Source organism: Corvus hawaiiensis, chromosome 1, assembly GCF_020740725.1.
Source record: "Corvus hawaiiensis isolate bCorHaw1 chromosome 1, bCorHaw1.pri.cur, whole genome shotgun sequence".
Lineage (NCBI taxonomy): Eukaryota > Metazoa > Chordata > Aves > Passeriformes > Corvidae > Corvus > Corvus hawaiiensis.
This window is the reverse complement of record NC_063213.1, coordinates 5,016,129-5,149,139: the sequence shown is the minus strand read 5'-3', so window position 1 is coordinate 5,149,139 and position 133,011 is coordinate 5,016,129. Positions and strand designations below refer to the sequence as shown.

The window sequence follows — 133,011 nt, the reverse complement described above, 5'->3', positions numbered from 1 at the left end:
TTCAGCCCAATATTTGGAAATGGGACAGTAAAACCAATCAAACTGCAACATCAAATGTATGGAAGCTGTCAGCACCAGGAGGATCAAGTATTAAATTAAGTAATGCAGATGGAAATACTGAGATGGAAAGTCCACCCTGGTGGAGCCAGCACAGGAATGAGCATTGTCCTAGAAGGTTTAATTTGTGACCCACAGAGTCAGTACTGACTGACACGGAGGACAAAAATGCTTGATCTGACAAAGATTATATTTTATGCCTTCTTGCCAGAACAAAAGAAAAGTGAGAATAGACTGGAAAAACATTTTGCATTTTTGATGAAGAAATCCAGTCAGGTTTTGGATAGAATCCATCCGCTGAATGCTTCCTGAGTCCAGGCTTTGCAAGAAGCTATCTCTAAAATATTTCCTTTGATTAGGACCTTTGGGAAGACATTCAGTAAAGGGTCAGGGAACTCCTGATTTAGTGCAGCCCCACCTGCACACTGCAATGATCACACCTGGTCAAGGGGTCTCACTGGGGTGGATCACTGCTGAGCAGACACAGAAGAAGATCCCATCAGAGGCACGCAGTCAGGCTTTTTCCATTCAGAAGTCACCACTACCACTTCAAGTGTTCTTCAAAGTTGACTCCATAACAGCAGTGAGAGCTTAATCTTGAAGTTTAAGTCCCCCTGCCTGACAACATGTTCTTCCACCTTTCCTTTCCAGACACTACATGGAACACCCCAGGAAAACACAACCCAAATCAAAAGGCTTTCTTTTATTTTGGAAACAATTTTTTTTGTGTGCTGACTGCCTGTATCTTCCCCTGCCATGCAATGCCTTTTCATTTCTCCCCAGATACAACATGATTTCAGTTGACCTCACATTGCTGAGCTGTAGGAAACCATTGCTGTGAGAGCAACAGCTGGAGGCCAGTGACAAACTAACTGCAGTGAAATTGCTCCATTTTTGCAGCCTGGCTGCCTCTCCCATTAAAGCAGCACATGAAATTATGAATATGAGAAGTAACTCTAGCTCCCAGCACAAATTAACATCATTTCTGGAAGAGAAATAGGACATTCGGGCAAGAATACTCATTATTCTACACTTTTCAAGATAAGGTTAACAGTCTGGAAGCTGTGTGCAATATTACATCAAAAACAAAAACTACATCCGCTCGCAAGATTTCAAGCCTTCATTTGGACAAAGTGGTGTTTGTTTTGTTGATGTTCAGAGTAATTTAGATGTTGTGGTATCAGTAATGGGAGCTGTGAATGATGCATGAAAAGATGCAATTTCTGTGCAATGCACAGAGGGAATACAATAATTACTTTATTTGCCTTTGTGCTAGATCATCCAAACATACCCATCCCTCTACTTCCATAAAAGTTTACCTGATCTCAAAAGTTCACCATTAAAATTCTGTGTTTGTTGCAGATTTCATTGCGGTTTTATCTCTTCCCTTCCATGAAACCACCTTGTAACCTTCTAGAAAAGAAACTTTGCTTCTCACACCATTTTCCCTCAAGACTATTAGAGGGCAGAGGAGATTCTAGGAAAACAAGAGGTTGCTGGCTAAAGCCAAGGATGGGGAATTAGAAGGAAGCATGAGGGCACATAGAGCCTGGAGTCCTTTGCCAGAGCTGGACAGCAGGCAGGGATATCTTTCCTGGTGGTTTTATAAATTGCTTCAAACAATTATGGAAAAATCAAATTTTCAAACATTAGGGGAAGGAAATCAAGGCTTGAGCTTGCTGTCTCACATGTCAGCAGCAAAATTTCCATGAGAACAGCTGCAAGCCATGGAGCAAAAGGCTAAACTACACTTTTCATCCATGGGCCATTCTGGGCCACTCTACCTAATGCTGAAATAAATTATTAGAAGTCGAGTAATCCAGGAAAAAATATTCTTAATTCATTCAAGCATCTTTAAAAATATCCCCAAAATAATTTCTGTTACTCAGAGTCCCAGGGAGGATAGCACACAAAAGACAGTTGAGATGTATTTAGCTTTTATGTGACCAGGTATTGATGAAGCAACTGGACCTAAAGAAGAAAAAAATGTTAATGCAAAACCATTTTTCCCCATTATGAAGAAACAAAGTACCATTTTGGCCTTTTCTTGAGACTTCAAATACCTACAAAACAGTGTGATATTTAATATCTCTTGAAAATTAAGATTTTTCTTTTCCTTGGAATTCCTGAAGATCAGACACTGATAATGAAATCACCATGATCAGAGAATAATGATTTAAATTAAAAATCACAAATAAACAAACAAAAAAGCATTGATGATTTGTTCTATCAGTTCAAACATATTTTCTTTGAATTTTTTCTCAAATACCAAAATGTCTTGCTGGATAGATATCCAAAGTAAGCCTTCTTCCCAATGTGTTTGACTCTTCAGGAATACTCATTGTGAACAGAGCAGGAAACAAGGTTATTGTCAAAGATATTTTCACTCCTTTTATTGCTATAACAATCACCCCAATTCAATCCCAGTTAATGAATAAAATTGTTCTCAATTATTTGCTTTTATGGCTTCATCATCTGTTGTAAAAAGAGGTGAAAAATGTTGACTATTACTGTGTTCAGCATGACCAAAGTAATTAGTATGATCAGAGTGGCCAGGATTACCTTATTTCTTTTTGTTTGTTTGTTTCTTTAGCTCGGGAGGTTGTTACTATGCTACACTTGGGCTGCGTTGCATCTTTCTACACCTGAATTTCCAGAGGAGAAGTCAAATTTTTCTGGAACGAAATAAAAACAGATGTAAGTAATAGCAGATCAAAGTTTCTGTAGAACTGTTCTACTCCTTCCCCAAAAATGTTTCTGTTTTGAGACAGATGATTTAATCAAACCAAACTGACATTTTCTTAATGGCTCTTAAGATACATATTAAAATAGCACTTGTATATTAACATGTGCAACTTTTTAATCAGAGACTAAATTGAGTTGAAAGGGAACTTAGGAAGTTCCTCAAAATGGGTCAGTCATGAAGTCAGGGTTTTATCCAGACAAATCTCCAAGGACAGAGTCAGCACAACCTCTCTGAGCAACCTGTTCCAGTACTTGACTCTCTCAACCCATTTGGCTCCCCCTTGTTTTAATTTATGCCCCTTGCCTCTTGTCTTCCCACTACACAAAACTGTAACAATAAAAAAGAAAGAAAATATTGCATTCATCGAATAATTTAATGGTTTGGGTTGGAAGGGATCCTCAGGATCATCCAGTTCCAATCTCCCTGCTGTGCAGTAGGCAGGGACACCTTCCGCTATCCCAGGTTGCTCCAAGCTCCATCCAGCTCGGCCTTGAACATTCCCAGGCATGGGGCAGCCACAACTTCTCTGTGCATCCTGTGCCAGGGCCTCCCCACCCTCACAGGGAAGGATTTTTTCCTAATATTCAGTTTAAATCTTCCCTCTCTCAGTATAAAGCCATTGTCCAGTCACTCCATGCTCTTGTCCAAAGTCCCTCTCCAGCTGTCCTGGAGCCCCTTTAGGCACTGGAAGGGGCTGTAATGTCTCCCTGAAGCCTTTACTTCTCCAGGCTGAACAACTCCAGCTCTCAGCCTGTTATTAATAGAAAGGTAAAAGGGAACTCCCCAAAACGCCTCTATGTAAGGAGAGCCCTTACTACACCTTCCACAGCCCATTTAGTTACTCCTCTATAGCAGCCTACAAGGAACCTCTCCCAGGTCTGATTAACACCACCCTGTGCAGCTCCACTGAGGTTGCCACGAGAGGCAGACCCTACACCCTCCTGGCAATCAACAAAAGCGTGAATGCAGAGCAGATAATGATGAGTAAACACAGAGATAACATAGACACATGAAGAGTACAAAAAAAAAAAAGCAACAGATTTTTCTCATTAGTGTGAGATAAATCCTCTCTTCAAACTGGGGTTTACAGTTTACAGTTCTCAGTGCTGGGGAGTTAAGGTAGCAAAAAGCGTGGAGATTCACAAAATAATTCACAAAGACCTGATAAAGCCGGTTAGCATTCATCCAGAAAGCCCCTCTGGGTGGGATTCATCTCACCTCAGTTCAGACATCTTGGAGTTATTCAACTACATCTTCATGAGCTCCCAAGCTGCGTGCTGAGACCCCTTTTCACATTTATTTCAGGATGAAATGCCAGTTGACTACAATTTATGACCTGAGATTTGTCAAGTGAGACCAGATAAATTCAACTCTTTGCATCCATTACACCTACTCTACTCGCTGCCCCTACTAATGGACAACTGCTAAACTTCCAAAGATTGGTGATTCTACAGTCAGTGGCAGGACTGGGCAAACATCATTAGTCACCAGCAGACTGTGAACACATCAAAATTCTGTGATTGCCTAATATTGAATAGTCTCATTAATGACTGCTTCCAGCACAAGCCTTCTTAGCAATTAGTGAAGCGTTAAGTCACATTTTCTTTTGCCTGGTAAGGGGGCACTAATTTTCAGCTACTTTGCCATCATAAATAATTTAAATCTGTGCAGAGATCACTTTCTGTAAGTGCTTGAGCAGTCAATTGACAAGTTGTCAAATGGCCAGTTGCAAGCACTGAGGAAGCACAGAAACTCTGTGGCAGCAAAGGAATGGACCTGAGAGGAAACAGTCGAAAAGCTTTTAATGACCATGGATGAGTCCATTGCTGCTGGAGTTAGGATGAGTTAGATGTAATCACCTGGTTATTAACATCAGCCCACGAACTTTAACTGGTAGCTTTGGTGTCCCCAAGGAAACAGCCAAAGCATGGAAACAACCTTTTGGTGATCAAGAAGCCCAAAAGCTTTCAAAAGTGACCAGAACAAGATTGTAAAAGCCAACAGCAAATGTGACAATGTGGTTTGAGCTGAGTAAACATCATCCAAGCATTCCCTGCCCATCCCTGTCCCTAAGGACAGCGGGTGTAGCCCAAAGACAAGGAAAGATTGGTTGGAAACTCCTTGAGCCAACAGCAGGATGCAGAATCATCTCTCCAACCTCTGAGGAGCCCAGGGAGTAGAGAAGACCCCAAGGAACACCCACAGCTCAGGACTAGGCATGGCATGGCTGGAGCTGCCTTACAGGAAAGTCATGTGACTTTAAAAATTGCATGTATTTGTGATTAAAGCGTGATGATACCATTGATCCTCCACACTGTGGTCTTATATGGTGGCAGCTGCACAGAGACCTGAGATAACAATCTCTTTCCTCTGCTGTTACCAAAAAGATGGATCAGATGCTGGTCAGATGACAGGGCAATAAACCTCGGGTGTGGGGTTTTACAAAAAAAAGAGGAGACAGGTCAGGACACAGCCCTCTCCTAACTTGAATGAGAAATGGAATATATCTCAATTTAGAAGTGCCATACCAAGAGATATCAGCTGGTCTGGGGGCAGCTTTAAGAAGCATGGCCAGACAGTGTGAATTGCTCATTTTTCATCACTCTGAATTTGGGAAGAGGAGAAGGAAATGGAGTAGAAAGGGAAATTCATTTGTTTCACCAGCTTGGCAGGCAGGCCAAAGGGACAACAGTGGAAGGAAGCAGCACTGGATGCAGGTTACACTTGGCTGCCAGGAGAGGGACAAGTTGTGATTTTTAACCCTGTATTTTCTATAATTCTGTACTGAACCCTCTGCAGATTCAAGCTCTGAAGCAAACAGGGGGAATCTGAATTGTCTTCACCACTAAGGAATAAGAGCTATGCTCTCACTGCCTCTAATATCCAAGAGCTTAAGGACATCCATGTAGGAATTGCTGCAGTTGTTAACTTGTGGGTTTTTGCATTTGAGATTTAGGGTTTTAAAGGTCAGGCTGACAATACATCATATTTTTTGTCTTTCCAGATGTAAGCAGTGTTTCAAAAGTGGTTAATGTGATTAATGGCTCTATAAAATTTTAACTCATTAACATGACTTGATTACAACAAACAAAAGCTTTAGAAACTCATGGTTTGGATTTTGGACTGTTACCATTAACAGAAAATACTAAATGTACCAAAAGTATCACAGATGTGCCATTTTGTCATTCTGAAGATTCCTTTCATTGTGTACATTTTGAGACAGAAAGGTCTCTCAGCAGCTAAATATATGGAGGACAAAACTTAGGATGAAATGCAAGAGAAATATTTCTCCCAAGACCATAACAAAATTCAGCTGGTCCATTAAATAAAACCTGAAAGAAAACCCCTCACCCGTCAATACAACACAGTGAAAAAACTTCTAACTATAAGTTTTGGAAAAACTTAACTTGAATGCACAGTCTAAATTTTAACTTGGATTCCCAAAGGTTTAGTAGTTCCATAATTTAATGAAATTTTCAAATTACGTGGTCTTTTGTCTGACATAGTTTTCGAAACAAATAAAAATATATCTAACTGGAAGTTAGTTCTGAACAAACCTTTTGCATTAGGTATGTCATTTAATAGTGCCATTTAATAGTGTCACTCAATAAGGACATACATAATGTCATTAGGTTCCTCACTTTTCTTCATTAAACTCACTGTTTGTCCTTTTCAAATTTTGAAAATTGAAATTTCAAAAAACTTTTCTTCATGGATATGGAAAATAATCTCCAATCAAGTCAAATAATTACAAAGAAAACCAAAACGTCGTACAACAAAAAATTAAACCTCTGAGACATGGAAAAGGAGCAGCACTTGTACCATGTGAGGAACCTCCAGAGCATCCGGTTCTCTTAGGTCTCTGTACTGGTTTTCTCCACAGCTTATCACCCTAATAAAACAGCTTTGTATTGGACTTTCACCAGCTTAAACACCAGCCCAATTCCAGTTAAAACCATTTCTTTAGAGTTTATCTGCTGTCTCTGTGGTGAGCTGAACACACCTAAGCTGCTCCCAGCCCACGAAAACTATTGCAGCTGCAAGAGCAAACCTGAAATGTTTAATCTCTTCTGCTTCATCAAAGCAAACCCACCTGTTTCTGTGAGTTGCAAAAAGTCTGTCATCCTTTCTATTGCCAATTCACCACCCAAGAGTAAAATTTATATTCTCTTCATTTGTTAGTTTACTTCCCTGTCTTTGCCCACAGTATATCATGATAAAAGCATTCACCCAGCACAGTACAGCATATTCCACAAATAAAACAGATTTAATTATGCCTTATTCACAAAAAAAATCTTTTTAAGATCCATTCTTAAATCTCAAAAACTAAATGTTAGTCTGTATCAAAACAATATTACTAAGCATAAACCAATGTAAGAGAGAGTAATCTTATAAAACTTATGGCTATTTAATCTTTTCTTTGTTTTGAATTAAACATTATAACTAAAAAAGATGAACTTTTTATATAAAATAGATATATCTGCAATTTTCATGCACAGAAAAAAAAACTTCCTTATATGCCTATTCACTCCTCTAAGATTCCATTTTTGACCACAGCTAATTTATTTCAGCAAAATAACAAGCCAAAAACACTGGGGAAGCTCCTGTGTAAAGGAATAAATAAATACTCACTCCTCCCCACTTCCATTTTTTTTCATGCCACTCAGGAAAAAAAATTTTCTGCTCAGGTTTTTTAATGATTTTTAGGCAAATAAAAGGTCACTGAATCCTATAGAAGAATCTACCACAAACCACCTTTTTTTCTAAGAAGAGCAAGTGCAGTAAACCACAGGACTTACATTATTTTCCATCCCTCTAAGTGAAGGTTCAAGGAGTCACTTCTTTCTGTGCAAGAGAAGCATTATCTCAATCCAGTTGTCTCCCAAGAAAGAGATGGAAAAACGTTCTCACTGCCTTGATCATCTCTGTGTCCCCTTCCAGCAATCCCTCACCACTCTGGAGATGCTGTTCCTCCAGGAACTGTGCTATTTGTACATGGGGGTGTTGAGGGAGGTGTCTGTGTGAGCCATGGAAGGAGCTGATGTGATTACACAGGGTCTCCTGGGAAAGGCAGAAACCTCAGCTGGGGAGGCTCCAAGATGAGCATTTCTCCGTGAGCTTGTTTCATCCCTGGATTTCTGAGCGTCTTTCGCAGACAGTCAGGAGTGAAGCTGAACAAAGTGGATGGGAAACACAGAGGAAAATGTGTCAACCTCACAGTGTGAGATTTCTGCACTATAACAGATTGTTTATAAAAGGTGTTGGCCTTTATATTTTCTTTGATTATCTCAGTTTCAATTATCTGCTTTAATACAGTCCAAAAACACGAGGGTGAATGTGTAAAGTGAACTAGAGAGCTACAACTGAAGCTGAGTGGAAGACTGGAAAACTGGTGGCTGTTACCTCTCTCTATGTGTGTGTGTGTGTAAATGTATGTGTCTGTGTGCAGGTATACACACATATATACAAATAAAATGTCAGTGTATGTGTAGGATTTATATGTATGCGTTGTTCAGGGTATGTATGTGGTTGTTCCAGGGTTGCTCAGCCTGGAGAAGAGAAGACTCCAGGGAGATTTAGAGCCTCTCTAAAGGGGCTCCAAGAGAGCTGGAGAGGGACCTGGGACAAGGGCCTGGAGTGGTGGGACAAGGGCCTGGAGTGATGGGACAAGGGGAAATGGCTTCAAACTGAAAGGGGGAAGGTTTAGGTGAGATACGGGGATGAAATTCTTTACTGTGAGGATGATAAAGAACTGGAACAGATTATCCAGAGAAGCTGTGGCTCCACCATGCCTGGAAGTGTCCAAGGCCAGATTGGATGGGGCTCTGAGGAACCTGGTCTAGTGGGAGGTGTCCCTGCCCATGGCAGGGAGTTGGAACTGGGTGATCTCTAAGGTCCCTTCCAAACCAAACCATTCTATGATTCTGAGATTCATATTAATTTTATACAGATGATGATATAGGCAAGAAGTAGATCAGAAGCCTGGGAGAATTCACTCACTCCTGAGACCCTCAATTCCTCCCTGGTTGAAGCCACTGTGGGTGGGATGGGAGAGATCTTTGTCTTGCAGCTCTGTCTGTACTCCTAGAAAAATAGGACCAGGCTCATTCCCTGGCCCTGAAGCTAAATAGCATAGTAAACTGCTGCCCATAAAAATAAGTTTTCTTACCCTTCAAAAACAGGGAGGGAAAGCCCACCTCCCTAAGGAGGAACTCCTGCAATTTTAGAGTATCCTTCCTCTCCTACAGGGAAACCAGGGTTTCTCTTCTCATTTCTCCATGTGGTTTGCTTAGGGACAGAGAGTGTAATCTTATTATTAGTCTGGTCCAAAGGAGCAGTATTCCTAAATTACCTTGGCTGATAAACTTTGTAAGACAGAAGGAAGATGTCGTCTCTACATTAAGCATTGGCTGCACAGGAAAAGGATTAATTATCAGACACGAAAGAGAGAAGTTAAGAATGATACAATCATTACAGATAATACTTCACTTTCAGGAGGTCTAATACTGCACTAGTTAAAATGAGATAAATCAAAGGAAGAAAAGCCAACTGACCCCTGGGTTGAATATGAGATGGTGCCTCTCCAGCAAGAGAACACATTAAAAATGGGAGCACTGTTTTGACAGAAAAGATCTGGGTGCTGGATCCTTATAGGGACTAAATATTGTCAGGATTGATAAAATAATTTGTTACCCCATCTGCATTTAACCCTTGGGAGCTTTGAGGTACACGTTGAGGTAGATGAGAAACTTTTAAGGGAAGTAGCCCTGCAATATTCTGAGAAAAATTCTGTTTTATTTTCTGTTGCATTAGTGTTTGTTGCCAACCTCCTTCTATTTTTAAAGCATGCTTCTTTCAGAGCATGCAGGGCTGTGAGGAATGAGGGAGAGAAGTCATGGTGGAACACCAGATCTCTTCCTTTGATGTGTTGGTGAAAAATTGCTGTCTTTTGTCCAGAGCTTTGCTTCATTAGGCTCTAAATGTCATGAGTGTTGCTGTAAAAAGTTAAACTCTGTCTTGGATGCTTTGGACAGGGCACTGCACAGAAAGTTTGATTTCACTGGAAGATGCATGTGTGTGATGGTGAGGAAGACTATCCACAAATGAAATTAGGAAATTTCATGGCAGGTTAAAGAGATAAAAGGTTTATTAATCCCTCTGACTTCTGAATTGTCACCACTCCCCCACTTCAACGTAATATCAGGTACAGAACAAATTCAATTCATATTATCTCTTGTTCCCTCCAAGCTATCTGTCTGTCATAGATCCAATACAGCTTTTAAACCATCTGACATTAATTTTATGAAGCTTGAGCTGTTTGAAGCTTAGGTATCAATGAAGGTGGGTAAAATTCACCTCCTCTGTACAAGTATCTGCACCTTCCGTTCATAAGAAAAGAACAGACAAATAATAAGGGTAGATTTTAAAATATGTTTATGCCCCCCTAAGAAATATATAGATGCCAAACTGGATTTTCAGTGAGAATGGCATTGCAATCAATGTGACTTAAGCTCCTAAACACTCTTAAGAATGCCACTATAAAGGGTCTGTAGCAGCAGTTACATAGACAACTTTCCTATCCATCTCCAGTGCTAATTTCAAATTACATTTAACCCAAAGTTAGAGGTTTCACCCAAAGTTACTCACACATCATCCAAAGTTAGAGATGAAAAGCAGACTTGAAGCAGCAGCTGGTGTTGGCCTCCTCCCTATTAGTTATTCTCCTCTACTTAAGGGGGAAATATAACCTGCAGTTTCTAGAGGCAAGAAGGAATTATTGTCATCTATGTGTGAAGAAAGCAGGAAGGCATCTCCTGTTTATCTCTGGCTTCCCCAGGTCCTTGTGCTAACCTTGAGATGGCCCAGACTGAATGAGAGATAAGATTAGCTCTCAGTAATTACAAACATCCCAGGGTGTTTTCAAGGGGAACTTTCTTTTACAGGTTCCTTTCCAGGTATATCCCTGTGCGCACGGGGGCATCCAAGCCTGCTGACTGCTCATGGTGAAGAGGTCACTGAATCCTTTCTGGCAGTCAGCCTGGTTTATCCCAGGAACTGCTTGAAAAAGCAGGTGTTTCATGTTCTCTGCAGGGTTAAGTAGCTTTGGGTCACAGCTCCCTGCAAAAGCCAGCAAATGCATGAAAAACGTGGAATTGCTGAATTGCAGTAGCTGAAAAAATGCATATTTAGGTGCAGGTGAGAGAAGCAGCTCTCTGGGCTCCCCTGGCTGTGCTGATGAAACCTCCTCGGGATATATAGACAGGAATTTAGATGTGTCCCACCTCCTTTAAATGTGTGGGGAGAAAATAGACAATCCCTGCTGGACAGGGAAGGATGAGGAACCTTTGGCATTGACTTTTCCTTCCCTGTCAAAAATTAAATCCTCATTTTTTCCCACTGGACTCAGAGCAAAGCTGTTTGAGTCCCTTCTACCCCATCAGGAGGAAAGCAAAGAACCTCCACCCTCAGCAAATTCAAGTCAATGAGAGCAGCTGGAAGGAGATGAACCTCAAGTTCAAAGAAACTTTAAAAAGTAGAAGAGTAAATGCTGCCATCACAAAATCTAAACCTTGCTAAATGAAGAAGAAAATCCAAAAAGCATTTTCCCTTTCTAAAGAATAAATATGGAAATAGTCTATAAAAAAATTAAGGTGTTTAGAGGGAAAATGTGGAGAGGTATTTAAAGAGCTCAGCGATATCTGCATTCAAAAATGATACAGAAATGGCTTAATGGAAGAAGGCAAATATTTGATATTAATGGATATTTGAACTTAAGAAAAATTAATACTTAAAGACAAGTGAAACTATCATGTAATGTATGCTTGCTATTAGAAAAGAATATTCATTAAATATAAAGCAGTTTAATCTAAAATAAAGCTGGTCAGCTTTAAGTGAGAGTCAAATTGCCCTTCAGTTTTACCCTCCACAGCTTAGAAATGACTTTGAGGTAGGAAATGGTTACTCAAAACCAGTACAAAATAACTTCATTTCTTGGTTCTTTAAAAAATACCTACTACTGACTTATTTCTCTGTGATTCCTGACGATGCTGTAATTGATATGTGTGTACACACCTATCTGTCATGATAAATGGTGCTGTTTTATGGCCATTTAGGAAGTCAGGAATGGAAGGCAGATTGTGAAAATTATATGTGATATGCAGCACTCAGTATCTCTCCAGGTTTCTACATAGATTTCATCAGTATAATAACAGAAACACAATGGTGAATACAATGGCAGCTTTAATTGGGAGAAGGAGGATGAGTTTTACGAGTGCAATCCCTTTCTAATATATTTCCAGGCTCTCACAACATCACCAGATTTGGTAAAGAATTATTTCTGGCTTTTCCTAAGAAGTTAGATATGATTTGGGAATCTCTGCTGTAAATTCCTTTTGCATTTCACAATCACCTTCTTTTAAGGATACAGTGTGGGGTTTTGTTTGGTGACTGATCCTCATTTTTCATGTCATAAGGGTTCACCAATCAGAACCATTTCAACTGCATGATGTGGGGGAAAGGAGATGAAAACCAAATAGGAAGTGTTAATGTCTAATTTATAAAAATAGATCTGAATTTGCCATCTGGAAAAGGAAAAATATCAGCACTGTGATGTCTTTCCTTCACTGTTGACTATTTCATGTTATAATTCTGTGACAGATTTAGGATATGCAATGCAGAATTATGCAGTCATTAACCAAAAGGAACCTGACACATTCTGAACAGCTCACCTCTAACTAAAGAAAGTAAACTACAGCTTTTCAATTGAAACCACTGTAATTTCTAATGCCAACCAGCACAGACTGGAACAAATTATTTTGCAACTTTGGTGCAATTAATATTTCAGTACAAAAATTAAAATAAATTTAGAATTGCTCAACTGACACAGTTTTACACAAGATAAAGAGCATACCACCCATCTTATAATTCTTTTTCCCTCTCTAGGTTGAGGTTTATATAATAAATTTCCCATTTTTTGGAGATGTATTGTTGATTTTATTTGGTTAATGAAATTATGGTATGAAAACTCACCTCCCAAATGCTGCCTGTCAGCTCAGGAGTTATGGTCACCTATTCATGTTGAAGCTTTTCAGTGTTTTGGGATTTTTTATAACACAAGGGAAATTGAGACCTTCTGGCCATGAGGGGAAATCCTCATAAATTGCTGTTTATGGGATGAGTATTAACATATGTGGGATTTGTGGCCCAGTGTGAAACTGAGGGAATGATGCTGCAGAGAGCTTCCAGTGATTTATGAAGGCTGTTTACTGCACACAGATTAGAATAGCTTTCACCATATATCATATTGCTGCTTTGCTTTAAAAGAATAGCTGAAGCCATTTTCTGATCCACATAATAGTGAAGTCTTAAATGGTATAAAGCAGCTAATTGACATTTTTGTCAAAATTAAGACCTAGAATAAAGGAATCTCATCTCCTTTTATCAGAGAATGAAATTATATTTTAAAAAAATGATGATGTAAAATTCAGACTCTTTTGAATGCATAATTGTTATTACACAGTAACAGGAAATTGCTTTCTCTGTAAGTGTGTATTAAAATCATTCTCTTACATACAGTAATCTCCAGCTCACTAAATGGTCCAATGCACATTTCCATCAGGAAAATTTGCTTATCATCTACTCAAATGGAAAAATATGGATTGCTCTTCTGTCTCTCCTCAGTGGCCTATCAGAATAAGACTAAGGGAATTAGAGTAGTGAATGAAATAAAGTTGTAGTATTAAAATTCCTAATATCGCTTCATCAAGGAGCATTAGGTGTATCTAGAAATTTCCCTCATTGTTCCAGACACTGGATATTTACATGTTGTGAGACCTTCTTTTTTTTTTATCCATTGTATCTTTACTTTTATGAAGAAGCAATACACAACAATTTTCTTATCTGAGGTGAACCAGAGGCAGCTTTAGGTAGCTGAAGATATCACGCCCTGGAATTAAGGTCCAGATGGGTCAGAATAAACCACAGCCTTCAGGAGAGGCACATTTTAAGGACCTAAACACAGAGCAGAGTGGATGTGCTATTTAATACATAATAAGATGATTGACTAAAGCATCTGTTTGGCAGAGTGTGGTTATTTAGAGAGTGTATTATTTATCAGATGGGAATAGCTGAAAAAAAACGAGTGTCAGGCACTGTCTAGAAAAGGAGGCCCTCTTTTACAACACAAAATAATTGCAAAGGCAGATCTAAACTGCACAAACCCCAACAGATCTGTGTGCCAGGTGATGCACTGGGAACTGCACCCTTTATTCTTTCCACCTTACCTGAAACAGAGGAGTTTCTCCCTGCCTGCTCTCTTCAACAGTTTTCTGCAGGAATTTTCACTTTTTCCTTGGAAATCTTGATATTGTAATTCTGCACTTATGACATGCTTCTGTGAGGGTTTTTGTCAGCATCTCCACCTCTGTTTTTGTGGTTTCCTGTCTGATGATGACCTTGCTGCCTCTTGTAGTCTGTGGTACAACAGAAGTGAGTATATGTATTTTTAATAGTATTTTTTCCCCAATTTTTGTACATTTTCAGTCGGTCTTTAAACTTCTTGTGTAAGAGGAGTGTGAAAAAAGGCCAAATTCATGGCCAAGGCATCAGTTCATTACCACAAGGCTTTATAATCCAGTGTCTCAAAAGAGCTCAAGAGGCCCAGTTTGAATTCAGCAGGCTCATTCCAGGTGGGATGCATAAATCCTCTAAACGAGGGCCCAGATTCTGGGAAGAGCAGCATAAGTGGTTTGGGAAAGGATCAGAAATTTTGTGTACGAGAAGCCACCTTAATCATAGGATAACTCTGTGGGTATTTGCAAATCAAGAAACTGTTTCGTCCTTTGAGCCAAGAAGAAATTTAATTTATGATATTAAAAAAATAATTAATTACCTTTTTAAATAGATAATAATGTTTTCTTTCTTCTTCTTCTTTTTTTTTTAAGTTATGCTTATGTGGAAATTAAGGCCTTTTAGACATCGGTGATCAAGAACTTTCTTTAAAGAACAGCAGGAAATGACTAATACAAATATACAAAGAAACCATCCAGTCATTTACACAAAAGGAATCTTCCTCCAGCTCTTTAATGGACTAATGCATGCTGGATTGTAATGGGGCTAATTTGCTCAACACCTACTTAAGGAGAAGATGCTGGGGTGCCTGATTTTTCCCCTCTCTTGGGTCTGAAAAAGCAATATATTGCCTACATGAAAGCACCCGTGACACTTTGATAGATGCAATGAGCTGCAGCCAATGCATAATTGGATGATGCTAAGAGAAGTGTCTGAAATTGCCTCTCAGAAGCCAGGCTTTAAAAGTCTATCAAATTCAGCAAACAGAATGGGAAAAAATGTCTAGGATTTGTTTCATCACTCATCTCACCCTCATCTTTTCAAGCCAAAACTGGAGCTTTGAATCTGTGGCGACAGGAACACGTGACTGGAAGGTCAAAAGGATTTTCTCCTGCTGTGAAATGTGTAATGTTCAAAGCACCTGCCACAAGTGTTTTTAGGTCAAAATAATATAAAACCCAGAGGAAGTAATAATCTGAAATGACATCAGTGTCTCATCTATGTAAGTCATCCTAATATTTCTTGCAATGTGTGAGCTCCACTGTCCTACAAAAGAGGAAGTTCACGCAATCTGCCTCTCGTTGTTGGCACCTGGTGTAATATACCATGAACACATGAGCATATTTACACCTATAAATGCCAAAATTGGGAGTTTTCTTCCCAAGTAAATCAAAGGTTGTGTAGCTGGGACCACACTTTTATGTTATAAACATTTTCATTCTTCTATACTTACGAGAATACAAGCATTTGCTGGGTGCCAGACATGAAACACATTCAACAAAAGATTTGTAGGGGCTGGTTTAATTCTCATATCTTATCATGTTTCCATCATGCAATTTTTTGCAACACATAAAATATAAAGAAATTGAAGTTAAAAAAAGGAAAAGATGGAAAAAGGTGGGAGGGAAAGGGAAGGAAATGCTTGTATTTAACCACAAGCTTCACACAACATCCTGCTCAGTTACTGAGCCTACTCAGTTCTGCTGAAATTGGATTCAGTTTCTTTTTCTCTGGGTGGGAGGTTGGGTTTTGACATAAAGAATCCTTTCCTTTGCAAAAAAAAAAAAAAAAAAAAAAAAAAAAAAAAAAAAGAAAATCATCAGTTCACAATACCAGAGCTGGTGCACTGGGCAGGAATTACTTTTAAGGTAGCAAAATCTGGCGTTTTCCACACAGACACACAAAAAAGTGTCTATAGGAATCTTTACAGCCATGTTGGTACATTAAAATCATTTGTTTGTGAGGTGTTTGGTCCATCAACAGTCTTTGGTTTAAAATTCAAGCAGAAGCTAAAGGAACAGTGTTAATAGTTGGGTTTGATTACATCCAAAAATCTCACAACTTTGGGGATTTATGGGAACATGCTCCCACTTTTCACTTACAGCACTGGACAACCTTAGGACTCTCTTTATTCATTTTTTGGGGGACATATACATGGGGTACATGATATATAATCAAGTGATTCCTGAGTGTTTGAGAAGGGCAGACTTTACATGGTTCCTGGGGATTTACTTTGCTGCCTGGAACCTGAGGCCAGTGAAAGCCTTTCCTCTCTACTGAGGTAAAGGACTTGAAAATTCAGCATTGAATTTAGCAGAGTTGGCACCAGGTAAAGGGAACCAGCCTTATAAACCCAGTAAATACCTCTATGCTCTTCCACACCATAGAAAGATGGAACTAGACAAAAGCCTTGCAAGAAGGATGGAATGAAATTTGGTTATGCAGAGAAGCAGGTTTACCAAGTCACCTTCAGAGAGCCAGGAAGTGTTTTGTGAGAAAATGGCTTTTTACTCCCCAGACATTTACAGTGATCCCCTCTTTAACCCATGAGTGATGGGCACTGTGGAGGAAGTGGCCACAAATCCAGGTTTGAAAATGTGGATTTTCCAGTGAGGAATGGCCCTCTGAGCACTGAGCACTGGCATGAGATGAGTGGGGCACTGAGGTAGCACCTGGAAATGAAAGCCTTTGCCACCCCAGCCCATTCTTTCCCCCTTACTACAGCTGAGTGTAGCATTCGAATCCATTAATTCACATCACCAAACCTGGAAATATGGAGACAGATTTCAATTTACTTCTTATATATTATTCATGGCATGCTATGAAACATTATGGAGTTAATTTAATTGCACTGCAATTAAAATACCTGTTTCTGTGTACATAGGGAAACATGCAAAATTTAAAACGTAAAATGAAGATGATTGTTGTCACAGTTTCTGCATCATTGATATGAGCAAATAGGCTCTAAAATAATAATTTTTGCTTTTACCATTGACCCATCTTTAACAAACAGAAAAGCTTTCCTCTAAATGTTTGCTCATTTGTATTCTTGACCCTGGATAATTTCAGAAAGAGGAACAGCCATGCCTGGTTCTCAGAGTCCAATAATCCAAGCAGATTCTTTTAGCAGTTCCAAGCATGGAGCACGAGATGTTTAATGTCAGATTTATTTATTTCAATATATTTGATTTTACATGGGATTTTGATTCAGCAGAATGATACATAATATGCTGAAATCCGTGGTGGTACAATTGTTCCCCTCCCACTCCCTCAGGCTGCACTGACATCTCAGAAATGCTCGTTAGGCCTCAGCCTTGATGAACAGCTCCTGGGCCGAGCTTATCAGGAATGCTGTTGGGCTCCCAGGAACTTGGGCTGTCTAATGAGCTCCTGGTTTTTAACCAACAGCCTTGGAAACTTCTTTTTCTTACCTAAATAACAGCCCAAGTGGAACAACATTTTTGTTATTGAACTTCCAACGGAAGTTACCAACCCAAATTGAGTCCAGGATGGAAAATTATTATGACTAAAGCCAACTCTCTTGCGACCCTATAAGCGGTGGTCCAAAGTGAGACCCTTTGAGCTCTCCTGAAATGCAGAGGGCTGTGACCAGAATCTCCCTCTGAGTGGGGCCTCTGGAGCTCGTGAACTCTCAAGGTTGCTATGCTCGGAGGGTTGCTGCCAAAAGCTGATGATGGGGCCTGGGCTGACACTCCCACTCCCCAGGGCTCAACGTCTCATGTGCTGAGAAGATGCAAACACATCTGCCCTGAGCACTGCACTGAACCAGAGTGGAAATTTTCACCTTGTACAGACTCCTTTAGGTCCTTTAGGTGTGTGAGTGTGAATATTCTATAGCAAATGTACCAGGAATGTTGTTTTCTTGGATTCACTAGAGTCCTGAGTAGGGGTTTTAGTGAGTTACTGTTGTGGTTAGAGTAAATTCCATAGAAACTTTTGTTAAAGTGTTTAAATTTGGCTATCAGTTAAATGCTGTTAAGTTCAAATGTTGTTAAAACCTTTAGGCTTAAACTGCAGGTCAAGTCCAGGGCTAAGTTTGGCAGGATGATCCACTGTGAACCTTGTGACCCAGTGGGAGGATCTCCCTTACTCCTTTTCATCCTTATGCTTTCCCAACCTTACTCTTTTCCATCCCCAGCCTCCAAATAGGTAATTTTATCTTGATTTTAGTTTTAGACTGATTGATTTTAGATTTTAGCCCGATTTTTCTCTGTGTGCTTTAACCATCAAGTAAGTAGCAGAGTGAACCTCATCACACTTTCATATTAAGCCTACTTTTGCCAGTGATTCTTTGAGCAACCTAAAACACTCATTTGTGACAAAATCACAGCACAAACATAAGGTTACACTTAGCAAAATACAGGGACATAAGATTTCAATCACAATACCCGTGTGAGCTCCATTGCCCTCTTGTTGGTGGATTCCCAAATGTATCACAAAGTGCAGCTTGCACTGATTTTACCCATCCTTGTACATTACTACTCTTTCCTATCTGGATTTTTGGCAGGTCTGCAGTCTGTATTATTGGCTATTTGTTAAGGGGTGAGCCCCCCATTCAGGAAAGTAAAGGACATGAACTACTCCCCATCATATTTTATGTTCTGGCAGCCATGAATCTTCTGTCTTGTGCAGAGCTGGCAGACAAAACGATTTATAGGAGGAAGCTGAAAATAAGTGCAATGGACATAATGGACATAAGCACAAGTGTTTTATTGAATGGGATGTCAGAGAGCCTGATAAATGAGTGATGGGCACCATGCATGTTTAGGAAGGAAATGTCATTCTCTAAAGATGCTGTGGTGGAGTCCTGTTGCTGCTGCTTTCATTAAAACTTTTGCTATCTTATTGAAAGGGGGAGAAATTTTCTGTACACTCTGTTCAGGATGGGGTGGGGTTGAAGAAACAGCTGGAAATATTTTAGTGAATTTCTGTGCACAGATGTTGGAGAATCTGTCTTCTCATGCAAACACAGATTTCTGGCTACAATGCACCAAGTGAAGAACACAAGGATGACTTTTTATTTGCCTCATCATGTCTGTGTTATTACTTCAACCACAAGCACAAAAAATAGATAATTGAAGTACTGGTATGAAATCTCTGCTGATAAATTCTGCAGAGACTGCTGAGGCTGGTAGTATTACTGAAATACTGCCTCCAGTTCTACCCTCTTCATTTCAAGAAAGGTATGAATATATAAAAGAAAACTTAGAAAAGAGTGAATTTTTCTGGTGATCACTTTAAATTGTCTCTGGGGACAAGTTCTACCCAGTATTTGGACAGCAAGGTAGGGTGGATGTTGTCTGAAATCTGACTTATGAATATCTGACTTTGGAATGCTCCTGCATAAACCCAACTTCCCTGGAACCTGGAGAGGAAACTTCAATTGCTCTCAGAACTCGAACAGCTCTGCATTAAGGTAATGACGATCATTAAAATCAGCTTCGCCTGTCTTACCTTAACTCCATGGAACCACAAAGCAGACAACTGCAACAGAGTTGCCCAAACAGCTATATTTTCCTGAGGAGTTGCCAAAACATCTCTATTGCTCTTTCAAAAGTCTCTGAAGATCCATAAAACCACTTACTAAGTTGATGCCTTCACGTATTTTCCCTGGAACTGGCAGAGCAAAGAGTCAAAACTTGTGCCACCACATTCAGCTCTGACATTTAGCTCAGTACCTTCATCCAAATATATCTAATGCATGAGGGTGCTGAAGAAACTTGCAGAAAGAAAACTGACATGATGCTGTGGAAGTCATAATTTGGTTCCCAGGGGTGGGCAGGTGAGAAATCTCTTGTTAATTGCTCTAGACTAGGGACTAGAAGTGCATATCCAAAACAGTATCAATTGATAGACTCCCAGGCTGTTGATTAAAGTGTCTGTTTAGCCATAATATTTAAGTTTGAAAAGCATGTGGCTGCTGCCGGGCTTGCTTTTAGCTGGTGGTTGTTAACGAAAGTGTTTAAAGACAGTTCCTGCATCTTTGAAACTTCTACCATAAGTATTGAATAATTTGTTCTACTTGGCTCCAACACAACAGATCTCTTCTCCATCACTTCTAGCCATAATCCTGACCTCTGCCTCAATCTTCTGCAGCTGCTGGGTGTGCTTTTCTTATGGAAACATCACTCTAAATATGAGTTATAAAAGCACATTTTGGGATGTCTTCCTGCACCACTTAAGTTGTGAGGATTTCGCATACTGAGAGAAAATGTTTAGCTGAGTGACACTGAAAGTGACACTGCAGATGACACACTTGTCAAGCACAACAACCTCTGGTAGGTTCAGCGGTAAAACGAAATGATGAGATTCTCTTTCTGTACCTTTCATAGCATCACAGAATGATTTGGGTTGGAAGGGACTTTAAAGATCATCCAGTTCCCACCTCCCTGCCTTGGGCAGGGAACATTCCACTAGAGGTTACTTCTTTTCAAATAACACATGGGGTCTCTTTTAAGTCCTGAGGAAACACTGGACAGTGCAAACATTGCAAGGTGAGCAGTAACCGAGGAACTCCAGAAAGTAAAAGGACAATTTCCACAAAACCTTTGAGGAGCCTGTGCTGAGGAATACAGTGCTACCACAAAAGTAGGAAAAAACTCTTACTTCCCAGAGGTCTGTTTCACTCTATTTCTACGCAGGAACAGTGACATGTGGACATGTAAAACAGAGGTCTGCACCACCACTAAAGAGGCAATGCTGGTTTGTACTCAACTGCTGGCCCTCAGAAATTCTCTGGGAGCTCTACATTCACAGTGTTTCTTGACTGGAGGGATCTGATATTCCTTTGTTTCTGCTGTTCTGTGATTTAAGTATCAAACTTCACAAACAGAAAGGAATATTCATCCACTGTGTTCCAAACATGCCTGAATTTTTCATGGAGTTCACATAAATCCAGGCAGTTTTACCTGGAGAAATTCACAGTTCCAGATGAACAGAATTGTCAAAAGCTCCCCGCTGTTCACTGCTTTACCTCATCAACATTTACAGACTTCTAAAGAACTCTACATCTCCTCAGCAGCTGAATTGGCTTTTGGACAACTACAGCAGGAAGAAGCTGCAACAGCTGGATATCACCATTCTCCTTTCAACCCTGCAACAGCCTGCTAAGGCAATTTTAATGCTTAAGCAATACTAAAAAATTGGTCAGACTTTTAAATTAGCGCCATGGTGAATTCAGGTGATTTTATATTTTGCTGAAGTAATATAATCACTCAGGATGTGAGTGAGCCAGATGTGTGATTTTGTCCAAAATTGCTGCCCCTGCAATGGAAATAAAGTGCTCCTCTTCAAAGTATTTCTAGTTTTGGACAGAGAACCTGATGTTGCATTCAAACAGATGATTTTTAATTGCAAAGATCAGACTGATTAATGTTTTAAATTCTCTTACACGGCTTTTCCAGTCTTTCCTTCTTTTCCAATATGCAAGAACAAATCAGTCTTACCTCTTCTCTAAGAAACATTTCCTTTTACAATGCTATAGAGAAATGCTTGAAAATACCCCTCTGGAAAGTCCAAGCACACAGGAGAACAATTTTATTTCTTTTCACAACCATTAAGGTCTATCAGACACCAGAACAGTAAGAAAACAAGCACTTACTGAGAACTGTGGCTAACTTGAAAGGCCAGAATAGAAAAAAGAGAGTTGTGACACTTTTTTCTAAACAATTCACAGTTAATTTAGTACCTCTACACTGAAGTGTGCAATATTCACCTGTTTCACTGAAGACTGGCCGCATCCTAAACCACAGTAAATGCTGCCATCTAATGGAACATGATCGTTGAACAAAAGCTGTTGGTTCACTCCAGAGCTCATTCCAGCTCACACCAAACAAAATTTATAGTTTTAAGTGACGAGCATCACTGTGCATGAAACTGTCCAAGCTGGACAGGAGACAGGCCCACCCAGCATCTCTGCATCCCACTGCCCAGGGCTGCTGACCCCTGAGTTCTCCTGAGAGCTCTGCAGACCCTCTTCAACAGTGTTTTTATCTAAACAGAAGCTGGTTCTGGAAGTAATCTTAGAATCACTAAGGTTAGAAAAGACCCCCAAGGTCATCAAGTCCACCCTTTGAGCATCACCACTAAGCCCGAGCACCAAGTGCCACATCCACTCATTTTTTGAACACTTCCAGGGTTGGGGACTCCACCACTTCCCTGGGGAGGCTGTTCCAATGTTTAACCATAATAAATCTAATTCAAACTATCCTGTATCCGAGCTCTTTAACTTTTAGCTTTCCTGTGCCTTTATTTGTCCTGAAAATAGCTTAGTTTTGACTATATTGGTCATATTTTAATAGTCATTAACATGGTAAATGACAGTAAAAATTCATTACCCTATTGTTCCTGCTATTCTTGGCCTGAAAATGCTAAATCTTTTCTGACTTCCAGTGAAAAGCAAAATATATTCCGTTTTCTTGTGCTAATAGGTAGCTACTTTGGAAAAATTATATTACTGTTGTTCTACCTCTCTGATAACAGATTACGTCTTGTAATAAAAGAAATTAAAGATACTTCTTACAAAACAGACAAAAACATGTTAAGCATCTGAAGTATTTATTGAAGAATCTAAACTGGTCATATTCCAAACTGCAAAAAAAAAATCAGTAAAATATTAGTACGCATTGTTCATACTTTTTTTTTCAGAATCAATGAAATAAATGCTTTTTCTAACTTTAATAAATGTCATCTCATAAGATTAACTTCATTTCAGATTACTAAGTAGTGCTTTCTAGGGATGAAGTATAATGATGGAATTTTAGGTACAATTATTCTTTTCTGGAAACAATACCTCTTGCATAATGTCCTTTGACTTTGGTAACTATGATTACAACAATTTTCATACACTGAATGATACAAAGAACAAATGATGTACAACTTTCAGGCACAGGCAACTGAGGATGATCTGCTCAATCTCTTTAGGTGTTTGTGTAAAGACACCCCAAAAATTCTTAGGCATAAAGAAATCCATTCAAAGACATTAGGAGGAGGATGGTCCCAAAACCATCAAAATTAGAGGCTGATTATACTGAAGTGCCTTGAGTGAGCTCTTTTACAGAACTGCAGTAATTACTTAATTTTGCTACAATAAAGCCTGTTTGGAAAAATTGGATCTCCCTAAAGAGATAGACATTATTCTATATCCTTCTGTGTTTATAAATACGTGCTTACAACTGATCTTTTACAGATTTCTTCAGTAAAAACATGAACTAATATAAAAATGACAGCTGAAAGAATGAACTCAGCAACTCCGGTAGCTGACGAAAAAAAATTCCATGGTTTGATTTTCCTCTAATATTTATGACATAGTTGTTCAAGTCTTAATTGCTTTAAGGAGCATTTGCAAATCCTAACAATTACAATACTTAAAGGCTGCCATAATTATTCTAAATTTAGGGTATTATGCTCTGAGATCAAAGTATTGTCTCCATCTGAAAATAAGTGACATTGGTTTAATTGGAAATACTGCAGCCTGGGGCAACCTTATGTGTCAAACCTATTGCTGTCTGTCTCAGCAAAGCCATCATAAAATAAAGGGAGGGATATGGAAGAAGCAGGACGTAATTTATCCATCTTACTACCATTATTTTCATTAAGCAGTGATGCAAGAAGACTTTGCTTGTCCTGTAGATCTCATTCAAAGACAGCACTGTTATGTTTACAATGCTTTAAGGATAAATTTTCAAGAGAACGTTGTCTCAAATGTCTCCTGAAGGCCCTTTGAATAATAAGAGCTGACACTTCCTCTTGTTTTCTTCTAAGGGTAGAAGAGATTGGGCTATAACTACTTTTAGGTGGATTGGCAGCTACGAGCTTTTCTTCCATGTTTAATTCAAGATTATCCAGATCTCCAGATTCTCCCAAGACCCTTTTAGTGAGAGCCAGCAAGATATCCAAGCAGTGGATCTTATCTCCACTAACTATAGGGATGTCCATGGATATGAGTTGGATTTTATTGGGCTTTGGGATGCGCAAGGGGTCTGCCAGTGCATCTGCAAAGTCTGAAAGAGCAGAATAATCTATGAACTGCGTTGCCAGAGGATCAAACTTCGCCCATGTCTCATAAAACATATCAAAGTCATCCTCACAAAGAGGATCTGTACTTTCCTCAGTGGCAACACTGAAGTTCTCTAAAATGACAGCTATGTACATATTTACAACAATGAGAAATGATATAATGACATAGCTTACAAAATATAAAATACCAAAGCCTCTATTTACACAATTACTTTTCTCTGTCCCTGTTAAATTTAATTTGGGAGCACACGCATCAGATTGTTTTAGCACAGGGGCCAGAAGACTATCCCAGCCAGCTGATGTTGTAATTTGGAAGAGGCAGAGAATGCTACCACAAAAGGTTTGGAAGTTGAAAATGTTATCAATCCCATCCTCCAAGCGGAGACAGGCAAAGTTTGCCATGCCCACGATGGCATATATGAACATAATCAGGAAGAGCAAAAGGCCAATGTTGACCAGTGCAGGAAGAGACATCAGCAGTGCAAAAAGAAGAGTTCGAATTCCTTTGGCTTGGCGAACTATTCTCAGGATTCGGCCAATTCGCGCCAAACGAAGAGTTCTCAAAACCGTAGGGGAGAAGAAAGTTCGAAAGACTTCAGAAACTCCAAGACCTTTGAAAGGAAAAAGAAAACAAAATGTTGTCAGGTCAAGTTAGTCAAATTAATGTCTGTTTTGTTATATTCTGTGCTTTAGGTGTTGGAAGTAACGCTGATCATATTACACTGCTCTCAATACAAACATCATCAATTCTGAAACTGCTTAGGAAAAAAGCTTAGGTAAAGAAAAAAAAATTGTAATATCTTTCAATATTAAAGAGTTATCAAGATTTTTGCATAGTTTGGAAGCTGCATTCTCCCAAGTTTCTCTAATTTGGGAGGTGAATTTATGCATTCATTGCTCAAGTACCTAAAAAATCCTTTAAAATCCATTCAGGTCCTGTGCTGGAATCTCTGGGGCTGTCTCTGAGCCGCTGTCTGAGTGCTGCTTCTTCTCTAGGCCTAAGCCTAAATGTGAGACTTTGACTAATGCTTAGTACTCAAATGAGATCAGAGAAGAGCAAGAAGAATATAAAGGAAAATGGTCTCTCAGTGTTTATTCCCCATAACAGCTCATTGTATGACCCTACAGAGTAATGACACAGTAGCAATGAAAATGATTACAAACAGATGAATTAAGAAGTCATCATTTTTCTGGGTTGTACAGGATGGCAAAAGGCTACCATGCTTAGGCAAGAAGCAGAGAACTCAGAGCAGTTTTTCTTTCCCATCCTTTATTATATGATATGACCTGAGCCTGAGTAGGAAGAACAGACAAAATGAACTGGATGAGAAACTAGAGCTAGGTATGACTCTTTTCAGAGTAAATTATAAGCATCTAGTCTTATTTAAAGAGCCAAGAAAAGACAAGCCAGTTTTAATAATTTTTTTCAGTCACAAATAGTGACACGAATAGATTGGCATTGAGCAACCAAGTTTTCCTGAGCTTTCTAAATCTGCAATTGGGCTCTGCCTTCTTAAGAGGAAGTCCTGGAAAAATTAAATTAATCCCCATTTTTGCTGCAAATGTATTTGTAACCTAAATTTTCTTTTACTGTGAAAACAACAGCTAACGTGACAACACGTAAATTGAAAGCATAAAAAGTTAGACAACAGTTTAAGTACAATAACTTAGAAAAGATGTTACTGAATTAAATTAATATTCTGTTAATTCCTCAATAAAAATCATACTTTAAAAAATTGGAAAACTCCGTTTACCTTTTAGTACTCTGCAAAAATATAAGGGAAAGCAAAAATACAGCCTTTTAGAAGGAATCACTCAGCAGATAGTTTGAAGAAGTAAAATGGATCTAGAATTTGTTTATCAAACATATGTAGGTGGTAACTTCATACTGGAATTTGGCTTAATATTGGTGTTGGAAAAAGGTCCGTGAACTCCGGCAGGGCGAGGAAGAAATTGCAGTCCAGCCAATATGGTTGATAAAAGCAAGCTCCCTTTATTAGCAATCTAGAGACACCTATATAGTATCCCAGCTTGTTAACTCTTAAGTGGCTTAAAACTATCCAAGCACATTTCTGCTTCTACATAATTAGACTACATTGGCAAGCTTCTACAGTTATGTTATGATTAAAAGAATTCAGAGTTCACCCTCCCCTCTCTGGGTTTTATCTGCACAGCTGCAAATCTTCAAACTCCCTTCTTGTTCCCAGGCCTGTTTCTCACACAGGGATTTTCTCATGGAGACAGTTTCTCACACTAACCTTTGCTTGCAGGCCTATTGCTTGTACAGTTCTTTTATTGATCCCATAATTCTATCAATGATCCATGTCCCTGATCCTCTAACCATTTCCCAACATATTGGTACTACACATTACCTGACCTAATGATTGATACTTACTCACTATTGAAAGGACCACAACACTGAAATCAAACACATTCCAGCCGCTTCCAAAGTAGTACTGCCTTAAGGCCAGTATTTTTATGACACATTCTGCAGTGAATACAGCCACAAAAAAATAGTTGATTTTATTAAGAACATCCTTGGTGCCCTTCTGGTTGTTTTCTGCCATCATAACGATCATATTTAGACAGATGAAAATCACAATGGTGATGTCAAAAGCTTTGTGAGATACAATGTCAAACAACAATCCTAGGAATGCATTCTGTGGGGAGAATGAGAACTGCTTAATGCCACTTCTGAGACCCAGCCTGAATTCAAATAATAATCAGTAATTTGTGCTTAGAAAAGGAATTCAAGATAACATAAATTTAACAATAAACTACTAGAAGCATTTTTAGGGGTTTTCTTTACACCCTCAAAGAAAACTCACAGTACTTTCAGTATTTTCAGGCATTGTGCAAGCACATTGGCTTGGAAAAAAATATATAGCAGGAAAACATTCAGAGTACATTGTGATTGCTCTTTTAATAGAAATACTTATGGATGTAGATATTTTAAGATAAGCAATTCTAATTAAAATGTCATAAGCAGGAAAAACTCTTTGTAGTTACTATGCGAAGCCAAGCCTGGAATTAAATTTAAGAAAACCTAAGAAATAAAGCATAAGATTATTTAAAAGCAAATAGCAGCTGTGGGGCATGTACTACTCTGTATTCATTCTCACCTGCAATAATCCATCTAGTTGCACAAGCAACATCATGCAACTTAAATAACCCAGATCATGTTATGAATATCAAATACTTAATATGACCTGGTTTGAAAAGTTTGTACATTTGAGTAGCTGATAAATAGGTTGTAAATTTCCTTAATTAATACCCTCAAAGATGACTGTGTTAGATGGAATTTTTAAACAAAAGAGAGTAAAATCTAAATACTATATTGAATGAGGAAGATGAGGGGCTCTAATGCAAAATTTATTTCCCAGTGCCTGCCTGCTGAGTTGAAATATCATCATCTTTATATCCTCTGTCATGTTCTACTTAAGGCGGTCTCACCGATGGTCTTGGGATGGGTTTTTGGGGTTTCTTGGATCCAAGTTTTTTTAGGGCATTATAGTACTTTTTCTGTTCCTCAGTCAAAAATAAATCTTTTCCACCTAAGTAAAGAGAAAGAATCATGTTGCTCAGCTGAAATCAACTAAATAAATACGAGCAAATTTACGTAAAAAAGAGTAATTTACAGCTGTCACAAGCAGGACCTAAGAGAGCACAGAGACCAAATGTGTCTTCACCATTTCTCCTTTTGCCCTTGATCTTTGATCTGATCTGGATTTGATCATGAAAGTCAAATCCAGGCAGTGATCCCAATTCAGTTCTGACAAGTGTGAGAGCCTTTCTGAAGTTTTGCAAATCTATTTCCTATTTTCAAAATTATATACGATTCATCAAGAAGTAAAATATTTTATAATTTTGGGAAAGGTAGAAGCAGAAGTCCATTGCTGGACTAGCAAGTAAATGGAGGAGGATGAATAAGCACTTTGGGACCATGTTCTACAGGGGGTTCCTGGCAATGAATTTCTTTTTACCATCCACACCACCTGTATTACTGAGCAATCAGTTGGAACCCAGTATTCAGAAGGCATTAATCATAAAAGCATTAAGTGATCAGCATTTTGTACAACAAAATTGCTACAACGTTCAGCAGGGCATCCACCATGTGCGTCATTTCATCAAGACCTTTAAAAATTCCACTTAACTTCAATATATGGAATATCAGTGGAAATCCCAAAGAAGAAAAGAAATGAAAGAGAAAAATTAAAAAAAAAAAAGTCAGTTACAGCATGTACTAAGAAAAGAAAAAAGTGTTACATCCACATAAACTTCTAGCAAATGTTCAAGCTTATAAACTACTTAACCTTTTATCTGTTGGGATTATTGTAACTGGGACTTTGTCATAAAAGGAAATTCTTACAGTGAAGTTGGACTGCTTTTCCTCAATCCCTACACATCCTTTCTCTGTCCAAATGCAGAGAACAGAAGAATTTCTTGTGGGTTTTATTTCTATCTTTCTCTGCCAAAGGCAGTAATGCTTTGACACTTGGTGTATAAGTCAGCCTATGGAAATACTAAATGGCTCCTGTAGAGATTCTGTCTTCCAAAGGGGAACATTGAAATTGTAAACCTCCTGTTGGGGTCTGCTTTTCTGGTATTTTTTCAAGGAGCAAGATGCTTATTTGTTGTAAGACTTCCAAGTGGATTAATAGACACAATTTCCCTTGATACTCTGGATACTTTAAGCCCTTAAATGAGCCAGGACAGAACTCAATTGATAAATAAGCTTGGTACAAGGAAGGTGAAGTATTCCAGGGAGGCATGATTATTGCTTTTCTTTGCTGCATTTTCCATTCCAAGATTTTGCTTTCCATTTCTTACTGAATAACAAGAACAGGGAATATAACAACTATGAGGAGAAAAGTGGAAGCAGTCAGTGCTTCTTGGGCTTTAAGCAGCCTTTAAATTTCTACACAACCTCCTCCTGAGGCCATGGCTTGGATCCCAATGCAGAATTTTTTCAAAACCCCAGTAAATTGATCTGTAGGTTTATTTTATAGATTAAGAACTTTTTAAAATGTAGCTAGTTTTAGAAGAAGTTCTGATTGACAAGACCTTTTCAAGGTTCTTTACCAGGAAAGCAGAGGTTAGTCCTTCCATGAGTGTCTCTTGATTACCCCGCTCACATTTGTGAGGTGTTTAGTCGCAGCAAAAGGGTTATTCTGTCTCCCAAAGCAAATCTTCAAAGCTGAAGAAAAGAATTCCACTCTCCTGTAGCAAAGTCTAGGTAACTTTTTTGACTTCTCATTTCTAAAGCTACTCTCTCCTTCCTCCTCATTCTCTACTTAGAACAAATTAAGGACTTAGCAGGAAAACAGAATTTACAGGTAAAAGCCTTGAGGAAAAGGGGATTCCTGTTTTCAAAACTTGGTTTGAAATGTTATTATTTTAAATTTATCTAGCTAAATAGTTATTTCAAAATGTTAGACATCTAGATGTTAAACCAGCATTCGCTTAATCAAAGTGGGATTACAAGAGACTCTGAGTTAGCTCATGTAGTACTTATCTTTTTCCTTTGATGGTTAAAATTGCTGATAACCACTCCAATGAAAAGGTTCAGCATGAAGAAAGATCCAAAAATAATGAAAACCACAAAGAACACATACATGGATAAGCGTTCTTCAAACAATGGCTGTTGATCAATCTGTTAAAAAACAAATCAGACCAGAAAAATAATGTTGGTAAAAATGAGATAATCACAGCTTTATAATTTCCAATTTATTATAGGTCTTTTTATTGTAATGAGAGATAAATTATTTCCACACATTTAATCTTTATCTAGATGTACAAGTAGAACTGTATTGTTCTATCTTGTTACGGTTTGTAAAGATAATATATAAACAGAGACAAATCCTGCTCTAGCAAATTTTTTAGTAATAAATAAACAGTTCCAATCAGAAGGGACCCTGTGAATTCCATGATTAGAAAAACAGCTCAGACTGTACCTAATGGTGAACTTCCATCCTTTGGAATGCTATCCCAGGCAAGAAGCAGTTTAAACCAGCCATACAAGGAACAATATTGTTAGTTAGCAGTCTAGAGTCAAGAGTACAGCGATGGAATGAGTGAGAAAAAATGCAAAGTCAACTAAACATAGAAGAGTTAAAACACATTGTACTAGTATGAGAGTGAGAAACAGCACATGCAAATGGGGAAGAAATGGTGAGGATGTCAAATGTAGGCAAGAAAACCTTCTGAAATAACTGCTAAAGCTGCAAGCTGTTTCAATTCTACTGCATATGTTTTAAAAGGAAGAAAATTTGCTTCATAGGCACAGTCATATTCTGTTTCCACATCAGACCTATGCAAAATTTTATATTATCTTGCCTTCTTTTTGTTTGGTGTCACTCTACTGTGATCAGTTTCTTTTATCTAAGTTTCAGATACTTGGTACTCCAAGGATTATTGTTTCACCGTGTAGTTTGATGCACTCATCCACTTGTATTTTTGACCTGATGTTGCAAACAAAGCTGAAAAATTAATTGTACAGATAGAAAAGGGAAGAAGGAAAGAGAAAATAATTAAAATTTCATTTTTGTGACATACCTCACGTGAATCTACTGCTGCATACATAATATCCATCCAACCTTTAAAAGTTGCCTGGAAAAAAATGCAGTTTATAATCACTAAGAAAAAAAAATAGCTGTTGCTGATATAAATGTGTTAATAGTTGTGGAAAAAATGAGCAATGTGCTATAAAAAATATGCATCAATTCTAAACATATTCTTGGAAGTATGATTCACTGGAGTTTAATAAAGAGAAAAAAAAAATCCTGAAAAGAAAACAAAAAAAGGTGATTCACGTCAAATGTGTCTTAAAGCTTACTCTTGTTAAATTGAAATTTTTGTAAAAAAAAATAAGGAACACTAAAAAGTTTCAGCTTAATTAGCAAATATAACCTAAAACCATAAAAACAATTTCTAAGAGAACAGCAGATGGTTCCATTCTGAAATTTTTATTCAACATAGAACGAACACTTTGGAGGATCCAGAGCAAAGACCTTCATCTAGAAAAGATACAGGGATAACAGAGACTTTAAAAAAATGCCTTTCTCTCCTTTGTTGTGGTATTAGGAAGCTTAGTGAATTAGCATCCCAACACTTCAGGATGCTTACAACAAAAGAAAACATAGAATTCTAAATAAATTGGTCCATGAGTTTTCTTTCTTATCTACTCTGAACCAGAGAGAACAAGAACGACTCTGAATACAGTAACACGCAGACTATTTCAGGCTTAGTTTCTTAATCAAAATTAAAACAAAACTGTAATTTAAAACAAAATTGAAAAGCTTTGAAGCAGAGTTCTCGATTTTAACACAAGGCTGCATATGTCCCAGAGTTCTTTAGGAGGAACTGAGCAGCTCGTAGATAAGGAAAATATTCATGGAAGCTAAAAAATCCCACATTTCAGTGAGATAAACAGAAGCATAGCAGTGTCTCTTGGTTGGGCTGCTCAACCCATTCCTTGGAGAAAACAAAACCAAGCATGTTTTTGTAGAACTTACCACTTGGAGAAGAGCCAAGTATCCCATGCCAACATTGTCAAAATTTACAACATTATTTGTCCATGTCCCATTGTAGGAAATACAATCAGTTTTGTTATTAATGAGAGTAATATTTCCTTTTTTGAGTATGCATTTCCAAAATCTGTTTCCGAGCCATTTTACTCCTAGAACGTTAAAGAGGAGCCAAAAGACAACACAGACGAGCAGAACGTTGAAGATTGAGGGGATGGCTCCGAAGAGGGCATTCACAACAACCTGAATGAAATGAATGAAGGTAATTAATTACTTGCATTCAATAGATCACTTTCCCCAGAAAGCCACTGATTTTTTCTGCTTCTGTATCTATTGAGAATTTTCATCCATATAATGACTAATAGATGACAAAGGTACAACCAGCCCTTGGCCCAAACTCATGCTTGTCTTAACAGGTAATTTTTTTGTATTTGCCTTGCCTTTTTTGAGGAAGTAAAACAGAGGGCAACCAGAATTCTCCTTGAGTGAAAGAAATACATAAGATTATGAGTCTGTAGTAGCTAAGGGACCTAAGAATCAGATACAGCAGAATGGGTTGCATGATCTGCATTTACAACAATGTCATAAATAACCCACTCCTTTATTTTGGATGGGTTTTGTATGAGGACAACAATCCTTTCTTTACTCTTCTCTTCTCCAGACAACAAGCTCTCTCAGTTTCTCCTCTTCAGTCCCCTGGTCATCTTGGTGGCCCTTTGCCGGACACTCTCCACTTTGTTAATATCTGCCTTACCCTGGAGACCCCCAAAATAAATACAACACTCTACATTCAGTCTCACAGGTGGCAAAAACATCAGCGAGAGAATTGCCTTAACATGCCCAAGATGTGGCAGATCTTTGTTGTTCTGGTGACAAATGTTTAACCTGCCGTCCACCCCCGGGTCTTCTCTGCAAAGCTGCTCACTGAGAGTCCCACAGTCACCTGTGGTCATTCTGGCTCAGGCGGAAGATTTTGCTTTTGCTGAACTTCCTGAGGTTTCTGCAGACCATATCTCCAGTCTGTCCAGCTTTCATTGCTGAGCAGCCTTGCTCCCAGTCTATTAATTATCTGCTCAGCCCCAACTTCACATCATCTGGGAACTTGCTGGGGCCAATTTCTACCACATTCTCCCGGTTGTTAATTAAGCCATTAAGTAACATTTGTCCCAGAAATTACCTCTGAGCCACCAATAGGCAGCTGCCAGTTGAACTTCATCCTGATGGTCTCTGCACACTGGACCTGGCACTTCAGCAAATTCCTCCCTAGCTCCTAGTTCACCTATCCAAACCAGGAATAACCAGTATCTGAGACCACAGATGGCTCTTCCCTCCCTCATCCATTTCATAATAAAAAATAATCAGGTTTGAAAGGTAAAAAATGCTCTTCCTAACTTCACTCTGGCTGTTTCTAACTGAGTCCTTCTTTCTAACTGAGTCCGGCTTTCAGGAGGTTTTTCTCTATGTCCCTCCCAGTGCCTGAAGTCGGTGTCTCCTCACATTCTGTGATGTAACACAGATCAGATGATTTGCATTATACTATTTTTTAATTCTCCCCACTGACTTTAAAGATTATAGACAGTTCACTCAGAGGAGTTTTTAAAATGGAGTTAAAAGAAGCTCCTCTGCTATTAGTAGTTTTAAAGGTTTATTATCTTTCTGATCCACCTTGGAGAACCCCAAATGTGGCACATGAGCCTGTCTAGCAATGTGTCAGGTGAGTTGACACAAGCATAGCAGTCTGAATAACGGGAATTACAAGAAGATGTTTCATAAGTGAGTAATTTCCACTGAAGCCATGATTTAATTAATCCATTTTCCCAGTTTCCAATTTCTTGCCTCAGAAAATGAAAAAAAATTAAGGACAACGTGGTCATTACATTTGTTATGTCATGAAGACTGATAAGCTACAACTTTCACAGTATAGCTTTCTCTCCCATATTATAGTTTGTTTTCTGCAATAATCTGTACATAGATTCTTATCTATTCACAAGTAATTAAAAATAGTTCCTATTATTTCAAGCACATTTATTTATTTATTCAGAAGAATTTTCCAAATACACTGGATGAAATTTTTCCATGTCTAAAATAAAACAAGAACAGGTTTCAGAAAGCTACAAGTCTATTGGAATTCTTGTTTGGTTTGTTCTGCCCTTTACACTGAAATCAGGAATATGGAAAAATGTTCCATTATTCACATCATTATATGTAATAATGTTCTGGTAGAACATAATCATTTTATTTCTTTAATTTATTCGTATTGATAAATTTCTGTGAAATTCTTAGGTGTTATTTCAAAATAACAACCATAAGATGTAAGTCGGTAATTCTGAAGCATCTTAGTGCCATCAAGTCCCAAAACAGACACTCAAGTTTTAATTTTCACAGAAATTTCAAAAGCAGCTATTATAAAATATTCACCCAGACTCCCAACATCTTTACCTTTATCCCTTCAAATCTTGACAGAGCTCGGAGAGGCCTCAGTGCTCTAAAAGTCCTGAGAGATTTCAGGGTGGTCCCAGAGGAACAAGATGATGAGTCTTCAGAAACAGAATTTCGTCCCCAGGAAACAAAGGACAGCTGTGTTCATTGAATTGGAACTGGGATCATTAAATGGCATACAAAATTTTGTTTTATTTATATTAGTAGACAATCCTAAGATTACAGTATCTTTCACCACTAAGTCAAATTAGGAAAATACACATTCAAAATTATCACAATATAATTTTACTTCATTCTTTTCTAATATATATTAAAAAAATGGAATTAATTCTGATTTTTTTTAAACAGTTCATATAAATTTTTTTAATACTAGTATTACAATCAAATTGGTAACTGTGATACTTTCATACATTACCAGACCAGAACAGTTTTTCCAAATAAAATATTCCCATTTTCTACATAGTTATTCTCAACAGTGCATACAGTAATTTGTTATCATAACTTAGGATGGTGATGTGGAAACAAAAAAATATTTGTAAAAAGACTTCTGGTTCATTTTAAGTTTTTTTAAGAGAGAAAATTAAATGAAAACATTAAGAAGTTGTTTCAATAATAAAGATTTTTTTTTCACTGTTCATGATTTGTCTTGTCCCCTATTTAAATTTGTCATCTCATTGTTCAGCCATTGGATATTTCCATGCTTATCCTCTGTTTTGGACTGTTATTTATATTAGAAAACTGTAACTGCTGAAGTCATGCTGTATGTTCTTTACAAATAGTCATAATATTAGATGTCTGTGTTGAAATTTCCTAATACTTTCAATTCTTTCAATACAACTTTCAATTCTGACTACCCTGAGGCTATCAAAAGCCACTCTGATCCTACAAGTCACCTGTTTAGATTTCCTTATTTAAAAATACTGAACTTCAGAACTGTCCCAGTGTGATGTTGACCAGCAAAAATGTTTCATTTTTATACAGCAAGATTATAATATTTAACATTTTCTACATTCAGAGTAAATGTATATGTATTGAACACTGCACTTATCTCTTGGTGATTCCAGCATTTCTCTTTAGGGCTGTACAAAGTATTTCCCTGTCTTTAACTCACTGGTAAATGATTTTTCCAACCATACTTTTCAACTGTCTTTATCATCTAAATTTCTTCTCCTTCAAGGAAGCAACTCTTTCTTTTTTCTGTTTCTAAATACCAAAATCACAGAATCATATAATGGTTTGGGTTGGAAGGGGCCTTTCAGATCATCTAGGCCAGAACAGTCAGTAGCTTTGCATTCTCTATTGTCTTAATCAATTTATTCTAATTTTATTTCTGATCACTAATTGAACTCTCTCTCTACGATTGAAAAGGTTTTTAGAGCCATCAAGATTCTCAATGATAGTGATACCTAATAAAAGTTTCTTCAGCAACTTCTTGAATATTGCTGAGAATTTCCACTTAAATTTGTCCTAAAGCCTCTTTCAGTTGAAGGTTTTTCAGCTTTTGGAAACTGTCTTTTACACTTGTATTATTCATAATCAGAAATTACATGTAGTTCTCTAGATAGAAAATATCAAAAATCAAAATGTACGTCAAGCTGAGTATAATACTTACACACACAATGACGAAATCAAGCAAACACCAGGAATTTGTGAAATAACTGTGCAAACCAAAAGCTACCCATTTCAGAAGCATCTCCATAAAAAAGGTGTAGGTAAATATCTTATCAGCATAATCTAGGATAATTTTCACTTTTTTCCTCTTCTGCAAGTAAATATCTTCAAATGCCTGGAATTTCAGAGTTCAGTTTTAAAACAAGTCAGTAATTTTACAGAAGATTATTTTTTAATTGTACAAGAATACACAGTATGGCTTATTATAACCATTTCATATTAAATTATGGACAACCATCACTTAGTTTTATACTTAAAAGCAGAAAACTAATTTTTTAAAATAAGTACAATCTCATTTTCACATTGGAAAAATCCCATACTTTCAGGTTTTTATGTTCAACACTTCAAAAAATGTCTGACGAGGGTCAATTGTGGCTAAAAAATTTTGGCTTCTCAAGATAGTTGATAATTTTGAAGGGGCTGGTATAAAATTATTCACAAAAAAAGATTGACTTGAATCCATTGACCAGTGTCTGTCAGACTCTGACCTTCCAAATGAGTCATCTTGAGCCAGCCTGCAGAGTTGTAATACAGGTATGGAAAAATTTGACAAACACCTCATCTGCAACTGCTCAATCCTGGAGTTGCATGTTTTTTCACCTAAACCTTGACCTTAAGGTTTTAGGAAAATGTTTCATTGATTGCTGTTGTTCACATCAGTGCTTGCTTATGTTTAAAGTATTTGCTGCCTTGCTAATTTATTTTAAAGTTTTTATCCTGCCAATCTATTCCAAATTCCTTTTAACACCTCTCATTATTTCCTCACCAACCCTTTCCAAATGTCTGTATTTTATCTTTCATCCGCTTCTCCCCTGCTTTTCTGAGCATTCTTTCTGTGATCACCATCTCATTTAATTTCACTACAAGCCATGGACATGAGTGATGGTCTGGTGCCCCTTCATTTTAGCTGGTTCAGAAAATTTCATATCATTAAAATTGATAAACAAGCAAAAAATGGACAAGTCCCTTTTTGCAAGAGGACAAGTGTATCTTAGAAATGGGAAAGTTCTCAACACTGCAAGACATCTTTGCTGTCAAGAAATTGTTACTGTTTTGTTATTTTGCACCTGCGTACCCAATTAACTTTTTGTTCAACTTAGTTGGATCATACAATACATTAAAAATAACTCAGTTTCCTTCCTTACTTCAGTTTGGTTCCCTATGAACACAGAGGAGCCCTCACTGGAATCCCAGGGAGTTCCCCTGGAGGTTTTGTCAGGGGAATTTTCAAGCAGACAGTTCAAATCTATGGTTCAGAGAACAATCTGAATGTAATGTTCACAGACCTGACTTTATCTGGAAATTCTGACATCTACCACATAGACCACCTTCAGACTATTTGGTTATGTTCCTTCTGCACTATAAAATGTTTTATTTAACAAGTTACTTTCAGTAGACAGTGAATATGCTTTCAAATCAAATAAATCTTCCCTTATTCTTCAGGAGAAATGGATATGATGAGAGTAGTAATGAAACATTACCTCACTACCAGTTCACAGCCACCTTCACTTTTAGCTTCTGATCATAATGTTTGGATGATTTTCAATTTACATTTTTACTGAGCAGCCAGCTTGCTTTACAAATTTAGAAGTGCTCTTATTTTTTTCAAGCTTTCCTAAGTAATTTCAGACTCTGGTTTAGCCTTGTAATTAACACAAAATGTAAAGAACTATGTTCAATGAAGAACTATGATTCCATATATTTAAATCCATGTGTTTAATCCAAGTGGAGGAAAGTATTATGACTTCTAAGGGTTACATTTATTACACTCTTGTCTCTCCCTGGGGAAAGGAATGTCATAGCAGAAGAAATCAATCCAATACTGTTCCTTTACTGACAAAAATTAATTCAAAAGTGGAAAAATTAAATGAAATTTACCAGTGCTGCGCTGCTCAATACTATCATAAAAACCATAAAATATTCAAAACCACTATGGTTAACGATTCTGTAGCAGGTTTTTCTAAAGTTCCACCAAGTTCTGCCTGGAAACTTTGTGACATCCACTACACAACATGGGAAACTCTGAACACAACCTGAAAAGAGAGAGAACAGCATATTGGTTCAATGGAAAATGTTGAGCTATGGATCTAAAAAGTACAAAACATCTAAAAAAGGGCTTCTACAGATTATAGGAAGAATGTGCTCTTTTATCTATGAGGTGTTGCTCTTGTTGAAATGATCTGAAGCCAAAGAAAAGACAAAATCTTTATGCCAAAATAATCTCTTTTAATAAAGCACATACATGGAATAACAGACAACTTCTTGTGCCCTGCTGCAGTGAGGCTTGTGGGCACAAAAGAAGCCTTTTCTTCTTTAAAAATGTGTTATTTCTGCATTTTTTTCTTTTATTTTATTTTGAAAAGAGATAGATACTACCTAACTAGTAGCTAGGTAAATTATTATTTTTACTGATTCACTTTATTGCACTGCAGAGACATTACAACTGGACTCTCTGTTCACTGCTCTGCACCAGAAATACTCTTCATTAATCTGTAAAGGCAGCAGGATTGAACCATGAGAGTCAACAGAGTATAAGGAGATGTTCAGATAATCAAAGGCAGATATCCACACTGGGATGAGCAGGCAAACAGTTCCTGCTAATCTGGACATGTTCCAAATGGATATCTGTGAACACTGGTTCATTTGGCATTAGTGCAACATCAAAAAAAAAGATTCCTACTTTCTGCAAAGCAGTCCTTAGGCAGCTGTGAGTTTTTAGTTTGGGAAAACATTTCCAGAAGAACAACTGGATCCACAGTGCTGGCTTCAGAAAAGCTACGGACACCATGATATTTCTGCACAGGAGAAGGAGAAAGAAAAGAATTTATTTGCTTTTCATTAATCAGGTTACCAAACCTAAAAGAAATGAAAATTATCATCTCCTCTCCCCCACCAAAAGAAATTTGCTGTGTATAAATTATCTTAATGTTGCTGAACTACCAAAATAAGTTACAAAGAATAGGACAGAAAAAGCCAATCCCTACCCTTGCTTCCATTGATTTAATTTAACAAGTTTCTTGGTTCCTTTTAGTCATCTATGCTGGATTTGCAGGAAGGGAAATGTTTAGAAAAGGTTATATTATGCTACAATTTTAGAGAAAACTCTTGATTTCATCAGGCCAATCTATTTTTAGAGATACAAACCATGTCTCAAAAGTCTTGAAAATGGGAAGGCCCAGCATATTCCATAAAATGATAAAAGTTGTAATTACCTTTTGTTGCTCTTTCTTTGGGGGTGTTACTGTGAAAACATTTACATTTTCAGAAGTCCCAGAACTCTGATTGAAGCTGTTTGAATTCTGCCACTGTTCTCTGTGTCTTAATCTGTCTCCCTGCACGAAATAACGTAAATCAGTTGATTTTCCACTTCTTTTTTTTCCTAATAGTCATTCTTAAAAGACAAAATGATTTAATAGAATGTAAGACATCCTTGAAGTTTAGACCCATATAATCACAGAATGACTTGGGTGTTTGGGTTGGAAGGGACCTTAAAGATCATGTAACTTCAACCCCTTTGCCATGGGCAGAGAATCTTTCACTAGCAAGTTTTTATTTTTGTAAAAAATTGAACAGTTTTCCTAAAATCCTTGTAAAAGAATGATGCTTCCAGTTATAGGCAGAAGTTCTAAGTGATCAGAATCAGTTCTCAGTCCTTTTGCCACTACAAATTCCAAGAAATACCAGATTCCACTGCAGCAGGGAATGAATTTCTGTCATCAAATGCTTACAGGCAAGATATTTGAAATAGCCACAGATGATTCTAAGGTCATCAGCAATTTTTTGCCTCTTTGAGAACTTGTCCGAAGATATTCCACTGATGATGCTTCCTAATAGAACCAAAACTATACAAAATGGATCCTAGCAGTCCACCTAGACACTGACCCTGTGCTAATCCATCCAAAAAGAGATCCCTCCAATCCTAACAATTCTGTGATTCTGTGAAAAGAGTTACTATAGCCCCTGGGCCTTATTTGACCATCTCGTGTGGGTGTGACAGACACCTGAAATATCTCCAGTATCCCTAAATGCCTCTGTACAGCTGTCATGGCAGTAAAAACACCTCTCTCACACGCAGAAAGACTTGAGCTTTATCCTGCCCAACACAACAAAATCAAGAGATATAAAGGGGAGTCAAAAGTACCATGGAGGTGAAGAGGTGATTAAAAAAAACAAACAATCCTAAGAATTTATTTTTTTAAGTTGTAGCTTCTGTTTACATTCCCTTTGGATTCCATGCAACTGAGAAGCAACATATAATCAACACAAGAGGCCTGCCTTCCAAAAAATCCAGGTGTAAGGCAGAGACAAAAAGAAAGAATGTCTGTCTTGATCAAACTTCATTTCTCAATTGACACTAGTAAATGGAAACAAAACAGTCAAAAGCAGAATTATGGATATCATTGAGGAGAATGATGAAAAAGTGAATATTCAACATAACATTGAATAACCAAGACTGTTTTGTATCCCTTATACTAGAAGAACAAAGAAAGTAAAACTGCAGAAATGACAGAAAGTATAATATTTACTGTTAAGCCTTTGAGATTGTATTTACAGATGCAAGTCATAATAATTTTTCAAATGTCAATATTCCTTACCTGTTTTCTGTATTCTACAGCTGTGTGTAAAATGTGCCCATTATCACCTTCGTTGGTGTAAGTCTCTGCTGCTGTAATGGGAACACAGGTACTGTGGCTAGTCAAAATTTCTTCATATTTCCTTGCTACTGAGGAACTGTCTTCCACATGGTAACACTCTATGTCAAAGCAGCTGTTGTCTATATATTTTCTGACATCTGTCATGGCATAATTAGTAACCTCTATGCCTTTCCCAGAAACTTCTGCCAAAGTCTTCTTTTTGTCTCTTCTTCTGAGGCTTCCTCTCATTCTTTTGCAGCAGTAATCCCAAATTCTGTCTTTCACAGCCTTCAGGCTCTTGCAAATTTGTGCAATGGCAATCTGATATTTAGTCCCTTCTCCAGGCCCCTCTTGTCCCTCTTGGTCATCAGTGTTGAACGAACTCAGCAGCAAGGCAATGAACAGGTTGAGCACCTTAAAATAGTTAAAGTAAGTTGGAGACACTATTGCTAACAGAAAAGACACTTCAGAGACCCTCAGACTTGCTTTCATTAACCATTACAATGAAATTATTTACTATCATGCTGGAATATTGCTGTAGCTTGAGATGGCTCCTCCTGGAAGGAATGGCAGGAGAAAAAAAAGGAAGGAAGGGAAAGTTTGGGTATATCAAATCTATTTTCACATGCTCTGATGTCCATAGTGTATGAGGAGGCAGACATGTAGAAAAACAGCAGGCAAAGATGAATTTTAATTACAACACCATCAAAAAGGATCTGGTATAAACCAACAAAGCAAGCAGATGAAAAAGATTTTGTCTCCCTGTATATTTACATTCAAATGATCTAGTGTAAACCCAAAAATCTGGGTATTGTAAAATTTTGATAACGTGAGGGCAACTTGTTAAGCATTAAAAGCACTGAACAGTTTGGTTATTTGGTCCCATCAATAAAAAAGAAGAAGACATCTGACACCAAATTATCATAAGCTCTGCACTTCTATACCCTGGCTAGAAGGAATAATTTTATTTTGCTTCTGTGTCTGGTGTGAGAAAGAGAAAGACAGGGGAAAAGGGAAAAAAGGAGACAGAACAAAACCAGATGTCAAGTGACACCCAGAAAAGAGAACCAAGTGAATACTTTTCAAACAGTAAAGTTTGCCTCCAAAAAAACCAAAGTAACTGTATGCATTCAGTAGGGACTGAAAATTGACTTGAAACTCACCACCAGGTTTCCTAGCACCAGGACAAGCAAGAAAATGATGAGACATTTCCTTTCTCCAGCCACTTCCATGCATTCCCACATAGTTTCAATCCATTCTCCACATAATATTCGGAATACAATCAGGATTGAATGACTAAAATCCTTCATATGCCAGCGTAAATTTTTACTGGTGTTTATTTTATAGTATTTTGTGTCATAATCAGTACCCAAAATCTGCATTCCTACTATAGCAAAAATAAATACAGTGATTGCCAAAACCAGAGTGAGGTTACTCAGCGCACCAAATGAGTTAAGAATTATTTTCATAAGAGTACTTAAGGCTGGCCAGGACTTTGCCAATTTGAAGATCCTGAGCTGTAAATAAAACACAAGGAAAAAAAAAAAAAGTTAAAAAGAGCCTAGGTAGCAGAGCACACATGAAAATCAGACCCTGCATTTATCATGTCTTTACTGCAGTAATATCATCATTTTTTCCCTGAAGAAAACCTTTTGATTGTTTTGATGCCATTAAAATCACTCCAGTTAAAAGCTCATGTTGTCTTACTATTTACCAACAAAGAAAACAGATTTAACATACTCATCAGTAACATAATATGAGGGTATTTCACTATACAACACATGTACTTTTAAGAAATAATAAATAATTACCAGCCTGAAAGGTGACAGATTTGTTCCAAAGCTCGCTAGGCCAATCAAAACAACCACGCTATCAAAAACATTCCACTTGTGCTGGAAATAGTAGTAAGGATCTAGAGCAATGATTTTCAAGATCATTTCTACAGTAAAAATCAGGGTGAAGACCTGGAAGGACAAAAATGAGATTCAGAAAAAAAGTCACTGAAAAAGTCTGTGTCCTTATGGGAGTGCCCCAGTATAAATACAGGGTTATAATTCCATTTTCACTCTAACATAGACCTAACTTACCTGGTCACTTAGAGAAATCAGCTGTTGGTAATCTGGTTCCATGCCAGGGTACTCCATAGCCAGGAATAAGGTATTCAAGATAATGCAGACCATGATTAAGAGATCAACAAATGGATTCAAAATTATTAATTTCATCTTCTCTTTGACTGCTCTCCAGAATGGACAACAATTCCAAATTAGATACTTCTGAGGGAAATTTTTCCAAAATGTAGGACAGTTCAGTTTTGACTCTGGCAGACAAAGGAAAGTGACATATGAATAATCCTTTGTAGAATATAACCGACCAAAGAAAAAGACAATCAGTCACTGAAAAGATGGAAAAGTCAATCTCACATGAGCAGAATGGCATAACTGAAAAAAATTGTTTAGCTCATTCTGCACAAACTAATCACAGACTAATAAAGGTCAGGCAAAACTTGCCCTTGGTAATTGTGAGTTACATGAGATATGAGAATATTTATTTTACTGAAATTTACATTTTGCAGCATAATTTCGCCTAGTGGCTTTTAAAATAATGCTGTTTGTGACAGTTTGATCTCTTAGGTCGAGTTACACAATCACCACTGGAAAAAGAGGAAAGAATGACTTACTTGAATTATCAGTAAGAATTGTGGCTGCACTCATTAACCTCTGTCTGCGGACAGGATCATTGAGAGCATCCATTGACACCTCATAGGACAGCAGGATCTGCCTCTTTGGTTAGAAAGACAGCAGAAGATAATACAACACGAGAACATGAAGGTACAATAATTAGAATACAAATCACAATACAAAAATTATATCCAGCATGAGATAAATATGCCTTTTCAAACACACATTACAGTGAAACTTTAACTTGCTGAAAGAACATAAAACAGAAAAAAATTAACACTATCAGGTGTTTGAAGGCAAAGGACATTTCATCAAAACCAGTGCAATTTTCCAAGAAGTTGTTTCCTTCTGAAGATATTTAATTAGCAGTTATAATGCCATTATATAAGAAGGATAGAAACATTAACAGGGGGCAAGGGGAAAGACTCATTCTATCTTTCCAGTGAAGGATAAAAACAACAGACAAAAAGAACACTGACCATCAGTTTGAATAAACTATTGGCTATTTAACTATGAATTATTGTTTATTAATAAATAATCATGTATTAATGTGAAAAATAGGCACACAGTTAATACAAATTATTGGGTTTTTTAGTCCTATTAAGCCTATCAAGATCTAACTAATATTGAAATCCCTAAAACTAGGAATGGGACTACTTTTGTTTTCATTAGAACTACCAGATGACAGGGAACCTGACAGACTGGGAGTGGACAGACTGACCACATCACAATGCACTGTACTTCAGTATTCCCTCTCAGCACAACTGGATTTTCATAATTTTCTTTTTTGGGAAGGATAAATGAATAAAAATATATCATAATGTTACTTCAAACGCTTATGATATTATGATTTTTATGAGCATATTCTGTAAAACTGTTATTCAGGGAATGACACTGATATCCTTGGCTTTAGAGGTTTAATAATAATTATTTCTCTCTGTCACCCTGATATTTTAATGAAAATCTAAGCAAAACTTAGCTGACAGAACTGTCAGAGAACAGACCTATAAAATGAATTTATAATACAGTGCTAAAATGCTCTTTTTCCCCTCTGTTTTTTTTCTGAGTCTAAAAGGCTCAACTAGACTATTCTAATCATGGCCAGTGCAAATCACCCTTTCACTCTTTTCTCTAAGATTTGGTGTCTCAGAAAACAGAAACCTAGAAAAATTAGTGTGCCAGCCTGACTAAAGTTCTCAGTCTTCTTGTTGAAATTCACAGCTGTTAAGGAACCTTCAGAGTTGTGTTTTTGGAAAGGACAAGGACATTCACCAGCACTGAACTGGTTACTGCTGCTCATTGATCTTTAGCTGAAGGAAATAACTGGGGATGAGAAGTCCTCTGATTTAAAATAGGGATGTGCCCTAAAGAAATAGTCGAGTGTTTATAAACTCATTCTGTCCTGCCAAAAAGCTTCTATCCAATGTGCTTTTTTTCTTTGACTTAGCACCTTTAGCCTCTTTTTATGATGAAAGTAGAGAGGACATCGTTTGAGGAGTCCTCAGTTGCAGCAGAGCTTGTACTACCAGTAGTTGCTATAACATGAAATAAACAGCCATGTTTGTTGCAGATTATACTTATTTGGCTAAAGGTAAAAGTCTACATTGGAGCAGCTCACACTGATTGGATCATGCTCTAGGTTTTCCTAGAGGTATCAGAACTTTGTCATTCCCTGGACACAGAGAGGGGAGGGGACCTTGGAAAGGTCTGAAGATGTTATTTCTGAGATATAAAAATCCAGATTACATTTGGCATCCATCTTTGCAGACTTTGTAGCCTTGAAGAAGTAAGGTTTAGCACACAATCCAAATTTATCTCGTGTCTCAGACATCTCCTGCAACAGTGACAGACTTAGAAGAATAAAGTTAAGTAGGGGTAATCAGCCATAAGAAATGAGTTTTATACTTGCAGAAGATATGACACCTGTTATGAAAAGACCTTTTTGTTTTCTGAATAGGTACAATAAGACACTACCATGGACTGTGACACAGCATTTCCTTTACGTGCAGAAGAACCAAACTAGTTCACAAAATTGAAGTATATTCTTAACACAGCAGGGGAAACATTAATGACACTACAATAAACAAATACTTTACTAAAGGAGATGACAGGTGGCAGTTGTTGCCAAGTGGGTGATTTGGACTCCTTCAGCTCAAATATTTAACTTATTATAGCTAGGATTACGGAATTTAGAAGAAATTCTGCCTGTGCTGACTGCCAGAATGACAATTTAATCAATTTTAGCTAGGATTATGTGTCTGAGAAAGGCTCCCCTACAAGGATGCTTTTCAAACATATGTAAATTGGAACATTATTTCTTTTAGCTCTGCTATGGGAAAAATACCATTTTCAGTGAGATGGGTGAAACAATTCTGTTGTTCTCCCAGAAGTAAAAGAGAATCTGTCACGTGATGAAACCAGTATAAGGGCATTAGAAGTTTTCTTTTTAGATATTGTTGAAAATAATTAAGTAATATGGATAATTGCCTGAGAATTATTTTGAAAGATTCAGCTCAAGATTAAAGTATCTAAATAAAGGTATCTAAATGAAGATAGAGAAAGATTAAAGTTGGGACAGTCTTCTAGAAGATACAGTATTTTGTCAGTGGCAAAAGTACTGTGGAAAAAATCTCCAAAATTATGCAAAGGAAGAATACAAGTCTTAACAGAAGTTTCTTAATGGATTTAAAAATGAGTGATCAGCAGAAGAGCCAGAAATCACTGCTGTAAACAAGATGTGAAACAACATGTGAGAGATTCAGCCTAACATTTAGATATCCATGTTTAATTTATCCATGTGTGCAATGCATTTAAAAATCCCATTATATGGGACACGTATGTCTCTGATAAGTTTGATTCACATAAATAAATGTTTCTGAAGCCATTTGAGATGGTCTATTGAGACATTTGGTAGCTGAGACATCCACAGTCTCAGACATGGCACATAACATCTGTGCCCTTCCATAGAGGAAGTGAAAGCCAAGTAAGACACTAGAAAAGCTCTAATGTCCCTAGGTATCAATTTGTGACCTAAAAATTTAAATCTCCTCTTGACTCTGGGAGTTTAGAACCTAAGATACTTGTAGAAACCTACGAAACCTCAAAAAATTCAAACCCTGGACACAATCCAGTTGCCTAAATCTAGGAATTTAGCAACATTTGAGATGCTGTAATGTTTATGAGATACCCACAAAGTGCTGGAAGATATGCCAAAGATATCAAAGATATCTAGAACATCCAACATATGCAAGAGCATCTAAACTGGTGCTAGATGCTTAAAGTCTGGAAGTGAATCATGCCCCTAACATCAGAAGTCTTCATACTGAACTAAACCCTATCCTAAATATTTAGAACAGAGAATTAGCTGTCTGTAGAAAAGAATAATAATTAAAAAATAAAATTAAAAAAAAATAGTTAGGTCTTTAGGGAAACACTAAAACTTAAGAATTCTCTACATTTATTTCTGCAGCACAACCAAGATGCTGACAGATCTTACCACAGCTCTCAGAGCACAGGTCTATGATTTGCCATAAGTGTACTACTGACAGACACTTCCAACTTCCCTTTCAGGTGCAGGTAATGCTGGCTCCCTGTGGTCCCAAAATCTTATCCTTGAATTGTCATATCACATGCAAATCCAATGAATGTATTGTCTATTTCAAATACTTACAAGCTTCTTGTGGCAGCGACCAGGCTGTGAACGAAATATTTGCTCCTCATTTTCTTGGTCATCTAAAATTAGTTTTTGCCTTGAAGTAGGTGTTTCTTTATTATTTTCTTTTCCTTCTGAATTTTTCAAGTCAGCAACTGACATTTCAGATCCAGCATGCAAGGCCTTACTGCTTTCTTCTGCAGCCAGCATCTGCAACAGGAAAAGCAAAAGGTCTGTCTGTTAATTCAAGGCAAATGGACTAGGATCATATACATGTAATTATTATGTTGTCTGAAAGATTTGCACTGACAATTCCTAGGTTTCAAATGTTAAACTGCCATAAAAAGACAGGAGTACCAAATGCTATTCACAATTCTGAAAGACAAAGCAGAGTTATCTGTGAGCTATTGTAATTAAAGTCTGCCCTCGTCACTTTAAATATTGTATTTTGCATCTGATTTACAAAATATTACGGTTTATCCTTTTACTTTCCTTTTCTTGCTTTGAAAAGGACACTGAATCCAAGAGAGCAGAAGACTAAAGGCTCAAGCTAAATCCTAAGATGTTAAATTTTCCTAAATACTAATCCTGTTGAAAGAAAAATAGAAGGAAGAAAAGAGAAAAACAGAAGGAAGAAAAGCCTAAGCAAAGCCTGGCAAGCTGGAATGTCAGGCAGAGAAACATTACAAACCTGTCAACAACTGTTGAGGAGGAACTCGGTAAATTGGTGGTGCATCACACTTTAATGATAAAATTTGATAGTTGCTAGGGAATCTTTGTTTGATCTCTTACAAGTCTGACTTTTCTTACAGCTGGCAATAAATCAGGGCTATCTTTTATTAAAGGTAGAAGATAAAATTTATCCACTCATACTTCCTTCATGCAGTAATATCAAGTAGGGATACCCAGAGAAAGGAATTTTTGGGCACAGCTATAACGGTGCTGTACAAGAACATGGAGTGCAGCACCCATGCAATACCATACAAGTTACTTACTTGCCAAAAAGCATTCTTATACAATGTCAGGTCTGCAAATCCTAAAACTTAGTATGTTTTAACTTGGATTCATGATGTTTTTTGTATCACAGGAATGTTTATGTATTTAAACATATATATACATGCATACATGCATTTGTAAAGATATAAAGAGAAATTTAATACTTTCTCATTTCTCAGAAAGTATTGTAAGAAGCCCATGTTTAACTCAAAACATTTTTTCCCTAATTCACAAACAGAAGAAAACAAAAGGAACTACAGATTATATATGATAATTTACAAACCTGTTCTTTCTCTATAATTTTTCTGGCATCCTGAAGTAGTTTTTCTTTTGCCTCTGTTTCAGCACGAGTAGCTCTATTTTCCTCTTCATATGCCATAGTTACCACAGCCAAGATCAGATTGAAGAGATAAAATGAGCAGAAGAAGATGACCACCATGAAAAAAAAGATGCAGGACACTCCAGATGTACGGATGGTCTGTGAGGAAAAGGCAAAGGTGGTAATAAATTCTTAACAAACTAACATTTACAAAGCGATTTCAAAATAACTTTAAACAATTTATTTTCCTACACAATGCAAAAAGTTAATGTACTGCAGTGTTTTCAATGAACAACAGTAGGATCTGCTTCTGGTCTAAGTTATACATAACAATGTCACGTGCTGCAGAGAAGAATTAACAAAATCCATCCTTAAAATTAACATGAATATCTTCCAGCAAATCAGGCAAATGATCCTCCAAGTTTAAGCTATGAGAAGATAACTTCATCTGTTAAGATATAAAAAGGTGACTGTGGAAGAAATTAATGAAACTCGGTAATCAAGGTGAAAGCTAGGATTATCTATACAAACATGAAAGATGTTTTAATTACAGAATCAGAGGCAATATTTAGACTGATTATCTTATACATTTTTAAAATGGTAGCAGAGGAGATGGTTAAAAATTAGGTTTTGAGACATTAAAAACTAAAAATCACATGACCTTCAAATGGCAAAAGAAGTTGCATCCATTTAAAAAGTCACGGTTAATAAAGGCTGATGGAAAAAAGAGTTAAAATGGACCAATATGAAAGGTACAGAACAAGGCAGAGAGTATTGTTCCCATCTAGCAAAAGCACTGTATAGACATAAGGGATCCAGAGAGTTCTCTACAGGCATTTTTACCTCATTTTTTTAAAAAAACACCAAATTGAAAAGTTACATTCAACTCTCTGAATCAAAACATAAAGGCTCCAATTTTTTTAGTACCATGGGGCCAAAAATGAAAGTATGTTGAGCCAAAAGGTTTGGTGAGGAGTCAGCACTTAAAAGGAAGACAAACAGACGACGTGACAAATCCTCATATTCCCTGCAGTAGCAGGGAGCCCCTTGGCTGGATCTGCTCCATATCCCAATCCTTGGGTGGTTGCATACAAGTATTTAACTCTTATTTAGCTTTTAACCACTAACCCAAGCGTGTTCTCCAACAAAACTATGAGCATTCATGGCAGGACTGCTCCTATCCAACATCACTTGCAGAAGGCATTACTTGTCAGTCACTTGACTCTACTTCCTTAATACTTACATTGATTTTAAAATAAAATTGGTGTCAGTAATGTTAAAACCAGTACAGATTTTTCTAGTGGACATAAAGCTCTGAACTGCCCGTCTGAAGTCATTCCAGCAGGTAAACAAAGTACCCACTTGTCTGTAGAGACGCTCCCAGCTGTCCTGGGTCATCAGACGGAACACAGAGAGGAAGGCCCAGCCAAAATGGTCAAAACTTGTATAACCAAAGTCAGGATTATTCCCAATCTTCTCACAGGTGTAGTTTTCTGGACACTCATGACTAACCACAAAAGAAATGTTAAACAACACTTATGTGGAGATTCAACTGTACCTGAAAGCATCCAATACACAGCAACAAATAAAGATTTGCTCAGTTTGTCTGAAGTTATGCTTCATATTCCCCAAAATATTCCTGCCAGAAGGGCTGATTGATATCTGACCATCTCAGAAATCCATTTGTCTAATAAAAAAACTAGACAGAAACATTTGTTTGGGACTAGACAAAAACTCTCACTGATGTAGGATATGTCCAAACAAATACACAGAGAGGGGAACAATGGAAATACCTTTACTTTTAGATAATTCACCAAGATGAGGAGAGGAGAGTTTATAAATGTCTAAAAAGTCTTTACTGATCTGTGCCCCTTCTCATTTATATCATTCTGCCTTACCATTATACTCCCAGTGGTTAGCAACAGAGTACATATAAAATTGGCTGCATTCTTGTACTTCATTCTTTCTCTGGTATGAAATATCTGGCTTTTAATTTAATAACACACCCACCAACCCATTTCTTCCTCCTGAAAAATCATCACCATTCCTTTACACCAAAAATAAAACCAGAGTACACCTGGAGGAAAAAATTAAGAAAGTACTAAAACTGCTTTGTTCACTTACTTGGGATTTACACTGTACCCACAGAGCAGTATTTCAGGAGAGTCATTCTGTCTGTAGCAGAGTTCTAATAAAAAAAAATAAAATCAAGGAATCATAAAATCAGAAGTTGTCAGTTTCTACTTTCTGACAGTAAACCAAACATTACTTCACATTATAAACACTCTGATGGATCAAAACTCTGTGAAAGATCCATTCCCAATGAAGTGCATATGGGACTGATTCTCAGCTGATCCGTCTGACAATTTAAAATATATAGTAACAATTTGCTGCACAACTAACAATGTAAGATTTTATTTATCTTTGGCCAAAAAAAAGAATCTCTATGAGAAGTGGGCAAAATCCATGAAATACAGAATAAGTGATGGAAAAAATAATTCTCTCTGCAGTACCCCTAAAATTAGGATCCCTGTCCAATGCACAGATAAAAAAGAAAATGCTTATAGAAAACTCAGTCTCTTCTACCCCACAGACTGCTGATCTTTCTCCAAATTCAAGATTCACTAATCTCAAATTCAGTTCTCCCAGAGACTTCATACTACTATTTGTGCAAATGGAAGGACAAACCTTCTTGGCAGGAATACATGCAAACTATATTTTAACATCTCTGTGAAAAATCAAGACATACATAGGAAGATACACAGATTATGTAAAGGGAGAAAAGAAAAACATTTACCTTCATCATTTGGTACATATATCTTGGGATCCTTACATAATGAATCATTGTACAGAGTTTTATTGAGGACACATTTGGATTTTAAATTTCCCATAAAAAGCTGGAGGCCTATTAGTGCAAATATACTCAAGCAAAATACAGTCAGGATCAACACATCCCCGAGTTTCTTAACAGACTCAACAAGTGAATTTACGATGACTTTCAGACCTAGGAAAATAAGATCCAAGAACATGGAAAGTGAGAAAAGGAATGCAATGATGTTCCTGTATGACAAGACACTACAGTTCCAAGTTTGTTAATGACAAAGGAAAAGTATTGATGTGCGGCTTCGATACTAAAATTAAACAACTTCAATGTTTAATTCCTGCTATAATTCCAGAGCAAAATCAAAAATCTATTTGCAATTGCATGGAAATGGTAAAGTTAATATCTATAACAACCATGAGATACATAGTAATTTATAGATTTTTCAAGTGAATTTTTGCAGCTGGACTCTGAAATCATACTTTGGTATCCTAATTAAGGACACGACTTACAAAAATATTGAATATCTGGATGGCGTATGCAACATACTGTTGAAAGTATTACACACAATCCAGACAGTGGCTGTGGTCAGTAAGGAAATGAATGAAAATCTCTCAAATTGTGAAATCAGCTTTCTGGGAAACAAACCAGAGAAGGTTAAGCTAATGAGGTAGAACACGAAACCAGAAATATGGTGGTTCAAATATCAGCATACAGTGGGCTGCTCCAGGGAGACAAATTATAGAGATAAAGGCACTGGGCTAAATAAAAATGAACACCAGTGATAGTATAAAAAAAATGCAGAAAATAAATTTGCCTTTGTCAAAACCATTTCAAGGAAAGATGATTTAAAAAATTGTTAGGATGCTGCTGAGGGTGCAAACCAGTCACACCTTGGGGTTCCTTGGGGTCACAAAAAGTGACCAGAGAACTGGAAGAAAAGAACAGAAGTGGAATTAGAATTTGCATCCTGGTTAAGCAGAGCAAATATCAGTAAGGTGTTGTCGTGGTTTAAGCTGGCCTATCCATCAGCTATGTACCAACCCTGTACAGACGTGTTGTTCCTTACCTGGTATTACTGAAATAGCTTTCAAAGTCCTCAGTACTCTGAAAGTTCGAAGAACTGAAACGTTGCCAACTCTGTGAAATGCAGTAATGTACCTGGAAAATTAACCCACACTGAAATGAATGACAAAGATGGAGCTTTTCAAAGCACTTCCTTATGGAGCAGGCAGTAATGAATACACTGGAGAAAATAAATAGGTCAAATATTTACTAAGATATATACCTAAAATTAGGACTCTAAGTCCATTTCTAGGTATGGATATAAAGTAATGGGGCTTTGGAGCAGTGCCTCTGAAAAGAAATACAGTAAGCTCCTACTTAGTGTGGATTTGGATGCTTTAACTTTGGAAGAGTTTATCCATCAAAATGTCAAATAAATATAAAACCTTAATGTCATAACCACACTCTCACACTGAGGCTTCTCTCATGAAAGTATATGTTGCAGCTATCTCAAAACTAAACACACACTTCAGGAGAAGGAAGCTGAGCAACAGCAGATTTATAACACGTCTATTCTGTACCACATAGGTCTTTCTAACATTTAACAATCAGCGACAACTTGAGTATTGCACCTGGTTTCACTTTTAGCATTTCAACAATTAGAAAATTTCAGAAAATCAGTATTTTAAAGCATCGCACTTTAACAGGTTACCCCATATTTTCTAAGATTTCTCTCATGTCAGAAAGGACATGAATTGTGCCCCATCTCATGACAAGGTTGTAACTGGTAACAGAATTCCATAAAATAAATAGTCTCAATAACAAAATTCAAGACAATGGTTGGAAAGGCAACCTCCCCCTCAGAGCATGACTTTGTCAGCAGCAGATCAGAGCACATTGGCTTTGCCTGGTTTGTAAGATTGAATAATTCTCAAGCACCTCAGTTACAACTCAGTAATAACTAAATAATTACACTTGAGTTAGCAGTCGAGCTCATTTCCAAATAGTTTTCTTTGTTGTACTGTAAGACATGGAAACAAACAGGTGGAGGTACTATATCGTTAAGTTGAACACAAATTAATTAGAGGTGCAGCTAGGGAAGAAGGACCCCAAATGAAATTTTTCATGCACTTGTTGAATTGTCTTGTGATAGTTGTAACTATCAGTAACTATGTAGTGATAGTTGCTGATGATCAACAATATTCAAGCTCCTAAGCAGTTCATCATTACCTATAAGAATAATTGTTCATCTACACATAGGTGTGTGTGCTGACACCTGTGTACATAACCTATTATTTACAAATGAGGAAAAACCTACATGTAGTGTTACAAACTACTCCCTTTTTTTATTCTGCCACCTGACAACTTCATTTGGTGCCTTTAGCTCTCATTGTAGGAAAAATATATTATTTATTCTCTTTTTGGCTTTGTGCCATACACTTCAGCTGTGTTCCTGCTCGGCAATTGTTCTTTCATGCAAGTTTTACTCTATTTAGTTTTTTGTTATGTGGAATTACAGATATACATCTTCACTGCATCTGTTTTAATTCTGACGTTTTGACATGTGAGGAGCAAAACTACACAAAATCCTGAATTAAAATACAGGCCACACAGTGAAATAATGTGTGTTCTTCTTCTTTACTTCTTACCCACGATGTCTATTTTCTACCTCCTTCTCTGACCATGACTGCATGCTGGAGTGGTGCTTTTACAAAACTGTTTAAACTCCAACATCATCTTCCCAACAAGTGAAAGCTATTCCAGAGCCCATTAATTTGCATGTAAAGAAAGGTCTGTTCTTCCTTGAGCAACACTTGACACTGGGATTTCATCTGTTATTTATCACCAAGTCATTCAACACCTTTTGACCCATTTTGGGTCCTTCTTGAATGAGTTTCATCTGACCCAGAGTACAACTAAGACAACATAAAGAGGCAGGCTTGGTTTGGGCTGTCTATGCAATTGCCTCTTGACAAAATTTAAATATGGACTAAACTGAGAACAATCACACAGTTCTAACACGAGCTTTTCATTTAGGCCTTACTTTAAAGTCTGTTTTTCTCATTGCAGACATGCAATTGTGATTCAAGCACAGTTTAGCAGGGAGGATGCCGACAACTGCAAGGAATTTCAGCAACACCAAACAGTATTTCCTCTGTGTTTTTGTCCCCTGAGTGTAAAAGAACAACTGAGTTTTACTTACATCACAATAGTAATAGAAAAATCCAAGCAGTTCCATGGGTCTCGAAGAAAGGTAAATTCATTCCAAACAAATCCTCTCGCTACTATTTTTATCAATATTTCAGTAGTATATATGGCATTGAAAACATATCTGAGGAGGAAAGTGTATATTAAAGGTACAGAAATAAAAATATTATTGAGACTGATACACATTCAGGCACATTTCTATCTTTTTTCTGATTTAGTCCCTGCATGGAGATAAAGGTAGAAAATGTGATGCAAAATAGGACAGGTTGCATTACTTTCAGAAGCATCATGGGGACAAGATGTCTTCCTGAAGTTTAGTAAATTTTCCACGTAAATCTACAAACACAAACATTCACATGAGCATATGATGCTATTTCTGGACGAAGGATAGCTCACATTTCCTTAGGAAACATTTTTAAGACTGTGTTTATGTTCTAAAGCAGGCTGGAAAATTTCAAAGCCTCATCATTCTGGCAGAAAGATAATAGCAAAGATTTATTTCAGCCTGTAAAGTTTGCACATTTTATATACTTATTCTGACAAATACAGTGCAACTGAAAGAAATCCTACAGAAAATTAAGTTATCACCATGCTTACCCCAAAATAAAAGGAATTTAAATTACAGAACTTCTGAGGCTCCAGGCACATTTTCCAGATTTAATTCTGGAACATTAACTCAAGTTACACTGGATACAGCGCACAAGTACAAAAGGAAGCAAGACATTACAAATAAATGGTTTCCTCGTGGGAACAACTGACTTAGGAGAGTTACCAGGAAACAGGAGGAAAGAACAGAATGAATATTAATTCCTTTATAGCTTTTGCATGAAGCAGCTATAATAGAAATTCAGGTTATTGCTGTAGAATGAGAGATATTAAGTTAAAAGCCTGCTGCACAGTCTCTCTAAGAGATTTAATCCTCAAAAGGAAAAATGGGCCAACCTCCTATGTTACACCAGATGGCAAAATTAGGCAACACAGAAAAAAGGGCATATGGTGAGAGCCTCTAAGAAAAGGCACTGAGGCTCCACAAAAGACTCTGTGATATAATAACAATCCTCAGTCTTCCTCAGAGGTCTATCTGAGAATTTTCAAGCCCCAGAATCAGATCACCACATTATTTAAAGTTTTCAGGCCTGCATGTTAGTATCGTTGGAAAAATAGTGAACAAATGGCCCCTGAGGTACTCACTCAGTCCAGTAGGCTTGTTCAAGAAGCTTAGGGACAGTCATAGCCATACAATTGAGTAACACAGTACATGTAATAATGCCAACAAAAAATGTGAATAGTAAGTTAAGGAAAATCTGCTACATTATAAAAAATGAAGTTCATAAAAGTTGCTGATTTCCACACACAAAAACCACACAAGCATTCAAATAATTACTTTTCATTTGAATATGCTCTGAACTTTTCATGTGTTTTCCAAAGAAACTTATAGCAGAATTACAAAATATCCTGAGTTGGAAGGGACCAAGAAGGATCACTGAAATCCAATTCCCATCCCTGCACAGGACCATCCTAAGAATCCCAGCAAGATCAAACCTTCCTAGCTGGGTAAAATTCATATTTTAAATATAAAAATGAATTATCTGCATGTGGAGACAGTTTTGGAAGTTAGGACACTAGTGGGACATAATATGTTTAACATGTTCAGGCACATGTTCACCTAAAAAGACCTATTTCCACTAATTAATAATTCCAAATAAAATCAGAAAAAGCAGAAACAGAGGAACAGAATGACAGAAAATGGCACAGAATATTTTAAGATTCAAATCAGGGAAACCAGTGAAAGGATATGAATGGACCAGAATTTTAATTGCTGCTTTTCTGACTGGATTAAAAGGATCAAATATAAACAAGGCAGGTGTGGCAGTAAACCGGAAAATTGTCCTCCTTTCATTTATCACCATAAAAGTCTATAAAAAAAAGGATTCAGAGTATATGAAACATTTAAATGAATTACAAATTTCTGCAAAAAGTTAATGTTCAGTTTTTCAAGTCTGCATCTAGAGCTATATCTAACTACAGTTAGGAGTACAGCTTTCCTTTATTCTTACTTGGAGCTGTGATTATACACATTTTGAAGGAAAGACAGCAGCTCTGTAGAAGTTCTTTATTGCCTGAGAGGAAGAAGCCATAATGGGAATGAATATGAAGAGCAAGTAATCATATTCACTTAGTCAAATTAATTAAATTACTACTCTGGCACTGTAAAAATGGTCTTAATACCTTACTCTTGGACAGTCTTACAGGCTACAAGAGATTATTTACAAAATACACATTGTGTAGCCCTGCCAAAATCCTGGACAGTTAAAGCAAAAATTTTAATTTTGAAATATCTCTACATTGTCAAGTAACACTGTATATTGCCTCTAAGCTACCTTAAGGTCCATGCAGCTCAGCACTTTTTCCATACAGGAAAAATGAAATCTCTTGAAGGAAAATCACTAATTCACTATTCCTAACACTAAACACTATTCCTAACTTCAATATAAATTTCTTCAACTCAATCAACCTTAGTTTCTCTACATCTTCAAAGTATCACTTTGATTACTTTGAGAAAAGAATATCTGGAAAATCAAAGTCTAAAGCATGTTTTCTGATAAAATTACTATACTCCAACACCTTGTGGTATACATTAAAACAGGAACTGGGACTGGATGGAACCTTCTGCTCTTCAGAGCAAGTCCTCCTTGACAGTAGCAATCATTAAATTTAAGTATTTACTTACTTTATACACTGCTATAGTCAGCATCACCAACCACTTTGGAATAGCATGGAGTATGTGCAATATAAATATGGCACAATAAAAAAAGCCAGTGAGACATAAAGTTACAGAAAATTAAGACAATGAAAATACATGGATTTGCTACACAGAGTACTGGAAATATCTCAAATGTGCCTCCCTTAATTTGTATAATATTTGTAATTCAGTGAAAGCATCTGCCATTCCAGCATGATCTACTGTTGAACAGGCACTGTTTATACAACAGGGAGTTCAGCCCCATAGGCATCAGAGAAACTGCTCTGGAAAACAAAGCATCACTTATCCCAGAATATATTTACTATTAAAGTGCACCAATCACATATCATGTTTTCATAACTAATTTTGATTCTTGACTGGAACTTAAAATACGTCTTCATTCTATAATACAGAGCATACCTTAGCACTCCCCCCAAAAGCTGTCAGTAAAGTTCAAAGGTCTATCTACAGAATCATTAAATGCCAGCATCTCCTAAATAGAGCTTTTACTATCCCTTAAGAGTTCAGCAGGCAAAAATAAAAAATTTGGGAAGCTTTAACCTTGTGATCACTGTAGTATGGATCAAAATCCTCCAGGGGTTCCCCAACAAGATCTGCAGGAATGTCCCCATACAGAGAAGGCAGCTTTTTGCAGATTTTCAGATCAAGTTGAGGAGTAAGTTTATCTTCTTCAACTCCTTGGTCCTTATCCTTTCCTTTAACTTTGACTTGCTCTTTTTTTTTGTTGGCAATCCTTTCCTCAATTGCTGCCAAGGACTCGGGGGTGAAACGTCGGAAGCTGTTAGTTTCTGATGGCCAAAACAAGGGATCCATTTTTCCTTCTGTTTGTTTCCAGTGCTAGAGGTAACTTAAGAAAGAAAGCTCTTGACAATTAGAAAATACCAGAAATAACACCCAGCTTTAATATCTATTAACGATTTTTTACTTCTCCGAAACTCCGTATCAAAATAGACTAAAATAGAGTAGAATAAGAATAGACTATTTCAATTGAAAAGAATCTACAGTGACCATCCAGCCCAGCTGCCTGACCAGGGTTGGCCATTTTAAGGCCTTGGGCACTGCCCAAATGCCTCTTAAACACTGACAAGCCTGGGGCATCAACCATCCCTCCAGGAAGCCTGTTCCACTGTTTGAGCACCCTTTTGGCAAAGAAACGCTTCCTCATGTTCCATGTACACCCCCTGCAGTGTGGCTTTGGACCATTCCCACATGTCCTGCCACTGGATTCCAGGGAAAAGAGCTCAGCACCTTATTCTCCTCAGGAAGCTGTAGAGAGCAATGAGGTCGCCCCTCAGCCTCCTTTTCCCCAAAACAGACAAGCCCAAAGCCCTCAACAGCTCCTCTCAGGGCATTCCTTGCAGCCCTTTCACCAGCTTTGTTGCCCTCCTCTGGATACACTCAAGGACCTTCTCATCCTTCCTAAATTGCAGGACCCAAAACTGCCCACAGTGCTCCAGGTGAGGCCACACCAACACTGAACACAGCAGGACAATCATCTCTTCTGACCAGCTGGTCCTGCTATGTTTGAGGCACCCAGGATATAAAGTAAAACCATCTAGAAGCACATTGATTTAGAAAAAGAGTAATGGAAAACAAACACAATAAAGATCAACTACTGAATCTGGATCTACCCTCTGCAATTCAGGTTACAGAAAAGATACTTTTTTCCTTTGCCTTTCCAGCTTGGAAGCGTCAAAATCACATCTCTGTCAGAACCCTGACAATCATCTAATTGTTTCTCACTGAAGATTAAAGTATCAGCAGCCTTGCACCTCAGTTACTGTTCCTCTGTACTTCCTGAAAACAGAATTTAGTTCCACATGTCCCATCTCTAAGGCTCATCAGCTCCATCCCCTCCACTGTGCAAGGCCAACACTGAATTCAGCTCAAGGCTGTGTCCAGTTGCATTTTCATTTATTCTACTTGAGGCTTAAAACCCTGACAAAGGGGAAGGGTGGCAATGAGATGCACTGAGGTGACTGAAGGCAAATCCCTGTAAGCATTCAGTTACTAATGCCTGAATTTACCACACTGCTGTAGATGACAGCAATTTACAGGACATCAGTTTTCATCCACAGAAGATGAAGAAAACTTTGACGCATTACAGGAGGATTTGTCCTTTGTGCCTCATTTCAAAACTGATTACTCCCATTTAATAAACACTTTTGGTCACAGCCAAGTCTTTAAGACAGTCTGCATTTTTGATTGCTGAGGTCCAGGCTGTGCTACTTCTTTTTCTGAGCTCACATGTGGACTATGTTAGAGAATCAATACTCTCTTGTAATTACAGCTCTCTTCTTTAGATGCAGATATATTTATTTAAAAAGAATATGCAAGCAAGAATGATTATGCAATGATTTTGTTGGGGTTTATCGAACTCAGGAGGGTTTCTTTTTCCTCCTCTGGGACTTCCCAAGCATGTTCAGATCGGATCAGGAACCGCAACTCAGAGATCAGAATTTACCATGGTAACAAAATGGAAGTATATAACCAAAGAACTGTTACTTAGCCAAACCACACAGACCCATTTCCAATTGAAAGCTCAAAAGATAAATTGAAAATCAAGATGTTATTTTTTTTCCATTTTTAATAATTCTAAGAAGGTCAATTTTATCTTCAAAGCAGTTTTAAGGACAACAGAGAAACTCAGCATTTAGGGAACTACGACGACTGAAATGAAGCAGAAGAAATGGTTTTAGCAAATACAAACACCATTTTAGTACTAAGGGTTTCAGAGCTGAATTTAAAAAAAAAAGAATCTGACAAAAGCAGTGATCAAGAGCAAAAAGATGCAACACATTCCCTTCAGCAACTGTGACCAGAAGTCATAATAAGACAAATATTCATGGACATTCATGAGAAGATTTCTTCAGCAGACCCCTACCAGAAACATACCTGTGCTCACATGGAACACCAGACTTCTTCCCCTTTGATAAACTGCCAAGTATTTATAGATTGTGACTCAGGTTAGGAAAAAGGAAGCTAAGAAGATTTGACTGAAAAATTCTTCTGATACAAAGGACTAAAATTATATTAAAAAGACAGAGTGACTACTTGGAATTCCTGAAGCTCAGCTAAACTCAACCACCACATCATATACTGCTGAATTAGCTGAATGTTCAAGGCAAGACACTGAGGTAAAGTGTTACCCTTAGAAATAATTTCAATTTTTGATGGGACACAGAAGTTTCCCCAGTAACCAATTTGGGAGGGAAGATACAGAACAAGTTTTCTTAGAAGTAGCCTAAGCACGAGACTTTTTCTAGAACCTGACAGAACAAACTTGGGTGTGTAACTACAAGTTAGTGCAAAGAAATTGTATGTCAATACGTACTATGTCAATATGCTGCTGAGACAGATGCAAGGCTACAGTTCAGATCTGTTAATTTCCAGTGCAGCACATGAAAGAAATTTGCATTTAAACTCAATTAAGAGTTGAACAGGTTTTCATATCTCTGGTCCTGTAGTAGAGACCAGTCCATCAATATCAGATACAAATGCCCTGGTACCTTCAGTTACTAAAGTACCGCTTTCTACAGGATCAAGGATACATAAACACATCTTAAAATTCAACTTTTTATTTTATATTAAAGTGGGAATGACTTCATTTTCTCATCTTGAGAGAACTGCATTCAGTGTACAAAGCTAGGCATTGTTTGAGGTTAGTCTTGCTGGCTTAAGGGTACTGCGAAAATGGCACAAAATATTTTTATGTCAAAACCCAAGGAATTCCAGATATACTGATGAAATTTACTGAACAAATGATGTGTAAAGTACTAGAAAGGGATGAACGACGATTCTTTAAGTAAAATAGGCACTGGGAACTGCTAAAGTACAATTTGCTACTAAAATTTCTTAAGACAAAGGGTTTTCAGACAATTTTCTAGAACTGCCAAAAATGAGTGTATTAATGCAATGTTTCAGAGACATGGATTACAAAATGCTTGCTGGGGTAGTGACTAATCACTAGAGAGGATAACTAACAAATTTAGACTTTTAGAGAGAAATGGATTACAAAATGCTTGCTGGGGTAGTGACTAATCACTAGAGAGGATAACTAACAAATTTAGACTTTTAGATTGAAAAACAAAATACCAATTCAAGCCTTATACACAACTCATTGATTTGTCTCCCTTTGTGTGAATTTCAGAACTCTTTTCAGAACCCTAAAAGCACAGAGGTCCTTTAAAATGCAGCGACATAATAGCCATCAAACTATTGACCGTAACTTACCCAACAATCCACAAAAGTAGAATTGAAACTGATAAAACTGCTCGGTAAAATACTATCAAAGTCAGTAAGGGGCAGTTATGAGAAGTTTCTCAAAATAGGAAGACTAGTAGGAACATAAATATAAAAACGTCCTTATTTGTGTTTCAATCTAGTTTTAGCATGGATTATAACCAATTCTGAGTCCCAAATTACTTCTATCAACACCTTTGTCAAGGGCCACCCACTGATATTTCCTGTGACCACCTGGATCTCGAAAAAATAAATGGTAAACTAACTGTTAGTTTTGTTTTAGTGTGCATTTAGTATATTCTTTCACATGGGAATAAAGAATAAAGATGTGTTCACCTCTTCACCTGAAATAAGAAAAAAAAAAGAGAAAGCAGCTCACAGCAACACGTTATGAAACAGGACAGGAATTCTCTCTTTTCTGTTCTGTACCTTGCCAAAAGCTTCTGCTATCACCTATTCAGTTTCAATAAGCAGAAAAAAATTTCTGTTTCTGATCACCATTTTCTTCTATTTAACTGCCAGTGATGGTGAACAGATCTAACAGATTTAAGTCCTTAGTAAAATCCAACTTGGACATTTTAGAGGACTACTGCTGTTTCTTAAATACAAGGCCAGCACTTTGTCCCCCACTCTCCACTTCTCACTCATCACCCCATTCCAAGGAAAAGTTTTGTGTTTGGATGGGTTGGATAAATATCTAGCAGTGCAGTTTTTCAGGTTGGGGTTTTTTTGGTTTTTCTGTTTTGGTGGTTTTTTGGGGATTTTTTTTGGTGCTGTTTGGTTTGATTTTTTAACACATGCAATAGACAAAGTTATTCACAACATCAATATCATATCATATCATATGCTCATTACTTCCAAAAGCAGAAATATATGCAATGGGCTAGACTGTGCATTACTGAAGCATCCTGGAAAAAAAAATCACTCACCAGCTTTGTTGTGAGAAAAACATTCCAGATTTGTGTTGCTAAAGAAATTTCAGTATGCCAAGTTCAGTGTAACTAAGATTAGGCAGTACTACAGCCAATTTGATGAATACTATGCATAAGGTGATATAACAAAACAGAGCAGTCAGTAATTAATATGATAATAATTAATATGGCAATAATTAATAGTAAATAACATGACAAATATATCAATGTGCAGTAAAATGTTTTACTGACACATGTAAATCATAGGAAGAGCTACATGTTTACATCAATATAGTGGTTCTACATTAATGACAGATTTTCTTAAGTAGATGCTCCCTGTACCTAAAATAAACCCACATCTAATACTTAAATACATGTGGGCACATATTTTATATATATAGACATACACATATATACATTCCCAAATATTTTGATCAAATAGACATAGAATTAAATGAAAATAATCAGCAATTGAATTTTCTCATAGTGTACAAATATTTAGCAAAACCAAAATACTTACAATATCCCCTTCAAAATAAAAAAGCCTTCACACAGATTTCTGAAGGTAATGTTGGCAGGCTTTTATCTCCAAGGGTACAGAAAGTCTTGATTTTCTCACCTTTACCTTTCCATTCCCAACAACATCATTTCTCCCTAGCCAGCTCCCATGCAGAAAGTTTTCTCTTGTACTGGGATGCCTGGGGGAGGGATGGAGGGAGGAGCTTGGTTGCTTTTCTGAAAACAGTAAATGAAATTTTGTGCTCTCATTAACAACACTGGAAGAAAGGGAAAAGTGCTTGGGCAATACTTTTGAAGAATAATCACCTAAAAATCAATCAATTATTTTCTTTCTGCTGAAATCATAGCTACATTTATTAAAAGCAAAGATGGATTTTTGTTCATTTGGAAATATATGTGTGACATGGTAAGAAAGCAAAAGGTCTCCTGTTTCACATTTCATTCCAAGCTCTAAACCATGCAGGCATGCATTAAACATTGGCACAAAATTTGCCTTTCATTAAAAGCTTTTGGTTAGAAATTTGGGTATATATTACTATTTTTCATTCCTAATTTCTACATTTAATATTCCCAGGCTCTGATGTATGTTCATTAGATCTCATACAGACAAAATCTGAAATTCAAATATACTATCTTTTATAGACAAGATCAGAACCCAAAATACATTCAGTAGCACACTATGCCGTAACTTCCATTAACACTTACAAACCTTGTTTGAGCAAAATGAAAATCACAGCATTTATCCTCATATCTGAAATTACTTATATTTATTTTTTTTAAAAGTGATGCATACAGCCTTCTAGTAACAGATATTGGACAGTAACACACACACAATCATGGTAAGCCCTAATGCTAAGTACAGTTCTTCCTCTTAATTACATCAACAGAACCCATTACTGTCTAAAATAATTTTTTTCTTTATTAAGTAGAACACAAATCTTTCCTATCATCTTTCCTGATGATAAGAGAGTTACTCTGGGTTTTGCTGGCAGAATTCTACCGAAGCAACTATGCTGTTCTTAAAAGCCAGGCAGCACTAATGCACACAAAGAAACAAACAGTGATTAAACATTTTTCTGGATAGGTACATCTCAAGATGTTTTTAAAAGAAATAAAACTCTAAGTGTTCTGTGGTGCAAGCAGCAACAAGTCATTTTAAGTTCAGTGTAAGTTATTTTGCTAGAAAGCAAGATTATGTTCTCAAGACAAGTTCAATTAAGAGAGCAGAATTTTAAAGATCACTCAACCATCACTCTGTAATGGCATTGCTACATTTACAATCCTGTACCAGCTAATACCACTAAATGCAATAAAGACCCCTACCTGCATGTATTTATTCTGCTGTATCTTCTCCATCCATTTGTCCCTGTGAAAAATGCGGCACAGGGGATAAACACAGACCGCAACACAGCGAAAAGAATTGCACTCCTTCCGTACACTGTAATATTTAATATCCAAAAAGCAAGAGCTCAGAGAACAAGATTTTTTATCTCCAGCAGTTTAGGACTTGCAGCTAACCACAAAACACTTAGACAAGTTATTTTTCTCGTGCTACAGTGGAAAATTTCCTTTCTCCCATTAGGAAGGCAGTTTCTTACAGCGGGGAGAGGGCAGAAAACCAGCCTCAGAGTAATGACACAGTTTTCCTCCCATTTTCATTCATTATTCCTGTGGAAATAGGAGGAGGAAAATGGAGGAAATAAAAAAGCTGAAGTTTAACAACAAAAAGATAATGTTCATTATATAAATTACTAGAATTAAATTCATTATAGAAATTACTGTTTATTTATTCACCATGCTCTTGACATGGCTCTGTTTCCTCCACTAACTGAAAAGTACAGCACTTTTATTTTTCCTTTTTATTGCCAGAGCACAAGACAAACATTTCTTGTTGGTAGCATTAGCACACCACCATTAGTTTAATGACTAAGAGGGTACAGATGTCAAGAGCTGAAAAAACCAGATTTTTGCATAATTAAATGTACCTTGTAACTGTGCCATAACTCTAAACATTAGTTACTGCTTTAAATTACGGATCAGAAATGCAGTCATTAAAGATATCAAGGCACCTGACAATTCATGCACACTGCATGACCCTCTTATCCTCAGATTCTATCCAGCCACCTCTTCCACTAGCTTCCACCTACTGAGAAATGCTCTGTGGTACAATCCCAGAAATCTCCTGTTCAGTGGGATAACGGACACACCACCCATGCCTCTGTCTCAGAGGGAGGAGGGTTCATGCAAGGTCTCTCTTCCTATTTTTCCATTTATAGGAATGAGACAGCTATTTCACATATATATAACAAATTCAGCATGATTTACCTCCTTTTCCTGTCTGAGACTTCCCCTCAATAATTCGTTGACCATGGAACCCCTGCTGTGAGACATCTGAAATTAAGATCATCAAAAATCTCCTTTTCACTACATTCCCCTTCAAGATGCATCTGTATTATTAAGATACTATGTCTCAAACTGGCTAAAATTACAAGCAGGACACAAGATCCCAGATGGACACAAGAGGGAATGGAACAAGAATTTCAAACAAATAAGTCATTGTCATCAGTTGATGTATCTGTAAATCTAATCCTGCAATTTGCACAATGACCTCTTCAATAGTCTCTTCATGTATGATTCATACAAGCACAGAAAGTTTTGAGTAAAGAAGTGTTTTACAGAGACAAAATAAATACATTTATCAGAAATTTAATGGGAAAAAATCAACATCACTTTACTCAGAGGCTACAAACATCCAGTAACTTTGACCATAACAGTTGGAAAGAAAATTAGTTGAGCCTGAGAAAGATATTTCATATTTTCAAGAAATGGATCCTACAAAATAAGATCATACAATCCATAACTAGATCGTGTCATCCACTGACAAAGAATGCTGTTGCATTTGATATAAAGTATCTTTTTGAGTGTTTTAATTTAGGTCAAGATTCTCACAGAGACAAATCACAACTGTTAATTACAGAGTTTATGGTTATCGTTCACCGTCCATTAGCCAGCACCAACCACAAGTGAGTCTGAGACAAACATGGCGAGGCCAATGATCCTCCATTAGAACCAGCAAATGCAAACCACAGTTCACACTGAAAATCCCACAAAACACAGGAAATTCAGCTGTGCACATAACAGCAAAGAGGTATGAACACAGACACCAAAATACTCTCCTAAAAGCAAAGTCTCAGACCCTGGAGAGCAAGGAATGGAAATCATGTCAGAGGGAGCACAGAGAGATTTTGAGTTTTGTTAAAGATAGCTGCACCACAGAAACAGAGGTCATCTCTTTTGGGCATAATAAAAATAAAAACAAATCATAATCATAGCAAAAAGCTGTTATGAACAGAAATCAGCTGTTATTTTTGCTTCCTTACAACATGCAATGAAAAAAGTTTTCCAAGCAACTTTAAAATCAGAAAGTTCCATTAATGAGGAGGAGCTGTTTAGATGTTGTAAACCTGCACAAGTGATTGCATGACAGACAGAATTTCTCAACAGAAAATCATAAAGACTTGCAGATGAATGAGACCTTTAATACTGGATGGTTCTTCAAGCTGAAGTTAAAACTAGCCAAATGTAGACCAATAAAATGGCACAAGTATTTAACAGGATGGATAATTTTGTACCGAAAAAACTTGCAAACACCTGTGGCCTTCTCAAATACTCAAAATAATTGCTGTCTGATCACAGTTGACCTTTGATTTTGCATCCCCACCTTGCTTTATGTACAGATGTGCACAAGGAATTCAGAGCAGATTTTCAGAGGGCAATGATTTATTATAACAGATCTGGAGCTGTGCAGCAGTTGCTAACTCTGATGCTAACAGCTCATAAATGATGTTTCTTACAAATTTATGTTAAAAAGGTACTTCACTGCTCAGCAATAAAATTTCATACTCCTTGGTAATTCAAGGATTTGTATTGGAGACAATTGAAATGAAAACTATTTGCAGAGATTTCTGTTTACTGAGGCTGCAACTTCAGAGAATTTGCAATTGTCCTTCCTGTCTGTAACCTAAACTGGCATACAGGGAGTGCAGAGCCCACAATTTGGGAAGCACTATAACCTCTGGAATATCACATTAAGAGTGATCTCTAAGTAATGCACACACATTTATTACAGTGCAAACTCAAATGCATCCTTCGTGGGCTGAACTAATGAAGCTGCTGGCCAGAAGCTTCAAGATTCCCCTTAATTTTGAGGGTGACTAATATCAACTCCTAGATGAGATTCCAGGAATGCCTTATAAAATATCATAACCCTGGAACGAGAACAAAAACAATAAGGGACATCAGGCAAAAAAAAAAAAAAAGGTAAGAAAATACAGAAATACATCTGCTTTGTTACACTTGGAACACAGATTAACTAAATATTACATATACAGTAAAACCAGAAGCAGCACACAGAGAAAGTAATATAAAAAATCTCCAAAGGCATGATTCCAGAAAAAATAAGGGGCTTTGGCAAATTAACCATGAGATAAACAAAAGGAGCAACTCAATCTCTCTTAGAAAATAATCTAACAGTGTAAAGTACATGCTGTATTTATCAAGACAATAATGTGCATGATTGCCATTTCCCTTTTTTCATGCTGCACAATGAAGTAAGAAATCGACAGACATGAAATTTGGTATTTGGTAAATAGCTAATTGACTTTACAGAACGACAGGAAATAGCTTTTATGGTAAGTTCACATTAAACACATTGTTACACAAAGTAGCTTTCTGCCTAATGACCTAATGCACACTGAAGAAGCCTGAAAATTATCTCAGTGTCTTAAGTTCAAGTTATTCCATCTGTTTCTTCTTAGTGTTCTGAAAAACAGTATTACTATTTTTTGAAGCATTTTACATTTCTCCAGAGTAAGATGCTAAGAGCAAAATACTGCTGTTACAATCTCTGAAAGATTTCCAGCACTTCTGATGCAGTCTCGTTAACACAGTTTATGAAGTCTCACCTCTTATTGCATGGCCCCAAACACAACCATGAAAGGAAAATGCAAGAGCCCTAGCAAAGGTTGATGTATTTGGTTTCACACCTATTTCTTACTTTACCTCCCTGAAAGATTAAAGTCTAAACTTCAACATGTCAAGAATGCGACTCATAAAAATCTATGTAAAAGCAAACAGCTTAACAAATTAAAAACAAAGAAGCCATAGAATTATAGAACAGTTTGGGTTGGAAGGCACCTTAGAAATCATCTAGTTTCAGTGCCCTCCTATGGGCAGGTCATCCAGGGCCCCATCTAACCTGGCCTTGAACACTTCCAGGGATGAGGCTTCCACAGCTCCTCTGAGCAACCTGTGTGAGTGTTTCACCACCTTCACAAGGAAGAATTTATTCCTAGTACCTAATCTAAATTTGCTCTCTTTCAGTCTGAAGCCATTCCCCCTTGTCATCCCTTTTCCTGTCACTACATGTGACAGGAATTTCTGTACTTGTAATTACTCTCTCCATCTTTCTTGTAGGCTCCCCGCTGGTGGGGGAGTGAACGAGTGGCTCTGAGGGGCTTGGCTGTTGGCTGGGGTGAAATCACAACAATTACTCATTTACCAAACAATCCACTCACTGAATCCATCACTCTCCTGTTCAGAGAGAAGGATGCTGTGGGAGACCACGTTAAGGGCTTTACAGAAATGACATCCAGAGCCCTTCCCTTGTCCACTAATGTGGTCACTCCATCACAGAAAGCCACTGGGATGGTCAGGCAGGACTTGTCCTTGGTGAAGCCGTGCTGACTTTCCTGCATCACCTCTCTGCTGTCCGTGTGCCTCAGCACAGCTTCTCGGAGGATCTGTTCTGTGATCTTCCCAGGCACAGCGGGACGGCTGACAGGGTGGGAGCTTCCAGGGGCCTCCTTTGTACCCTCTTTAAAGATGGGCACAAAATGTTTCCTTTTTCCCAGTTAGCTGGGACTTCACCTGCCTGCTAGGACATTTCAAATACCATGGAGAGAGGCCTGGCAACTACATCAGACAAATCTCTCAGGGCTTTGGGGTGCATCTCATCAGGTCCCATAGACTTATGTACATTCAGGTGTCGTGAAACTGATTGTTACTTACACTGGGAAGCATTCGTTACAGCAGTGGGAAGTGTGTGATTTAAGACAAATGTGAAATGTGTTTAATGTTTTGGTTTTTTTTCAAATATAAGATGAAAGCTTGTTTTGTTCAGTTTAGTCATGTGCTGGCTTCAGGCTAATGGTAATTGTTGAAGTGTTTCAGATGCTGTCATGCACAAAGTATGGAGTTTTATTGGATTCTGCGTTGGAGAAGAATGAGGCAGTGAGAAGTTCTCTCTGTAAATACTGAGCAAAGTGCCTGACTACATTTCAGTATGCATTAGTCCATTAAGAAGTTGATGACTTCTCCTAACACAGTCATTTTCATGCATACACTTAAGTGATTTATTGTCTTGTCTTAGAGGTATTGAAATTCTGGTATTAGTTTTGTGTTAGTCTTTGATAAAATGAAATAATTTCATTCTTAAACCCCAGCCATCATATCATTATCCATAATCAGCAATGGATTATTCATTTAATAAAGACAATATTGTCTTTAAGAGCAGTCAGCATCTTTTGCACATTTGATTTGAAATTGACTTTGCTTATAAACAAAGAACCTTTGCTTTTTACATTTCTATGCCATTTAAAAACGTGGTTTCCTCTTTTTTTTTATGTTATGCATCAAAGAACTTTTAGTGGATTGTGGCTGCTATTAATGTATATAATGCAGTGTTTGTTCAACCTGTCAGATCAACAGGTCATTAATTTAAGGTGAAAAAAAAGTACAGTGATCCCTTTGTATCACAGAACCATTGTGGTCAGAAGAGATCTCTGGAGATTGCCTGGTCCAACAAAGATCACATTTACTGAGGGCTGCTGAAAACATGAGTATCATAACAGGGATCATTTTCTGGTTTCTGTGTGTATGTTTATCAAGCCTGAACTAAAGGCAGTATTAGAGAAAAGAAACATGGTAGGTAAGGTTTTCTTTGTTATGCAGGAAACGTTCCAGCCTTTCATCATGTTTGTGTCATTTCCTAGTAGGAAAGTGGTAAGATGAGCTAGTCTATAATATTAGCTGTTTGCTTTAGGTTTTGGAAGAGAAAGAATATAATGTTTATATGAGTCAAGGGATTATTTTTCAATTTCCACGAAGATCTGATCTTAGGCTAGATCGTGAATTTCTGAGAACACTGCAGTGAGCAAACTGCTGCTGAGCCAAAAAGGAAGTGGTGGAGAACCAAATAAGTCTCAGGAGTGAAGCCAGGATGTTGAGATAAGGAGAGAAGGAAGAATGGAAATGCCCAGAATGTAAGCATTGAGCGAATGAACATCACAATAAGTAAGACCATAAAGATTATATTTTCTTAATAATAGTAACTTCTAGATTGCTGAGGGGTTTCCCAGCTTCCTCTGTGTGCTGCTGCATTCTCTCTCGTGAGGCTTAGCAGTCGCAGAATTAAAATAAAATGTTAAAAGCTATTAGAAATACACTGTAAGAATGATTTGGAGCCTGAGAAGTATGATTTTATCCAGTGGAGAGAAGATGGAAGGAAACACAACAGCACAACAAATAGTTAAGAAGAAATGTGGAACAAACTCATCTTCATGTCCACGGGGAGTGAAACAAGAAGTAACAGGCTGAGACTGCAGCTCAGAAAATTCAGATGAAGCACAAGAGAAACCTTTTTTGGCAGTGAGAACAGTGAAGCAGTAGAATATGTTGGAGATGAAGGTTTTGGAATCACCATCTGTTGCAGTTAGGGACAAAACAGATATCTCCAGGAATTACATCAGTAGAGTTCATGCTGTTTTGGGATAAATTAACTAATTGGTTTTAGGACATCACTTCCAACCCCATTTTTAAAAGACATAATTATACAACTACAAGAAGAAAATGTTTTGCATAAAGAAAGGCCTCTCTAATCCTCCAGGAAAAGCAGTAATAGGTTCTCTACTTGGGATAAGAGCTACATAAATTCAAGAAACAGACATGCATTTTAAGATCACATAATCACTGAAAAAATTCCCAAAGGACATGGTAGATTCTACATAGCTTGAAAACAAAAGCATTGTAGGCTGTATATAATTTATGGGCATGACTCAGATGCAACTGTTTGAAATTACTGTATTTAGGCTGTGCTTTATGGGATGTGAAACTTGGTGATCTAAAAGCCAATTTAAATGTTTTGTGTGACTAAAATCTCCTGAGATATCATATTCTACGTCTGCATAAGCAAGGTATTCACGTAATACAACCCAGTGTTTTAGACTCCATCATGTCCAAAATCTGCTGTAAAAGCCACAAAAATACATTCATAAAACAATGTACAATGAGCCCAGTCCTTGCAGTGGTTCTGTGGAAGTGGTGTGTGTCTGTAACTGCAACTCTTGCTTCTGGGTTAAAGGAGAGAAATTATTATTGCAGCTTAATTTTGTCTTAAATTTTCTTAATCTAACCAGTAAATCCTGGATGACAGTTCAGATATTAGTAAGCAATTCTTCACTGTGAGGGTGGTGAGGCACTGGCAGTTGCCCAGAGAAGCTGTGGCTGCCCCATCCTTAGAAGTGCCAAGGCCAGGTTGGACAGGGCTTGGAGCAACCTGGGACAGTGGAAGGTGTCCCTGCCCATGGCAGGAGACTGAAACTGAATGAGCTTCAAGGTCTTTTCCAACCCAAACCATTCGATGATTCTGTGAAACACTGCAGTTGAGGAAGGACTTTGGCCAAGGCAGGTCTCATTTCACAACCATACCCTCCATTTGCAATTGCAATGAGGGCACTCTGCATTCTGCACTGCTAGAAAAAGTGATCTGTATCAAAAGAAGCAAAGTTTAAATCAGCAGAATTAATAAATATCCTTATCTTCTACTTAGCCTTGCAGCCAGCATTGAACAATAGGAATATCTGAATGCATTGTTTCATCCTTAACCCTTTACATGTTATCTCTCACAGTATTCTTTTTTCACTAATTAACTACTAGCACCTTTACTGTTCTGCCACAAGGAAGTAACCAGTGTAACAAAAACGTGTGCTAACAACAAGAGTTCTGCACACAACTTCATACAGCTCTTCACCCAGAAGATACAGGAGATACAAAAAATCCTGAATTAGAAGGGATCCTCAAGGATGATTAAGTCCAACTTTTAAGAAAATGCCCCATACGGGGATCAAACCCACAACCTTAGAGTAACCAGCACGACACTCTAACCAACATCCCTACTTCTTATTTGACAGGAGAGCCACACTGTCCGTCCCACACAGAGGAAGTTCTGGCTACTATTAATGAAGCACAAAACTACTGATAAAAGACCGTCTGATTATTACTGACAGCTGAAACCGCTGATTTTGTTTATTCGAGTGGGCCCTTTCTATTTCAACGTAAGCTTTTTGCTGCCACTCGGAACGAAGCTAAGCGGGACGAACACACTGCAGGAGCATCGGGAGCTGGACGGGGACAACGCAGGAGCAGCAGGGCCTGGGAGGGGACAGACCCGACCCGCCCTGAGGCACGGCTCAGGCGAGGCCTCATGAGGCGGCAACATGGCGGGCGCCGCGTCTGGGCGGGAACGCGGGGCACGCCCCCCTTGGCCACGCCCCCCGGCCACGCCCCCTCCTGCTGCTCGCGTATAAAAGCCTCGCGCGGGCCGGGTGAGGGGGCTGGTACTTCCGGTCGGACATGACGCCACAGTGTCAACATGCAAGATGGCGGCGCATCACCGGCAGAACACGGCGGGGCGGCGGAAAGTGCAGGTGAGGGCACGGCGGGGCCAGGACGGCTCAAGGGGAGCCCGGAGGTTCGCGGGCCACGCCAGCGGCTGCGGGGTGTCAGGTCTTGGGGGTTTCTACGGCAGCGCAGTCGCCCACTCTCCCACAACAGCGTTGCGGTGAGGGGAGGCACCGCCGCACGCCCCCAGGGTCTCTCCCCCGCCTCCGCTGGCCGCTGTGGCGGGGGCGAGCGGCCGCCTGAGGCACCGAGGGGGATGAGCTGCTGCTCGCTGCCGAACGGGGTCGAGTTCTGCAGCCCGCAGAAGGCAGAGATGAAGCAGCTCAGATCAAAAGCGGCAGAGCACGGGGGGAGGTAAATTGAGACCGAAAGAGCGGTGCCCCCGGACCTGCTTTGGTGTAACGTGAATTCCCAGCAGCGGCAGGGCTGCAGGGTCCTGCCGCCGCTGTCTCGGCTGTGTCCGGTGCCAGAGTAGGTTTAGATGAGATTTTAAGAAGACATTCTTTACTGCGAGCGTGGTGAGACGCTGGAGTAGTTTGTCCAGTGAAGCTGTAGATGCCCCTTCCGTGGAATTTTTCTAGGCCGGGTTGGACGGGGCTCTGAGCAACCTGGTCCAGTGGAAGGTGTCCCTGCCCGTGGCAGGGGGTTGGAACTGGGTGACCTTCAAGGTCCCTTCCAACCCAAACCATTCCATGACTTTGTGATCTGCTTCACATCCTATTTCTGCTTAGTCTGTGTAAAACACTCTGGCCCTTTGCACACACGAGCAAGGACCAGGGTTTTATCTTCTCAAATTTCTGAAGTATTCCTTCCCTGCTCCAGGCAGCATTTGTTGAAGGAAACCCATGGCACAGGCAGTCAGAATGTCTACAGGGTGTAGACATTCTCAGCACACTTGAGGAAGAATTAAATCCTGTGGTTCAGGCTCACGTATAGCTACAAGTAGATTGTTGTAGCCGTGGCGGACACTGGAATTATTGAAGTGTGTATAAAAAGTCAAGACTCTTTAACAGTAAAAGTCATGAAAATGGTTTTATTTTATGGTCCCCAACACTTTTGTTCTTGTTTGTGATACTGCCAGCCCTTTAAATGTTTTTACAGCTTTCACGATGGAAGAGACTTAATGCTTTATCAATGTGCAAAGCTGCCTAGTGGCAAGTGCAAGTTTGAGCTGTACATATCTAGTGTGATCAAATGACATATTGATTAGGCTTGAAATAGCATTAGGAGCTTTCAAAACAGAGGTGGGTTTGGCTTTTGGACACATCATTTATCACACAGAGGAAATGTACATCTCTTCAGAGCATTTAGTGTTCTCTGTGGTTAAGGGAAGCACTCTCAATTCTATATAAAGAATTCCCTTACCTTGCCAGAAAAAAAACTGGATATGCTTTAAAATACAAAGAATCTAGAGTATAATATCCCTTTGTTGACTTAATTGCCTGTGCTATAGACGAGTTTTTGCAGGTTACACCCCTAAGGAGGGGGATTTTATTATATCTTGATATTTGTTTGATGTACTCCTATTTATGAAGTAGTATTTCCCTGACAGCAGCGTGCATCAAAGAGCTCATTGTTATCTTTTCTTACTACTACATTTGTTCTCCAGGCATTGCTTAGCTCAAAAGCTTGTTTTTACAGGTGGTTTTGTGCTGGTTTACGATGTTTTGTCTGCTCTTATTGTTCTGTGTGGTATTTTTTCACTTCACGTACTAATGACAGTGGATGTACGTGACACTGATCTGCGTCTCAGCAGTGCATTGTAACTTTAGATCTAGATTGGTTGTGTTTCCCAGAGAAGCTTCCCATCCCTGGAAGTGGTCAAGACCAATTTGGACAGGGCTAGGAGCAACCTGGGATAGTGGAAGGTGTCCCTGCCCATGGCAGGGGGTGGAATGAGATGATCTGTAAGGTGCCTTCCAACCCAAACAATTCCATGATGAACATTTATAAAGCTTGGCTAGAAGCTGGATTCTTTTCTTGATTCTTACTATTTCACCTGCTTGGCTAGTGTCAGGAAATGAATTTTAAGTGGCTGTTTTATCCATCAGCTGCTAATGGAATGATAAAACCACTTGTGATTTATTTTACTCCCCAATGGCTGAGCATTAGGGTGCTTCTACATAAAGTTTTTGTGATAGAGTTGGAGAAATTTGTTCCCAACCTATGAGGCTGGAAGAAGAGGCTTTTACAAAAGACGCCTCTCAAGCATGGAGGAACTTGGTTCCTTACGTGGTAGGAGAGCTGGTTGAAGTTTATGGAAATCAGAACTATTATTAGCTTGGATGCACCTGTTTTACTGGTAAGCAAAGCCATCCAAAATAGTCAGTTTAGGGTGCTTCTGCATATAATTGTAGTTTCTAAGGGTTTAATCAGAGTGGATGTTTTAGGCCTCAAAGTAAATTCCATGCATAGAAAAAGGAAAGAAGTTTAACTCTTTAAATGGGAGTCAGGCATTTGTTAAGCTTAGCCCTGCCTTTCTGAAGGATGCAGGAGCAAAGCTGTGTGGTTTGGGAAGGGAAGGAGGATGCAGAGATGTGTCAGACACTGCTGTTGTCTGTGTGCTGTAGCTTTCAGATGTTGTCCTGGGAATTAAGTCAAGGGGAAGCCACTTTTCAGCAGGTGCCTTGAAGTAGTTGCCCTGGAGGGGTAGCATTGTAACTGCTCTCCCAAACTTGCTTCGACCAGAATAAATTTACCCCTGCACCCAAAACCTGTTGACAACACATGTGAATTTTGCCATATAAGGATCAGCACCCTTATGATTGCATGAATTTTAAGGACTTTTTGTCTTTAAGTCTTGTACAGAATAAGAAAATCTTATTCTCCATCCCTGGAAGTGTTCAAGGACAGGCTGGATGGAGGCTTGAGCAACCTGGTCTAGTGGAAGGTGTCCCTGCCTGTGGCAGGGGTTGAAATGACATGGTCTTTAAGGTCCTTTCCAACCCAATCCACTATGATCTTTTTGAACTGAATTTTTCATATTTGTGCACTAATACTGCAGCTTACTAGATTTTATCTGTTATTTTCATTTTTTTACTTAATAAATGTAAAAATTATAGTTACAAATATATTTATTTAATATATAATGCTTAAGCAAACAAATAGCCAGTATGTTGATTCCATCATAAAAGGATAAAAATGAGCTTCTTAATGCCTTCCATTACTTTTATTCTAGAGCCTGGAGACCTGGATAAAAATTCAAATAGTCACCTTAATTAAAAGCCATATTTTTAGGGATGCATATGCTCCACCAAGATAGTAAAGCAATTTGTTTTGTTTTACTAGGTGCTTTACCTCTGCTTATCTCATTCTTGATGCAATTCAGATCTCATGGAACCCTTCCATGATTTTGAGAAATACCTTTTTTTTTTAATTGCTCACTTAGAAACAAGGAATAAGTGTCCTTGGAGCTCAGCTGGTTCCTATTTCCTCCACATGGTTTGGTGGAATGTTTTAAAAGCAGATTTTACCCACTATGAAGATAAAATCTGTTATAAGGCATGTAATGTAGCAAGGGTAACATGATCCCACATCATCTGATACACTCATCCATGCAGGAAACACACTGTAAGTCCTGCAAGAAATTCACTTGGCTTTCTCTGCCAAAATGTATTTGTTGGCAGTAGCTTTATCTCTGGAGCTCTTAGGTAGTCATTAAAATGGTTAATCCTGATCCACTTAGTGTACTGAATCCCATAAACTCTTTATAATGAGTGGATGTTTGGGATGTTTGTGCACGGATGCTGTGGAAGATTCTTACTCATTATGGGGGTTTCTAAAAGCTGCAGCAGTGTCGATGTGAAAGCCTTTGGTTGGTAGTAAAATCTTACATATCCCACAAACCCTGCCCCTCCCAGACCATGGTGGCAATAAAGCCATGGTGATCTATATCCCAGCCATTATCGTGTCTGTGGTTTGCCCCTGGCTCTGTGTGCTCTGATGGAAAGGGCACAGCAGGGATGTGCTCCAGCCTGTCCTGTGTGGAGCAAATGCCACTGAGAACTCAGAGCTCTCACTTCCTGGGGGATCACCATTTCCAGACAGAATCTGGTACTTTATCTGCAGTGAGAAAATCTGTGTGCTTCAAGAGCAGAGGTGAATTTTATCACAGCAGCTTCTCCTCAACCAAAACTTTACTGCATTTGTATTATTTAGATAAGTTTGTGTACACACATGCTTGAATATGTGCTTTGTTTTTGTATTTGTTTCATATACATACTAAATCTACTAATATTTCTTAATTCTATGCTAAGTGACACTCAAAAACCCAACCAACCAAAAAAGCACTTTCTCACCATTTTTCCCCCCAAATAAGAACATAATGGAGAACCACATATGGATTATCAGCAATCTTCTGTTCTTATTAGTGAATGTTTTGATTTTGTGGGCTTGGCTGCGTGTCCACCATTGTTATACAAGTGTCAGCTCTTTTAGTCAAGTTGCTCTTATTGATGTATTTTAAGTACCCCATGCATTTCAACAGCCTTTCAACAGATTTTGTGGAGCCCTTAATTTTCCCCTCTATGCTAATATTGAATTAATGCATTTAAGTACAAGCCTGGATGCTTCTCATGTTATACCTCCCATTCCAAAGGGTTCCATGTGGTGTGCATCAAATGTCTCATGGGGTTATTTTTAGTTCAGCCATGTGTGCTGTGTGTTTTGTTCTTGTTTTGTTAATATACAAGACATTTATTTCAGCCTCAATGACTGGTTAGCAGGAGTGGACCATTTAACACTTTATTTTGGATGAGAAAATACATTTATTAAGTGTTTTAAGGGTAAGCAACTGGCAGTTACTTGGATATCCATAGGTTTCCAAAATGAGCTGGAGAGCACATTTTTTGTTGTAATCCTTTTCAGCTCATACTGTTTTCAGGACAAATGGTTTGCCTTGTCCTTAGCCAACTGCTCAAATTGCAGTGTTCATTTGAAATGTTGGTGTGGTGTCCCATCAACTTGCTGACCACAGAATAATTTTCTCTCATTTTAATTTTCTCTTTGTCCTCATAGTATTAGAAATTTAAAAAATAAAAAATTAGAGACCATGCTTAATTTGGATTAGAATTACTTTTCTGATTGAAAAATATCTGTCATTGTTTCTTGCCATGGAAGAAGTTATCATTACCTAATGAAATAGATATTTATTTTTCTTCTTACCAATACTCCTTCAGTTTTTAAGACAGTTTGTCCGTACGAGTATACTATTCCTTCTGTGGACAGTAAATAATACTTTGTAAAATTATAAGTCTGAGGAGAGACTAAAGTAACTGGTTGAATTCTGTGACCAGTAGCAGTCACTACTGGGGAATTTTGTGTCAAGCTCTTTTTGTTGTTTTGCCATATTTTTTTTTCCATCAAATATCTCTTGTATTTACTCCCAAGATTTTAATCTTGTTTAATTCAGTTGTTACAGCAAAGTTATTTTCTCAAGTTTCTCACAGGGAGAAAGAAGAATGATGTTGGGTTTCCTGCTCAACTGCTGCTGAGATCCAGCTCAGATCTACCATGGAACAATAACCCTGAAACAATATAACCTCTCTCTTTGTCCCAGTTCTTTTAAAATAAAAACAATACTTGCCAAGAGATGTTTGACTAAATTAATATGTGGAAGTCATTAAAGTGAATAAAGGGCAAATTAACTTTGAATATTTCAATACTGGTGGTAGTGAGAACTGGTTGTCAGTCTCTCTTATGTTTTTGTGTGAGGGAAAAACAGCATTTGGTTGAGTTGACTTTAATTCCATCAAGATTAATGTAGAAATATAACTCAGTTTCCAAAGTCCTGTGAAAGTTTTAATCATATATGAAAAGTACCTTATTTACTAAAGTAAGCCATCATTTGGGGGTTTTTTTTTGCATTTTTAAATATTTATGGCTGTGTTTTTCTTGAGCTCTGTTAAATTAGAAAGAGTAACATTGTTGTGTGCAAAAAGCATAAGTGTTACCGTGCTTAGGTGACTAACATAGTTTGACAATCTAACTTAGGAGTGGAATGAGGAGCTCTTAAATTATACCTGAAAATATAACAAATATGGGAGGTGACTGGCAGAGGAGGAACAAATCCAAAAATTGCAGATTTCTCAAAGAATATTCTGCTAGCAGTTGGGAAAACAAGAGGTGAAGGGCCGTGCTGATCTTGAGCCTGATACTGTGTCAGGAGAATATTGTTCTCTATAATAAGTAACATCACATTTGATCTACTGACCTCTGTGTTTGTCTTAGCTGCTCACATTTAGTTTTTTTAACTGAGTGTTTTCATTGGCTTTATTCAAAGAGTTTGACAGCAGCATGAATTTGATGGCCATCCCTTTGCCTTGTGTTTGTATCATGTTAAACTGTGACTTTGACTCTAACATTATTTCGTGCATATATTCTGTGCGGGTCTTTCAGCAATATAGACATGATATGATTAAGCCCAGGTAAGGAGTGGTACATAACATCTTGCTCCCTACATCTCACAAAAAAATAATACCTCAAGTACTTGAAGTGTTTTAACATAACATTTCTGCGTGGTTGATGGTGCCTTCTTTCAGCAGTGTCTCTGGAGCTGTGTGTAGGTGGAAACTTGAGCATGGATAGCAAGAACGTTATGGATGAGTCTGGAATGGGTGAGAGAAGCTGAAAGTATCAGCAATGAGGGCATGATCTAAAACTGTGAGGATGAGCTGTGATAATAAAAGGGCTGAGAGTGGCTGAGAGGGTCTTTTAAGAGCATTGGGACATAACATTAATGTAGTGAAGGACTTGTGGAATGGTAAATGGAGAGTGTTGAGGCAGAAGGATTCAGGAAGCTCTTAATTTTCATCATCCAGTGTTGGTCTGTAGAGCTGCTCCAGCTCTTTCTCAAACAAAGAATAGCACTGGACACGTGTTTTCTGGAAGCATTAGTTCTCTGGCTGTGCTGCCAGGGGATGGGATAATTCAGTGGAGGTGTTGCCCACATTCACCACATGGACCTGGCAGTTCTCATGGTATGGAATCTGAGCTGCTGTAAAATATTTCTTCAGTGATAAGGACCACTCAACATCTTCCTTTGTTGGTTTTATTTTGTGTCACTGAGATCTGATCTGGAAAACGTTTTCTTTATACTACTTTAACACAGTTACTGAAGTGACAAACTGCTTTCAGATCTCTAGCCCAGGAATACTCCTTACAAGCATTCTCAAAACACTGGCACTTGTGTATCCAAATTATTCCTGCTTTGAGCAGATTTGATTATACCAAGCATGAAATTTTACCTTGTTCTGATTATATTTTACAGTATCTGGGAAGATGCATAACTGGCATCTTCCCCTCCTTTTCCTTCAGTGTGAGGGCTTTCCTCAGAGTAGTGTGTAAGCCCTGTGTAAATGCAGGGATCAGGAAAATGAGTGCAGTAGCTCTGAAGAAACTGTAGTGTCTTAGAATTGTATTTACTGAATACTAATAATGGAGACTGCTGTGGCCTTTCAGGATCTCTTGAAATTTCCTTTTAGTTTTTCTGAACAAATCCATGAAATAACCTTTACACACAGTACTGTCAAACATGGAGGGAAGAAACTAATGGAATAATTTACCTGAAAGAGCAGTAAGAGTTTGAGTTTCTTATTATTTTGGCAGGTAGGTAGTTCTTTAAAAATTGGTTTAAAAATAATAGTGACACCTGAAATAGCTTGAATTTGTATCTGCAGTCTTTCAGTGCTTCGTGAGCCATGGTGACCATATCCTCTCCTTTGTGAGGCTGGGAAATACTGGCATCCCAGGTAAAGAAACTGTGGAACCCACTTGGGAAGTGAGACACAGACTCAGTGTGTTGTCTGAGATCACCCAGAATATACACACACAGCAGGGAACTGAGCTGAGGATTCTCTGGGTCTAACTTAGCTTAAGTTGTAACGATTAAAACACTCTTTTGGGCTCCAGTTCTATCACTGCTGAGTCTTCTCTGTGACTCTTCCCCATTTTTGGGGCCAAATGACTTTGGTGCTGGTAACTCTCAAACTGACAGACAATGCTTGTAAAACTCTTCATATTTTTTTACTCAAGAACCTCACAAAGATGAAATTAGATGTTCAGGTTTTATGACCAGGTCAGTATCTTAATACCATAATTGGATTTGTGCAAATGTGTTTTAGGTCTCCTATGTGATTAGAGATGAAGTGGAGAAGTACAACCGCAACGGGGTAAATGCGCTTCAGCTGGACCCAGCATTAAACAGACTCTTCACGGCAGGCCGGGACTCCATCATAAGGATATGGAGTGTCAATCAGCACAAGGTCAGTCAGGAGGGGGTTCCTGTGTCTAAACCTACTTTTTCCAAATTATCCTGCTGGTAAGCTGCCTCCAGGGCTGTATGTGATGGTTTTTAACAGCTGCCAATTACTGTGATCACAAAATCCTTTTGATAATTGTTCATACTGTGGTATCTTACGTAACTGTATAGTTCTATCACAAAAAGGTTCTGAAATAGTGATTTCAAATAATTAGGGAACTTTGGATCCATATGCAGATTGAAGATAATATCATGACAGGGTCTGATAGTCACAATCTTCTCCATTGGTGATGAGCTTATTTTTTTCTTAATTTGCAGCAAGACCCTTATATAGCATCTATGGAACATCACACAGATTGGGTAAATGACATTGTGCTCTGCTGCAATGGCAAAACATGTAAGTACTTAAAAGTTTCAGAACTACAGTATTCAGAAACTGTATACAAGTAAATTATCTGCTGCTTTAATTATTTTCCATCTTTTCTTAGCATGTAAAATTAATTTGTGATGTATATTGTAAATTTTTTTTAATTGTGAGCAGCTGTTTTAATGAAAATTGAAATGTGTATATAAATGATTGTTTTAATCTTTCTGAAAAACAAATTAGAGTAGTTACGAATATGCCCTAAAGTAATATATAAGCCATTAAAATTTAGTCTTTATTCTTTCCAATTTAGTGATATCTGCTTCTTCAGATACTACTGTTAAAGTGTGGAATGCACATAAGGGATTTTGCATGTCAACACTAAGGACGCATAAGGTGAAAAATATTATCTGTAAATACTGTGTGTGATCACTGCCATTCTTACAATTATTGAGATGTAGACTTCAAAAGGATAACATTGTTGATTCATATTGTTACTTTCATTTTATTGTAGGACTATGTGAAAGCCTTAGCATATGCAAAAGATAAGGAGCTGGTAGCATCTGCTGGGCTGGACAGACAGATATTCCTCTGGGATGTAAATACTCTCACAGCACTGACTGCCTCAAATAACACTGTCACAAGTAGGTACCTGGGCTGGGGAGGCAAATGCAATGCATTTTATTGAGTAGGGCGATCTGTGAGATGAATTTAAAACTGTGGGTGCTGTTTCTATCTGTACATAAAAAATGGGCAAGAAATTTGAAGGTGGGTTTTGTATGCAATCAGTCCATTTGTTGTGTTATGTAATAGCTGGAAATCTAGAGCAGCCAACAGTCATGGCATTTAGAATGGAGGACAAGTCTCTTTGAACTGTTTCTCCTGAACTGTGACATGCTGGTTTCTCTGCAACTTGATAGAGCTTTAACTTGAGAAGCTTTTAGCTTCTCAACCAACCTTTTATATGAATGTTCCTTAGCTTATTTGCTCCTATATTTTTCTATGTATTATAATTTGGGATTTCTTTTTGCTTGTATAGATGCTGAAAAAACAGGCAGTACAGCTCCTTGATACATTTATCCAATCTGTCAGAAGAATAGTTTCTATATAAACTGGACTAAAAACCATACAGAGTAACACAAAGCACTGACTAGATACAAGGATGACATACTGGTGAGATTTAACTCACTGGAGATTAAAAGGCAAGGGCAAACTGTAGATTCTCCTCATCAGGGTTAATTCTCAATGTCACCATCATCTTTTAGAAAGTCACCTCTCCTCCTTCTCTCTCCCAGAACGGCATTACATAAATTGTGAGATCTTTCTTTATACAGCAATTCCAACACTGCCTTTTTCAGAATGGTCAGGGTAGAGCTGGTTAAGTTTCTCTTCTGGGAAGTGTCACTAGCCGTGAGGTTCAGTTGGATTTGAGTGAATAGCATAGATCTGGGTCATGGCATCCTGGTTTGTGTTTGCTATTTTACAGTATTTTTTTTTTGAAAAAGAGGGTCTAGTGTGACCACAGTGTACTTTGCTGCTTGGTTAGGTAGGTTGGAAAAATTGTGTTTACAGTGACAGACCTCTTTCATTTTACACTTTGGTAGGTGTTTAAACAATAGCAGATTCTCATACGCATTGGGAAAGAGCAGAACTATCTTGCACACTACCACATCTTAATTTTTTAAATAAGACTAGTTGCTTCATCAGTCATAGGTTAGGAATGACTCAAGGAAAATCTGCAAAACTAAAATTTGGAATTGGCACAACATATTCCTAAGACATTTCAAGAATATGTGATTCTATAAATAAGAGGCAGGCATGTAGTTGTGTTGGTGTGGCTTTTTTTATTTACTGTGTTGGGCTGATTTTGAAAGGTGTGATTAATTTTAAAGATTTGGTAGCTTCTAAAACCAAAGGTGCATCTGCTGGGCAGAACTGTCAGTTTTGCATTTGTTGTCTGAAGAACTTTTTAATTCAAGTATAGCCTTGTGCTGACATGTCTGAGTAGCTGTTGGAAGAGAGATGGCTTTAGTGAGCTGTGTTGCACTGCAGAATGGTATTGGGATGGCACATGACTAAAGTGATTTACCTTATCTTTCCCAGAAGTATAAAATCCTTCTATTTCTTTCTTATTTTCACTGAAAGTAGAATTATTTTATAGCCAAACTTTGCTGATAACTGTCAGCTTTGCTGTCTTCTACTTGAACAAAGAGTTTTTGAAGGAAGAACTTATTTGTGAGCTCACAGGAAAACTCAGTAGTGGGATAATAAAAAAACATAAAAACATTTATTGTACGCTGTAACAGTGATACAGAGCCTAAATTATTCAAGTGAATCAGAAATGGGAGATGGGGAGTACTGAGGAGCTGATGCTTGTTTTGAACCCAAGATCAAATGGGAGTGGAGACGTTACCTCTAAGGTGATGGGGAGAAATTTGCATTTCTAGGGTAGGAACACAAATATTTCATAAGGGGCAGGAAGAGGGAGCAGAGGAGTTTTTTCTTTCATTTTAGTGCTCCCCAGTAATAGTGTTTCTGTTGGAAAGAACACGGTATATGTCCTCACAGAACCTGTTTTCCTGAGTCCTTTCAAGCAGTATGGATTTTTTCAGATTACAAATGAAAATTGTTCTTGTGCATTAGTTTCCTATCTGATTACCTGGAAGCAGTGTACACAAGCCAGCATTAAGAGGGAAGCCCATTTTTAAAGAGTGTCTCAGTCAGCCGAGCTATAATTCAAATTAAGTGGAGAGATTTAGCTTTTGAGAGGTAGTCCCTTCCAGAAGAGGATGAAGTTGAGCTTTGCTTTTGTTCTGGCATAAATTTTGCTTCTGTACATTTGAGATTTTCCTATTCCTGCTATCCAGCTTTTGATAACTCTGTATATTATCCTTTCCTAATTTATTATGATTGTTGAACAGTGTGCTAACCTTCAAGAGTTTTCAGTTCTGTGTTTTGCTTTTAGCTGTTCTCTGGGGACAGTGGAAGACTCACTTTATTTTAGCTCCAAATAATAGATTTCATTTGACAGTTTGCATTTGGATGCTATAACCAGTGGCTAAGAGGACCCTGAAGTATAGCTGCATCATTCTTCATAGTCATAGAATATCCTGAATTGTAAGGGACCCTCAAGGATCATTGAGTTCAATTCCTGACCCTGCATGGGACAATCCCAAAAATCCCACCCTATGCCTGTGAGCGTTGTCCAAACGCTCCTGGGGCACTGGCAGCCTTGGGGCAGTGACTGTTCCCTGGGGAGCCTTTTCAGTACCCAACCACCCTCTGGGGAAAAAAACTTCTTCATAATATCCAGCCTAAACCTCCCCTGACACAGGTTCTTCTGCTGTGACAAAATGTGATACTACATTATGATATTAGGTTACAAAGCCCGTGTTGGAAACTCAGCTCCATCATATAAATAAATCATTGTGTGAAGTTTCACGTTTTTGCTGGCCATGCAGTTTGTTGCTATTCTTAGCCTTCTTGGCATACTGATGGTATGGATTTGAGGCTTGATGAAATGCCTGATTGTGCTCTCTAAATAGATGATTTTCATTTGCTGTGTCTGTGCTTTTCCCAGTTGAGGGACTGGTACTTCAATCTCCAAAAGTGGGTTAGGCTGGATGGTGTAGAATTCTTCAGCTCTGATGGTAGGTGTGATGCTAAGGAGCTGCCATATGGCTTTCATAAATGCAGAGGTAGCATCCATACTCACCACATTTCAGTGCTGCAGTGTAACTTCTCTGCATCTCTGCTGAACTAGGAGAGGAGCCTTTAATACAAAATGTAGAATTTTACTGATACTTGGCTTGGAAAAAAATCTCTGCCTTTAAATCCAAATGCTGTGTATTACAAGCTCACAAAGTGTCATACTCCAATAAAATAGTTGACCAAGAGTAGCTTGATGGCCCTGGCACAGAACTGTGGTGCCAAAAGGGTGCCAAGATAGTAATGACCATAAATCTGAGGGGTTATTTTGTTTTTATGCAGTAGTAGATGAAGAATTGGAATGGGGTTTTTCTAGCATTAGTCTGACATTGTCTTTCTTAAAGCAGCTCTATATACAGGGCAGAGAAGCACTATTTTCATGGGTCAAAGGGTATTAAAATACCCATTTTGAGTGAATAAGTATGTTTTTCAAATGACAGCGTTAAAATTGAAAATGTGAATTTTATTTTGAAATAGCTTCTTCCCTGAGTGGGAACAAAGACTCAATCTACAGCCTTGCAATGAATCAAATGGGAACAGTTATTGTATCAGGGTCCACTGAAAAGGTAAGCAAAATTCGGTAAGGTTCATTTCACTTCAGTTTGATTTCAGTACAAAGAGACAATTTGATTCATTTTCAATGTCATGTCTGTAGCAGCTTTTGTGTTTTCAGTACTGAGAGCAGACGCTTCTCTTAAGTGGGAGTGCCAAGTGTAGGATACAAATCCTGCCTCAGGCTGAAGATGTGATGTATCCATAGAGCTTTAATACATAGGGGAGACAATCAGATCATCTTGTGTAACCCTCTTTGTCAGAGATTGTTACATTTCCCCACAAGAGCTCTGATTTTTGAGGGCACATGACTCAGATGATTATCAAGACTGAAGCAGTTGCTGCAGGTAGGAGAGAAGGTGCCAGCAATTTGTGAGATCCCTGCAGGAAGTGGGAAATGAAGTGAGCTAATGAAGCTCAAGTGTTCCCAAAAGACAGCCCTTGCTCCTTGTTGTAAAGGAAGGTGAAACAGGCTTAAGTCTCTGTGTTGTTTTCTTTTACCTAATCTAACCTTGAGAGAATTTTATTTCCAAGACAATATAAAAATGAAAATAGGATACACCAGTGAAGCATATTAGAGGATTCTCAGAATTGCTTTTTTTTGCCTGCATCTGGAAACACTGTCCTGTTTCCAGTCACTTCCACTCTTTAATTTCTTTTAGACAGAAGAAACCAGAACAAATTAAATTAAAATCAAGAGAATCTGATTATTAGAGCTGCATAAGATATAGTTGTCTGTCTTGTTCTGACATATATTTTCTGTGCTGGATGTCCATGTGTTCAAAATAAGGGTTGATTCATTTGCAAAGGCTTAATTACTGCAGGGGTAACACATTGGTGGGAAGAATGGTGTTAATGCCAGTTATCCAATGTCTATTTCCATAGGTTCTAAGAGTGTGGGATCCAAGGACTTGTGCAAAACTGATGAAACTCAAAGGGCACACGGACAATGTCAAAGCTTTGTTGTTGAACAGAGATGGCACCCAGGTATGTGCTTTAACCTGAGACTAAGGCATTTTACAGAGAGCAGAAACATCATTAGTCCATATCAATGTAATTTAATGTCATAGGTTACAGAAGGTAGCTTAACAAGTATTACAGATATTTAGTGGTTAAGGCAGTGAGGCTGGATGGGTGAAAGTTGTTTTTATTACAGATTCATCTAGGTATGGAGTAGGTTGTTTACATAAAATACTGGAAATTGTGACTAGAGTTGTTACCTGTTTAGCACCATCTTAATGGAAAAATAACCATATGAATTATAAAAGCTTTTTATGGGGAAAAAGTATTTTCAAAGACTTAAATACCTGCTTAATTGAAGTGTGCTCGTTGTTGCTCAGTGTCTTTCAGGCAGCTCTGACGGGACTATTCGCCTGTGGTCCCTTGGGCAGCAGAGATGCATAGCCACATACCGAGTCCATGATGAAGGTGTTTGGGCTCTGCAGGTCAATGAAGCCTTCACTCATGTTTATTCAGGAGGAAGAGACAGGAAGATTTATTGTACAGATCTACGAAATCCTGATATCCGTGTGCTGATCTGTGAAGAAAAGGCACCAGTTCTTAAGGTAATTGAGTTTAATTCAGAGAATTGCAGAGTGTTTGGGGTTAGAAGTGATGTCTGAAGCTCATCTGGTCCACTCCCTCTCCCCTGCTCAAGAGCCAGTTGCCTGGAACCACATCAAGATGGCTTTTGAGTATCTCCAAGAATGGAGAATTCACAATGTTGCTGGGCATCCTGTGCCAATGTTCTGTCATCCTCACAGTATAAAAGGGTATTTGTATGTTGTCTCATGAAACAGTGGCTTGAGGTATAAATTGATTAAAGAATTCACATTGGCTAACAAGTGTTTATTATACCACATCTTCAGCAGATTGGCTTCGTCTCCTAAATTACACCTAAAGTTGAATTGTCTGAAGAAGATGGATGCCTGGCAGCTACTTAAAATATGCAAATTCAAATATTACTGAAATTAAATATGCTTCAGACATGAGAAGTTGGGTTTACCAGGCTTTAGTATAGTTTTAAGAAGCCTGAGCTGGCATTGCCATGGTTTTGTACAAAAATTGGTTTTTCTTAGCAGCAGCATGCATATGTGCACAGGACTGTGTTAGGATCTGTTACATACTCATGGGAACCAGGAGTAAAGTTGATTATAGGTTTTTTGAATGCCTAAACATGATGTTTGCCTGCACAAGTCTGAATCTTTCAAAGAGACTGTTTTTTGAATTTTTTTGCTGTCTGTAACTTTAGTGACATGACCTTTGGAACCTGCAGGTTTATAAGGAGTGTTCAATTGAAACCAATACCAATAGATATAAACAGCCTGGCTTCCTTGTGAGTGAACTCTAGCTTAGTGTGTTAAGAAAAAATCCTGTATATGTTAATTTAGTTCTGGAAAAGTCAGAATATGAGAAATTTCAGTTCAAAATGGAAAATGAAAGCACTGGTCAGCTGTACAGAGGTCAGAAGGGGCCTCTAATCTTGGCTACAGTGATTCATTAATCTGAGAAATGTAATGGCAGACCCAAGTATATAAAGCTCTGCTATTTTTTCTATTAGTACAGAACTTCTTACATTCTCATTTTAACCATATGAATTGTCTGAATACAAAGTAACTGAGAAAACACTGTACTTACCAAACTGTCCATTAGACAAGATTGCATCATGCTGGAAACAACTTTAACTACTGTGTGTTAATACACATTGCATCTACTATTACCCATGTCTACAATTCATTTGTTGAATATTTGTAATAATTCCTCTAGATTTTCAGAAGTTTCATCTTTTAAACTTTGTATTTCTGCAGTAAACTGAAAGTAGTGCTGTTCCTAAGACAGTTTCAATTATGGGAGCAGATCTTTGCAAGACAATTATCAAAGGGAAAATAAGTCAAGCATGACTAAAAGTTTGTTTCATTATTTAGATGGAACTTGATAGATCAGCTGATCCTCCTCCAGCACTTTGGGTTGCAACAACTAAATCCTCTGTGAATAAATGGGTAAGTGATATATTTCAGTTTGTGAGTTCAGTTGAGTATGGAACTTGCAGTCTTGGTTTGGGAACTGTTGGGCTGTTGCTTTCAATTTGACTGGGATGTGCTGTGATCTGTAAGCTTTCTTTAAATCGTAAAATACTAATATTGAAATTGATCAAAAGGTATTAAGCTTTGAATTACTTTCATTGCTCTCTATTTATGGTACTTTTAGGAATAAATTATCTTTCTTGAAACTGGATTGTTAACATCTGAATAGCAGCATGAACTGGCAGTTGTTACTCACAGATAAAAGCAGAGTTTATAGCTGATTATGAATGTTACTATTTTCCTTCTTTCTTTAGACTTTGAAAGGAATCCATAATTTTAGAGCATCAGGAGATTATGATAATGATTGTACCAATCCCATACCACCCCTGTGTACACAGCCTGACCAAGTTATAAAAGGTAAACAACTGTTTTTCAGAAGACCTTGTAAAATCTGTTATCATTAGGACAAGTGATAGAGCTTTAAGATTGACTCCGGTTTTTAACAACTTGATGCTATGATTTCAAGCAGAACAATGTGGTTATTGTCTATCCAGTGTTGGTTACAGTTAACATTGTGTTTAAACCTTGGTGACATCCAAGCCTTACACAAAAAAACTGAAACCAAAGAACGGCGTATGTCATGCTATGCAATTTAATCTAATGTGATATTAGGAAAAAATAATGGCAGTACTAACCTTAATTCTTGGTTTTTTGCCAGGGGGTGCTAGTATTATTCAGTGCCACATTCTTAATGACAAGAGACACATATTAACCAAAGATACAAATAATAATGTGGCATACTGGGATGTCTTGAAGGTAAGGATGTAATTTCAGATTTTCTACTGTTGGATGATTAATTATTTTGTGCCACTTTTTTAATGTATGTATTTTTAGTGTTGGAGATTTCTTTGGTAGAAAGTCAATCATCTTTCTGTCTCAGGACATCATGGAAAGTTTGCCTTTTGAAAAAGGAGGGGGCATTTCTGAGCTTTTTTGTAGCTGTCCCTGATGTGAGGCTGATACCTGCATTCACCTGAATCCGATCCAGTATTGACATGTTTCTGTTTTGATGGGGGTTTGTTTCAAAGAGGGCTTGTGTCAGCTGGTAAGGCAGGAATGGCAGGAAGGTGAACAGAAGGAAGCCTGGCTCCTGCCTTGTGTTGCCTAGGGAGACTTGGTGTGACATTTTAAGGTGCTTTACCTAATGATTGGTTAGAGGAGAGGGGAAAGAGTGCAGAAAGGAAGGACTCAAATCCCACACCAGTGGGATTTAGTCTCTGGCAAAAGCCTGTTTAAATTCTAAATATTTTCTTCATCTCGAACTGTGCAGTGCACCAGCCAAGATCAATAAGGAGGTAAAGCATGCTCAGGCAACTTACTGAGTTGTTGACTGAAGCAGAAAAGAAATTAGGTTGGAGGATATAGATTTATACTAAATATTATCTAGATTATTTTTTTTTAAAAGTTAATAGCTTTTCTTTATTTCAGTGTGTATGTAAGTGTGCAGTGTTAGATCTCAGGACCAAAGTCAAATGCTGATGTTAATTTTTACTTTCATTCAGGTTTTTTTTTTCTTAGTAAGGCTGTGAGAAAGGTCACTTAATGTGTTTAAATACATAATCACTGTAGAGATGGGATTATTGGCCAGTTCAGAGTGTTGCCTTCCATGTAGGATCCTTGCACTCAGAAGCTGAGACTCTCTATTGAGGATGCTGGAAGAAAAGAGGGAGATTTTCCTACCTGTAGCTGCACCCTTCAGTCTTTGCTTCCTGTAACTTTTCCTGGATTTTGAGGGAATAAATTCCAAGGTTGCAATCCTTAGTGTTTGCTTAAAACAAGTGTTTCAGGATGACTTGGCAAGTGGATTATAATAATTTGGATTTTAACAGAATTACTTTAGGAGCACTTAAAATAAAATATGAACATTTTATTAAAAATTTTACTGACATTTTTATATGAAATAAAACAGAAATTAAGCATCTGCACAGAAATTCACTCACAGCTGTTCCCATTGCAGTAGTTGAGCTGAATTTGTTGCTTGATGTGCAGCAAATACTGGTGTTTGATGGAGAGTACTGAAATATTGCTGCTGATGGGGAGAGGAATGACAGAGGGTATTAGAAGACAGCAGTCTACTCAGTGATAGGGAAAATATTTTCTAGTAATCTGAAGTAATATTTCCAAACCTCTCTGCTGGCTTGATGCCACTACTTCAGAGATTTAAAAAAAAAAAAAAATTGCTTACCATATAAACTATAGTTCAATTTTTTGAGAAAGATTTAACCTTTGACTTGTATGGTTTTGGACTGCAGTGCTCAGGGAGGGATCATAAGTCACAATCATTCCAAGTGTATATGAAAATCAAGTAAAAGACTTGAGGTGTTGATATGACTCAGTACTTGTACATTTCTTCTGGTGTACAGGCATGTAAAGTTGAAGACCTTGGGAAAGTAGATTTTGAAGAAGAAATTAAGAAGAGATTTAAAATGGTCTATGTGCCAAACTGGTTCTCAGTGGACTTGAAAACCGGGGTGAGATACCACTCCTAAATCTGTTGTTTTAATGTCATATTTCATATTTTTTCATATATTGTTTGTTCAAAAAGGTTTTAGTTTGTTAACTTTAGAAGAACACCCATTGCTTGTCTGATGGGTTAAATTTGTTTTTAAGTAAAACAGCAAATTTTACCTCTGTTTGTAATAATCTGAATAACAGATTTTTTTAATTAATTTTTTGCTTGTGGTATAGTCCACCAATTCCAATTATGAATTAATACAGTTTGGTAAACAAAATGTGCTGTCATGCATTTAGAAATTCTTTGGTTTGTATTCCCAGCTAAGTATGGAAAAAATTAGAAATTTATAGATTTGTTTAATCCAAAACAACTATTAATTCCTCGTGGTCTTTTGCCAACAGATGTTGACAATTACTTTGGATGAAAGTGACTGCTTTGCAGCCTGGGTTTCAGCAAAGGATGCTGGATTTAGCAGTCCAGATGGTTCTGATCCAAAATGTAAGTTTTAACTAATATCAGTGTTTTATTTTAACAAAAAAAGCAGAATAAATTCCAGTATATATGTTTTGAAGCATTCCAGTGCCACATATGTCAGTATCTGGTTGGATTTTGGGGCTTATTTTCTTAATACTAAATTCTGTAGCAAATTCTCCAAAGACAATATTCCCTTTTATTCTGAAACACTCATGTTCAGGTTTTACATTTAATTTTGTTTTAAACCTTCAAGGAGCAAAAGGGAAAAAGTAATTATAACTTATTGTAAAGAATGTTAAAGCACGTGAGTGATCCAACAGCAGGGATTCTAAAATCAGCTTTTCCTGAAAGACTGTAACATGCAGCTCTCAGCTTGTGACAAGCAGATTTCTGTGCCCATAAATAGTTTGCTTTGGGAACAGAACTGCTCAGACTCTTGGGGAATTTTCAGCTGTGGATCAAATGGAGATTATTTTGTTGCCCATGTTTTTTGTGTAACTGAAGTTCTGCCTCACTATGTCTTGACAGTAAACCTTGGAGGGCTTCTGCTGCAAGCACTTCTGGAGTATTGGCCTAGAACACACATCAATCCAGTGGATGAAGAAGAAAATGAGATAAACCATGGTTAATACTTTAATATTTTCCTTTTTTAGTATTTGTCCACACATTGTTTGTTTATATATCTGTTTCTTAAATAGATAACATGATTTGCTGTCTTACACCTATCTGTCTATGCATTATAGACATAACATTTTTTAGCACTTCTAAATTTGCTTTACACCAGAAAGTGTGTTGTACTTCTGAAAATATCAGCAAAAATCTTAAGTCTGTCGGTAAAAAAAGTGGGTGAATAAATGATTCTGAAGTTACAAAAACTTGATGAAAAACAGTTACTGGCAAACTGAAGCTTGAGTTGGAAAAGAAACTCTAGATAATGACAGTAAAGAACAATAATTCAATTATCTAACATTAGGAAGTATTCTCTTGACATAATTCCAGTTTTCTTCTAGGTATTGTGAACAAAATAAAACAAAAGCTTTATTGTAAAAAATACATTCTATGTAACAATACATTGAGTAGCTCTGTAGAAAACACCTTAGAATGCCTTTTTTAGGTAAGAATGCTGAGTCTGATCAGGCATTGGATGAAAACCACAGCCATGTGAAATGTAGGAAAGTGGCTGAATCTGGCAAAATAAGAGACTGTAACTCCTGAGCTGGAAATCCATTCAACCCAGGTCAGAGTTGACTGAAAAGTCTCATATTTGGTGATTAAGAAATTACTTTCTATAGACAGATGATGCAATTAAGAAAACTGTACGTTCAGCATATCTTGCTGACTTGTGATGAGACTGTGCCAAGAATTAGATGCTTGCTTCTTTCAAAACTGGTCCCCATGGAGGGTTAGAGCACTTGGCAGACTCTTCTGGATTCAGCTGCTGATTCTCAGACTAAGTTTGCAGCTTAGAGCCAGACAAGGTATGAGAAGTGTCACCCACAGGCTTTTGTGGTGTTGGATTATTGATGCTGCACTGCTTATTCCTGTGTAGAGTTGTGGATCAGTGGAATGTTTGGAGTACTCACAGCAGAAACAGTTTTAATTGCCCTTCCAAAAGAAAAAAAATTTAGGGAACTGGCACTGAGCAGTGACTTAGGAAGCTGAAGTGTACATGTTGGACACTGGTGTTTTTGTAGAGGTACAAATTTAAGTAAACACGAAATATGTGCACTGTTGTTCCTCTCAATTGTTCAGAGAACTGTTATGAAGAAATCTTTCAAACAATAGGATTTTTCACTTGCTGTAACTTCAGTATCATGTTTACCCGTTCCAATATAGATTTTTGGTTTTGGTTTCTTTGCTTATTACAATTTCTGACCTTTCTTTGACTGCATGTGTTTCTGGTTAGAAAGCTGAGGAACCATTCATCTCATGAGTCTGTGCCATTTAAATTTCTTAATGTTGCTTGAATTCAACATCTCTTCAAATACAGTAATGAGATGCTACAGTGTAATGAAGATGATTTTTCCCAAGTGCAAGTCAGGCATCCAAATTCTTCTGCATTGTTTCAAGCTACCTACTGATTAGAAGCTGCACTGTTCAAGAGGTGCATAAATAATGCTGATTTTTCTTAATCTTGTCCTATCAACCTGATATGGAATCAGGTTCTTCAGTGTTTGAAGGCCATGCTGCTGTAGCTAGCTATAATAAATATAACCCAGGAGCTTCAAGGCACTGAGTCTGAGCATTCCTGGTACACTGTTTTGACATCTGGCAAATCCAGGTAGAAGAGCAGTGCAAACACCCTTCAGAGTTCTGTACTGTCACTGTAGAGGGAAGAACAGTCTTGTCTCAGCAGAGTCTCCTTAGTTGATTTCTAATATTAGTATTGTTCAGTTTGACAAAAGAAATGGAAAAAACCTCATCATCGGGTTTTGGGCTCCTGAGCTCTATTCTCCTCAAAGGCTTTTGAAATAGGCCTTTCACAAACCTTTATTGGTCTTGTTACTCTCTAGTGTTTCTTTTTATATGCTTGCTCTGTCTTGGAAATAGGGCTTTTCTTGTTTTTTATGAAGCTTATGATCTTAATTTACTGGATACATTTGCTCTAGGTGGAATGTGTGCCCAATTTTAAGGCCTAGTGCAGTCTCACTGCTGTTTTATGTGGGTTTTTTTCCTACAGTTAATGGGGAGCAGGAGAACAGAGTCCAGAAAGGAAATGGATATTTCCAAGTGCCACCACATACACCAGTTATTTTTGGTGAGGCTGGAGGACGCACTTTGTTCAGGTATAAAAACTGACAAACATAAATCCAGTGGCTGAGCAATCCCTTTCTTAGTGCAAGCAGGAATGCTATAAAAATGTTATTTGGATCTGTTCTGTACATTCAAGACATGCCCTCAACAGGCAAAATAAGCAGGTGTTGATAATTTGGCATTATCCAACTGAGCCTATGAGTATGAACATCAACAAGGTGTGAGGTTTTAAAGCAGTAGGAGCTGTGTGTATAGTCCTTAATTGTGTGTGATATTTTTGGGTGCCTTCTTTCTGCAAATTGATAAACTAGGATGTGCTTTAGAATGAAGTTTTACTGCTTTGGATTCTTATGGAACTTTTCCTGTGAGTGTATTATGCTGATCTTTGAGTATTAGTTACTCAGGAGCTGTTACTCACTGGAGAGCTGGCTTCTGCTCCCAAAATTATAGTTGATGATCCAGTAGAATGCTCCTTCCTGCCAGAGATTAGGACTCGGGTTCTGCATTGCAATGGGTGTGTACTGATGACACTTCTTTTCATTCTACATTGAAAAACCTAGCTATGGTATGTGATACATCAGAGACACTTTAATAGTGCTGCAGAACAAGTGCTGAGCTTGCAAACCCTGTGAATTGTTTGATATTTACTGAGATAGTGGATTTTAAATTTATGGGGTGGGGAATGTTTGATTTGTTGGTTTTGTTTCCCAGGCTGAACAGGTCCCAGAATGATGTAACTTTCAGTCCATAAACCGGTCAGTAAAACAGGGAAACCATTTTCAGCTTGGAAAACTGACTTTTTTACCTGCAGTATCAATGTATTGCATTGTACCTGGGCCTTAGTATCTGCCTCCATTCTGTACTGGATCTTACCTGCTACACAGCTGCTCCTCAAGAGAACACTGAAAAGACCCCATTGAAAGGAGCAAGCCATGCCTATGGGACCTAAAAGGTGGATTGCAGGACTCTGACAAAATACCTTACTGCAATTTGTAAAATTAAATGTGGCTTTTTTGCATCATGGCGTGTGCCCATTTCCTAAAATTGGTTTTATTCTTTCCTTTTAGTGAGAGCTTAGCAGATGCTTTACATGCAGAGCTTGTTTTTCCCAAGGAGAAGAGAATGGCTTTATGCCAGGTGCCTTTCCCCTTCTCCTGACAGTTCTGTACTTCAACACACAAACATAACACAATCCAGAGCAAAGTACTTTCCCAAATTTTCTGTGTCATAGCCATAGTCTCCTAAGATCCTACTCCCTGTTTCTGCTCTGGGATCTGTCTTCCTACAGCTCCTTCTGGTCTTTACAGAAAGTAAGTGATCTCTTCCCTAGTAAGTTCATGGTGCTAACACAGTTCAAGCTGCCTGCCCATTAAAAGGGCAGGACCTCTCCTGAAAGCTTTTTAATGCAAATGACAATAATTGTTGTTACAATAAAGGTAATTTCTGTGTGTCTCAGGTTGTTGTGTCGGGATTCAGGAGGTGAAACCGAATCCATGCTTCTCAATGAAACGGTGCCACAATGGGTAATTGACATCACTGTGGATGTAAGTTTTGGGTGCCTAAGTTTGGCCTTTTTTTAGTTTTTTAGGATGTACTACAATTAACTTTGCAGTATCTGAAATGACACTTTAAATTTTTGCACTGTTTGTATTTAAAATAAGTGGTCTCAAGGTCTGTAATCAAGACCCTTCAAGATGCACCGTTTTTTGATGTGTCCAGTTAAGGTATTTTTGCTCCATTTCTTTTGACACACTGTCTTAGATAAAGAATTCAAAGTCCTGTGCGTAATTGGTATCCTTTTCAAGTGAGGAACAGAGAATACACTTCATATTGCTGCTGTCTTTTGATACTAATTGCCTTTGAAATAAATGATAATTTATATTCAAAAGCTAGATGATCTGTGCATCATCTAAATTGAAGTGTCTCAGGAGTATGAGTAATTTGGCTGTGGTGGGGATGTTGATTAAGAATCTCTCATGGGTTTTGATAATTAGGAGCTGAATATACTTCACATAGCAGCTGCTGCAAATAGGAGCTGATAACAGTTCATCCTAAATTAACATTTCTGAAACTTGTTTCCTTCTAGAAAAATATGCCCAAGTTCAATAAGATTCCCTTCTACCTCCAACCTCATTCATCGTCAGGGGCAAAAACTCTAAAAAAGTAAGTAATGTAAATACGACTATCAATATTGAATATCAAAATTGTAGAAAAAAAACCTGCAAGCTCAGGGAAAAAAACCACCAAACCAATTCACTGATTTCCCAGAGAATTGTTTTGTGCTTGAATTTCTAGAAGTTCTTAGTCATTTAACAGCATTGCTCTAAAGCACTAAGTTATATCAGAATATTTGAGAGAACTGTAGATTTGTTTCGGGTTCAACAGACAGTTGTTCAAGTTTATGCTAAGAAATGTCTTAAGAACTAACTACTGAAATGAGTATGTGTTTTGTGGTATTTAATCAGAAAACAGATGAATTTACAGATGGTTACTCTGTTCAGAACCACAGCTTTGTTTCCTGTTGCTAACAGATGAATAACTGCTTTTTGAAAGGAAAAGGGACAAAAGCTGACAGTAGGAAATGCTAACTAGTACTACCAGTCACATGAGCTGGAACTGGGAGCTGTGTAGGTTAGAAATCAATGCAGATTTTTATCTGGTCTTTTGCATATCTTAACCACTTTTCTGAGTTTTTTGCTGTATGACTCTGGATAAATTGCTGTTATGATCATGGTATTCTGGATGATCTTGATAATTACTATTAGACAATATAAAGATGATGTGTGTAGTTGCATAGCTTGCTACACTAAGGTATTATGAAGGTAAGAAATAGAGTTTCTCAAGTTTTTTCCTGACAAACTTCTCTAACTCCTATAGAGACCGACTGTCAGCCAGTGACATGCTTCAGGTGAGAAAAGTGATGGAACACGTGTATGAGAAAATCATCAACTTGGATAATGAGTCTCAGACAACGAGCTCCTCCAACAATGAGAAAGCAGGAGAACAAGAAAAGGAGGAGGACATTGCTGTGCTAGCAGAGGAGAAGATTGAACTTCTGTGCCAGGACCAGGTGAGTTCCCTGTGATCAAAACCATGGGGTGGCAGTGAATTGGTTGTGAATTTTTGAATACTGAATTTAAAAAATGCTATAGAATTACTTAGTTTTAAAGGTAACAGATAATGTTTTGACATCATGTTAACTTAGTGCTGACACGAGTTTCAGACAGTTGCATATAGGCAGGTGAAAGATTTTCCATAGTAAACCTGTTTAATTTGGTCTGACTTGTGACTTTTACAGGATTACTTACTCATACTCACAAATGAACTTATTACAATTGCACGGAGTCGTATTTTTAGTGTTTCTGGAATGGTTTGAATTCTGCATTTTTAGCAGTTTTTAAAATTGGTCCAAAACCACTAATTGCCTAATAAGTGCATGAAGATGAAGTACTGAGGAGGTGGTTGTAGTCTGAAGTTACATGTTACACTGCTAAAATCTCTCAGTAATGCATCGGGTTCAGTTGCTAATTGAAGAATCTGAGCCTTTGCATGGTTCATCTTGGTATCAGTTCACCCCTAGGACTGTGAAAACTGGAGTGTTTGGTTTGGGTGTTTTTAGAATTTCTGCAAGTGTAGCAGACCTGTGGAGTAAAAGATGACTGTTTGCTGTGCAGGTTTTGGACCCCAACATGGACCTTCGAACTGTAAAGCACTTCATCTGGAAGAGTGGTGGGGACCTGACACTTCACTACCGCCAGAAATCAACGTGAGGGCAGCGCAGACCCAGAGGGGTCATTATTTACTTGACCATACTGTGCTGGTTCCAAGAGTAGTTCTAGAGAAACCCACTGAACCCCTAAGGTAGATGAGACTTCTAATGCCTCAGTATGGACGGGAAGTAAACATTTAATTGAAGTGACTAATAGACCTGTAATATAGAGGAAAAAAAATCTATATGACTTAAACTAAAGTCTGTCCTAGTCTCAGTCAATGAGATGGGAGGTCCCTGAGTGGTTCGTGTTGTGTGAGGTGTACAGAGAGTGGATGATAACCCAGTGCAGACTTTTGCTTCTTCCTTTTTGTTTTTGGTTTTTTTCCAGAACATAATCCCCTCATCTTGCTCATGCTCGGTATCAAACTGATTTGTCCATATTAGTCACTGTTCACAATGTAATTAAGAACTGCACACAAGGTATTTTTAAAACATTCCATTCATAAAGTTCCAGCAATGATTCCTCATGGGTTACTTAAGCATTTCTACCACTAAAAGAAATTTGGGAAAGAAAACACCAGAAAATAGGTATTGCATACTTGAATGAATGGGCCCATTTAATTGCAAGCCAAGGGTTAACATGAGAGTTGTTTTAATTGCTTTAGAGAGCTGTTGACATGCAAATAAGAACACTAGAAAAATATCAGAGCAGGGTGAGTCCAGTGATGCTGTGCATCATAATAGAGTGAACGTGCTTTGCAGCAACTTAGATATTTTTTTCTAAATATATATAACTACTGCCTGCACTGTCCTAGGTGTTCTAAAGACACACTAGTCTAATTTTTAGTAACTGTGCTCCAAAAGTATGTGACATTTTGTTAAAACTTCAAACCATTCTGAATATAACTTCAGATGTTTAATGTTAAACTTTAGAAACTTCTCAGCAGATTTCATATTCATGAGATAAAAATACTGATTCTTCTTTTCCAAGGTTTTATATGCAGTTGTTCTTTTGTTAGAGACTTAGGCAGATCTTGTTTTCACTGCTGTTTCTAAAAATCTGTGACTGTCATAGGCTCATGGTAATCTTTTATAGAAGTTTAACTTATTGGGGGGAGGGAGGGTAAGGGCCTTTCAGCTTTTTGTGAGAAAATGTGGGGATATCCCAGAAAACCATTTGTAGCCAGAGCAAATTACAAATCCTCTTAGAGAAATGGTGTAGAAATGACTCTTGTCTGAAGCAGAAGCACAAGTGCCTTCAAGGGGCAGTATATTATTGGAGTTTCTTCAGGAGACACATGCTCTTGCCCTTCCTGTATCTTGTGATCAAGATTTAGGTTGAGGCCTAAGGGATGTCCCAATAAATTATATTACTGGGATTGTATTGGTCAGACAAAAAGTAAAATATTTTTCATCATGTTTTATTTGAAAAAATAGTCAAAATATAGTCAAATAGTCAAAGTAGTCATTCCCTTCTGCACTTTTAACCCAGCAAAACAAGCTCATTGCTTAGACAAAACCATGGTTCAGAATTAAGCTAGCATGTCTTTTCCCCTGTCTTTTGAGAGTCAGTTTCAGTTCTTTATCCCCATTTCTGTGTATGCTTAGTTTGACACACTTGTGCTTTAACTGCACATTTTTAGTGCTATTTGTGAATTAAATGGTTAAACAGAACTGTAACTTTTATTGGTAAATTGTCCTGACTTGTATTTATTAATAGCAAGGGTCTTTGTCTGTTCCAGTAGGCACTGTTTGGGTTATGTTTTGTTTCCTGGTTGTCTTCCTGTCCTATTGTATACATTGGAGTTGCTCACAGTAATTTTTTGTTTGAAATCAGCCAAGGTTGTAATTTTCCTTCTGCTTTTTCTTTCTAACCATCCCAAAACACAGTAACAGGAAAGTTTTTAATGGAAGAGTCTGCAATGCCAGAAGGGTAAATGATGTTTCACAGTTGTATAGAATAAAAGGCTTTAGTTAAAATGTTTTCAAGTTGTTTTGTGTACTAGATCAATTGTGCAATTTTGGAGCTTGGATGGTTGCTGTTGAATGTAACAAAGGGCTTCAAGTGTTTTGAAGCCTCAAGTAATGCAATAGCTGAAGAAATGGCAGTGCCTTAGCAGAATCCTGTGAAGATAATCTTGTAATGGGGTTGGATATAAGAATTTCTGAGGTGAGCAGACTTTCAGGTGTGAGCTCTGAGTCCTGTTGAGGGGAGACTATCACACAGGCATTGCTGCTTTTGTACATTTGAAGGTATTTTGTGCTAACCAGTGACTTGTGTCAGTTGCTGCTGAGCTGTCTGGCTGTGAAAAGGTCGTAAGAGGTACATGGGAAACCAGGCTGGGTTTCCTGATGCTGAAAATGCCAGAGCAGAATGCTCAGAGCTTTTTCTGTGGGAATTGTCAACTGAGCTGCTCTCTGAGGACACAATTTAGTGCCCAAATGTGCTCCTAGAGATTCCCAGCTCTGACTTAGATGGAGTATAAAGTGAGAGAAGGGTTTTCTTGCTACTACCTTTTAAATTCTGTCACCTTTTCTGGGGTTGTACTGTCTGTAAGAGTCCTGAAGACAGGTGGAGGGCATTGAATTAATGAGGGGCACAGCTCCTGGGACAGTTTCAGTTTGCCAGAATCATAGGAAAGGCTGAGGATTTGTAGAAGTTATTTAATTTCCAAGTTGATAATGGGAAGGAGTTGTGAATCTAGTGTTTAGTAATGCAGCCTGTCTCCCAGAAAAGCATTTAAATTGTGTATGACAGGTGATTTTTTTTATTCTCTTTGCATGGGGTGGGGCTGAGAACAGGAGAGCTCGGCTCAGTACTTGTAGCTGAACTGCAAGTATCATTTTAGGATGAGAAGAACTGCTTGAAGGATTTAGCAGTAACTTTAAGAAACACTGACAAAATATTCAAAATAAGCCCTAGGCAGAGATGTTGTGGACTCCCCATCCCTGGAAGTGTTCAAGGCCAGGCTGGATGGGGCTCTGAGCAACCTGCTCCAGTGGAAAGTGTCCCTGCCCATGGCAGGGGGTTGGGACTGGATGAGCTTTATTGTAGAATCATAAATGGTTTGGGTTGGAAGGGACCTTAATGTAGGTCTACCTCTTGGTCTTGGGATTTATTAGTTGGATTGTCCAAGTATTCCCCAGGAGAGGGGCAGCCAGGGACTGGCAGGGCATTTACTGGTATAGAGACATTACACCAAGGTATTATTTTTCCTTTTACAGAGGTCCTGTTTGTTTCTAACTTTAACTTTATCCCTAGAAATGTATTTAACTGGACATTCAGAATCAATCTTTAAGCACATGATCTTACACTGTGGATATGCTGCTGACTCCTGAACAGAGCCAGGTAGAGTCACCTCCCAGCTGGCTAACAGAGCTGTTGGGAGCACACACACACTTAAATATCAAGAAAGTGGTTGACTGAAATAGCTTCCTGTACTATGGTGGAGGTTTTCCTGTACAGAGCTGTGCAAACCCCATGCAGAGCAGAGGTGCTGATTAGAGACTGGGTGGGACATGCCTGATCTCACTCAAAGATACCATGACACACTATTCTAACCATCTTTTTCAGGGCATTCTGAATGCTTAGTTACATACTGCAGCTTAGAAATACAACTTAAAGCAGTTGAAATTCTGTTACAGCAGAAGCAATGCCAATTAGTGTTTGCTTAAGGCAAAAGCCAAGAAGGAGGTTGTGTGGGCAGCAGTGGCAGTGCCCAGGAAATGGAACATATTTACACAGTCAAATCAATGCAGTGAGTAACCTGTAGCTGCTTTCTTTAAAGAGCCTATTCTTGTGTAACTGCTTGGAGGTGAAAATGCTTGCCCAGTTTTGGGGGAAGATGGAGAGTGCATGTGGAAGTACACAAGCCCACCAGTATGTGAGTGGTGTGATCTCTGCTCAGCATTGCAGAGATCCATTTTGCTGCAGCATTTCTGAGTTACAGCTCAGAGAAGTTCAGCCAAGAGTGACAGCATGGATGAGCAGCCTCTGCACAGAGCGTAGAGCAGTACAGCAGGAGGGTTCAGTAGATTGTCAAGCCTGCTGTGAAAGTTTAAGAGGGAAAATTAAGTCATCACTGCCTGAATTTGGTGTTTTAATAGTTCTTACCAGTAGGTGTTCAACTTAAAGACAATAAATACATCCTTTTACTCATTTAAGTTCAGCCAGAATTATTTCAGCATCCAAATTGCTGTTAATAATGAGATTTGCATGTTTATCTCTAGGCTGGTTATTTCCTCATCACAATCTTGGGGGTTTACAATCATTCCTAGTACAGGGTTATGCTGTATGCAAAGTTCCCATGGATCAAGTTAGCCTCACTTGGGGCAGGGCTTGGCCAGGTTTCTGTGGCCCTTGTTGAGCAGAGGTTTGATTACCCGGGTGGGAGGAGGTTCCGTGGCTCCAAAGGCCCCTCCTGGCTCAGCCCCATCAGCCCTGGGTGCTGTGGCACTGGCAGGAGTACAGCTCAGCAGAGATGGGCTTTGCTTAATCCTCACTCTAATACTTGAGCTGCTGGGAGCCTCTGTGGGTTTAACGTCTGCCAGACCCGTGTCCTCAGGCTCAGCTGTTAATTTGAAGGAGCAGCTCAGGTCTGGAAGCTCATCCTGTTGTGTCTGGCCATACAAAGCACCCTGGTGCTATAATGTCCAAGGTGACCTCCCCCTCCCTTTGTTTTACCCTTCTGCTGGTGTCCAGATAATCCTCCTTATCTCTGTGGGAGAGCTGCTGCTGTCGGGTTTAGGGATGCCCTCAAAGTTTAGAGAGTGAGAAAGGTCACATCCAGCTCCTGTTTACCTGGAAACAGATGTTTGGGACAGCACTGGGCTGAGTGGCTGTTTGGTTTTGGCTCTGAATCCAGCCACCCTCAGGTGCTTCTCCTCCTTCTTTTAGGTTTTGAAACTACAATTCCCATCACTCACAAGAGTGGGCTTTCTGGGCTGCAGCTGTGAGGGAGTATCCAAATTGGCAAGAGAAAAGAAATTTGACCAGGAGGTCTAACTCTTCACCTCATTTAGCATTTGAATGATCAGGTTCAGGTTTGGAGAACGAAACATCCTCCTGCTCAAGGTTTAACTCCTTGGTTTTCCAAACCCCTTCCCAGAGCCAGTTAACACACAGAGGCTGTGCACAGACTGAAGTAAGTTTAAGCCATTTATTATGGTGACATTTGAAATCTAGCATGAGTTTTGACATTCCCTGCTCTTAGATTTCTAACAGCTGTTTGGAGTACAGAGTCACTTAAATGAGCTATTACCCTCTCATAGCCATTTTTGAGAAAGGTGTAAGACTAGAAACAGTCCTAAATAAACAACATGAATAAAAAACCACCTAGGTGTCTTCAGGCATCAGGCTCCAAGATCAAACAAACCTAGGATTAGTTTAAATTACATTTAATTTTAGTGTTTAGCTGTTCACCCTTGTAACAGTCAGCTGGGGGAACAAAAGAGGAAATTTATTTTAGCAATACAGGAAATAAAATTGGGTCACAATTAACAGACCCTTTAGCAGACTAGAATCCACTGTCAATTCTACTGCCTTTAGTTAGAGCTTAATACATTCTCTGAAGCAACAGGTACTTCGACAATCCTGTTCAGAACTACTGTACTTGCAGTATTTCAGACTAACAACAGATCAAGGACACATTTTTTGTCAGGGTGGACTGATCTGAGGCCCTCGTGTGCTGTAACTTTGCCCGCACCCTTTGGCTGAAGCTGAGCTGTCACAGGCAAATCTGGGGGATCTGGAGTCCCATCCCTGCATCGGTACCAGATTTCAGGCCAGGCAGCTGTCACTGATCTGCACAGTGCAGAAACACAGCAGGAGCCACGGCAGGGAAAAGGCAATCAGGCAATATTGTGCTAAACGCCCCCCAGCCTTGTACCCCCATCTCTTAATTTACTACAGATTTTCACCACAGTAGCTGAATTACTCCCTATCATCAGCTTTGAAGTTCCATGCTAAATCACTGCCCTGAAGGTTATAAAACCACCCATGTCTTCCATTGTTCATGTTTGCCGTTACATTCAGAAGCGATTTGGAGACAAGTGCAAACAAAAAAAGCTGCAACAGCCAATTTCTGATGCTGCACAACAGTCCCATGTCTTAAACTTAGAGTGATTTGTATAAAAATAGTCATGAGTAAATAGAAAAGCACAAGCAAAGGAAAGCTATTTCTCAGTCACTACAACAGCCAAGACGTTCAATCTTCACCAAGAAGGTTCATCACCCCTACGTTAAAATCATCTTCAATTTGTTTCAAGTAACCATCATCATTCCCTCCCCCCTCATTGTTTATTTAACTGCAAGGCCACCACCCTGGTCCACTTCAAGAGCAGTGAATGACAGGACCCACCACCATGGCTTTGTCCCATTTGGGGCTGCAACTTCCAACCCCTGCTGGAATAGGTGTGGAGGAGGTACACGAGTAACTGTTACACAGAAGGGACTTAAACCAAGACAGTCTGCAGAGTAGCAAATAGGAATAAAAGTATCTTAGTGTTAAGAAATGCCTTGCAAGTCACAAGAACAGTCTAACCAAGGTGTACCATTAGAAAAGCTTTCTAACAAATCCAAACTATAATTTTTTTTTTAATGCCATCAAACACACTGATAAAAATCATCACTAAGTGTCACTGTTTAGGCACAGTGCCTTCGTAAATACATTCAGGAGCACTTGTAGGCAAATGTGAATTCCAGAACTTGATGTTCTGCCAGCGTCCACCTTGTTTCTGCATCAATTTTTTCCTTGAGCTGGTAACTTTGGACAGCATTCAAAATTCTGAACATAGATCCATTAAACAGTGATTGGAAAAGACAACAGGATATGTACTTCATGTGATTTCTTTTCTAGTATTGTCTACACTAACAAAATAGACTAACTGTAATTCTTTCAAGATCAGAAAAATATTCCAAGCTGTAGCAGTGCAGCATTCAGCAGTCTGTAAACAGCAGCAGGGTCCATTTCACGCGGGATCTTGCGCAGCTGCTTCTGCTTTCTGCTCACTTGCTGCTTCATCCTCTGGTGTCTCTGGAGCAGTGGTTAATGAGCTCTCAGTGCTGTTCACAAGCAGCTTGGATTCCTGGTTATCAGCATCAGTTCCTAGTGTTGCTTTTGAAGAAATGTCATGAGGAAGATCAAGAGAAGGTAAAGATGGAATTGAAGGCAGGAGGTCATCCAGTGTGGGCTGCTTCCCTGATCCTTCAGGATATGGGGTTACACCTTCAATGTCCAATGTTGATGCATTTTCTGAGAAATGGAGATAAGTTTGTAAAAAAAAGTTATCAGGCTAACAGACAGTGCCTCTGGTTACCCTACATCTAGAAAAATCAGCATGATTGAGACTCCTCCTACAGGACATGAACAGATTCACAACTGTCAAACGCCTGGGCTGTTCACTCAGCTCTCCCCAAATCCAGAAAATCTGATGCTGCACAGAGGTTTTAAAAGAACACAAACCATTTGCTCTGCTGTGTTCTTGCCCCTTTTGTTATTTTGTGTTGCAACTTTACAGTCATCCCACCTTTTAGAAGGGAAATGTGTACATCACGTGAAAGTATTTTTTACTTTTTTTAAATAGAAGAATGTATTGGGTTTGCAGGGCCAGGCTTTGGTAGTGGGGGGCTCCAGGGGTGGCTCCAGTGAGGAGCTGCCAGAAGCTTCCCGTGGAGCCAAGGCCAGAGAGCTTCATGGCTGAACCCATCAGTGTCTGTGGCAGCACCTCTGGGATAATGTAGTTAAGAAGGGGGGGAAATGGGACTGCAAAACAGCAGCCAGAGGGAGGAATGAGAATATGCAAGAGGAAAAACTCTGCATAGCCCACAGTCAGTGCAGAAGGAGGGGCAGGAAGCACCCCAGGCATCAGAGCAGATTCCCCTACAGCCCAGGGAGAGGCAGCTGTGCCCCTGCAGCCCAGGGGGGAGCCCATGCTGGAGCAGGGGATGCCCAAAGGAGGCTGTGACCTCATGGGAAGCCTGTTCTGGAGCAGGCTCCTGGCAGGACCTGTGGCCTCATGTGGGACCCAGTCTGTTCCTGAAGGACTGAGCTGGTGGAAGGCACCCGTGCTGGAGCAGGGGGAGAGTGTGAGGAGTGCCCGTCCTTAGGAGGAGGGAACAGCAGAGATGTGGGATGAGCTGACTGCAGCCCCCATTCCCAATACCCCTGCGCCTCTGCCAGGAGGAGATGGAAAACTTTGAGTAAAGCGGAGCCTGGGAAGAAGGGAAGGGTGGGGCAGAAGGTGTTTTTAAGATTTCAGACTATTTCTCATTATCCTGCTCTAGTTTGAATGGTAAGAAATTAAATTTCCCCAAGTTGAGTTTGTTCTGCCTGTGACAATAACTGGTGAGGGATCTCTTCCTGCCCTTATCTTGACCCATGAGCCTTTGCTGGATTTTCTCTTCCCTGCCCAGCTGAGGAGGGGAGTGACAGATTGACTTGCAGAGCATCTGGTGTCCAGCCAGGGTCAGCCCACTATAAAAAGGCACTATTGAGATGACTGCAATTTTGTTTTCCTTTTACAACTGTGAATTTACACTGATTTTAGAAATACCTGCTTTTAGGGTCAGTTTAACCTGGATCAATCAGCATTTTCATTTAAAGAGTCCCACATTCTATAAACTTAAGGAAAAGCGCATTAGATTTTTCCACTTCTAAACCTGATTTCTGCTACTTTTTCCATCTCACTTTTGCCATTCTTTCTGATTTTTATTAAAATTTGCCTATTTCCAAGAAGTGGGATGATGTTAAGCAAGCATGAGTTGGTGCCATTCCAGAAATAAGATCTAAAGGAAATCTTGAGTGCACTTACCAAAATAAGCAGAGGCTTCACTATTTGACATTAATGTTTCAGGGCCTACAGAAGCAGCTGCTGCTGGCACATTGAAGGAGGCAGATGGTGACAGGCTGGACACTTCTGTTAAGCTTGTGAGCTCAGAAACTGAAATTCCAGACATATCTAGAAATCCTGGAAGAGAAAGCAAATGTCAGTTAGATACAACCCAAAATTCTAGATTCAAAAGGACATGTTATATCCAGACTGAAGTCAGTGAAGTCCCCTTCCCACTAAATGCAAATAAATTTAATTTATGTGGTACCCAAATTCTCCAGCTCTGAAATCCAGGAAAGTCAAAAACTTCAAGGAAAACTACCACTAAGTGCTCACAGTTCTGAATTTAAATCTCCAGCTCGTTTAAGACCGTATTAGTTTCTTTAGATGTCCTCTAAAGAATTTGTGAAAAAAGCACCTAAGAAAACATACCTGGATCCATAACTCTCTGGAGAGGGGGAGGAGGAGAAAGGGAGCTTTCTGGTGAATAACCACTTATTTCTTGATCTGTGGCATGATCCAAGTTCATAACTGTTTCAGAGCTGTCATTCTGAGAGGTAGCTGCCAATAATGGAGTCTGGAATAAGATAGTAAGAAGGAAAAACATCTTTTTACATCAGAAGTTTCACCTGAAGCCAACCTTCCCAAGAAAGCATCCTGCCTGTCTCCATATAAACCAGTTCAGATAGAAGCTGTGATGTTGAAAGTCAAACACCAATTAGGACATGTTCCAGTTCAGCCCTTTAAAGCCAGTCTGTTCTCAGAACTTGGTTCTTGGAGGTGTGTCTTTCTCCTAGAGAGGTAGGTGTTCCAACATGATCCTCATTGACTGGCACAGCTGTAGGATGCAAGACTTGAAAATAGGGAGAGAATATCTGGCAAAAGCTTTCATCAGCCACCACTGGTGATCTGGTACCTGCTCAGCAGCATCAGCTCTCATTTTCCCTTTACCCAACTCCATTTCATTCAAGCAAAATTGAATGCTGTATTAAAATACACTCTTACCAATGTCCCAAAAAGCAGAAAATTTTGAAACTCTAGAGAACATGGCAGAGATAGGAATTTACTTCTTTCCTACCTCTGTGTAACCATTAGTGGATGGCACAGGAGTTCCAGCTTCTGGCGAGGGTGAAGGTGATTTGCTTTCTGGCTTTTTCTTTGATGTTATGGACTGTGTTGGAATTCTGTGCAAATAGCCATATCCAATACCACATCCTAAACTGTACAAGAGAAGTAAAATGACATAAAAAAGGTGCTCTTAACAAAGCTAATATTTTTAATTTTGACTCTTTTAAAGAAGAAGAGTTTGAGTCTTTTATCTATAGCAGGAAATACCTACCTGCAAGAATTTCCACTTAGAGCACTGAAGGAACACTCTGCCATCAACTTTTAGACACGCACAGCTTAGCTTTCAGTGAATTATTTTATATCTTTACAAAATATTTAACCTGACCTGATGTGGGTTTTGTTCTTGCTTTAGCTGAATATTTTGACTATGAGAATGCAGATAATGAATCTGCTAATGGGGAACTCAACATAGGGGTTTTGCCATTTGATTCAACTCGAAAAGGATTAGATCCAGAATGTGCCCAATTCCTAGTTCTAAGCTAATTTTTTTTATGGAAAGATTAACAGTTTTATGTGACAAGTGTGAGGAAACAAGGCTTAAATCAGAAACACCAATAATTGATAGCAGTAATACTCTTAACAGGAGCTTATTTACAGCAAGTGTGTAACCTGTCATCGACAGAGATCAGTACCTTCCTTCTCCACCCCAAGCTCCATTGGGAGTCACAACTACCTCTCGGATGGAATCTGCTTCAGTGTTATAAACCATCAGCTTCAGCGGCTTCCCCTCATGGGATTCAATCAGGGAAAAGAAATCCTCTGACTATGAAAAAAATAAAAGAAAGTAGTAGTTAATAAACCCAAATGTGCAAGTCAACATTTTACATAGTTATTTACTCAATGTGAGATATTAAACACCCAGAGACAGAAAAATCACCAATGTAGTTTGATCTTTAGTGGCAACTTCTTTTTATTGTCACACTAAAAAGAAAGATAATGTTTACCTTAACAATAAAGCTTCTGTCATAAAATCAACCTTCCAAAATCCCCCAACACCATCCCCATACATTTGATTAGATTTATAAAAAAACAAATCCTACAACATACACTTGGCAGGCACAAAGATAATCACTCCCCACTGGAAGGAACATGCACCCTACCTCCTGGAGAATCTGATCAGATCCAACAACGTAGTCAGTGTATGGCTGGAGACCAGCCAGAGCTGCAGGAGATGAAGGCTCAACGTCCTGTGAAAGAATGACACGAGTCATCTGCACCCACAGCAGGATAAACTACCAATATCCAAAAGAAAAGCTAACTTCCAGAGCAAAGAAGGAAAGAACATTTTGTTAATGGGATAAAAAAGTTCTTGAATAGTCTACATCTGTGTGTGATATCCTGTAAAACATGCTGAGTAAGAAAGATGAGGATGCTACCAATTTAAAATAACATCCTCTGAAGATGTTGAGAAATTGCATCTACTTAAACAACCAGAAACATAAACATTCTTTCTTATTCAGTTCTACTCTGTCAGCTATTTTGTGATGCTTTTTGTAACATTAGTATTAATTTAATGAAGTTTAGCTAATACAGAGACACCAATCAGGCCGGAATCTTCTTGCTTTTGCCATTGATTCTTCCACATAAAAAAACCCTTCCCACCTACACTGTTTGGTCCAGTTGGGATGGAGTTATTTTTGTCACTGTCACTGGCAACACTAACACCACCCACTCCTACTCAAATAGCTCAGACAAACCTTCAGGACTGTGTTCCCTTCCTGTGTGTGACTGCAGCACTGTACTTTACATAACAGCTACTGCTAAACATCACAGTGTAAAACAAGGTTACATGAACAATAACGAGCCACCCAAGAACTCCTCCTCACCAGAACATGCCAGACGTGTTCATTGGCTCCCTGGAAGCTGCAGAACCTCACACTGGCTCCAAGGAGGCCTTGTCCTCCCCACATGTTACTGGGGATCACCTCCACCTCTCGTATTTTCATTGTTTTGATGTTATACACCTCCAGCTTCACTGCTTTCTCAGCATTTGCCTTCAGCAGGTCTTTCAACATATTGTTTTCCTTGTTCTGTAGAGCAGAGATATAGGACTAGCATTATTTCCAATTGCACCTGTAACATGTCACATCTGTGGCAGAATTTGAATACAAAGAACCAAAACCATCAGTGTTTAGGCTCTGTGGTTCACAAACACAGTTCCATTTTCTTTTACTAGAAAGCAGTTAGTTCTGTCAACACACGTCCCTTTCCATAAATACTTCCTATTATTCCATTTCATCACTGGCATTCCTGTCCTTCACAACTACTATTAAATAATACCAGCAGTATCAGATGCCAACTGTGTAGTCTAACCATGAGCAGCAACGTTTCACTTCATGTCTCTGAGCCCCATCCCTCTTCAACAGCCCTTCAAAGTCACTGCAAACTGACTGTGAAATAATATCTTTATTTCTGTCATGTTAGAAGATTAAATGATCTTCCCCCAAATCTGCCCTTATAATGACCACTTCCAAAAAAGATATCTCCACTCATAAAACCAAGACAAACTTAATGAATTCAGCTGGTATGTGGTTAGGGTGGAGCATACCAGGCAAAGCTTTGAGCCTTTTGAATAAAGAAACAAAACCCCAGCCAAAACCAAAAAAAACCCCATCAAACCAAAACTCAACTCTCCTCTCCTAACCCAACACACAGGAACTGTGTTCTTGGTCTCAAAAGTATGATTCTTTTTCATGTTTTATCAAATGTTGAAACAAGCTTGTTTAAACAAATGTTGAGCTCTGATTATTGACTCACCAGTTCAGAATTCACCTTGTGGTAGAAAATATCTATGAATAAGCAATAAAAAACACTGTGCTGACCTGTTAAGAAGTTAAGGTGAGTAAAGGCATAAACAAAACCTTTTCCTCAAATTTGGATCTAGCCAAAGAGACTTTGAACACCTGCAAGTTTTACTCTACTTTTAACGTCCAATGTGAAAAGTTTCTCTACTTGTGACAGTTTTGGGTTTTACCTTTCATCGCTACCACGCCCACATTTCATGTAGGGTGGAAAAAAACAACACTGAAATCATTTGAGACTTACAAGCCTCGTGTGTCCTATGGCAATGATGAAATCAAAGAAAGGTTCCAGTCCTCCTTGTTGGGCTGGGGAGTTTTCTTGAACCTGCAGAACATACATTTTATCGTTATTCTACATTGATCTCCAGTTACGTAAGTGAAAGTGTTAACCTTTCCACTTGATTCAATATTAACTTTTGAGCTGAGCCAGAGATAAGGCACCAAATGACTGCCCTCAAGAAGCAGTCCATAATTAGGACCTCACTTTTATAAAGCTATGAACAACAGATGTCCAAATCAAGCTGTAAAAAGCAGGTTTTGAACCCCATATCAGACACAAATGTTGTGATTCAGAGTTCACAGCCTGGAATTATTAAATACTGAATGCTTTGGAGAAAGGCTTGGTTTTCAATGTGCTGCTTCAGGATTTTCTTCCTTGATTCTAACAACCTGAGCACAGTGAGAGTCCCCACTTGCATCAGAGCCATTTTTCCATGAACACAACTGACAGATGGGTTCCCACCTTTCGAGTCCATTGGAACAGGAACACTTACACAAGAGCACTACAAACACACGCCTGCTCACAAGTTCAGGTCAAGAAAACTGCCACCACTTACAAAAGATTCCTAAGAAATCAGAGTTGGGACATCTCAATTTCATTATAACCAAAGTTGTCGTAGGAGAGATGTCATAAATATAGACAATACTCATTAAAACACATTCATACCAGGAAAACCCCCACCAAAAGTTCGCAGATTACATGAGAGTCCACCCACTTCAAGGTAAACCAACAAAGCAAAATGGTATTAGGGAATCACTGCAAACCTACTGACAGTTTGTTCTTAACTTCACTTTTTGTTAACTCAGCAGCCCTTAACCTTGGATATATTTGACTCCTGAGGGCTACCTCAGAATTTAAGCACAAAATTACAACCCATGCATCACCTAAAGGAAGTTCATTGATACATCTTATATTTGGTCTGGTGTTACCAAAATGCTAGATATGCAATTTTACTTTTTTTTAATAGATAAAGTTGTATTGGTGCTTTTGCTGGCAGAATTGTCTATAAAAGTTATATATTTAATAGCATAGCTACTTCAGCAAAACCTTCTAAAGCAAAAATAAGAATAAAAATCATGCTTTATTATTAAACAGTCAAGACTGAGCACTGTAACCACAGCTGGAGTAGAAGTATTAACTTTTATCACAACCCTGAACTGCATCAAAAGCAAACAGGCAGCTTTGTACTGATGCTGAGAAACACAAAATGCAGATGAAGTGGAAAGCAGCACGTGGCAGTAAAGCTCCCATTCTTATTCCAGGGAGGGAAAATAGCCACGAAAGAAACGATAACTCATGCAACAGCTGTTATCAGCAACAGCTCTGCCTATCCTTAAACTTCCAGATATGCATTTACACCACTGTACCTGCAGGGAATCTGCTAAAGAGAGCAGTTACAACAAACTTGCATCTACATCTGGGAGAGGCAGCCACGGAGGAAAACACCGCTGGAGCGGGAATTAACCCCCTAACAAGATGCTGTGAAGATCAACAGAGAAGCGCGTAGGGAAAGGAAGGGAGCAGGGAGGGAAGAAAGGGAATAGGTAGAGGGAAGAACAGGGAGAGAAGGAGAAGAGCAGAAAGAGAGAACAGGGAGAGATGGAGGGGAGCAGAAAGAGAAGGGGCACCGGGAGGAGAGCAGGGAGAAAAGGAGGGGAGCAGGGAGGGAAGAAGGGCTGTTCTACTCTTAAACTACTTCCAGTTCCCCGAGAGCAGCCCTACAGGCTCCCCCGGGCTGTTCGGCACTCAAGTCCCGGCCTCGAGCCCGCTGCAGCCGCTGGGATGGGCACCCGCTGGTACCGGGAGCGGCGCGGCCGCCCCGCCCCTGCCGGCGTGGCAGCTCCGGGAAGGAGCCAACAGGTGGGAGCCAGGGCGGCCCAGCCAGCGCGGGCGGGATGCGGGAGCGAAACCCCGCCGGACCCGCCTCAGCGCCCGCCACCCCTCGCCGCCCTCCCGCCTCCCTCTCTCCCTCTCCCCGCGGGCCCGGTGCCGGCCGCCTCACCCCGTGCACGTGGAAGCCCTCGGCGCCGCCGCCGGGGCCCTCGGAGCTGGATCCCAGCCCCATGGCGGCCGCCCCGCCACCGCCCCGCCGGGACCCGAGCGGACCCGGCCCTCAGGCGGCGCCGGCCCCGAGCATCGCCCTCACGCCGCTCCCGCAGGCCCGAGCAGCGGAGCGCCGAGCGCAGCGCCGGGACACAGAGGAACGATGTGGGAGCGCGGCTCGGCTCCGCGTCCTGGCGCGTGACCGGCGGGGAACGCCCCCTAGCGACGGGGGCGGGGCGGGAGAAGCGAGGCGTTGCTGCGGGGGGCGGGGAGGGGGCGGGGTCAGCACTGAGGGGGCGGGGTCAGCGCTGAGGGGGCGGGGTCAGCGCTGAGGGGGCGGGGTCAGCGCTGAGGGGGCGGGGTCAGGAGCGAGGGGCGGGGCCAGCGCTGAATCCCCGAAATTCGCTGAACCGCGGGATTGTTCCGGGTGGAAAAGAGCTCTGGGATCACTGCATCCAACCTCTCAACGAGCCCCACCGTGGCGACAGACCATGGCACTGAGTGCCTGTCGCTGTTGGGGCGGTCACGACACACACGGACAGTGCCTCTTTCAAGGGCCAAAAAGCCCTTTATTAAACAAAGCAGCCTCTTTTATACGCCTTTTGTATGTTACCATTCGTGTTACAGATTCGCTGGCTGCTACACTACTACAATAGACTCATTGGCTGTTATTAACTACAGCATATTACCATTGGCTACCTGTGGCATAAGCGTTCAAGCATTCAGAAAAATAACGGGTGCAGATATGTTGCTGTTTTCTCCTTCTATTGTTTAAATGTCATGCTTCTGTTAGTACTACATTCTCACGGGTAAAAACTAATTGTTTTTCTTCTCATGGACTTTTCTTACAGTCCTTCTCTAGCCGAAGTAACAGGCCTGAGCCATAGTTTTACAAAGACAGCAAGGCCTTCATTTTATAAGGTTTTACTTAAATGCCACATGTGCCACATCCAGTCTTCCCTCAGACACCTCCAGGGATGGTGGCTCCACCACCTCCCTGGGCAGCCCATTACAATATCTAATCACCCTTTCAGTGAAGAAATTCCTCCTTATGTCTAACCTAAAACTCCCTGGGTACAGCTTAAGACTGGAAAAAAACCCAAAACCTGTCCACTACTGTTCTCATTTTAACAGCCTTTAACAATTATTCCCCTGATAGTATAATCCAGAAAGAGATTATTGCTATATTTTTTACCAATATTGTGTTTCTGTTCCTCTCTGTAGGCAGAGAATTGTGCTCAAGAGCAGTATTTCTACCAGCTGAGACAATTTTTAGCATTAATAGCTGAAGAAGCAAATCAATAGTCCAATGTTGCTGTTTTCCAAGGTGTAGGTGATCACTACGAAGATGTGGTATTTCATGTCTGCCCCATTGTGTTCTACTTAAGATGGATCTTTCTGATTCTGCCTTAACTCATGAAGGGAAAAGTTCTGAAAGTTTTTAAAGTAGCAGAATTAATTTGAAATGTTACTATATTAATATCGTTAAAATGCTAGTTATATTTTCTGCATGAGCATTTTCATTTCCATATAGAAGTATTGGTTTCATTAAAACTCCGTGGCAGTACTGCTCTCACCTCCAAGATCTCATTTTTCCAAAGGATCCATCCACATAATCTCTCTGGTTCAAGTCCGATGTGTAAAAAGAGAAGAGAAAAAAAAAGCTGCTTTTTTCATCCTCTGCCTTTGCTTCCAAGTGAAATTCTTGCATTCCCTGTCACTTCAGCAGCTATTTATGCTTGAAAATCCACAGACATTGGTTCATATTTATCCAAAGAAAGCATGGGATAGTCTCAGAAGCATTTTTAAGTAACTTTTCCCTGGAGTTGTCTCTAAGCTGTGACTGCAGATCCGTGCATCACGTTCATTGAGCAGATGGGAAGTAAAAGTATTCAGAAAAAAAAATAAAATTATGCCTAGCATTCATCTGTGGGGTTTTTTGCTGTGTATATTTGGGAACCTCATCTCATAGTTGTGTTTTTTATGAAACTGCTTTTCTTCAGAATGTTTTTTGTAACAGGTGAGCCAATGAGGAGCTGCAGTGCTGGCCGTGTAATTGTATTTCTACAAACAATAGAAATGAGAAACCTTTCTTCAGACGTACCAAAAGTAGATGCCAGAGAAGAGAGTCTGATGCCAGTACTAAATTAGGAAATACAAGACCATAACAACAAAAAAAAGGAAAATCTAGAGGAATTCTTCGCATTTGTGTTTATCACAGAAGGCAGTGAAGAGGTTTCCATTCCCAAACCTTTCTTTGCATTCTCTTATGTTAAGGTGGAGGTGAAAGAGCCCATGAACAGAGAAAACAAAGAGTCAATTTGCAGGAATAGGTGGTACTTGCCCCATCTTTCTGGAGGAGCAGGGGAAGGAGCTGGCACACCACAAGCACATGTTTTGTACCGTTTGCTCAAAGCACTTTGGCTGCAGGGGACTGGGAAGTGCCAAACACAATTTTTAAAAAGGAATTCTAGCAGAGATCTGAAGGGGAGGTCTGTAAGCCTTAATAAAGTAATAGAAACTACAGTAAATAACAGTTTTAGTGGGTACCTGAGTATTACATCCCTGGGAAGAGCCAACATGGCTCTGACAAAGGGCTGTCCTGTGGAAATACACAGAAAAGAGTAATCTGCTTGCTTGGATTTCACAACTCCCTCATCAAAGCATTATCAAGGTTTTTCTAAGGAAACTAAGCAGCAATGCTTTGAGTTATATTTATTTCAATGAGTGGCTAAAATAGAAGAAATAGATAATGGGAGTGAATGATCACTGAAAGATCATCCAAAGAGCTATCAAAAAAAAACAAACGTTGGTTTGCCTCATAATCTAAAAGCCTGGAAAGAGAGATATGCAGTGAGATGACAAAAGGTGTAAAAATATAGATAAGGTGGTCTTTTTTTTAACTTATGCTTTCACATTTTGCTTGTCACAAGTTTCAGCAGTCTGAAACTTGGTGATCCCTTAGTCCAGTGTTTCATCCATTCTGCAGGTTAAATTAGGAGTTGTAGAATAAAAGAAATCTAGGAGAGATTTGGTAAATGTAGGCATGTTTTAATTACTATTTTATCTAATTTACTAAAGAAACCGGTACCAAAAGTAGTGCTGCTGTCAATAAATTACTGAAAAAAATCTAGTCCGCCCTGGGCCACTTTTTTGCAGCAGTTTTGTTTGGAAAAATACTTTAGCTCATATTTATTCAACACTTGAGCAGCACTCCCATATTAAATTTGTCAGCTTACCCAGAGCCCAGAGACTCCAATAAATTATTAAAGAGCAGCATTGCGTAGCAGGATTTGTAGTGACACATTGTGTCTTCTCACAGAGAGAAATCAAGCTTTATTTTCATGTAGCTCCCTTGAGGATGATTCTGTGCTGCACAGAGATTTGCTTTAAATGGTTGCATGGGTGCTTCAGGAGCATCAGCACAAAACTGTTTCAGACACTAAAAAAGAAAGTTATTTATTCGATTAGGAAAACAAAGGTCTGTCAGTGGAGAATTATATATATAGTGTGTGTATGAATATATATGTTATATAGTCAATGCGACATTTTGCAAAAATATTTAATTTTTTTAAAATATACTTTCTAAAAGAGAAAACTTACTGCTCTGCTTTCCAATCTGGCAAATGTTGAGTAATTTTGGTTTCAGCACCACAGTCCGAGGAGCCCTGCATGTCTGTTTCAAGCATTGGAAGGGTTTCACTTCGTTTGAATGTTGTTGCTGTTACATCACTTTTCAAAATTTTACACATTTAGCACATTTTTGGTTTAGTCTTTAGAATCTGAATATTTTAGTTTTTGGATTGTGATGCTGGTTTAGAGCTGGAAAATCAAAGAAACCAGAAGAATACATGGATAATTAATTATATTATGCAAGAATGTTTTTATAGCTAATGGATAAAAATTATGAAGGACTCAACAGAAGGCTGGAAACATCTCCTGGATCTTAGAGGGAGTGTATCAATGGTAGTTCATCCATAGCAAGGCAGAAGGCCTCGCTATTTAAAAAGTAAAATGAGATCATTAGACTTTTAGCCAAATATGAATAAGTATAAATATGTAAAAACTAATGCATACTGTACCTAAGTTTATAATTATCTAGATTACATTTCTTGTTTACTATAAAATCTGGAATAATTCATTGTTTTGTTTGTTTTTTTTTAGTGAATACTTCTATATTATTCAAAAACTTTTTCACATGAGGAAGAACGTTTATTTGTTTCTACGGAGGGAAAATAAAATAATCTTTGGGGTTAACACTGTTTTATTGTGTCTACTTTGATTTGGTTGTAACTTTGGAATTGCTTTGATGTAATTATATGCCAGAGGCAAGGAGGCTGGAATCAAAGAGCTTTCTGAACAGGTCTTACTGACTGTTCCATTAAGAGGCAAATCCCAACCTAGTGACAAAAAGATACAAGGACTTTAGGAAGATTTTCCAGCCTCTTCTCCCTGTGGTTTTTTTTTTTTTTTCTGTGATTATTCTTTCCTCATTAGTCGTGTTGTACAGGAAACAGTCTGCATTTAAAAGTTTAAGTTTCTGCATTTAAAAGAGTTTCTGGAAACGGGCAAAGGAGATTTTTTGGTCCCATGTGGCACTAAACAAAGGTGGCATCTTCATGTCATCAAAACTGGTAAATCCATAAATGGTGGATGAAAACTGTTGTCAAATTTCTGAGCAAACTCTTATTGAAATTTTACTTTTTAAAATTTTATTATGTTAATTGTGTATTAGACAGTGGAAATAGGATTGAATTAGTGTTAATAAATAGCTAGGATTAATATTTTAGGTATTCTCCAAAACCATTTGTCAACAGAGGGTTTTCCTGTTATAGTAAAGTCAGTCCATGATAAAAACCAGCAAACTGGTAATGCAAGGTTAAAACCATAACAACTGGTAGGTCATCAGAAATTTATTGTGGTTGTTACAGGGCTTTAAGCCACTACAAATACTGCAGCGTTATGACATTTCCACACAATGATATCTGCATCAGGTCTTTGCTTTTGCAGATACCGAATTTTGAAGGAAATGTCATTTATCATTCATGGCAATGGAACTAAAACAATGTAATCCAGAACTGGCAGATCCTGCAGAGAACTGAACACTTTAAATGCTTATTTTTCAAAGCTCTTTGTGTGCTTAGCAATTTCAGCTTGACTGTACCATTATTTTCTCAAATATCAGTCTTTTCTAAACGTTCCTCTGTAAATGTAAGATGTGTGCTGACTGCTCTACATTTAGATATGTAGATACAGTATAAAAAGCTGCAGCTGAGTTAGTTGTAGGTTTCTTTTTTCAGTCGGTGGAGAAAGTTTCAGGCAATTCTTGGCTGTAGCTGTTTTTAAAGACTTCTCAAAGCTGTTGTACAAGTAATTTTTCAGTATAGCAGAAGGACTGTGTAGCATGAATAAAGATCTTTGGCCTCTTTCAGAACTGTTTTACTGTAGAACTCACCAGAAATTAAGGAATAAAGGTATAACCATTCAAAATCTCAAAGGATTAATGTTTTCAAAATTGACTGTCTAAAATCAGCAAGCTTCAGAAGTAAGCTTGCAATACAGAGGAAATTCTGTGAATGAATTTAATTAGTTAAGAATGATGAAAAATATTAACAGAATATTAGTTCTTCCCTCATTATCAATGCAAAATATTTGTGTAGTAATAGGCCTATAATAAATTTCAAGATTATCAAAGAAGCTGACCCTAAACAATGTTTTGGTCAAAATAATTGGGAGTAGGAACTAAACATTACTGAAGACAATAATGTTTACAGAAAGTGGTTATTCAAAATCAAAAGGAAGAGCATCTCGTAGATCAAACCAGTTTAAATTACATTTTCTTAGGGAAATTCATTTCATCTTCCACTTGTGCAGATGATGTGCAGGACCTTTATCATGTGAACAATTGAATTTAATCCTGAACAATTATGTATCCAACAGGATTATCCACTTCACTGGCAAATATTAATAAATCTGTCACGATCTTCAGTCATATTTATTTATACCTCTTGGAAGGCAGGCACAGGATGCTCATGAATGGGAATTCTAACAGTGATTAGACAACATTTTCATATTTGCATCATACATAAACAATTTAAATGATCATCATATTGTTAACAGTATCACCCTTCAGAAGTTGTAAAGCATTGAATCTTTTAACCTTGGAGAAGCATAAAGAAAGATAATTCTACATTTAAGAGTTGCCAGGCAGGGGCAAAGATTCAGCTGTATCCAGTTTTGTTGATTTTGTTGTACTAGTGTGTTTCAAGCCTCCCTCTTGTACTCACAAAAGAGAATTTCTATTTCTTATAAATAAGATATTGATGGTAAAGGAAGTTGGTGCTTCCAAATCTATGGAGTGCAGCTACATTCAGTACAGCTGTATGGAGCATAATATGAGTTTTAACAGCCTGATTTTATTTATTACTAAGCTTTGCAGAAACTACACAGCTCATTCTTTTGTCTCCTCTACTGTACCACTGTTCCAGTGCTATCAGACCTGCTCGGGTTGGTAGGCAAAGGTATTTCCTGTGCAAACGGAGCTCTTGGAAATGTTCCAGCATTTAAGCAGCACTGCTGGATGCAGGAACAGCTCAGCTGGGTTAGTAGCAGTCAGTAATGCAGCCATCAGCACACTGGAATAACTGGGATTTTGGGATAAGTCACCTCAGAGCTTTGGGAGTGAAGGGGTCTCCCATGGAATGGTTGAAGTTGGAAGAGACCTCGGAGGTCACCTGGTCCAAGCTGCCTGGAGCCAACTCTCCAGGGCAGAGTCAGCCTGCCAGCCCAGTGAGGATGTGTCAGGCACTCTTCCCTAGAAAGGCACTTCAAAGGCTTCGTGAGACAGTGCTCAAGTGGCTGAGTCACTCCCAGGGGACTTTTAAAGAGTCTGAGCTGATTAACTCTTCAGGCTCCAGCCCCTTTATGATGATTGTAGCTTTGCTGGACTTGTTCCAGTAGATGAGTATTTTTCCTTGCACTGGGGAGCCCAGAACTGGGCGCAGTTCTGCAGGAATTCTGTCCAACAGCTGCTGAACACAGAGTGGGAATTTCTTCCCCTGACCTGCTGGCTATGCTCCAGCTGATCCAGCCCAACACATGGTTGGTTTTATTTGCTGCGGGGGCTCATTGACTCATGTCCAATTAGTTGTTCACCAGGACTCCCAGATCCTCTTCTGCAGAGCTGCTTTCCAGCCAGTCATTGACTTCAGTCCTCTGGTTTGGACCAGAAAAAGTGATCACAAGGTTCCCTTCCAAAGGACACACAGACACACATGAAACTGCTCTGAAAAACTTTCAGAAATTGTTGTGATGGTTACTTCATTTTCTTGCACTCTTCATCATTGCTGCAGGTTTCTGAAACACAGCAGAGGACACAAAACCCTGATCCTTTGAAGGAGCCAAGACCAATTTCTTCCCGGCAGAATTTGGCAGCAGTGATTAATGTCCAGCACCATCAGCACCAGGACCATGTACGAGCTGCTGAAAGCTATAAAGATGCATTAACCTCCTCTCCAACAGATCATAAAGAAAGTATTTTTTAAAATCTCAGTCGGCATCTCCCTATACAAGGTGAGAGAAATTGTTCTTTTGGTGTCACATCCTCAAAAATATAGAAAAGGAAATATTGCTTAATTTTTCAAAACCATGGAATTATCATGGTGGAATTTTAAAATAGTATTTCTGACATTGAAATGGAATAAAAACCAAAAAGGAACATGAACATAAAAAGGAAATCCAGCCACGTTAGCAATTTTTGTACTTATTTATCCATTAAATAAACTGCATCAAATTGAAAAATATTTTAAAATTCCTATGTAGTACAGTAAATCATCAGAAGAGAGCATCATATTACAAATATAAAAATAAGGTCAAACTCAACAAAAAGGAAAATTGCTCAGGTATAGTTTTCTACTCACAGTAAAAGTCACTTCTTAAAGCCCATGAAGTATTGGTTTGGAAAAACTCTCATTTACGTTTGTGAATGTTTGATTCTCAGGGCCATTAACTGGCAGAAAATTGCATTGAATTAAGTATGAATTCCATCTACTCTTTTCCTGAGAATTAATGATATGCAACATATCACAAGCTTTAATGTCTTGCAGCTTCATTTAAATAGAACAGCCATTAACATTTGCAGGATTGCTCTGATTTTCAAAGAGAGGCCATCTCCTTGTTATTTGTACTTGACTTCCTCCGTGTTTCCTCTACTTGTTTATTCATGATAGAAATTATGTTAGGCCTGTCACTTCAGATAATTAATGATGCACAGGAAAAATCAGTAAAGAATACCCTTGGCTGATTATTCATAATTACTCAGATACTGCAATAGTTGCGCTAATGGGGAAATCTATCTTTGATTTAATTATAAAACTAGATTGAAATTGTTTTGGGAAAAAAATTGATCTGCTCTGTTTCTTTTATGATAGAACTCAGTAGAAGGAAAATAAGAGGCTCTTGATACTTACTACAATTGTTATCTAAATACTTCATTTTTAATTACTTGTTATTTTCTCAGACAATAATGAAGTTGGCTTATTTTAATTTGGGTGATTGATTGTCAAGATGCAATAACTGTTTCTCCAGTCTACACACCAGCACACTGTTTTTACATAAAAGCAGTAAGCAGGAAATTGCTCCATGAGTTAGGTTGGCATCACTAAATTTTTTTCCAGAGACAGTCAGAGAAAAGGAGTAAAGGAATGAAATTATGAAAATGAGAGATCGGTAATCCCCTAAATACTGTCTCTGTTGGACAGAAAAAATACTTATTCAATACGCACACCTGAAAATAGAAGAAATGTTTGGGTTTTGTGGGTAATTGTCACCAAAGTGGTGACACTGATCCATCCATCCTTTCTTGTGTGACATCTAATGATAGGTTTGGAACTCTTCCTAAACAGGGGAAATGTTCTACATGCTTTTGGGGATGGTAATACTAGTTCTTTTGTTATCTATTCTGATAGTATTTAAAGTAAGCAAATTTGGAATATTGTTTAATGCCAGTTCATGTGTAGGGCTTTTTATTTGTGCATCTCCTTTTATTTTCACAAGTTTTTGTCTTCTAGATGAGGAGCGATCTCATGTTCAGGAGACAAAAATATGAACAGGCAATAAACCTGTTGGGGTTTTGGGAGGTCCCCCTCTGTTTTCTCTTTTCTCTCGAGGAATTTTTCCCATATATGTTGCTGAGGTGACAAATTGCTGGGTGCTTGGGAGAAACAAAAAACCTGGCCATAGATGGAGGGGTCCAACGGGCTGCTCTCTTTCACCTGGGCTTGTGGGGTGTTGTTCTCGGCGTTCTGACGGAGAGAGAGGCTGCCATCGTGGTGGAGGGAATTCGTCAGCACTGCAGGCGTCTGCTTTCGGCTGCCTTCCTTCTACCGTGAGTGGAGCCTGCTCACTGGAGCAGCTGTTGCACCAGGACCCTAACACCCCATCTCACTAAAAGAGGCACCTTTTCACCATCTGCTGGGGTGCCTCAGGCAGAAACCCCGGGATTCCCAAGCCCGCCTTTCCCTGCCCCGCTGGGAGCTGGGCTGCAGCCACCCTGCCTCTGCTGTTGCTTGGAGCCTTCGCTGCTCTGTAGCCCCGCTCACCCTGCCTGCCCAGACCTCTGGGGGTTCCCACTGCAGCTCTGGAGTTCGATACATCTCGTCTGCCACCTGGGATTTGTGCTCGTCCCTGCCGTTCCAGCCTGCCGTTCCAGCCTGCTGTTCCCGAGGGTCCGGCCGGACACCGGGATCAGCTGCCCAGGGGTTTGTGAAGCCTTTGTTCCATCCCTTCCCGGGATCCCAGGGCACCAGAGCCGCGTGCTCCCCGAGCTCGCTCCGGAGCGCCCCCTGCAGCCGCGGGGGAACCATCGCACCTGCCCTGCTCACCGGGAGCCGCCAGCGCCCCTGCCGGCTGCGAGCGGAACTGCACCCGAGGGGAAAGGGCCTGACAGCCGGGAAGGCTGGGACTGGGTTTGTGATTGCTGTTACTGCCATAGTCATTGTTGTTTGTTTGACTGGTTATACACATATAGATATATAATAGTAAAGAACTGTTATTCCTATTTTCCACATCTTTGCCTTAAAGCCCCTTGATTTCAAAATTACAATAATTCAGAGGGAAGGGGGTTGCATTTTTCATTTCAAGGGAGGCTCCTGCCTTCCTTGGCAGACACCTGTCTTTCAAACCAAGACAAAACCTTTACCAGAATGTTGTAGAAAAATCATAGGTATATAATGTTAAATAAGCTTAAAATTTTTGATTTCATTCAGATTTCCATCCCAAGTTTTAAAAAAACAACTCGTGAAAATATGAAAACTCTGTTTTCTTAATTTCACCTACAAAATTTTCCCCTTCTGGGTAAAATCCAGGATTTCACAGGAGTGTCTGTAGTGTGACATGGAGAATTAATAGATCCGACAGGTTTGGAAGAGCTTTCTGCTTCTGGAACATGGAGACGTCAGCAGCATCTGAATTCCTCTTGGCTCTGTGACTTTGCCATTATTTCTTTTAAAAATCTGACCCTTTTCCCAAGAGATAAACAGCATTGCTGTATCTGATTAATTACAGGCACAAACCAAAACAAAATTAAGTGTGCATGATTTAAGTCAATATTTAAATTTTTCCAGATCTGATATCATCTGAGTTATTGTAAGGTAGAGATAAAATGTACTTTAATGCTTTATCATTTTTAGGTAACTTTTCAGCACTGGAAATATTAAAATTGCTGGTAAGTAGTAACCTTAATAAAACCAGAAAAAAAATATTTAAAATTTTAAAATAAATTCTTTGGAATGTTGAAGAAAAGATAAATTTTGTAATCTGGCTATAACTACTTCAAGGGACTCTACTGCTGGTCAGGCATACAAGGGAATATTTGTGGATTTGGGATTTTCAGAGCAACACCTCTGTGCAGTTTATGTGACTGCTCTAAGGCTCAGTTTGTAACCCAGATTGTTTGTAGCTGGAGTCTCTTCCCATCTTTAGTGATTCTAGGGATGTTTGCTCAGGGTGGGTTCCTACAGGCCTGGGATGTATGAGAGTGGATGGCACAGATCTTCCATCCTGCGCGGGACTGTGCCTGCAGCACTGGATGAAAAGCACAGTAAAATGGTCATTATTTAGATGTGCAATTTTTTTACTTCTGAGCATTGGTGTCCAGCTACAAATCCAGCTACCCCTCAAGAACTTGCTGTACTGAGATGGAAGAGTCCTGCTCCTCCTCCAGTCTTAATTCTTGCCTCAGGGTCTCACCTGCCTCTTTAATTCTGCGCCTGATTCAGCTGTCTGAAACAACAGGAAAACGACCAGCAAAAATAGGAATACATTTTCCCTGGCTTAGTGAATCAAACCATTTCACCCCATGAGAGGAAAGGTTCCAGAGCTCAAGGCAAGTGAGGGATCTGTTGCCAGGAATAGAATGATAACAAGTCACTTCTTTTTGCAGCAACAAGCTGTTAGAGCAGTTCAGCCGTGCCTGTAACATTACCCCTGGCACAGCTGATCATCGCTTCTGAGCTGTGTGAGTGCCTGTAGCTGGAGAGCCACGAGTCAGTGCCCTAATGCTCCGCGCTCCTCTGCTAGATAAATTATCCTCCCCAGCTGCTCGAAGGGATTGTTCCTTCCGGAGTACGGTTGTTGAAGGAAATGCTGCTCTTTATCAACACTGCTCTTGATTTTATTTGTCATCATCACCCTAGTGCAGGTGTCTCTTTGTGAATGGTGTAAAGCAGCTCAGTTAACACCTGGCGCGACTCATCGATTCTCTTGCTCAACAAAGGGAGCTTTGTGCCTTTAGCAGAACTCAGGGGTTTGCCGCGATTTCAGGGTGAGTGGGAGCATCAGCTTGGAGATTTAACGGAGAAGTTTAGAGAAATGCAGTCATTTATGTCCCAGGGAGAGATTTGAACTGGCAGCTTTCCAGCAACGCATGCCTTTGACAGAGTTTAAATTTATTTAGTGCCTGGCAGAAGTACTTCATTAATTGCAGCAGCACTCCTTGTCTAAGCATATAATCAGAAACAAGGCACTTAAACTGTCATGATTCAATGCAAGAGTCGCGGTACTTGGGGAAAAGTAAACAAACTCATTTTCCTCCGAGGCTGACTTCTTCCTTGGCAGAGTTTATGTGCTTGGTGCCTGATTTGTCTCTTTTTAAAGTGGTTGATTTTGCATTAATCTGTGCATCAGAACTGGCAAACACATGATCTGTAAAACTGCAAGAACTGTGAAGCTATAAATGGCATATGAAGGATGGCATATGTATGAAAAAACCTGTACATTCATCAGTATATTATAAAAAGTTAGACATCTATCTGAAAGAAAACCATCCACTTATTGTTTATAAAATTATATGCAGATATATGCTTACTGCAAATATTTCAGAATTCTCTTTTTTGTAAAACAACTTTTCTATTTCATGGTGCTTTATATAGGTAAATATGGAAACTTCACATTGAGAAGATTGGTCAGCCTCTGCTTTTTCCAAATAGGCACATGGACAATTTAGTCAAGCTCTGGGATAATTTGGGAAAACTGGAAAGAACAGAAAACTATGAAGAGTATGATTCAGATTCATCCAGATCCTCTGGGGCTTTGGCTCTTCATGTGGCACAGGACCACAGCTTCGCTGACAGATCGTTTGTAACTTCTGGAAGTGATTTTTCTGCTCTGGTGAACTCAACCACCCCTTCCATTGTTTGGGATAAGACCACATTCCCAAGCTTTGTCTCTATCAAATCCAAGACTTGTACATGCAGGGCTGTCTATAAGGAACGTTGGCTGCTATCCTCAGGTTTTCCTGTGCATTTTCATTTAACTGTGAAGTACAGAACTCATTTGTGCGGTCCTTTTTCAGTGCTTGAGCCAAGTTCTGACCCTTTGAAAAGGACTAATTTGTTTCACCGCTTCCAAGAAGTTATCCTGTTAATCTCCAGGGAGAACACAATGTGCCACCACGTCCTCAACTCCTTTAAAGCTCACAATGTTCTCTTTGCTTCAGTCACCGTGAGCCGTTCAAGAACAGCATGAACCTTTTAGAAGCTGGCAGTACTGGCAGTACCCTGTGCTTTGTCCTTGAGTACCTTGCCATGGCCTTTAGCACCAGAACAGGCATTTTGAGTTCTTGTTCCAGGTGTCAAAGCAATCTTTTCTTTCTTTTCCATTCCCACCTTTCTGCATCAGCACGTGTTCAGTGCAAAGCTGTCAGCTCTGTCAGTCCAGACCCATAAGTGTTCAGAATCCTACCCTGGAGCTGCACAATTCAGTTCTCCTGCAGTCCTTTGCCTTGGATTTATCAGGGCAGGAAGGAGATTCCAATCAGGACTTGCCACAGCTGCAGGTGAACATCTTACCCTAAAATATCAAAATCCCTCTAAAAATAAGTGCAGAATTCCTAACAGCTTTTTGCTACTATTAAAGAATAAAGGAGGCTGGGAGACCACTGAGGATTTGAGGAACTTGGACACTGATTCAAAAACTGCTGTTAAAGTTTGCCATTGGAAATCCCCACTAGGATATTGGTTTACTGCTTTCTGATCTCAGTCAGGTTGAATTATGTTGTTTACCATGGATCAGAACCATGACCATGAGTAGAGAGCTCTGTTGCTCAGCTGCTTTGCAGCATCCAGACTTTTTTAAAAGGTGATATTGCTCATCATACACTTTGAGGGTCAAAAGATTAACTGCAACACTGCATCAGCATCAGCCTTACAAAGGAGGAATCTGAACAGGGTTTCAGCTGATGAAAAAAATAATTCTGACTCTATTAGTAACCAAATGGGCGCCACATATTATTTATTCCTGAGTCCAGCTGGCAAGACACATCTCACATCCATGTGGTTAAACTCTTTTTTCTCTAAACATGAGTGTGTGCAACCCAGTTGCCCACTGGAATCATTCCTGGCCCATATTATGCACTAAAATTAGACCAAGTATTGTCTGGGATTGTGGTGGCTGACATGGGGCAAAACCACACCAGGAATTGTGCAAATAGTTTCACAACATAGGCAGCAAAAAGAAATGCCAAGCCCTTGTGTAGGTTTCGGGGGTTCTGAGGTTCTGGTCGGGACGGTCGGACGTAGACGGAGACGAGAGATCTCTATAGGCAGGTCTCGGGACACAGGCGGTTTATTGTAAAGGGCGTGGGTATTGGGGCACTGCTCAGAGCTGGTAGACTCAGCTCTGAGCAGGCCCAAGAGAGCAAGAGAGTGAACGGGTGAGAGAGAGAGAGTGTAAGAGCAAGAGTAAGAGCAAGAATAGAAGTGGAAGAGAGAATGAGAATGTCTGAAGTCCTGGTTACAATACAATAAATCATCTTCTGCACTGAATATTCTAATTGTCACTAACCAATCTAATACAAGATACAAATCCTATAGCATTTACATACAGCCTATAAGAGTTCTTATATTACCATAGAGTGTTACATCTTAACTTCTAAAAACTACTCTTTGGACCCCTTCTGCTGAGCTAGTAGGGTCTGCTCTGACCCTTGGACCTGTTTGCAAGCAGAGGGTATTGTTCCATCAAGAGGGGATTACTTCAGTGGCCATACCATTGTTTTCTAGTTGTTCAGTAACTAAGACCTGGTATTTCAAAAGTGGCTTTCATTTCGATGTTGCCTGTAGTTTTCATATTCCCAAAATCTTTTGTCAGGCAATCATATTTCCAAGGCTTTCCTGTTTCATCTTCCCCAACACCCTTGGCTCTGGTAAAGTTTAGTTCTTGGCGTAGAAAGAGATCTGGGTCTGAAGATATGTGTGGAAAAGTTCCCTTTGAGCCAACTAAACCTCTGGATTAAACCTTTGGTTTGGGATTGATGTTGAAGATGCAGAGCATGGAGTTGGTCAGTGTAGCAGCTCTCCTGAGCACTTCATCAGTTTATCAGCTTGAATATCCCTCTTTGTACAAAGTCCTGGGGTTTTATTTCTCCATGGCAAATGTGGAGAAAGGGTGTATCAGAATGCCTTTCATCTTATCTTTGCTCCTTGAGTTAACAGTCATGTTTGCCTCTTTGTCTGGTTGGAAGGTTCATCTCAGTGATCTGAAAGCTCAAAGTTTGTCATGTTTGGGAATATCACAAGGGCCTACATGGAGAAAATCCATCAACCCTACACAATAACAGGTAATCCCACTGCTGTGACATCAACAGATAAGGTACTGCAAAGGTTCCCATCTTCTTTGCCAGCAAGCACTTACCATCAAGTTAAACAGCAAGGAGCTCATTTTCCAAGAGTTCCAAGTGAAAAGTGCTGATTTAAAGTGCTGGCCATGAAATGGGGAGTGGGGGAAGAAGGGATGGCAAGCTGCATCCTAAACAACATAGCTCAAGCAGGACCAAGTGCAAGGACCTGAGCAGCTGTCCCAGGGTACAGACCCAGATGAGGCTTCTCAGGTGCTTTTCCTCCTCATTTAGCATTTCCTCCAATGGAGCAGTTTCCAGAGACAGCTGAGCACCGAGGGCTGGGAAGGCAGGGCTGCAGCACCTGCTGGTGCACTCACAACCCTTGCCAAATGGGGTTTGCCAGCAGGGATTAATCTGGTCCTAGCCTGGCTGAGGACCTACTGGTTTGGGGGTACCCAGTGAGTCCAAGAGGCCTGGCCTTCCTTCCAGCCCTTGTACTTGTTTCAGGCCAGGCTTGCCAGCCCTGGCCCTGCCATCCCTGTTCAATGCGCTGGTGTTGGTTTTTCTGCTGGATTAGACCACACCTGCAATTTCCTAGCAAGGGAAATCCTGATCCTCAGCCAAAAATAACTTCAGCAGGTATCCAGGTACAGGTGTTCCTCTGCTGCTGTCTTCTCGGGGGCTCTTGTTGGTTTGGCTGGAACGTGTGGCACTGCAAACACAGTTAAACTGCAGCTAAACTACACCAACCAGAGGAAACTGAGCCACATCCACACGTGGAGGCACTCAGTCTTTTTCTGCTCTTTATGCTGAACTTCCTGAAACTGGCTGAAATTTTGTTCTTTCAGATATGTTTTTGTGTGTATGTTCCTACATCCATGCTTTGAGGCCATGAGTTGGGTTTTATATTCCAGAAATTCTGATGTTGAGAAAAACAGGTATGGCAGGGTGTGTGCCTTTCTTTTTACACCAGCATGAGCGATGTCAGAAAGAAGAGAGGAGGGAAGATAAGAGAAAGGTTCCTTGATGTTATTCCCTAAGCATACAACTGAGATAAAAATTTGTCAGTCTTGAGTGCATGAATATACATGGAGGAAAAGCACAAATATACATACTGACAACCCACTTAGATACAGAATATTAATTTCTTTCTTTTTTTTAACATCTTTTCACTTTAAAAAATACAGGAAAACGCAACACTTCTAAAAACCTCCATGCTGCAAGAGCAGGATGGCACCATCTACAGAGCAGGTGTGCAGGTTGTAGCAGTTTAAGGTGATGAATTTCCAGTCTGGGGCACAGTGTGATTTATGAGATAATTAGAAAACCAAATGCGTAACCACCCTGTTTACACGTGTGGCAGTCAGGATTTATAGACAAAAGCTGCATTTTGCTTTATATTAGTCACTATTTGAGAAACTGGGAAATGCCATTGAGAATTTAACACTGCAGTAATTGAGATAAATAGAATGAAGAGGGGCAACAGGCTGTAAGATCAGCAGAAAAGTTATTAAAGGAGTTTTGTTCTTGTTTGCAAGAGGGCCCAAATCATCTAAAGACATTACAGGAATATTATGTAATGGCTACTACAGACAGAAAAGATGTAGAAAAAGCTCTCAGTCTACTTGTAGAAATTGAAAAAAACATTACTTAAAATAGTCTTTAGATCTTTTCATGCACATTCCTTTCTGTTACAAATTACACATAAGCTCCTGATTTGCTTTTCCACTTTTTTCTTCACAGTGAATAGCATTTTCTTTTTCACTTTAAATGGAAAGCACTGAAATTAAATTAATAAGCATATTAAAATACTATATATGAATGTTTTTACTATTTTTTCCATGTTGAGTAAGGACTTGGAGGCAGAATGTAAGCTGTTTATCTTGTACTTTTTCCTCTTTACTTAAAGTCAAAGTGAACCTTTCCAGTAAGCACAGTGGGCAAGATTCTGATGTCATTAATACTAAAGTTTTCCTTTCATTTCAGTGGAGTTAGGAGTGTTTATAATGTTCCACAGAGTACTTTTTCTAAAGCATGCAATTTATTTTCTTATAGAAAAACCACACACATAACTCTTAAGAGTTATGGGACTGAAATCTATGGATTTCAGTAAACTGCTTTCTAGTGCAATGGTTACTTAAATACTGAAACAGGAGGTTGAGTTATGGACTGAAGGTTCTGCAGAATTTGGAGCACGGTCAAGTTACTCTGCTGTTAGAAGTAAATAAATAAGACATTATTTCTCAAGACTTTTCTTTCAGTTCTGTGTGCTGCTTAAACAATATGAATTACTGATGTTTTGCTTCTCTCTTTAGATTTTTCAATGTAATCAAATCAATATTGGGAAATAACAGTGCGAAATTGCAGCTAACTGAGCACTTTGGTCTGACCCAACAAAACATTTCATTACGAGCTGCAAATGAACACTTAGTGATTTTAATGGGGCTTTATGAATGCTCAAAATTAATCATCAATCATTAAACATATTAAAGCAGGTAGCAAGTTTTGCTGCTTAAAGGAGCCCTTTGACCTTGGTTTGATGAGCAGTGTTTTGGATAATTAAGAGTCTAACCATCCAAATTCTTCATACTGCACTGAGTAAACATTGTCACACTGACAGCACCCAACTGTAAAATGTTATTCCTGAAAATTTTATCACTGCCTGTACCAGGGGAGATGGTTTTCTTTTTGTATCCTCTGTGCTCAGACAAGCTGAAAAGCTTCTACAGGGAGTTTAATGACAAGAACTTTTGATTCATCTATTCCATCTAGTTTGTCAATAATATGTTGCCCTAATATAAAGTTTTAATATAGAGATTTAATATTTAATACATAAATTCATTTATATTATGAGATTCTGTCTGTAGGAATTCAGGTGCAAGCTGTGCCACTGCCTCACTACCCTCACAGGGAAGAATTTCTTCCTAAATATCTAATCCAAACCTGCCCTCTGTCAGTTTGAAGCCATTTCCCCTTGTCCCACCACTCCATGTCCTTGTCAGAAGTCCCTCTCCAGCTCTCCTGTAGCTCCTTTAGGTGCTGGAAGGTGCTCTAGGCTGCTATTTCCTTGGAAGGAAAGCATTCAAATTATTTTGACAGTGACCCAAGTCCGCGTGATACTTAAAACAGAATGCCAAGACCAGAATTCAAGTCAAACCATTAGCAAAAGTAAACTGGGTGTTGTCAGATGCTGCTGCTGATAAAAAAGTGGGGTGTTGGTTGTTGTTACTCATCTCCCCATTCAATGAGCCTTATGCACTGGTTTACTCTCTGAGTAGAACATGTGCCAAAGATGGTCCTGAATCCATCACCTCCCCAGATGGTGCAGAAAGGTTTTAAATAAAACCAGTAACTCTGTCATGTTGGGGAAGATGAAACAGGAAAGCCTTATAAATATGATTGCCTGACAAAAGATTTTGGGAATATGAAAACTATAAGCAACATTGAAATGAAAGCCACCTTTTGAGATACCAAGTCTTAGTTACTGAACAACTGGAAAACAATGGTATGGCCGACTGAAGGTAACCCCCTCTTGATTGAACAATACCCTCTGCTTGCAGGCAGGTCCAAGGGTCAGAGCAGACCCTACTAGCTCAGCAGAAGGGGTCCAAAGAGTAGTTTTTAGAAGTTAAGATGTAACACTCTGTGGTAATATAAGAACTCTTATAGGCTGTATGTAAATGCTATAGGATTTGTATCTTGTATTAGATTGGTTAGTGACAATTAGAATATTCAGTACAGAAGATGATTTATTGTATTGTAACCAGGACTTCAGACACTCTTACTACACTCTCTCTCACTTCTTCACTCTCATTCCTCTCGCTCTCTCTCTCTTACCCGCTTACTCTCTTGCTCTCCTGGGCCTGCTCCGAGCTGAGTCTGGCAGCTCTAAGCAGTGCCCCTATACCCACGCCCTTTGCAATAAACCGCATGTTCCAAGATCTGACTTCAGAGATCTCTCGTCTCCGTCCGTGCCGACCGTCCAACCACTGACACACCAAAGCTCCCACACTGTCACATGCAGTAGTCTATGTTGGGAACATTATACAAGGCCTGACATCTCCAGCAACCCCCAGGACCTGGGATTTCTCCTGCCCAGCTGCTGGAACCCAGCCTGGCATGCCCTCAGCCTGTGGGATCTCTTACTTACCTCCTAGTCAGAGAATCATGGAATCATTAAGGTTGGAAAAGACCTTTAAGATCATCAAGTCCACCCACTTGTCTTGCATATCCCCCTTGAAGACCTCAAATCCTCAAGTTCACCTTTTTTTCCCCTTCTTATCAGTAGCACCTTCCCAATTAGCTCCCTCCAAAGCTCAGTTCTGGTCTGGAGATTTTGTTCTTCATCCCCACCCTGTTTATCCCTTGTGTCCCTGTGTTTTGTTTATCCCTTTCCCTTTTACTTGTTATCCCCTGGGTACTAAAAAAGCCCTTGATCTTGTAACTTTAGCGAGTCATGTTCTCGTGTTCCATGTGCCTCTGACAGTCTGTATATCAAACTTGTTTTAAAAATTGCTCTCAGACTAGAGTTTCTGTGTGCATTAGAACTTCCCTGCACCTCAGCTGCCCTATAAATTTATCAGGCAGCATTTCTCATGAATGTGTACGTCCCAGTGTGTGCTAAACTGGGATGCTGTTCAGCCCATTGCCCTTTCCATCAGACATCACCATGTGAAACATCAGTAAATGTGGATTAAGTGTCTGTATTTCCTGAGACCAACTTTAAGTCTGATAAACATTTTTACCATTAAAGTGAGTATATATACATATGTATGTCTGGAATTCAGCTTGTGCTTTAAGGGCTCCCTGAAAGACAACTTTTTTTCTGTGCTCAGTAACTCTCACTGGATCACATCAAGTCCACCCAAATATCCTTATTTGCTTGTACAGTCGCAGAATCTTTTCCCATCATCCATCCTATCCCACATGCTACCACCCCTTATGCTTCCCATCACTCCTGAAATATTCTACTCATCCAGAAAATTTTTCTGTCATCAAAATATTTAATTCTGATCCTGTGTGAACAAGGACAAAAGGCTGTATGCTAATTAAAGAGTGCTAGATCACTAATTAATGAAACAATGCCAGAAGTCCAATTAACTGAACAGTGCTAGAGCACCAACTCAGATGTTCTGCTTTTTTT

General features: G+C 38.8%; 3 protein-coding genes and 1 long non-coding RNA gene across 4 annotated transcripts; 2 read left to right on the top strand and 2 right to left on the bottom strand.

Annotated features, from left to right (window-relative positions):
- Nucleotides 1–22,802: 22,802 nt before the first annotated feature.
- On the bottom strand, nucleotides 22,803–57,744 carry LOC125333276 (sodium channel protein type 5 subunit alpha-like). Its single transcript, XM_048319146.1, is given in 26 exon segments — nucleotides 22,803–24,801; nucleotides 26,586–26,850; nucleotides 27,644–27,744; nucleotides 29,702–29,843; nucleotides 30,746–30,799; nucleotides 31,705–31,959; nucleotides 34,156–34,293; nucleotides 35,768–35,941; nucleotides 37,705–37,859; nucleotides 38,507–38,621; nucleotides 39,039–39,158; nucleotides 40,422–40,874; nucleotides 41,624–41,977; nucleotides 42,272–42,424; nucleotides 42,548–42,777; nucleotides 43,138–43,240; nucleotides 46,809–47,000; nucleotides 48,070–48,264; nucleotides 49,468–49,612; nucleotides 50,230–50,293; nucleotides 50,903–51,109; nucleotides 51,996–52,087; nucleotides 54,135–54,263; nucleotides 55,331–55,420; nucleotides 55,937–56,055; nucleotides 57,444–57,744. Coding segments are annotated over 26 exon segments (5,463 nt in total). The 5' UTR covers nucleotides 57,717–57,744; the 3' UTR covers nucleotides 22,803–23,656.
- Nucleotides 57,745–72,234: 14,490 nt separating this feature from the next.
- On the top strand, nucleotides 72,235–99,656 carry WDR48 (WD repeat domain 48). Its single transcript, XM_048319024.1, has 19 exons — nucleotides 72,235–72,339; nucleotides 80,434–80,574; nucleotides 80,889–80,967; nucleotides 81,248–81,330; nucleotides 81,449–81,578; nucleotides 85,120–85,208; nucleotides 86,080–86,181; nucleotides 86,535–86,759; nucleotides 88,119–88,193; nucleotides 88,532–88,634; nucleotides 88,936–89,033; nucleotides 90,641–90,748; nucleotides 91,134–91,230; nucleotides 91,735–91,830; nucleotides 93,887–93,992; nucleotides 95,417–95,504; nucleotides 96,047–96,123; nucleotides 96,838–97,030; nucleotides 97,635–99,656. Exons 1-19 carry the CDS (start codon nucleotides 72,292–72,294, stop codon nucleotides 97,728–97,730), a joined length of 2,034 nt encoding a protein of 677 aa, XP_048174981.1. The 5' UTR covers nucleotides 72,235–72,291; the 3' UTR covers nucleotides 97,731–99,656.
- Nucleotides 99,657–102,817: 3,161 nt separating this feature from the next.
- GORASP1 (golgi reassembly stacking protein 1) lies at nucleotides 102,818–112,916 on the bottom strand. The gene is made up of 9 exons (XM_048318809.1): nucleotides 112,713–112,916; nucleotides 110,675–110,755; nucleotides 109,456–109,659; nucleotides 108,730–108,816; nucleotides 108,262–108,392; nucleotides 107,580–107,721; nucleotides 106,934–107,078; nucleotides 106,484–106,639; nucleotides 102,818–104,925 (listed from the first exon to the last, which is right to left on the bottom strand). The coding sequence occupies exons 1-9, from the start codon at nucleotides 112,773–112,775 to the stop codon at nucleotides 104,642–104,644; spliced, it is 1,293 nt and encodes a 430-aa protein (XP_048174766.1). The 5' UTR covers nucleotides 112,776–112,916; the 3' UTR covers nucleotides 102,818–104,641.
- On the top strand, nucleotides 107,072–108,434 carry LOC125333173. Its single transcript, XR_007206795.1, has 2 exons — nucleotides 107,072–107,302; nucleotides 108,213–108,434. It is a non-coding gene; the product is annotated as an uncharacterized LOC125333173 (long non-coding RNA).
- Nucleotides 112,917–133,011: the final 20,095 nt, after the last annotated feature.

Coding starts and splice junctions, on each gene's coding strand:
- WDR48 (XM_048319024.1), top strand. CDS start 72,292: ATGGCGGCGCATCACCGGCAGAACACGGCGGGGCGGCGGAAAGTGCAG. Junction 91,231..91,734: donor AGATGGTTCTGATCCAAAAT/GTAAGTTTTAAC, acceptor ATGTCTTGACAG/TAAACCTTGGAGGGCTTCTG. Junction 96,124..96,837: donor GGGGCAAAAACTCTAAAAAA/GTAAGTAATGTA, acceptor TAACTCCTATAG/AGACCGACTGTCAGCCAGTG.
- GORASP1 (XM_048318809.1), bottom strand. CDS start 112,775: ATGGGGCTGGGATCCAGCTCCGAGGGCCCCGGCGGCGGCGCCGAGGGC. Junction 107,079..107,579: donor CCACTAATGGTTACACAGAG/GTAGGAAAGAAG, acceptor ATCTTATTCCAG/ACTCCATTATTGGCAGCTAC. Junction 104,926..106,483: donor TGAAGCCTCTGCTTATTTTG/GTAAGTGCACTC, acceptor TCCATTTCTCAG/AAAATGCATCAACATTGGAC.